Here is a 144179-nt window from a genome sequence, read left to right as displayed (position 1 = left end):
AGACCTAGGCAAATGCAAATCCATTAATTATAAAACTCTTGATGTCTTCCCACCTCTCAAACACACTCCTCTACTTACGTTTGCCATCTCAGATGGTAGTAATTTGAATCTTCCAATTGTTCAGGTCAAAAGTCTTGCAGTTATTCTTTACTTCTTTTTTCTTTCTTTTTTAAAATTTATTTATTTATTTATTTATTTATTTATTTATATGTAGTGCTGAGGATCAAACCCAGGGCCTCACACATGCCAGACAAGTGCTCTACCACAACCCCAGCCCTCCAACTTTTTTCTTTTATTTTTAATTTAAATTGACAAATTATAGTTGTATATATATTATGGGTGATGTTATGATTTATGGAAACAATGTAGAATAGTTAAGTCAAGCTAATTCACATATATATCACCCCAAATACTTATTTTTATAGTGAGAACATTTGAAATTTACTTAGTGGTTTTGAAATGGAAAATACATTATTTAAAAAAATATATTTTTAGTTGTAGATGGATATAACACCTTTATTTCATTTATTTTTATGTGGTGCTGTGAATTGAACCCAGAGCCTCAAATATGCTAGGCAAGTGCTCTAGCACTGAGCTACAACCCCAGCCCTATAAAATACATTATTATTTACTACATTCACCACATGTGAGTCTTATAGAAAAACACCACCCATTCCTCTTGTCTAATTGAGAATTTCTACCCTTCAAGAGTTGCCTAGCAGCCATGATATAGAAGCAACCTAAGTGTTCATCAGTGAATGAATGGATAAAGAAAATTGGTGTAATATGGAACACTATACAACCATGAAAGTATGAAAACCTGTCATTTGTAACCACATGGACAGAACTGGAGATTGTTATGCTAAGTGAAATAGATCAGGCACAGAAAGACAAACATTGCATGATCTCACTTACATGTGGAATCTTAAAAAGTAAATCTCTGAAACAGGAATAGAAAAATGGTTACCAGAGGTTGGGGGGATAGGGGAGAGGCAGGGAAAGGAAAGATGCTGATTAAAGGGGACAAAGTCTGTAATTTGTCTGAAGGAATAAGTTTAGTGATCTGTTGACTTCTAACTTTCTTTCTTTACATCATACAGGATCAATATATTAGCAAATATAGTCAGCTCTACTATCCATATATATCAGAATTTGACCACTTCTCTTTTCCTCATTGTTAACTTTCTGGTCAAAATCACCATACACTTTTGCCTTGATTACTATAATTCCATCTTAATCATCTTCCCACTTCCTTGTATTCTATCCTCTAAGTAGCAGCCAGAATGATCCTTTTAAAACGTCAGTAACATTATGCAATTTCTTTGTTGAAAACTTTGGCCTCCCATCTCATCCATAATAAAATTCAAATCCTTAGCTTATAAGGTGATCCACCATCTGGTCCTCTTCAACCTCAACTTTTACAACTCCCATTCCTTACATCATTTTGGCCATACTAACCTCCTTGATATTCTTCCATCATGAAAGGCCTTACCAGATGACCTCCCTTTTGCCTGAGATAATTTCCTCAAGGTTCTTCACCTAACTCAAGTCTCTGCTCAAATATCACCTTCTCCATGACGACTTCCCTGATCTGTATACAATCATAACCCCCCACCATAAAGTCTAGGACTTTCTATTCCTTATAGCTTTGCTTTATCTATTTTTCTAACATCCATCATTCTTTGATACAGTATTTATTTACTAAATTACCTGATTTATGGTCTGCCCCACCCCCATTAATATATAAGCTCAAAGAGGGTGAAACTATTTGTCTGCTTTTTCATGGAACTGGCCTAGGACAGTGTCTGGCACATAGTAAGCATTCAAAAATATTGTTTATCAGGGACCCGATTCTAATGGGAGCCCTATGGGCATTGAAAACCTCTGAGAACGATTGATAATGCAATTACTATATTTTTTCCCAAAAAAATGTGCTTGCCCTACACATCTCTAAAAGTGAACATGTAAGAAAAAGCCAGAATTTTAGGTTTCTGGGCCAAAGGCATGGTGGTCCTCTGGCATTAACTACTTTAGCTCAAAGTTAATGCTTGGTTTTGCTTAGCTTCTAGAGTGGTCAATTGGTTCCTTGGAGCCTATCTTCCTCCCTCTGCATACTGCTTCTCTCCAAGCTGGAAAGTTATGACTCAGTTTACTTCCTTGGTACACTCTGCCTCATTCAGAGTAGGTGGGGAAGTTGTTTTCTTTTTAAAAATTTCTTGATTCCATGTGAGCTTTCCCCATCTAGTGAGTTATCTGAAATCATTTGAGAAGCTGTGGTGGCAATGGCAGTGACAGCAGAACACCAATGCAGTTCATTAGCTTCTTTATTTTTTTTTATTTTTTAATTTTTTTTTTTTTTTGCGCAGTGCTGGCGATCAAACCCAAGTCCTTATGACCACTAGGAAAGCTCTCTACCATTGAATTGCACTCCCAATCCATAGTAGGTACAATGAAAAATTTCCCCTGGAGCCTCATCTGTCAACCTTAGTCTTTCTCCCTCCCAAGGGGCACTCTCTCTTCTATTCACCCCAAGACAGTTTCTGGGGATAAAATAATCTGGGACAACTTGAAGTTGAAGCCAGCATTGAGGGATGAAATAGGTTTAAAATAAATATGTGAGGCTATAAACTCTTAATGATCCAATCTTTCAGCAGCCCTGAGATGCTGGAACAAATCCAGTTCGAAACCTCTACTCTTCAGTTGCCAATTCCATGGAGACAGTGGTCTTTTCCCCCCCTCCTATCAACCTGAATAAGTATGCTGTGGTAGTTGGGTCCTTTCATTATTTCCTTCCTTTAGAATCTCCCAGGATCAAGAGTAAGTCAGATGAACATAAAGGGTTCACTTGGCCTTTTCCACCTCAGAGCATGTCTTGCCCTTTAGGAATGATTGTTTTCAAATACAGTGGCTCTGATCAGGAAATGCTTAAGAGGCAATGGATCTCTTGCTTCCTGAGGTTTTCTAGCATCAAGTTCATCATCACCATTTGCTGAGGAGATTGGATTGGTAGATTAATTACTTAGAACCCTGGGAACCAGAAAGAACATCAAGATGCCATGCTGACCATTCTCTTGCTTGCAGAGTACATGCAAATGAAAAAAAACTGCTATTCAGTACTATTAAAAATATTATTATTATTATTATTATTATTATTATTATTATTATTATTATTTTGTGGTACCAGGAATTGAATTCAGGGGCACCAAACCACTGAGCCACATCCCTAGCCCTACTTTGTACTTTATTTAGAGACAAGGTTTCAGTAAGTTGCTTAGTGCCTTGCTTTTACTGAGGCTGACTTTGAACTCACAATCCTCCTGCCTCAGTCTCCCAAACCACTGGGATTTAAAGGTGTGTGCCACTATGCCCAGCTAAAAAATCTTGCAGGCAGTAGTAATTGTATGACCTTCTCTATTCCTGTGTTGAGAATTAAAAGTGTCATTTTCCTCCAGTATCAAGTATTTCGAACCCATTAGAAATAAGTCTGGCAGGTCTACTTTCCACTCTTTCCAAAGTCCATATAAGGTAACCTCCTAGCATGTGAACATCTCAACCAAAGTCATGAACTCTGAACTTTGCTGTATGACAATTATATCACAAAGTCAAGGTGCTATTGGTATCACCTTGTTGATACTTTTGTAGAAATTTAGAAAGCTTGTTTTCATGTCCCCTGGAGGATAGTTTTTAATCTGTTTGTCCATTCATTTACTCACTCAATATTTATTAAATATCTACTGTGTGTCAGGTATATTTTTAGATGTTAAGAAAATTCAATGGTGAGGATAAATTGACACAATTCCTATTTTTACTGAGAAAGACAAATGTTAATTAATTATATGAAAAGTATAAATTTTATGCTGTGATAAGTGAAACAAAGTTTCAAAGAAAATACTTCTTAACATAAGTCCTAAAAGATGAATAGGCATTAAATAAGTAAAGAGAATAGGAACAGGATCTCAGGCAGAGAAATCAACTTGAATAAAGGTACTGTGATGGGAGGGAGCATGGTAAGTATGAGAACCTGGAAGAGATACATGTGTCTGGGGTGCATAGAGCCATGGGGTTAATCGCCCATCATGAGGTTGCAGAGATACAAGACAAGGTAAGCATCTATGGTACCTTCTGAGATGGCCCTCAAAGACCTCTACCTCTTGGGTTTTGAACCCTTATGTAATCCTTTCCTTTGACTATAGACCACTGTTACTGATTCAATTCTAACAAATAGAATATGGCAGATGTGATTGTATGTTGCTTCTGACAATAGTTTTTTTTTTATGGCTTACAAGGGTGCTCTAATATTCTCTTTAAAAAATAGTCATTGATGAACCTTGGTATTTTTATTTCTATGTATTTCTGAGAGTTGAACCCACTGCCTCACACATGCTAGGCAAGTGCACCACCACTGAGCCCCAACCTCAACCCTCATATTCTCTTTTGGATTACTCACCCTGGGGTAAGCTGCTGTCGTTCATGAGGCAGCTCTATGGGGAGGCAAAAATGGGAGAGTTTAGCAGCAGATATTCTAAGCCTGTTAATAGCCATGTGAATGTGCTTAGTAGCAGGTCCTCCCTCAGCTGAACCTTCACATGAATGAAATCACTATTGACACCTTAATTGCAGCCTTATGAGAGTTGCTGAACCAGAATCATGTGGTTAAGTTTTTCCTGGACTCCTGATCCCCAGAAATTTTGTAATAGTCATTGTTGTATCAAAGAACATTATCAAGAGAGTTAAAACCAAATCATTGAATGAGAGAGAACATTTGTCAAATCATACATTTAATGAGGGGCTCATATTTAGAACATATAAAGAGCTTTTATAGTTAAACAATCAAAAAAAGCAAGCCATCCAGTTTAAAATGGGTAAAGGATTTAAATAGGAATTTCTCCAGAGAAGCTGTACAAATGACCAATAAACACATGAAATGATGCTCAACATCACTAATCACTAGGGAAATGAAAATTAAAACCACAATGAGATATCTTTTCAACCCATTAGGATGATGATGATGATGATGATGATGATGATGATGATATTATCAAAAACAAGAAAGTGGCTAGGTGTGGTGACACATGCCTGTAATACCAGCAGCTTGGGAGGCTGAGACAGAAGGACTGAGAGTTCAAAGCCAGCCTCAGCAATGGCAAGATGCTAAGCAACTCAGTGAGACCCTGTCTCTAAATAAAATACAAAATAGGGATGAGGATGTGGCTCAGTGGTTGCATGCCCCTATGTTCACTCAAAAACCAAGAAACTGAAATAAACCTACAAAACCTCAGTAAATAACAAGTGTTGGTAAGGATATTGAGGAAGTAGGACCCTTGTACACTATTTGTGGGAATATGAAATGGTACAGCTATGCAAAATATTATAGTGTTTCCTCAAAAACCTTAAACAAAAGTGTTAAATGGTTAAGCAATTCTATTTATATGTATATATCTGAAGAACTGAAACCTGAGAACTGCATAGATATTTTTACACTATTGTTCATAACAGCATTATTCATAGTAGTCAAAAGACAAAAAACAACCCAAACATCCACCAATAAACTGTGGTCTAGACATCCAATGGAATGTTATTCAGCCTTAAGGAATGAGATGCTGACACATGGTACAATGTGGATGAACTTTGGAAACATTATGCTAAATGAAATAAGAAAGACAAAAAAGAACAAATAGCATATGATTCACTTATGTGAGGTACCCCAAATAGTCAAATTCATAGAGACAGAAAGTACAATAGTGGTGGTCTGGGTTTGGGGAGGGAGAAGTGGATAGTTATTTGATGGGTACAGGGATTCAGTTTGGGGTGAGGAAAATGTTCTGGAGATGAATGGTAGTGATGTTTTCACAACAATGTAAATGTATGCATAACATATATTTTATGTTATGTGTATATTACCACACTAAAATATTTCAAAAAGTTTTTCCATCTGCAAAAGTGTTTCCATCTTGGCACATTTGTATTGGTCTTATCCCAATATCCCACTGCCTAGGATTAAGCAGCCTCCTTCCAGTTCCCTCAGCTCCAACCCAAGTCAGCTAAATTGCCATGACACCAAGCCACTGGAAAGAATTTCTTTGTAAGGCTAAGTTTCCCAGAGATTGGAATGTCTGTAGTGACGCCACCAAGAATCAGAGCTCTATAGTCTCTCTGCAGACCGAAGAATTCCTGAATGTCCCCTGGCAAATCTCCCTATCTCCTCACATCCATTTCATTGTTCATTAAAATATTCATTTTTACCATTTGCTATTTGTATGGTATTTTAGATCGCACACAACACCTTCTCACAGAAATTTTTACATTTGGTAAAATCATCAATATTGACAAAATGAATATTTTGTTACTCCATTTATAGGTGAGGAAACTAAGGCATCCGTTCTCAAACAGACCTGCTCAAGTTTTCATGCTAAGTAGTAGAACTAGTATTTCTTTAATCCACACTTCTAGCCTGAGAACCCTTCCTCCTTAGCTGTCTTGTGAGCACATGGCAATCAACATATTGAAAACTTACCTTGTCAACTCCTCCCTCAACTTCACCTCTCCTCCTGTGCTACCCATCTTTGTGAATGGCACCAATATTCTGTCCAAAGCAGAAACACTGGGGTTTTCTCCCTCATTCCCAACAGCCAATCTGTAACCATGTCTCTGGAGTCTATTTCCTAAACTGATTTTTAACACTTATTCACTTATCTCTACCACCTCACTGCCACCTCCCTAGTGTAATCCACCATCTTCTTTCATCTAGGGCCCTATGTAGCATTCTAAGTGAGATCCCAGAAACTAGTCTTGCCTATTACAATCAATTTCCATGTAATATTCAAAACGATCTTTCTATAATCAAGTCTCATCATGCTTCATCTAGAGTTTCTGTTTGTATTGTTGGCAGTAAAGATTTTAAAATATAAAGCAGTATTTAAATAAACCCCTCTATCCCTCACCCCTTCTGTGTGTGTGTGTGTGTGTGTGTGTCAGAAAAAAGCAGAAGTGTTCTCACTGAAGTGACAGTCAGAGACCTGGATCCTTGAATATTTTGTCTCCCACCTCCCCAGAGTACCTAGGGTTCTTCAGAGCAAAGGTTAAAAACCACTAACCCTACAGGATAAAGCTTCTTAGCACAGCCTAAGAAGTTAATCCTGGTTAAACCCTTGCTTACCTAACTTCATTCCTTACTCCTGCTATTTACTCTTCCCTTCTGCATTAGTTAGGTTAGTTAGTTGCTATACTGCAGCAACAAGTGAACAATTCCTAACTTTAGTGGTATAAAACAATGAAGGTTTATTTCTCACTCATGCCAGTTACCTATTGCCAGACAGCAAGGACATCTGCTCCACCTCATCATTCTGAAACAGACTGATGGAGCCTCCACCATCTGGAGCCTTGCCTGTCACCATGGCAGACCGAATATAGCCTTATGACTCTCATTCTGGCAGTTAAATTCTTAGACTGGAAATGACAGGGATCATTTCACCGGCCAACCCTGGACACAGGGGAACCAGGAAGTACAATTTTACCAGTGGTCAGAATAATAGGGGAGGAGAGAAATGAATATTTGCTAAAAAGCATGAAAGACTGCCACACTTTCCTATCCTTATTTTAAGCCACAGTGAGCTATCTAACTTTTTGCAGGATGGGGAATGTATGCATTGATATTCTTTCTTTCCCTCCTCTCACTCCTTCTGGCAGGCTTCTACTTGATCTTATAGTTTCAGTTTTTACATCTTCCAGTTTTAGGTCAGTCAATATGCCTGTGAGGAGCTTTCCTCTTTTCTCATCTACTCTTTTTTCTCCTTTCCAAGGAAATGCCATTTGCTCTTCCGCTGGGCTCCCTGTCACTCTGTGCCTCCTTTCAGCATGAACCTTAGCACGATCTCTGATTATAATTGTTTATACAATGAGCCTTTTTACCCATAAGACTGTGCATTGTCTGATATCAGAGACTGTATCCACACTGTGTAGAATGTTTTCTGGCACATTTAAGGCGGTATGAATGTTTGGAGCTTCCTCTTGATCCTAGGCCTTTGTCTGTTTGGCATACCAAACTGACTGGACCAGAGAAGGAGACAAAGCTAAAACCTGTTCCCCACTGTGGGCTAAGAGGATCTGGAATAGACCTATAAAGAAAGGATATGACATTTGAAAGTTAAGTTTAATTCATGAACTAATTCTGAGACATAAACTTCTGTTGGGTATGTAATCTAGGGCTAATGAAGAAAAATGGCTCTTCAGACAGTTTTATGTTAAATAAATGAAAAAATCGCATGGGATTTAGACTTCTTCACCAAGCTCAGTTAAGGAGCTCTTCATAGCCAAGAGATACACAATTCTGGAAGTAAGATTGAAGCTGATGTTCAGAATTCTTTTTCAAAATATTTTTAGTTGTAGGTGGACACAATAACTTTATTTTATTTATTTATTTTTATGTGGTGCTGAGTATTAAACCCAGTGCCTCACACATGCTAGGCAAGCCCTCTACCACTGAGCTACAACCCCAGCCCTGTTCTGAATTCTTGTTATCTTGGATTTCATAATTTTCTTTGCAAATTGGACATTATACAAACTTGTTCATGATTGCTTTTAGCTAGTCATGTGAATGTGCATCTTGGAGTATTTGGACATCTTTACTAGTACTCCATTTGCCTTTTTAGTCATAAAGAGCTCACCTCCAAGGACAGGACTTGAAAAAATGAAATATATGAAAATGTGCTTAAACTCATTAATAATTTGATAAATATGAGTTTAAGAAAATCCAAGACTGGCAAAAATTAGAAAGCTGATAATGCCAAGTGTTGATGAGGATACAGGGGCAATAGAACTCTTATGTTCTGCACAATGTAGGCTGGTTCAAGCATACTCTGAAGAAAAATATGGCACTATTCTATTTCTTCAATGAATATTTTTTGAGCAGTCTTCATGTGCCAAGCACTGTTTTGTGTGCTTGGGATATAAACACTTGAAAGAACAGACAAAAGTCCTTGCTGATGCTGTTTACATTGTACTGGGGGAGACAAACAATACAAATGATAATGTAATAAAGATAATATATTAAATGTACAATTTATTAGTTATAAGAGCTAAATAAAAAAATTAAATCAGGAAGGAGATTTGAACTGTTACCTGGGAGTTTAAATTGAAGTGTGGTCAAAGAAGACCTTATTGGCTTGAGGGTAACAACTTAGTCAGATTAACTACAACCCAACAGTTTTATTCTTGAGTATATATATATAGGGAAATGCTCACACAAGACCACAAGGGGACATGTATGGATATGTTTATTGAAGTGTTTTTTGTAATGGTGCAAATTAGCAGAATTCTATTGGGAAACCTTGACTGAAATAGTAGATAGATAAAATGTGGTAGATGTATGTCAAAGAGTATTATGAAATAGTTGGAAGTAACAGATGAAATATATGCAAAGTAACATGGATTACAATAAAAATATAATGAATTAATAAAGAAACAGAATTTGTTGTATAACATGTACTACTTACGTAAATTGATATATGCACATGAAACCATACACTATTTGAAAGGACACATCCAAACTAAAATTCTACATGTTATGTAGATTAGAAAAGCTGAAGGGAGGGGAAGAAAGAGAGGAATAGGAGTGGGTATTGGGTTAACAAATTAGGTAAGATGAAAAAAACAAAATATATGAATTTGGTGTTTAAAGAATCTAGAATTCTACAACCTTAGTGTCAAATGTCTCTAACACTATGCAACAGTGCAGACATCCAAGTCATTTGACTCACCTGGGCTTTAGTTTCCTCACCTATAAAATGGAAATATATTCAGACTTGGCTATTCATCAGGGTTATTGCAAGACTCTTGTGTGCTAATGGATATGAAAGAGCTTAGATAAATTTAAAATTAACATACTTAATATAAGCAACAATTATTATTGCACAAAGTATACATTTGTTGTTTGCCTTTCCACCAGGAATTTCCACTTTCTCCCTTCTCAAGAATTCTGATTCAATTTGTGGAATACTTGTACTTTTGAGGTAGGGGACTCATGAACTTGTGGGACACATATAAGAAAATAAGGCCAGGCAACTCATTTTATCCCTTGGATCTGTGATTGCTTTGGGGTTCATATATGACCCAAGCTGTTCAATCAGACTGAATCTCAAGCCTTTTCCTTGGAACCCTGCAGGGGACATGGTTTTCCTTGTTTCACATGAATGGTGTGTTTCATAGCCTAGTGTAGTCTGTCTTTGAACCAGAAAGAGAGAATTGTACCTGAGAATGGAACCCTCACCAAGGAAGTGAAGTTAGGAAAAAGAGAAAAAGAGCAAGAAACTGAGTAAACAAAATAAACCTCACCCAAATCTAGGTTCCTCCTGAATGATGAAGTTATAATTTGTAACAGGTTTTCAGAGTGTTGCAAAAAAAAATCCTAACCTGTCACTACATTGTTTATTTTTACCTAGTTTCCTACATATGAGCAAGAAACCTTTTAAATGTAGGAAAGAGGTATTCATAATGAGTGGGTCCTGAGGTTAGACTGGTATACATCTCTATACAGGATGGAAATATTCTCCTGAAAGTACCCTGAAATGGATTATTCAGGGTTTTCAGCAGTTGCATACTGCAAATGATGTCAGCTGCTCCTATTTTGAAAGAGGAAAAAAGATATCCGTTTTCATACATTTGTTTGCTGATCTGTAGTTGACAAGAGAAAGAAACCTGGAAGTAAAATTGTTGCAGGTGGCTGATGATTCCAATCCTTTAGCCACATGTGATGAAATGGAGATCTTGGTTTGTAAAGAATGCCCCTCTAGAGGATCATGGGTTTTAGAATTGAACACTGTGAGGAAGCATGAGGAGCCTCAGTCCACAGTGTCCTCTCAGCATAGCTCCTTCAATTCCCAAGGCTAGGTCTGTGGAGCAAATGCCTTTGAAATTATACAATAGCCAAAATGCTAACAAAGAGAGTTACATTCATCATCCAAACTGCTGCTTCCCTTCTAGAATGCCTTGTCTTCTATATAGAATATTTTAACACCCCCAAGCATTTTTTTCCATTAGAGCATTGTAGTTACACATAGTAGTTAGGTTCGTCCTGACAGACTCATACACACAAGCATTCTTTAGACAGTTGATCTGTGAAGATTTTCCCTTATTTAGGGTAGTCAGGTAGGAGGAGAGTAAGTCTCCAGAGTGGTAAATATTGCTACCAACATCATCAGACTTGTCCAGAACACTTATTATGGGTCATTGCCTCAATCAGTGGGCATGATGAGCAATACAGACATTTGAGACTTGGGCCATGCCCTCAAGGAACACAGTGCTTAATTAGTAAGACAGGAAATATAGTGTCACTCATCGTGCGCCTTCTCAAAATGTTTTTTGCCTAATACACTCCTGCTTATCCTCAGCTCAAATAGCATGTCCTTGGAGGTGCCTTCCCTGGTCAAATCCCTATAATACAAACTTTCACAGCCCCATATAAACTCCTTTGTAGCACAGACCACAGTTGGATCTTACATTTGTTTATGTGCTTTTTTGATTAAAGTCAATTTCTCCCACTAGACTCTAGGTTCCTTGGAGGCAGAGATGGTCCAAGTACTTATTGTTTAACAAACAGTTATATAAGTTTTACTATGTGTCAGGTTATTTCTCAGTAGTTTACAAATGTTACCTCATTTATTTATCATAGTGATTCTATGAAATATTGTTATTGTCATGCATATGGAAGAAATGAGACACAGGCAAGTAACTTGTTCAAGTCCACATAATGAATAAGTGACAAAGCCAAGATTCAAACGCAGAGGGTCTGGTTCCAGAGTTCCATCGTTCTTGACAATTATGTTATGCTACTTTGCTTATCATTATATATCTCCAGTACCCAGCACAATCCTGGCAAATATTATGTACTCAATAAACATTTATTGAATGAAATAATGGATATTGTCCTTTGGAATTCTTTTTTAAAAATATTTTGTTGTAGATGGACACAATATCTTAATTTTATTTATTTATCTTTATGTGGTGCTGAGGATCAAACCCAGGGTCTCGTACATCTAGGCAAGTGTTTACCACTGAGCCACAACCCCAGGCTCCTTTGTAATTTTTAACAACCTAAAATAACTTCATAATATCACACTGACCTATAATTCATATTAATCAAATTTACACCTCATATATGATAAGTAAGTCATAGCCTCCTATATTTATTATTCAACATTTTACATATTTCTCTCTTCTCTTCTATTTTAAATTTTATTAATTTAAATTTCAATTAATGTGCAACTATTTTAAAATGAATTAAGTAAAATAAAATATTTTGCATAGTACTTTCAAATACTTGTATGGCCAAGTAAGCTCCCATCAGATTTAACCCACTTGAAAATAACAGACTAGAGTTTGCCAAACTATGGCCCATAGGCCAAATTTAGCCTGTCACTTGCCTTTGTAAGTAAGGTTTCATTAGAAAACTACTACACCCACTCATTTATATATTATCCATGTTTGCTTTCATGTTATGATGGCAGAATTGAATAGTGGTGACAGACTTTATGACCCACAGATCTTAAAATATTTATCTAGCCTTTTACAGAAAATTTGTCATGAACTGCTCTAGATAAAATACAGCACAAGGTTTGGATTGTAAGAGACATCTGATCTGGAGTACCAGAGGACAGAGTTCTGGGCAACCACAGGGAGACTGACACAGAGATGAGGACCATTAAGTTCTAGCCAAGTCTATAACTTACCTGTGAACCTGTATGTGTGAGGCAGATGCAAAGCAGAACAGCCAAATAATCAGCCTTGGCAGCTTGAGTCCAATCAAGTTAATTTACTGCTAAAACAAAACTATGAATACCTCTCAGAAGAATAGATGAGAATCTATTTACAATGTTCAGGTTGCAGTACATAATTTCTTAATACATGAAGAACCTTGAAAATACGATCCAGTTTTAAAAATCTAATTACATCTATGTTAAACTTCTAGGTATGGTCTCATAGGACCCTAAGACTCAGGGGAGGCTTATTCAACATTATTTCTCTCTTTCCTTCAAATCAAGTCATTTTTTTGTCACTCCCTGTTCAAATTTACTGATTCTTTTATCTGTCATGTCCTCTATGATATTAAGACTATGCATTGTATTTATATTTTGTATGAAGCATTTTTAATTCTAAATTAGATTTCTAGAAAGAGAGAAAAGTATGGGTGGGAAAATATTTGAGGACATAATGACCAAAAGCATTCTAAATTTAGTGAAAGTGCCAATAAGCTCAGTGAACCCTACTGTAGGGTAAATACAAAAAAAATCATTCATGGACACATCTTAGATATAATTCTAAAAAACAAACTCTCATGAGATGGATAGAAAATTATACTAGAGGGAAATTGGGATATTCAAGAATGACAGAAGAGTGACAGAAATAATTTCTGGGTAAATACAATACACTATTCTTAAAGTTTGAAAAATCAGTTATAATGGTTGAAAATAAAAATTATGATGCAGATGGGGTTTCAGTATATATAAATGTTTTATATATATATATATATATATATATATAATACAACATATCACAGAGTTTAAGGGGATCATAAAGTGGCAAAATTTCTACATTCCACTTGAGGTGATGAAATATTAATTCCAAAATTAAAAGTTCTAAGTCAACTAGTTCTAAGTCCCTATAGCAATCACTAATGATATGAGATTTATTTAAAATTAAATGAAGTACAATAGTGAAAAATACCCAAAAGATAGAAATAAAGCTGGAGGGTAGAAGCAAAGCACCAAACATAAAAATAAATGAAAATTGTAAACTAAATCCAAACATTGCTAATCAAATTAAATGCAACCAATACAAAAGACATTAAACAAAAGATAGAAAATCAAGGTGACAAACACTCTTGTGATAAAAGAAACTGAAAAAGAAAGAAACAGATAAAAGTAAAAGTATCTAGTGTTAATGATTGGAAGAATTAATATTGTTAAAATGCTCACAACACTCAAAGTGATCTACAGATTCAATACAATATCTTTCAAAATTCCAGTGCTATTTTTCACAGAAAAAGCAATCCTAAAATTTGTATGAGACCACAAAAGCTTCCAAGTAGCTAAAGAAATCTGGAATTTTTTTTAAAAAAGCTGATCTGAAAATCTACTATAAGATTCTAGTAATCAAAACAGCACAGTACTGGCACAAAAACAGACACATAGGTCAATGGAACAGAGCAGAGAGCTCCAAAATAAATCAGTTTGTTTATATCCAACTGATTTTTGACAAAGATGCCAAGAACATACCATGGCAAAAGAATAGTCTTCAACAAATAGTGATGGGAAAACTGGATATCCTCATAGAGAAAAATGAAATTGGACCCTTATCTCATGTAATACAGAAAAAACAACTCAAATAGATTAAAAATTTAAATGTAAGACTTGAAACTATAAAAGTATTAGAAGAAAATATAACATTTAAAAATATGCGTGCATTTAACAATAGAGCTTTAAATACCAGAACAAAAATGGTTTGAAATAAGGAGAAATATACAAATCCACAATTATTGGTGAAACTTCAGTACTCCTCTGATAGTACCTGATAGAATGAGAATACAGAAAATACTATGAAAAACTTGGAACTAATTGCCATTTATACAACACCTCACTGAACATCAGGAGAATACACATTCTTTTCAAATGTGTGTGGAACATATACCAAGAGGGGGCATATTCTGAGCCATAAAACAAATTATGAGAAAATTTAGAATAGAAATCATGCAATGATCTTAAGAAAATTAAACTAAAAGTCAATAACAATGATATTCAGAAAAGAAAGAACTCATTTCTACATAACTCATGGGTCAAAGAGTAAGTCTCCAGGGAAACTTATTTTTAAAATATTTCAAGCTGAAAGTAAAAGTGTAGCATGTCATAGCTCTGAGACACAATTACAACAGCACTTAAAAGGAAGTTAATAATATTTAATGCTTAGAAATGAGTAAGGTTTCATTTTGTTAGATGAAATAAGCCAAACTCAGAAAGTCAAGGGTCATATGTTTCTCCTCATGTACGGAAGCTGGAGAGGAAAAAGAAAAGAAAGTTGGGGGTGGTAGGGATCTCATGGAAATCAAAGGGAGATCAGTAAAGGACCAAAAGGTGGGAATCAGGGAGGGAGAGTGGAAGTGCTGGGGATTGATATTGGCTAAATTATATTGTTATATTGTACATATGTATGAATGTTAAAACAAAACCCTTCAATATGTACAACTATAATTCACCAATAATAATGTAGGAAAAAACATTCACAAACCATTGAGGATTTTTTTAAATGGTAGAGCCATTATATTTGAGATTGCTGATTCCATAAGTAGTGTTTAATCATGAATAAATACTATCCATGTAAACTAAGAAAGAAAAGGGAAAATTAAAAAGGAAAAAGAAATAAGCAAGGTGTCAAATCAGTATTCTAATATCCATTTTGAGAAACTAGCAAAAGAATAGCAAGCTAAACCCAAACAAGAAGAAATGATAAAAATAAAAGCAGAAATCAATTGAAACTAAAACTTGAAAAGCAGATGAATATCAACAAAACTAATAGCTGCTCCAAGGAATATGAAAATCTGCCTGTGGACAAGGTGTTGTTCTCATTTTGAAAATAATATATCTCACACATACATTTACTACTATTTTTCAAGATAATATGAGTGCTATTCCAATTAATAGAGCATTAGATCTTTTAAACATATGGCTGAATTCCTAGTAATTTTTCATTGTATATATTCTCAATCAGTAAACACTAGAAGTACATCTATTGTCATGAAATAATCACTGAAAGTTTTGATTGACAAAAGAAGTCATGTGTGTGCAAAAAGTTGAGAAAAAACATTGAATTAAATATAGTACACAATTTCCTCACTTGGTAAGGCATCAATTTGTTAGCAATAATTAACACATTAATTTGAATTAGTTGGTTTGCTTCAGGGTAAGGCGTTAAACAATTCCATTCTAAAAGCAAAATGGTAATCAGAAATAGTCCTTAACGGTTCTGGTGAGTTCGAAAAGTCAGTCTTTGGGGTACCATGTATACTTGGGAAAATCAATTACTTTTGTATTTATGAGATTCACACTTCAATGGATGGATTATTGTTTGGTTGGTAGCATTCTAAAGAGCCAAACTCCAAATGTTCTACCAGTGTTAGAAAACACTCAAGGAGAAATCAGAGGATTCAACCAGGGATGGGGACTAAAAGGGTGAAGTAGGCAACAAAATATGCAACCAAGACTAAAGTTTGTTGGGAAGGCAAGGACAAATGTGTCCCCAAATTTTAACAAACTTCAGTCCAGAGAAGATGGTTAGGTTTCCTTTCCTTTTGAGGGTCTCCCTTCCCTTTGTTCTTTCCCAGAAGCTTCTCCTCCCATACTTGCTATCAAGCCTTGCCCATCTCATCAACCCAGAGTCACATTTTTCTATCCAAAGTCATACAGTTAGCTGGAATGGTCTTTGTTTTTCTGGAGGGGTTCACTTTCCAAAGTAGTCAGAATGTCTCAGTATTCTTGGAGCATTGTCCTCAGTTTCTGAAACTTCAGGGATCCCCCCCATAGGTCACAGTTGTGACTTCAAATGCACACTGACCTTTTCCTTTCAACCAAATACACTTCTCCTTCCCCTTTGTGCATCAGAGCCTTCTCTCAAGGCTGTTGTCTTGCTCCAGGCATCCCCCTGACCACGGCTTGGGGTTAATATCTGGTCCTTTCCAATCCCACCCCATGTGATTATGCCTTTGTTTCAGATCCAGGAAAGTAATCATACTCAGACTGGGTCTTCACTAGCCAAATCAAAAGGGACATTTGAGGAAACAATCAGCCAGTCCTTGCAGAAAGGGGTTTTTTCGGTTGCCTGACAACCAGCTGATTGCCTCAATTCTTCTCCCTGCCTGACATGACCTCAGGACCATAAGTGGCTACTCCGCCCCCCTACCCCCCCACACACTAACACGGCAAGTGCACAGTGATGACTTCAGCTGTTTGAGAAGAGGCCATATCCCAAGAGGTCCTCCAGAGAGCTGATTTTCTTAGAATTTTAGAGAACAAGTCTCCTGAGAATTGGGCTGAAAATTCACCTTTCTCCAACTTCTGTCTGACTGCCACCTAGTGGCATATCGGGGTGGGGTGGAAGTGCTCCAACAAGGTGCACTCAACTAATGGATGCATTGTCTATAAATTCCAAAACATATTTAAAACAATGAAAAAATGGTCAGAGTTTTATTATTACCATGCAGCTACAATTCTATATAATATCATTGGTAAAACACTTCTCATTTGGTATATCGCTGTCCCCATCTCATACCTGAGTGGTTTGCTCATCCCCTTTGGAAAACAATACACTACATTAGACTGAGTTGTCAGGAAATAGTTTGGATTTATATCCTTTCACCCCGTAAAATTTTCCTAGTCTTGTGTCCCTTCTCCTTAGGGTCCTACTCTTTATTTTTTCTTGGTGTAATTACTTGGGAAGTTCTTTATAGGGAAAGGTTTGTAGTGGGTGCCCATCTTTCCCTACTAAGGATACCTACATTGTAACAGGAGTCACCTGAAGAAACAATGTTTTAGTCCAACACTTGTACAAACCCTTTTAAATCAGTGAGACCCTATTTTAAAGTAAAATATGCTGAGGAACCCCAACTTCTAACTCTTAAGTCTCACCTTCATACCATTTACTCTGGAAAATCTTCTTTGCTTCTACAAGATGAAGACAAGCCCCCAAGACCTTCACTGTCATAGCACCTTGAACTTGTCCTTTTCCTACCATGTACCACATCTTAATTATTTGTTCAGTGTCTATATTCTCTAGTAGACTCTCACCTCTTTGCAGGCAGCTACTACTTCTATTTGTTCACCACTGGAATCCCAGAGCCAAGCATAATGTTTGGTCCATTGGAGGTGTTTCATAAATAGCTGATGAATGAACAGAAGCCAGCCCTCCTATTACTACAATCCCAAAGTAAGTGAACACTGGAAATAGCCATGATACATATTATACTGTGGGCTTTTGTTGAAATTATGGTTAATAATGATCCTCAGATAATGTTTTAGATAAAAAGGGCAGTTAACCAGGTTTCCCCTACATTGTAGTCAAAAAATGACATTTTAAAAATAAATGTAGCAGCTTCAACTTCTGGTTTCTGGTGGGTAGCTTTTTCCTCTTCTTCTTGGTACTAAAGTCAGATTCTTGTTCTAAGTCCTAGCTGAAAATCGCCTGTCCTTTTTTATACCAGGACCCCCAAAGGCTTCTCTGCTGGCTATCTCAGGTTGGCACTTCCTTCAAAGCCATGCTCAGGTTCTGCCTGAAATTAACCCAAGCAGAAACTGATTTCTCCCTTCTTTGAACTACTAGAGTTCCAGGACTAATTTTTAAAGACTGGACACTTGCTATCATGAGGACTTTACATGATCTCATTGAACCCTTACAAGAACCTATAAGACAGGGATTGTTCTTGTCCCCATTTTACAGAAAAGGAAACTGAGATGAAATAGAACAGGGAAAAAAGGAAATGAATCATTACCATGTATTAACTCTCTGTCTCCTGGTTTCCTCATCAGAGTGGACTCCTCACTGGCTTTGCTCCCAAAATTCTTATTTTATTATTGATTTTGGTGATTCTTTGAATAAAAATGAAGACCTTAGGCTAAAGCCTTTATGAAGCCTTTTCTTTTTCCCCTGCCTTACTTTCTGATGAAGAGGGTTCCCTACCGGAATATGTTCCCAAGCTTCAGAATTCCTTTTGCACCCGTTTCCTCCTAAGGCTAGAACAGAACCAGGTCCAAGTGAGTACTAATAGACAAATGTATAGATTGGTCTCAATAACCCAGCAGCCCCTTCCTCTTCATCAGAACCTCTGCTACTTCCCACAGTAAATAAACCCCAATGTGGGCATTTTAGAGAAGTGGCAGGTTCAGAAATAAAAGAAGGAGAAAGCCAGAAAAGTAGAAGTAACATTAATTTTTCTTACAAATGGTGGAGGTTAGGGCTACAAAACCAGGAACGATACATATAGCCTTCTTAGTGCTGCCTACTTTTCTTACTCCCCCAAACACACACAGATACACACACACACACCCTCTCTCTCTCTCTCCTCTGCTGCTTTTACTGTCTGAAGGATCTCACTCACTTTAACTGTCTGACTGTAATTATATAATTGGGAAATTCAGCTTGAGGGTAATAAAGAATAAAAAGTGAAAATTTAAAATTTAAAAGTGAAATGGTATCTGAAAGTTAAGTAACTATCATTCATTTCACTAAACTTGCTTCCTTCCTAATGCCAGACAGCTGCCCTGAAGAGATTCAAGGTTTGATTGGTGATCCAGGTGGCTAATGGTGGTGCCTGTGGTTGTTTGTGGAGCAATGCAAGTGGGGTAGTTGGATCCATAGTTGAATTCAAAGGGTATAATGAAACCACTGGGTACCTGGAGAAGGCATGATGAAATGGAGGAAGAAGAGGAGACTGTCAAGTACAAACTTTGTCTTTTTTGAGATTTTGCCTAGAGCCTACCCTTCATGACCCCTGCCAGCTATCTACTCAGTAAAAGGAAAGGAAAATCCCTGTTCACTTCTCTTTTCACCACCTGCCACTGCCCCTAGCCCCAGGACCAAGCATAGGCAGGTACTAATTAGTAGTACATCTAACTTGGCTACATTTAGGATTCAAGAGGTTTGTGTGGACTAGCTTGAGAATCTGAGCATCAAATAGAATGGTGTTTCTATAAGAAAATGCATGCTTAATTGTAAACTTTTGGCTAATACTTCATTCCTAGATTAGGGTCTGCTTAGACTTGGAGACAATTCAAAACTCCTCTTGTCTACATTAACTTGAAGCCAGGCCTTGAGTCTCTTGTATGTGTAGTTTTGTGACACCTTCATACAAGTCAGCTTGGAGCCTAATTATTCACACACACACACACACACACACACACACACACACACACACAAAGATACAGAGATATATAAGCATTCAAATATGTATTATAGGTATTCTAAATATTATAATATGGTATAAATAGCATATATACTATATACAATATAAACACAGATGTTACTTCTCAATCATAATACTGAAGTCATACCAAGAACCCTCCACAGCTGAGAATTGCTGTAAGACCTATACCAGAAATGCAGAAACATTTTATTTAGAATTTTAAAGATGGAATTTAAATTTAAAAAGTAAATCCAATATTTATCAGTTGTTCTAGATGACATTTTGTTGTAAATCATTAAGTAAAGCAAGCAAGTAATTTTTCATTTGTATTTGTTAACACAGATTTTATTGGTTTTCCTTAGAATAGGGTTAGAAAAAATATCCTGAAGGACTGCCTAGCCCCAGCATATTTAAGCATTCCCTGAGATGCTTTCTTTTCCAACTGGAGAAAGAATCTCATCTGATGGACTCTTCACTTGGCAAATATTTACCAAATGTCTGGAAGTGCTGAGCACTGGGTCCCTGCCTTCTCAGAGCTTGCCAATCTAATTAGGAAGACTGTGGCTGGTCAAATATTTCACATTTTTACATATACAGTCATGTGTAATTTAATTACCAGGATATATTATGAGAAATGTGTTATTAGGCAATTCAACTATTTGTGAACATCATAGAGTATACTTATACAAATCTGGATGGTATAGCCTACTACACACCTAGGCTACATGGTATATAGTCTATTGCTTCTTGGCTACAAACCCATATGGCATTTTACTGTACTGAATACTGTAGACAATTATATCAAAATGATATTTGTGCATCTAAACATATATAAATATAGAAAAAGTACGAAAAGAATATGATGGAAGATAAAAAATGATAGAAGTATATAGGGCACTTATCATGAATAGAGCTTGGACTGGGAACTGTCCAGGTAACAGTGATTGGGAGTGAATGTGAAAGCCTATGACATTTCTGTACATGACTATAGGGTTTATAAATACTGTATACTTATGATGACATGTAAATATTCATAATAATTGAACCTTAGATTACTGTAACTCTTTTACTTTATAAAATTTTAGACTTTTTTCCAAACTCTTTGACTCTTTGGTAATAGCATTTGAAATATAAGCACATTGTACAGCTGTCCAAAATTATTTTCTTTCTTTATATGTTCATTCTGAAAGTTTTTTCATTGTTATTATTATTATTTACTTTTAAAATTTTTGTGTTAAAAATTAAGGCACAAACACACACATTAACCTAGGACGACATGGGGTCAGGATCATCAGTATCACTGCTTTCCACCTCTACATGTTGTCCCACTAGATCATCAAGGGTGGTAGCACCCAGGGAGCCATTGTCTCTTATGATATAATGGTTTCTCCTAGAATACCTCCTGGAGAATTACCTAAAAGTGTTTTAAAGTTAACATTTTGGGATGAGGGTATTGAGAATCAAATCCAGGCATGTTCTATGCCACTGATTTATATTCCAAGCTCCCATATTTTTTTATATAAGTAGAAGGAGTACATTCTAAAATAATAATAAATAATATACTATAGGAGCTGGGGTTGTGGCTTAGTGGTAGAGCTCTTGCCTAGCATGTGTGAGGCACTGGGTTTAATCCTCAGCACCACATAAATAAATAAATAAATAAATAAATAAATAAATAAATAAATGTATTGTGTCCAACTACAACTAAAATATTTTTTTAAAAAAATACACTACAGTAAATGCAATAACCTATAGCAGTCATTTAATATCATTATCAAGTATTATGTACTCTATGTAATTGTGTGTGCTATACATTTTATGAGTAGCAGGTGTGGCAGCATGCCATGTTTTCTTTTACACCAGCATCACCACAAATATATGAGTAACACATTGGTGTACCACATTACAACAGCTAAGACATAACCAGATAATAAGATTTTTTCAGCTCCATTATAATCTTATGGGACTACCATTATATATGCAGTCTTCCATTGACTGAAAAATTGTTGTACAGTGCATAACACAGCATGTGAAAGGTAAAAATCTTTAATATCCCCGTCTCTAAAATAGGTTCACAATGGTCCCTGCCACATATAGCTGTGGGGAGGATTAAATGAGAAATAATGAATACTACAGTGGCTGGTGCAGGGTAAGAGGAGGGAACAACTAACTGTGCACTGAGGAAGTGGACAAGATCTCACATGAGCAGGGTGAAGTCTTAAAAGATGAGTAGGTGTTCATTAAGTAGAGACATTAGAGGATGAATATTCCAGGCAAAAGGTGCTCTGTGTGAAGGCATAGAAGCATTAATGATAAATTCCAGGAATAGGTATTAACCTGCCATGGTTGGATGATATAGCACATAGAAAGGGAAACGATGGAAAACTATGAGGGGGAAAGGCAAGGGTCCACAGAAATGGTAATGTTTGGAATGGGTTTGAAGGTTAAGAGTGGGGTTTACCAGTCAAAGAACACAGAAGAACTTTCTGGTGGTGAAAAGAGCATATAGAAAGACAAAAAGTTATAAATGTATGAAATATTTTGAGGACTGGGTGCTGTTACTGAAGCCCTGAATTCAAGGAACCACCTATACCATTTGGAGATTTTAAGTATGTCTAGGCATGTTGGTTAAATTGGTGAAATAGAACTTGAAGTTAGTTTGAATGAGGGTTTTGGTGAGAAACGGAAGCAGTACATGAGCCCCAATGGGGAGAGTCTTGTAGAACAGTCTTATCTGTGTCTTGGAAGGATGTACTCAACACAGACCCTGCACACTGGCAATTAATCCCTGAGAAAAGGGTGAAAGTAGTATGTGAACGACTTGTTTCTATGAGAACTCTGTATAGAATACAAACTCCAGAATGATTTGATCACTGCTTTAATTAAACTAATATGGGGTGAGGCATTCTCTCCACTTATTCACAGAATAAAGTGCTGCTGAGAAACAGAGGATTACAAAAATTCCAAGCACCACCACCATGGTGACAACTGTAGGCCCTCAGAAGAAATCCCCACCACCAACAGCACAGGAGGTGTGTAGAGATGAGGACAGTAAATGGGCTTTTTTTTTCCTAGCAGTGCCTATCACAGAGGTAAGTGTTGGGGAGGAAAATCATCTTTTACTTTCTTAGGTGTAGTGATAATTTTTTTAACTTTCCTTTTTTTATTTATTTATTGTTGGTCGTTCAAAACATTACATAGTTCTTGATATATCATATTTCACAGTTTGAATCAAGTGGGTTAAGAACTCCCATTGTTTTTATTGTTGGTCATTCAAAACGTTACATAGTTCTTAATACATCATATTTCCCAGTTTGATTCAAGTGGGTTATGAACTCCCAATTTTACCCCATTTATAGATTGCTGTATCACATCAGTTACCCTTCCATTTATTGACATAATGCCTTTCTAGTGTCTGATGTATTCTGCTGTCTGTCCTATTCTCTACTATCCCCCCTCCCCTCCCCTCCCCTCCCCTCCCCTCCCCTTTTCTCTCTCTACCCCTTCTACTGTAAATCATTTCTTCCATTTGTATTGTCTTGTCTTACCCCTCCTTTCCTCTTATATGTCATTTTGTATAACCCTGAGGATCGCCTTCCATTTCCATGCAATTTCCCTTCTCACTTCCTTTCCCTCCCACCTCTCAACCCTGTTAATGTAAATCTTCTTCTCAAGCTCTTCGTCCCTACCCTGTCTTTGTTTCCTCCCCTTATATCAAAGGAGTCATTTGGTATTTGTTTTTTAAAGATTGACTAGCTTCACTTAGCATAATCTGCTCTAATGCCATCCATTTCCCTCCAAATTCTATGATTTTGTCATTTTTTAGTGCAGAATAATACTCCATTGTGTATAAATGCCACATTTTTTTATCCATTCATCTATTGAAGGGCATCTAGGCTGATTCCACAATCTTGCTATCGTGAATTGTGCTGCTATGAACATCAATGTAGCAGTGTCCCTGTAGCATGCTCTTATTAGGTCTTTAGGGAATAGACCAAGAAGGGGAATAGCTGGGTCAAATGGTGGTTCCATTCCCAGCTTTCCAAGAAATCTCCATTCTGCTTTCCAAATTGGCTGCACCAGTTTGCAGTCCCACGGGCAATGAACAAGAGTGCCCTTTTCCCCGCATCCTCTCCAGCACTTATTGTTGTTTGACTTCCTAATGGCTGCCAATCTTACTGGAGTGAGATAGTATCTTAGGGTAGTTTTGATTTGCATTTCTCTGACTGCTAGCAATGGTGAGCATTTTTTCATGTACTTATTGATTGATTGTATGTCCTCCTCTGAGAAGTGTCTGTTCAGGTCCTTGGCCCATTTATTGATTGGGTTATTTGTTATCTTATTGTCTAATTTTTTGAGTTCTTTATATATTCTGGTTATTAGGGCTCTATCTGAAGTGTGTGGAGTAAAGATTTGTTCCCAGGATGTAGGCTCCCTGTTTATCTCTCTTATTGTTTCTTTTGCTGAGAAAAAACTTTTTAGTTTGAGTAAGTCCCATTTGTTGATTCTAGTTGTTAACTCTTGCGCTATGGGTGTCCTATTGAGGAATTTGGAGCCTGATCCCACAGTATGTAGATCATAACCAACTTTTTCTTCTATCAGATGCCATGTCTCTGATTTAATATCAAGCTCCTTGATCCATTTTGAGTTAACTTTTGTGCATGGCGAGAGAAGAACTCCCATTTTTGACCCATGAATTAAATTAGCAAAGGATGGATTAACAGAAGAAAAGGCACATCATTTTTATGAATATTTACATGTACAGAAGTTCACAAAAAGGAAGTAAAACTCAAAACTGTGGTCAGACTTAGGGGCTTAAATACCTTTTAACATAAGAAAGAGGATTTGCACTTCAAGGGATGATAAATTATGGAGAAGTTACTAGGAAATAAAATTCACATGGGGGAACTGATGGGAGATAAAAGCTGTTTCAGTAAGATTTGTTTTTACAAACTGATTCAGTGTTGACTTCCCCCCTTTAGTGATGAATCACTCTTCTCTCCTTGGTACAGGGGAAGGGGGACTGTCCTCAAAGGGAAATTTGTGTCCTGAGTCAAATAAGGAAAGGGCATAGAACTCTTCCTGCAGCTATTGATTCTCATTTGCCTTTAGTTCAGAATAATCCTTATGCCAAGTGGCAATATTTTTTGAGTGGCAAATTCTTCAAGTCATATTCTTTGACTCTTCTCCAATAGTTAAAGCAAAAAATGAATAAAAGGGAAGGTAATATGAGAGTAGGCAAGACTTCCTGTTGAACCCATTTGAGATGATCTTTGGTGCTTCCTTGGAATCATAGTGGGGCTAGGTGGGTGAAGATGATGAGGTTGGGGAAAAGATCCTGCAAGAGGAGTTGATAGAGAAAGCCTATAAACTTTATCTCCATTTAGAAGACCTAATTCACAAGGCTGGATGAAATCTGGATGCAGCTAATCAGGAAAAGGGAAGAGAGCAAATGAAACCAAGATGTCAAGGGAGGTGGACCAATATTGGGATCTATAGCTCATCATTCCAGAAGAAAGTAATCTGGATTTATAAACTAACAGATCAGTAGGACTAAGTGTACCTCAGTGGGGGTTGGTAAACAAAGGCTAAAATTTCATCTAAGTTGTGAGTCAGGAATTTTGAGTTCTGGGTGCACCATGGGGGAATGGCTCCTCACTCATCTCAGATACCAGGTTAACCGCCATTGCTCACTATCTTCAATTTTTCCTTTCGATTGTATTTCCCCCATATTTAAGAAAAAAATTGCTTTTCTTTGACCTTATTTCCTTCTCTAGCTACTTCCTTCACCATACCTCTTTACACTCTGCAAACTCTTCTCCAAAAAGAGTTGTTTTGAGCTGCTATCTCCAATTCCTCATCTTCCTATTCACTTCTACAATCCACTCCAACTAGGCCACTGTTCCAGTCACTCCAACAATACTTACACTTTTTTACTAACCCCAACACAAAATTTTGTCCGTATATGTACTTATATTATTCGACATCTCAGTAGGAGTTGATACATTTGAGTCCTCTCTTGAAGCACTCTCATAGTTTGATTTCTGTCATTGGTCACATTTACCTGATATTGGAGGTTTGAGGGAATTTAGTCTGCATCAACATGAATGACAAAACTCTTCCCCTCCTCTTTATACACATTTTTTGTATAAAAATGACTAGCAGAGGACCAATATTGAGTTCCTTTTTGAATACACATCAACAGCATAAAGGGAGATGGTCAAATATAATTTCATGCTATCCTTGAATATCTATGATTATTAACGAATGCTCATTATGTACCAGACATCATTCTAATCACTTTATATGTGTTGACTAAAGTAGAACTCACTATAACTTTGCAAGCAAAGGGTAATGGTACTACTATTATCCCATTTTCCAGTTGGGGAGACTGGCAAACATAGTCAGCAAGTGAAGAACAGGCTGAAAAATCCAGGTAGCCTGACTGCAAAGTTCACACTGTTAACCTCTATGCTATGGTATGAGAGGGGTATCAAGAGGACTATAAAAGGGCTGGGGATGTGGTTCAAGCGGTAGCGCGCTCGCCTGGCATGCGTGCGGCCCGGGTTCAATCCTCAGCACCACATACCAACAAAGATGTTGTGTCCGCCGAGAACTAAAAAATAAATATTAAAATTCTCTCTCTCTCTCCTCTCTCTCTCTTAAAAAAAAAAAAAGAGGACTATAAAACCACCAGGCTTACCCATCACATGTTACCCAGTTCCAGGTCAGAAAGTCAATTACTCACCCAAAAGACTTGCTGGCAGATGACTTTTCAAAATTAAAATTTTATTAATTTAAAAATCCAGAAATACAGTGACTACATAAATAAGTACCATATTCAGGTACATGTCCTGTGAGAAGAGTGTAAGGGTAATACTGTTATGTTACTCTTTACTTGTTTACATGAGTTAACTAGAAAATGGCTACAACTGCAAGATGGTGCTTATGGTCTTTGTTGTTCCAAGGGTTTATGATACAAATAAATACACAAGAACCACATCCATTCTTCTCTACTAACTACAGCTGGCCTCTTTTCTCTATGTCCTACTCCCTACACAACACCAAATACTGGGGTTTCTACGTCGACTTAACACACCTCCCAGCTCAGGCTTCCCACAGCACTTTGGAAAGGTGTGTCCCAGCACTGGGAGCCTATCTAGGGAAGCTCTCTGGGTGTTCCCTTAAGGCTGAGCTTTCAGAGAATATCTGGGTGGGAAGGCTGTAGGGGGAATCATCTAGAAGGGGAATCACTACTTTTCTTTACGATCTGGTTACTGGCCTCCATGCTATCAAAACACTGCCACCTCTGAGACAGACAATGGCTGCCTAACCACCCCTTCCCCCACCAGACACACACAATATTGTGTGGAGCATTTCAGCCCAGGATGCCCTACTTCCCATTCTAAGGGGAATGTGTGTGATGGGCTTGGTAAGGGCTTGTTCTATGAAGTCCTGGTCACAGGGCCCTTGCATCTCTTATGAGGACTGACTGTTATACCAGGATGCCATCAAGACTGGACCTTTTATGTTTTACCCTACCAGTGTCAAAACACTAAGGAAAACATATTATCTCTCCTACGGCCATGGAATAGGAAATGATGGGATTTCTTGGTCTTTAATATTTCATTCATGTTCCTTAGAGGAGACAAATCCAGAGGGACAGCTTGAGATCCTTGCTGTGAAAAATTTACGTTTCCCAAAGAGATGATTTCTAAAGCTGGATCTCCGAATGGATAATTTATGTTCTGGTATTGGACTGCAAATAGACATTTTAGGAGTAGCCTTCCCTAGAATCCTCAATTCAAATTCACTCTCCTTAGTAAATAAGGCAAGGATGGTAGGAGGGTTTAATCTAAAGATCTTTATCAGAATTCTCAGCTCCCCAAATGCACAATAACTCAACTCTCTTAACTGAAGAGCCAACATTCAGAAACTCATGAGGGTTAAGCCTCTTTGCAAAGTAAAAAATAAACTCCTGTAACTTCCCTTTTAAGGAGCTTCTACAACTTAATAACTCCACCTCAATTTTCTGGCTAGACAACTATGGCCTTAAGAAAATTAGTATCACTCTATTAGTGGGTGAGTTTTATTGATGTGAAAACAAAAATGACCTATTTTATTATTATCAATTCCTTTCTTCAACAATTGCTTTGTCTTATATTGATTTAGTTTCTGGCAATTTTACCTAATTCTAGCTTCTTTATGGAGACTCCATATGCTCAGGGAGAAAAGACAAAGTATATCATTAGGGAAAATTTATTTATCACTTCAAAGTGATTAAGGCCATGACACAGTGCTCTTATTCTTCACCCTGCCACTATTGTTGGTGACTTCAACAGCCACCTCAAAGGCCTAGAGGCAGAACCTTTTTCTTCCAATTCTTTTTTGTTCTCCATGGGTACCAACACTCTCCAAGGTACTTCAGAGCCAGACTAAGGAAATAAGGGCAGAGTCTAGGCTGGCTTTGCCTCAGAGTGGACACTGTAATTTCACATGCGTGTGGTTGTAATATGTATGTGTTCGTGCCTGTGAGTATGGGATGTAATGTTTTTATAAAGAACAAAAGACATTCTGAGATTCAAAGATTATAATTTCATACAAATAATTGCTCTAAACTCCAGAACTTCTACTAAGCAATTCCCTTCTCTTTCTTTCATTTGAATAACTTTCTAGATAGAAACCCTGGGGTTTTGTTAGCTCTTTAACCTGTAAAGAAATGTGATTCTCCAAGAAACTAGAGCTGCAGTGTGATCTTCGATCTCCGCTCCTCCCATTAATCATTCAAGACTCTTAGAGTCTCTTTAGAGAAGATGTTTAAGGGCTGACACAACACTTCACATAAAGGAGCAAGTTATGCTGTGCATGGCATGAATAATTGACTGCATCTGAGTTTGGGGTTTGAGGGCACTGTTGACTTAAGCAAAATAAGCCGGCAGTCCAGCTGCAGCTTTGGTTGTCTTGCTTGACCCTATCCAATACTGTCTGTCTCGCCTAACAGTGGCCCTTTTCAGACCTCTCCAAGTACAGAACCTTGACCAAATCTTCAAGTTCTGTTCTGCACACACGACTTGAACACATCTGGCTGATCTGAGCTTCTCCTTCGGTGAATATCTTCCACTGGCCTAAAAGGCAAACATACAATATCCAAGAGACTGTAAGAGCAGAGCACAGCAAATTTAGAATAGAACCAATACACACCCCCATCCTACTCATGGACCCACCAGGAGATCTGAAACACAAACATACAAACAGCATAGTATCAGCAAAAATGGTCCCCAAAACACCTTTCTGGGAGCAGACATGGAAAACAAGGCATGAAATTTTTACTTCAACACATGGCATTTGTAAGAATCCCAAGAATAATAGATAAATGCCTCCTTAAGAGTAAAGCCTAAGAATTTTAGAGGGAATATTTATAGTGTATTTAGCATTTGCAAATGCTCTACTATCTGTTAGCTATTTAGGAGGTTCATTTGGCACCAGGTCAGAAAAGGCACCGTGGAAAATAATACCTACTACATTACTAGTGCCTTGCTTAATCTTAGGGACCTTACATTCTGTTATAGATTACTGGATTATTTGCCAACCTTTTCTTTATTCCTGAAATGCTTTTGTCAAAAGCCATTCACTTCTATTTCCTTCATATTCATGTGTTGTTCTTTATAATTCCTCAACCTCTTTAAATTCTGTCTCTTGGCTCCTTACAGTGTTTCATTCTCATGTCCCCATACCCCTTTCTACTTTAGGTAAACTCAGCTATATCCCTTCATTCCATGTTGTCTCTGCCCACTCTGGAAATTCTCTTCATTCTTCTTATTCCTGATTATGGTGATGATCCTAGAGAATCCCTAATCCAAGGTCAGAAAGCTCCTCTTAACCCCAAACCTATTGTGAAACTCTTGCTTTCCTTAGCTACAATTGAACATGACTTCCTCCACTTGAGACCTGATGTCTTCTTTTATCCTTTCTCTCTTGGGTTCCTCACTTTTCCCTATTCTCTCTGATTCAATGGGAAGTTAGAAGAGAAAAAGAAGGTCTAGGCAAGCAGCCAGGCTCTGCTAAGTGCCCACTGTAAAGGAGTTTGGTTGATTTTTCTTTGTCCCCAGGTGACCCCATAGAATCATCTCAATATCTGTTTCCTTTAGATGCATACAGTTTGAAGCAAATACCATCTACCTCCATTGTACATTCTAAATCCTAATTGCTAAATCATCTTTTAAGTCCCCTGGAGCCGAGTACAGTACCTTGCTAGGTACTTAAATACATTCTTTGAAATTAAATGGTAATTTCCAAAGTCACATCATTGATCCTCGGATGCTAGACTGTGCCTCCTTTACTCCTTAAACACATGTAAGGACTCCCACCACTTTCATTCAAATTTTTATACTATTCATTTAAATTTCTATCAGTCCAGCAGAAGACTTTGGACTTAATTAACTCTATTTCCAGCTACCTATTAAATAACTGTTTTCAGATGATCCTCAAGCATCTTAATTTAAACATGTTCCAATTGATGGGAATTTAAATTAGTACAGTCACTATGGAAATTAGTATGGAGATTAAAAAAAAAAACCTATGAATGGAAACACTCCATATGACCTAGCTGTACTATTCCTTGGCATTTGTCCAAAAGAACTAAATTCAGCATACTATACTGATATAAACTCATCAATGTTTATAGCAGTGCAATTCACAAAAACCCAGTTATGCAACCAGCCAGATACCCGTCAATACATGAATGGATAAAGAAAATGTGGTGTGTATGCCCAATGGAGTTTTACTCAGCCATAAAGAAGAATGAACTTATGTCATTTGCAGGAAATGGATGGAAGTAGAGAGCATCAGGTTAAGTGAAATAACTCAGACTCAGAAAGACAAGGGTCATATGTTTTCTATCATATGTCAAAGCTGGGGAGGAAAATGGAATCTCATGAAGATAGAAGACCAGTAAAGTAGAGGAAGGGGATCAAGCGGCGGGAGGAGTGGAAGGAAAGTGGAGGAACTGGGAAATGAAACTGATTGTTATGTGCATATAGTTTGTATGCCACAATGAATCCCACTCTTCTATATAATTATTATGCAGTAATAAAATCTTTAAAATATAGATACAAGAGTTTAGCTATAATATAGCTTGTATATGGACTCTAATAATAATTATAATGATAATGAAATTCGTATCTTCCAAGTGAAACACACACACTCTCTATCTTTTCTACTTAATACCTGCTATTCTTAAGAGTTTCCTATGGGTACATGGAATTACTATTCTCTAAGTCTACGGAGTTGATAATATTGGAGTCACTTCTCTCTTTGACACTTATCTTGTTGAGTTAACCTCAGAAATGCCCCTCATAGGAAGCTCTCCTCCCCTGTCTCACCAAATTAAGAAAGAATCATAGCTTCCTAATTCAGACTGTTGCCAGCTCATTCACTAATAGTTCACTTCTCACTCCAACATCAAGGACCTCTGCTTAAAAAACAGATTTGAACACATTCACTTGCTTAAGTGCTTCCATGGGGGTTCTTTGGCCTGCAGATCAAGTCTAACTTCTTAGCACAGCAAATTGAACACTTCTAAATCTGGCTTCATCAAAATAGGTGCTTAATGAATCTATCTAAAAGCCCAGAGACATCGTTCCAAAGCACCATTTTGATACCACTCGGCTGTGTGTACTTTGTGGCAACTCTCTCAGTTACCTGTCTTACCTGTGAACTTTTCACTGGCTTCTTCTAGGCCTACTACTTCCTACCAACTCTTCTCATCTTTCAGTGCACCCTATGTGGCTTTGTGATTGTTCCTCACCCCCACCCACATTTCTTGTTTGCTCCTGTCTGAGGCTTCTCTTAGGCTGCACCCTCTTCCTGGACTGATTTCTTGACCTGGTGCCCAGTCACACCCTTCTCTTTCAAAACACACCTCCTCCCCGAAGTCTTCCCCTACTAAGCCCACCTGGCTCTCATCTCATTGTTCTTTGCAGATTCCCCTGAGCACTTAGGTATTTAACTCCTCAGTACTATACTAATTCATGAAGGCATTTTCATGTTCTGTCTCGCCCATTAGAATTCCCTGTGGATAGAAATTTTGTGCCTTTTATTCCATTAGATGTGCTCCCCACCCCACCTCCCCAATGCCTAGCAGTATCTAGTCCCTAGGCTCCATCTAGTGTAGAAAGTGGGAGAGTTGCAAGCATGTTTGAATGTCTGAATGCTTTTAAAGAAACATGACCACCCAGGGACATTTCTGAAGAAGTCAAAGAGCTTTGATACAACACAGGAATTGATATACATTCCTTTTTTCCTCTCATCTCCACCACTAGGGAACATAACCTTCCAGATGTGAACTGTTCAGAATTATACCAGACCTGGAATATTGGGAGGCTTTCTCCAACCCTCTCGAGACTTTGGGTTTAGCAGTTTCATAAAAGACATTCAGGGATGCTTGACCTGAGGTAGCTTATATTCACACTACATCTGGGTTTGTATTCATCATGTCCAAGCTTTTCAGTTTACATTCAGAAATCTTATTTGCTTTTAAGTCCCCCAGGGAAGAAATTGAGCATCCTATAATTTTAATACTGCATGTTGTTAATGTTCACTGGAAACACAGAGGGACTACAGTTGTAGCTATACTATAGTGAAAAGCTGGATGCATTTTTCAGGGAAGAATAAAGAGAGGTACCACTTACTCATGGTTGTCCTGGTCACCAGCTTGAAATGATGGAGATCCTCAAACATCCTTTTGGAGATCTTCTCAATGTGGAAGTGCTGTAGAATGCCTGGGGCCGAGCACAAAGTAGGGCAGGTGGTCAGGCACTCTCTATGAGCATATCATCTCATTACTGGGGCTTAGGAGTATCGAGCTAGGCTGTGTAATGTGCTTAACCAGAAACTTGGATGGCTCAAAGGTTATAATTGACTCCATTTGTTTCCTTGGCTCACTGGCCTCTACTTGGCTTCTCTAGGGAATGGAGATAAGGGAGATAGTGCTGCTGACCACAGGACCTCCTCCTAGGGAAAGCCACATGGAATCAAGCATGGGTGCTGGTTGGAGCTTCTGCAGCCAAAGGCAGTATTAGAAATTCTGCCTTTGCCCCCAATCTGGGTAGACTACTATATTCATGCCAAACCACTGGGCTGCCCTCCTAGCTAAACAATGAGAGCCAACAGTAGGATAGCAGGCAGGTTATTTGTATAGATGGAGAAGCCACTCCTGTTCCTGAACTCACTGAAGAGCACATTTATCTTTGGGAAATATTCACAGCTCCTTTAGCCTTTCTTTATTAAAAGGAATAGGGAGAGTTAAAATAGAGTAATCTGCAGTCTCAACCTGGCCTGGGTAGCTTTAATCAGAATAATAGGTAAATAAGTGAAAACTGCTTATTAGTTAAGCAGCAACATGTCCCTAGCCCACTTAAATAAATCCTCAAGAGATCTACAGAGGGCAAATGAGATTAAGTCTGAGTTTTTCTCTGATCACCAACACAGACCTTGATGACCCAGCACTGTGAACAGGAGGCTATTTAGATGCTACACTAGAGAGTTGCAAACCATCCACATACCTTAGTGGGAAGAGAAATATGAGGTGACAAATACTGGGCCTACTGCTGGGGAAGCCAATAGACCAGTGCCTAGATAACCAGTTATAGACCCACTATGGAGTTAAAGATGGAAAAATTGACATGCCTACGTATAAAGCCAAAATAAAAATGGCCAAAAAAATGCACGTGCATTCTAGCATATTTATTTTCTAAGGGGTGAGGAAGAACATACCCTTCAGAGAAGCAAAGGCTGTTATGAAAAGGGAGAGAAAAATCCCCTTTTTAAAAAAAGTATACAAGCAGTATTCCTGAAAGTGTGGTTCAAGTGTCACCTGCATTATAATCATCAGGCTATATTTTAAACATGTAAATATTTAGGTCCTACCTAAGGACTGCTGAATATGCACCTCCGGGATAGGGCCAGATAGCTGCATTTAAAACAGCTCTCTGCATGATGCTGAAGCACACCAAAGGTTGAGCACTTTCAAACTTTAAATGGGAACCAGTAGCAGGAGGATGTGTAAAATTTTCCAACACTTGTGTATAATTTTCTACATTTGGATTCCTGGAAAAGTTGACCAGACTAGATCAATACCAGCCTTATACCTATAGAATGGTGTGAAGAGCTGTAGGATCTCAGTGAATAGAATGTGGCTTGTTATGGTTGTCACTGTGAGTAATCAGAAAAAGAACTGGACATCATGACTGGGATTGTTTCTCCAGAGAGTCTATAATCTTGTCAAGTCAGTGATGATGTTTTTAATTTCATACCCCAGAACATACAACATAGTTCTAGGGACTTAGCTTCACACTGAATAAATGGGTTTCCTGTTTGTTAAGCTTTGTATTGGAGAAGCAGAGCACAGTTTGGTAGTTTGCAATCCTGGCTGCAGATTAGAATCACGTGTGGAGCTGGAAGAACAAACACTGATGCCCAGGCCCTACCAAGACCAACTAATCAGACTTTTGGGGTAGAGCCCGGGTATTTGATAGTAAAACAAAGCAAAATAGAAAAACTTGCCCAGATGATTCTGATATTCAGCCATGATTAAGACTCACTCCTTCAGCTTTTGGTGGCATGAGAAAGACCATAGGAACAGCAAGGGTTAATATTAATACTAATCTTTAGCACAGACCATGGTTAAATATGAAAAGCCATAATGACAACTGTGTTAGACATGTCAGTTTCTAAGTAATCAGAAAAACTTCTGATTCAAACAGAGAAACATGTTGAAGCAAAATTAAGATGAGTCTTTCCTTCCTTCTCTGCCCCCACCTTACAAAGACAAAAAGTTAATGTTATCTTGCTCACCCTTTCGAATGGTCCAAACATGGACCTCTACCTGAGGTGGTCTCTCTGTTTCCAGTGCTATTTTTCTGGTAGTCTCCCCATCCTCCATGAACACAGACTCATACACAGGCATTGTTTCTTCTCCACAAAAGTAGCCTTTGCTGTCAAAGTTTTGGCCTGGAAGTTCTTCTGGAATTAGGGAGCAAGTAGAAAAAGTAGAGTTTTATCATGGGTTTCTAAAACTCAAAGTGAACTTGTGCGCTTACTTATTTCACTGTTAGCTATAACACCTTAGATAATCAACAAGAACATTTTTACAGAGACAGATTCCACTCATATTTTATTAGCTCAGGCTACCCTTTAGCAATCACCAAATCAGAAAGCAGCACGCAGCTATTGATTGAAATCCACATGATGACAGAATCCATAGTTGTATAGAACACTGGCCCACCAGCTAAACTAGATCTCCTTACCATCATCCTTGAGAAACGGACTTTTATGAGGAAAAAGAATATAGCCAGGTATAAATATCTTTGGCACTAAAGGGAACATAGGATTTTCCATACTGGATCAGAATAATTCTCTGTCCAGCCCAGTGTTGCCAAGAGAGGCCCAGGGAATGGGCAGACAGAGGGCCTTGGTTAACTTCCCTGACATCATTTACATATACTTAGAAAACATTCATGACACTCATTTATGTGCATATACTTGCCCAACGGATCTATCCAAATTGGCTTGACATTTCTGAATGCTCTTTGATTTGTTTGTAAGGGGAATGATAATACCGGATCAACACTAGTGCCAAAACCTAGATGTCAGATTAGTCATATGTATGCTATGCCAAATGAATGGTTAGGAGACACAAAAAATTGGTCAAATCCCTCAACTATGGATCATTTCACATATAAACTAAACTGCTGGATTTTAGCTCCCAGGCATAAAGGTGCCAGCCCCCTAATATGTCCCCATTCTACTTCACCCTCCCCTACCTCAGCCCTCTTCCCCAAAAAGTTCCTCCTGGTTGGTTATCAGTGAGTTAAGTTTCTTTGCTAGCTTCGTAATCAGCACCCTCTTCAGCTGCGTATTTAAAGTGTACACTCAAATCAGGAACAACAAAGAGAAGCCTTAGACACCCTGAAAACTTTGAGTATGTGCAGAAGCCATCTGTAAGAATGTCTGAATTGTCAAGGATGAACCTGCTGAGTGTTGAGTGCTTTGGAGCTGTAACTCTAATTGGGGAGACTCACTGTCAGCCAATCAGACACATTTGGACGAGAAGTTGTAATCAAATTGCTATTGTATGTCTCTTGCTGACCTGATTAGCTTTCCCACCCCCACCACCATTTGGCACCGTAAGGACAAAACTATCTCTTTTCTTGACAATTCCAGGTTGGATTACTCAATTTGTGGATTATCTCAGAATCCAGCTTCCTTTCTCCTTTTGTCTTTCTTTTCAGCTATTTAATTACTTGGCAGCCCAGTCTTTTTGGTGATATGTTAAGCAATTAAAGGATGTTTGCTAGCACTTTCCAAATGGGTGGAGGGAGGAGGTCACTGAGTTTACAGGGACTTGTATGTGTACAACTATCACCTTTAGAACAAAAGATAAGTTCATTTGTTAAACTTTGCTCATATCATTGGCTTAATATTGGCTATGGCTATCACTGATGTATGAAATTCATGATGTCACTGGAAATACCTGTAATATGCTCAAAGTCCTTGCAGTATACTGAAGAGTCCTTCTACATCACCACCCTCTCCCCTCCAAGAGCTTAATTTATTAGACTAAAGGGATCTACAAACAACAAAAGCCATTAGTGACTCAGCCCTGGCTGACACTTGAAAATACCAAAGGAAGCAAAATTTGTCTTTAGAAGGACCTATTCAGCAACATCTTCCACTTTCCATACTCTTACTTGAAGGTGCTTTCTGACCACTGCATGCTCACCTTACTTTTATTTCCTTCTGGCAAGCATGCCACATTTGACATCACTTCTGACTATTCCCATTTCCTGTATGAATGCTCTTATCAGGAACCCTCTAGAACTAAGAAAATAATAAACCATTCCTTATGGAAGTGGTGATGACTGATGAAGGAAATATGTTAGCTCAGCTCAGGTAAGTTTTAAGTCACAATGTGGCATTTTATGCCAAAATGCAAAAGGAGTATATAGGGAATTTCAGGTATCAGGGTGGCATAATGAATGTGAGAGGTGAGTTGAGGAACCTTCAGGAAGTTGAAGTCTTACCCAACCCCGTAGGTGACCACTGATGTGCAAGGCAAGGCCAGCTTCTCCCAGAGTAAAGGGAAGAGAGACAGGTAAGATACATCCTTTTATTTTGGTCCTTGTTCATTACTGGTGGAGTCTGCAATCAGTTGTTGCAATTAAACTTTGGGCTGGATTATTAGTGAATTTTATTTCTCTATTTACTTTATCAATATAACTGAATACACAATTCTTTGTCCTTAGATCTTCTTCCCTCTTCACTCCCTTGTTCTTTTTCCTCAATTGTCATGTGTCGTTTTTTAAAGAGGCTCACAATGTCATGATCTTCCCATTTCTCATCTCTTCACATCATAGAGGACTCTACTCAAATATTATCTTTTTAGAAAAATCAGTCTTTGGAAAATGCTTCCTACCACAGTCACTATCAGTCCTGATCCCATTTGGATTTTTTTCACAGTGCTTCATCATAACCAAAAATTATTTTATTGATTTGGGTTCACTGTCTTCTCCACTAGAAATCGAGAATCGTCTCTTCCCTCAGTGTTTATAAGTTTTTTGCACACAGTAGGTACTTAGCACATATGTCTAGATCAAATGTATACAGAGAGGCACGTCCCTTGGTGTTCTGTAGTTGATGAGTACCTGGAACAGATGCCCTATGCCATGTTACTGGGACAATGTGACTAGCAGGGATGATTCAACCTGGAGACAATCATGTCTGGCCCAGTGAGAAATACATCACCCAGAATGGGACAGAAATTCTCTCCTTCCATGTTGCCCAGTCAATCTATCTCCACACATCTGATCAGGATAGGAAATAGGAAAAGCAGGCCTTTTAGAGAAACTGGTTTAGTCAATCAGATTTTTCAATATATTGCCCACTAGCATTTTGCAGGCCAGGTTTTCAATGTCTATTGATCATTTAAAAAAAATTATTGGTACTTTTTAGTAATACATAATAATAGGATTTGTTTTGACATATAAAAAATATAAGTGCATGGAATACAATTTGCTCTCATTCAGTCCACAGTAGTTCCAGTTTCCCTCTCCTCCTCCCTCCCCTATTCCCTTGGCTCTACTCTGCTGATCTTTCTGATATTTATTTATTTATTTATTTATTTTTAAAGTAGTGCCTTGTGAATATACATGAAGGTGAGATTCACTGTGGTATATTCATCTATGTACACAGAAAAGTGCAGGGCAGTTTTTAAAGTGATGACTTCTATTATCTTTTCAAATTTAGAAATACTACACATTTACTACTGAAAATTTAGAAAATACAAACAAAAAAAGAAATAAGAATTACCCATTTACCCACAAATGACCATTCTGCCACATTACCTTCCAGTTTAAAAAGTCTAAGCATATATGAGCATATTTATTTATATATAAATATAATCTAAGCATATATATGCATATACTTTCTTTTTAACACAAAAATGTGTGACCATACTAAACACTTTTGTAGCTTGCTTTTTGTACTTAACATACGGCAAATAACTTTCCATGCCATCAATTCTTGGTGTACAATTATTTTTAATGGCTATTTAATACTACATAGTACAACTACACCATAATTTCAACATTCCCATGATGGTGGATTTACAGATTATTTCCAATTTTTCACTACTATAATAATAGTACTGCGGCACAAATCCTTCTTTGTATATTTTTGTGTATCTCTGATTATTTTCAGAGGACATCTGGGAGTGGAAATGCTTATCCAAATATTTTAGTAAAATTACAAACCTGAGAGGAAAACTATTTGAAAAGTAATGCCTACCTTGTGTACTGTTCTCACAACTTTTAAGTTCTTTCCCTTTTTGTTTGAATCACCAACATCAATAAAATCCTAAGCACACAGTGAAATGTGATTTGGTCTGGAGGTCTGAGATTCAATTGAAATATTATATAGCATGAGGGTTTATCTTGGGTATTTAGGTAACTATTATATTTTGTCTGAAGTTATCTTCTATTACTATTTAAACTATAGATGTTAGACCCCTGACAGAAAATTATGTTGGTGGAACTACAAAAGATGACGCTAAAGATTTGGAGATCCAGTGAGACCACAGATGTGGAAGTCATAACAGGTCACCATAGTTGGATGACCTCAATATCCATATCATCCTTAGAATGTGCTTTCTCTCTCTCCCTCTAATAAGTACATTTCATGAATTCTTATCCCTTCTTTCTACTCTATGTCAGTTAGTTCTTATCCTTCCTATCCATTCCATCCCCCATTTACTCTGGAAGATTGGGGTCATTATATTGAGGAAGATTTTGTTTGTGCCTTAAATCAGCATCTCAAAGTTTAACATACAGTAAATTAAAATCAACTGGGGATCTTGTTAAAATGCCAATTCTGATGTAGTAGGTCTGGGGTGGGAGCTCAAGAGTCAGCACTTGTAACTGGCTCTCAGGTGCTGCTGATCCACCAGCCACACTTGGAGTTGTAACACCATAGTAGTTCTCAAATTGTCTGCGCATTAATATTACCTGGGGATCTTTAAAAATTTCCAAAGCCCAAGACACACATCAAATTGATTAAATCATAATCTCTGGGGATGGGACACAGGTATTTTTAGAAGCTCTTGGGGGATTCCAATGTGAAGACAAGTTTGGGCACCGCTGGCCCACATGAAAATGCTTCATTAATACACATCAACTAAGTGCATGTTTGCCTGTTAGTAAAGAGGGATTGCCTAAAGTGAAGGAATGAATGATTTAGCTCTCTGCCTACATTAAAAAAAAATGTTTGGTTTCTCATCTGTGTTGATACAACTTATTTGTAGAAGGCATGAGAAATGAGAAATTCATGTGCCTGGGAGTAGCTACTTCATTGACTGTAGAATATTGGAACTGAACAGACTCTAGGATATCAGCTGCTCTAACCCTCTCATTTTGCAGAAAGGGAAACTGAGGCTCAGAGAAGTTGTTACTTGGTCTCAATCACACAGGAGACCAGTGGCAAGCCACGGTTAGAATACTTGATTACTCATCTCATATTTTGTCATTGCCAGGACTACTGATTATGTTTTTATTTAGCTAATGTCTTTAAAACAAACCACAATTTAAATAATTACTTTGCCTTTTAAAAAATTAGTAAACATTTTCTGCTGGAGAAGACAATAGGGTTGAAGTTGACCTGAGTTACAGGCCTTGGTTTTTTTGTTTATTTGCTTGTTTTTTAGCTTGGCCAGATTTAGTTTTCAGTTATTTATTTTTATTGGTTCTTTTTAGTTACACATGACAGTAGAATCCATTTTGTCTTAATTACACAAGCATGGAATATATCTTGTTCTAATTCAGATCCCAGTATCTCTCCTTCCCCTCCCCTCCCCCCTACTCCCTCCCCTCCCCCTACTCCCTCCCCTCCCCCCTACTCCCTCCCCTCCCCCCTACTCCTCTCCCCTCCCCTCTACTCCCCTCCCCCCTACTCCCTTCCCTCTACTGATCTTTCTACCATTTACACATAGTGTTCTGTTTTATTAATTTATTGTGGGCCTTGGTTTTTGTTTTGTTTTGTTGGTACCAGGGATTAAACCCAGGGGTGCTTAACCACTGAGCCACATCACCAACCCTTTTAATATTTTTATTTAGAGACAGCATCTCACAGAGTTGCTTAGGGCCTTGCTAAGTTGCTGAGGCTGGCTTTGAACTCGATCCTCCTGCCTCAGCCTCCTCAGTGGCTGGGTTTACAGGCATGAACCACTGCACCCAGCAGGGCCTTGGTTTTTATTATCAATTAGTTGCATGACTTTGGTTAAGTCACTTTGTACATCTCAGTTCCCTTGTCTTTAAAAGGCAAATAATATAATTATAGGATTTTAGTGTTGGGAGACAGGGCAAGAGGGGAGATAGAGAGCAGTTAGATAATAGGTGCCAAAATACAGGTAGGAGGAATTGGTTCTGGTGTTCTACAGCATAGTAGTATACATAGTTAACAGAAATTTATGATGTATTTCAAAATAACTAGAAGAGTCCAAAGGTTTCCAATACATAGAAATGATAAATGTTGGAGGGGGTAAAAATGACAATGACCCTGATTTGTCCATTAGACATTTGATACATCTATCAAATTGTTATAGTATGCCCCATAAATAAATACAAATATTATGTCTCAAAAAAAGAAAATGCAAACACAAAAAAGAAAAGAAAGGATCCTAGAGATCAATTGTTCTAACCTTTTCACATGAGGCTGATGAGGCCAGGAGTGGATATGGCACATTTTTAAAGTCACACAATAACTTACATTTGAAGCTGAACCTGGTCTCCTACTATAATTCATCTATATTTCCTCCTATCTGAAAAGTGTAATGGATGTGACTGTGCTTTGATGAGCTAAACAGTAATAAAATTAAGAGGTGCTACTATTTTTCCTAACAATTATAATAACATAAAGTCTCTGCTATTTATAAAAACAAGAGTAAATATAGCACTTAGGGCTGTCTGGGAGGTGTCGTAGACAAGAGGAAATCCCCAGTATATCTCAGAGTAGTAAATTTCTTCTAAGTAATCATCTTATCAGTCCCTCAATTGAAGTTAATTCTTACTATAATTATTATCATTAGAATTATATGAGAGGTTAATTATGTTTCTGATGCCCAATGAAAGTTGAGAAGAACTATGTGTGGATCTCAGTCAACCAAAGGCAGGGCCTCCAACCAACGCACCTTTTGCCTTTTTACCTGGACACACCTTGCAGCACTTTCCATCTATTTTTTGAGGATACTTGCAAGGATATCGATTGGGGCAGTGGATTTTCTTACACTCTTGCTTGGTGACATTACAAGTGCACAACACACACTCCACAATGCCAAATGCCCGGAGGTTTGGATGCCAGGACTCGCCATGAGAATAGGTCTTTCCATTGGAAACACACACTGGAAGAGAACATAGGACTCAAAATTAAAGGCAAGGGAGCTAAGATGGGTTCCTATGCATGCAACCCAAGGCCTAAACTCCTTAACACATCGAGCATCCTTTGTTCTTGTCATGGGCATGGAGACACATTTACAGAGCAGTCTGTGTGACCAAAGCTCAGCTTGGGCCACATTCTATCATCATCAGTTATCCAGGTTCATCATCTGCAGTGGCCTTTGAATGCTCACAAATGGCCTAATACATATAGGCAGATAGTGAACATTTTTTAAATATTACTTTTTAGTTGTAGTTGGACACAATACTTTCCTTTTATATATTTATTTTTATGTGGTGCTGAGGATCAAACCCAGGGCCTCACACGTGTTAGGTGAGCATCCACCGCTGAGCCACAACCCCAGCCTTAGTAAATATTTTTAATGCAGACATAAATGAACACATGAATGTGGAGTTCTATCTATCCTGAGCACCTGCTAAAGAGTCTACAGTAGAATGTGGTATTAACATCTACAGTGCCATAGAAGATTTGTGTGGCACAAGTTGATACGTTTTCAGGCATGAAATTTCCCAAGCAAATGTGCTGATGAGGGAGGATAGATGCAAAAACTACTGCTGTTCCCAAAGGGCCAGTCTCTTCCAGACCCTGAAGCCAATCCATTCAAAATTTCAAATAGTATGAGAGTCTGATCCACCAATATGGGTGGGTATGGAGCTTAATGCTGCTGATCCACTCTGTGGTGTAGGAAGGCAGTTGTTAAGACTGAAAGGGAAAGGGCCTATAACTTGTGAAGGGGTGGCTTTTTATGTCTCTAAGCTTCAGGAAATTTCCTCAGTCTCCCTCCTTGTAGTGGCTGTAGAGATTTGGCTACAGTGAATTACTGCCCGCTCCACAGATATCCTTCATCACTCTGGCATTTGTTGAGTGGGAAGTATAGTTTGTTTCTGAAGGGCCTTGAAAGACCAAACACCTGGGCTGCAATCTGAGGTGCCCGTGAATGTAAAGGGTCACAGGAGTATCCTTCCATGCAAATCAACTTAAAACTTATTAGGCTCCTACGGTAAGTCATGGACCTAAGCCTCAGGGAACAAAAAAAAAAAACTGTACAGGTCTGTGAATGGGGGAATTCTGAGAATGAGTTCTCTCCCCTTTATAAAGTGCTGAGATTGTGGAGATTTCAAACTATGAGTGGGTCTGAGTATGTTTTTCATTATTCCCATCACCTCATCACACCCAGAGAGACCTGTCGGCATCCCAATCAACAACATCTCTAGGGTGGGTTGTATCACTTTGGGTGGGGTTGGGGGGTGAGAAATAGGCCCACTTGGGGCGTTTCTAGGAATTGACTGATTTGGCTGCAAGACAACAGCTCAGGATGAATCACTGGGCTATTTCTTTCTCATCAAGTCCACTGGGTCACATTGAGAAATATGAATGATATTGGCTGCCTCTTACTGTCCTTTGCAAGAGCTGCTAGAATGCTGGGCACTCTATGGGGTCAATCCATGTAAAGATTTCCAAGAACCTCAACATGAGTCAGAATACAGACTTGGTACCTAAAGTGGGGCTTAAGGCTGTAGACAGAACAACAAAAAACAGACCAGATGTGTTATTCTCTTGTGTGCCCTCACCTCTTGTTTCTCCTCAGAGAGTGACACTCCCTTCTAGGTAATGTGGGCAAGTGCATAGGTAGTCTGCTTCAAGAAAATTTAGGCTGGATTCAAGTTCAAAATGGTGGAGTACTATTGCTTCTCCTCTTTGGTTCAAAGAGGGAACCAATAGATATATCTGAAAGGACCACATTATTAGCAATAGGGCTAAGGAGAAGGGTGAGCCATGCTGAGGAGCAAGGCAAGAAGGCCTCTCAGTATCATATAGCTAGGTTCCCTCTCCTCTAAACACGTAGAGTAAGGGAATAGTCCAGACTGGGTAAGAGCCCACACTCAACAGTGGGATATGATGAGGTCAATTCTCTAGAGGAAAACCCAGCCTTCTCCCCACCAACAAATTCTCAAGATGATTTTGAATCATCCAGCTGGGGAGTTGGGAGCTGGGGGTGGACACAAGTGATTCTCCAGTGAACTATAATAGAAAGGTCAGAAGAGAACTGCTGCATCCAAGTCAATGGGCGCAGATGAATAAATGTAAACCAGCTGGAGCTTTTATAGAACACAGAGACAATCAAGGGATGAGCCTTACCCTGAAAAAGAAGAAGCCTTATGGAAATTATGGGATTTAGGAATTTTAAAGTCCATTTCCCCACACTTGCTTTAAGGCTTTGAAATACTTTCAAAGCAAATGAAATCAACTAGGGGAAATTTGGATTGAAAAATAAAACTGCAACTTAACTCCTCCTCATTTCATAAACTGGTATCAAAATGTTTTAGAACATAAACATAGTAAGTTTTGAATCAAACATAGATCAATAGCAAATATTTCCAATTATTTTAATACATAACCATTTTATTAAGAATCTTATTTAGACTATTCTTTTAAGCTTGTAGGTTTCAAAAGCAATTTAATTTTTATCTATAATCTGAAATTTACATCTAACTAGTAACAGATGTGATCATCTAGCTTTGGCTTGACGAGCATTGTTGAGATTTATAGTAGGAGTTCTTTGTAATGGATTGTTTTTCACCCCTTTTATTCAATCATTTCGTTTAATAATTTATTACTTTAACCCATTCAGAGAACTGCCTTTGATTTGTTTTTCCTTTAAAGGAAATAAAACATGTTTGTGGTTTGGTAAAAAGGAACCAGCTGAGCTGTTAGTTTGAAGAGCTGGTTGACAGGATGCCTAAAAAAGTAAGAAGCAGTCAATTGTTTGATTGAATTTCTCCTCCTCCTACCTCTGCTACTGGGGTTGGATCAGTGGAGGCCAGAGAATTCAGTAAAGGAGAAAACAGGCCCTGTGCATGTGTGTGGGTGCTTGCTGCAATCAGTTGGTCAGTTGAGTGGGCTGTAGGTCAGTGTTAACCTGATCAATTGTCCTGGTGCTCGGCCAGGTAGTTTCTGGATTTTCCCTAAATTACTCATTTCTCAAGACAATCTCATATGCTCCACATTGAACCAGAATTTCTGAGAAAGGGGCCTGGAATATTTAGCAAGAGCCCCAAGAGAATCTGGTTTGCACTGAGGTGTGTGAATGACTATTTCTAAGGTGTGTATAAGAGCTTCAGAATGTTTGGCACTTTCAATGTTGGGTGCCCTACTGAATGAAGACCCCAGGAATTTTCTCAAATGATCCATGGAGGCAACTGAAAAATCATGGGGGGGGTGCTGTTTCAAAAGCACAAAGGGAATTTGTCCTTTAGCTGCATTTAGGGAAGTCCAAAGATTACCCTGGAGTCACTTGTTCACAACCACTTTTGTAGACTTGTGAGTGACCCACATGCAAATATGTGCTGTTGGTGGGAGAAAGGGTCCTTCCCAGCTTCAGCCCTTAAAAAAATATGTGGCTGTAGTATAAAAGGAGGATGGTCCCTTACCTTGTCCGTGCTTGTGTTTGTTATTGATGACAATCTGCACGATGGTCCCTGATCCTTGCTGGGAATCCATAAGAGCTCCTCGGTGACTCCTAGCCCCTGGAAAGCGAGACAGACTTCCAGCCTGTCGGTTTGGTGGAGGATCATGATGAGGGCGGTGGTAAGAATGTCTCTACAAAATGATAAGAACACATTTTGTACAAAAAAATCCTCCAATGAAGTGGCACAGATTGAGTTAGATACATTAGATGGCATTTTATGATTCTGATTTTCAGTGATGAACTCAGATCTTAACTGCATGTTTCCCTATACCAACAGAAGTGAGAATGTGATCATCTGAAAGCAGCACTGGCAATGTCTGAGGTTTTTCTCTTTCCTTGCAGAAGATCAGACTAGATTCAGAAACAAATTCCTGAGAGAAAAAAACAACCAAAAAGGCTAAAAGTGTCTTTCCTGTTCCTCAGACTCTCAAATTTTCCAGTTTCAGGGTTAAGATAGTAGTCCACAACACACAGCAGAGGTGATGAAGTGCACAGGATAAGTCTAAAATGCTGTGCAAATTAGGAGAAGAAAGAGAGTTGCTACTCAGGAGGGTTTGTGACCTGGGCCATGACGGGTGGGTAGACTTTTTACAGGCAGTTTCTGGGGAAAATTCCAGGCAGAGGTTTCCAAGTTGAGAAGGTGTAGCACAGAACATAGAGTCCATAAAAGGGAACAGTTGAAGGATAACATTCCAAATGGGGGTTGGTGCCGGATCATGGAGGACTTTAAATGACAAGCTAAGGGGTGAAGACTTTATTTGGTAAATGATAGAGGTGGGAGTGTGGAACCATTTGAAGGAATTTTTTTTAAATGAGAGAAATAACTTGATTACAACTGTGTTTCACAGCATTGAACTCTGATTATTTGTAGGGTAAACTAGAGAGGAGAAGGCGGGAATCAACTACAGTCTTAATAAGATGTACTGAGACTGTAAACACAGGCAAAATGGCATAAAATCATACAGCAGGCCATTTTATAGACAGCACAAGACAGGATTACAATGTAAACTCCAGAGAGTCAAGGATTTTGTTTTGTTCACTGCTGCAATTCCAGTGCCTAGAATGGTGTTTACCATCTAGAAGGTGGTCATCCAATACCTGTTGAAAGAGAGAAACTATGATCCTTAGGAAAGCTCAGAGTCTTGTAGTATAAGTAATCTAAACATTCTTTGTTTGTGTATATGTGTGTGTGTGAGGACTGAAACCAGGGGCACTTTACTACTGAGCCACATCCCCAGCCCTTTTTATATTTTATATAGAGACAGGGTCTTGCTAAGTTGCTTAGGGCCTTGCTCAGTTGTTGAGGCTGCCTTTGAACTTGTGATCCTCATGCCTCTTCCTCCCAAGTTGCTGAGATTACAGGCATGAGCCACCATGCCCAGCTCCAAGCATTGTTCTTTCATCAGGGGTTCAAGACACATGGTGAGCTCAGTATCCTGCTACCTACTCTTCTCCCAGGAGTTGAAGCAGGCTGTGAGTACAGCCTTTAAGATAAATAACATTAACTGTGTCATGAGTGAAAGAGGGGAAAACCTATTTAAAAATCTTTCATAGGCAATTAAAAGGGAAAATCCTTATATTTAGTGATAGAAATAGCAGGGAATGTTGGGAAGATAGTTATGGGGTCCTTTGACCCCACCATCCATTAACAAATGATTACAGTTATGTGCCACAGACTCACATGTTGCAAATTTAGCTTTGGGAACTAATATTGCTCTCTTGGCAGGAGGAAGGAAGAGTGAACAGGAGATAGAGTAAGTGGACCTAGCCTTTTGAAAGAGAACATTATTATCTATATCTAAAAAGAACTCATTCTGGTGCATTGTTATAAAAATTCACACACATCAAATGTTACAACAATTTGTTATCATGCACATGAATAGGATTTTCAGTGCAAATATTTCTCATTCCCACAATGGCTCATATTTTTTTTTCTGCCATAATCACTCACATTCCACAAAGGCCATTACAGATCGTTCTGTCCTTTCTGCAGTTTGGCAAAGTTTTGCCAAAGTAACACAGAGAAGAAAGTTTGCCTGGTGGGTGTCCGACTGATGCTAAAAGAAAGGAGTTCAACAGGGAGAGAATTAGAGGGAAGGTCACTAACCCAGGAGAAGTTGCAAGTACAAGAAGTTCTCTGATTCATAATGGTGAGCACAAATTGAAAAGCTGTTCTTCAGCATCAGGAACTGGTAGGGTGAGAAAATGATTTGAGACAAAAAAAAAAAATCTCAAGGATTTTTACAGAGGCACTGATGTAGACTAGTAGTCTCTCACAATTTCACCTTGTTGTAGTTTGTTTTGCAAGTAGAGAAATTGAGGCCAGAGAGGCAATTTATTCAGGATGACAGTGAAGGTTGAGTTTTTAGAAATGGTAGGATAGTAAGAATGGGGGGAAGCAGAGAGGATGGTGAACAGGAGGAAGAGGAAGTGGAGAAAGAATGGTCCACAAACTTTTGGCTAAAAGCTGCTCCAAAAAGAACTTCTTTCAATATAGAGCTCTTTCAGCTATAGTGTTCACAACCACTGGTTCTCCAACTTGGCTGCATAGTAGAATCACCTGAGGAGCTGTAAAAATACTGGTGTCTATGTATGAACATGGCATAATAAATACAACTATTAGGTTTAATTATAATGTACTAATAAAACTTTTTTTAAAAAAAAAATGCTAGTACCTGGATCCTAATTCCAGAGACTCTGAAGTAACTGGTCTGACGTGAGGCCTGGACATTAGGATTTTTCTATAAACCTCAGGAGTCTAATTTAAAGCCAAGATGGAGAATCACTGACATATGGATTTTCTGTTTGGGGTCAGGGGTGAGTAGTGATGGTGTGTGGTTTTGATTTAATGGTTCTTTTTGAGTTGTTCTTCTATACAAATGAAAAAGTCTTATCAAGGGCCATTCTGACTTTGTAACTTTGAGTGAAGGAGGAAAGACGTTAACACCTTGGAGTTGTAAGTTAAACTGTGGCTTATCATAGAAGTCAGTTGCAATTAGGCAACGTGCAGAGGCTGCTTGAGAGAACAGGTCAAAATCAGTTTGTTAGAAATTACCATCAAGCTATGCTTTGTTGTATTTTGCTCAATATTTTGGTATGTCTGGTTTACTGACTGAAGGACTGAAAAAAATTTTAGGTTTTTGAAATGGCTCTAAAACAGTTATTTTCTGGTGTTGGAAAATACCCTCCATAGTAAAGGCTCCCCAGGATTTTTTTCTTCACTTTTCTCAGGTTTAAGACATAAGAGTTGGGAAAGTATGGGTCAGGGATGGATGGAGAAAGATCAATTAATAAGTGCTAAGTTTGATCAGTAAGTACTAAGTTACAGTTGGATAAGAGAAAGGCATTTTGGCTGGGCACAGTAGTATGCTGGGAGGCTAAGGCAGGAGGATCACAAGGTTGAGACCAGCCTCATCAATTTTGCAAGACCCTGTCTCAAAATAAAAAAAATAAAATAAAAAGGGCTGTAGGATATAATTCAGTAAAAAACTAACCCTGAGATAACAATAATGCACCGTTTTTTTTCAAAACCTAGAAGAAAGGATATTGAATGTTTTCACAATTACTAAATGATATATATTTGAGAAGTTAGATATGTTTAACATGATTTAAACATTACACAATGTATATATGTATCAAAACATCACATGATATATGTATAATTTTTATTTTTGCATAATTTTTATATATCAGGTAATTTCTAAAAAGATGTAAAGGTTTTCTTGTCAGAGACAGGAGAACATCTGAGTCCAGAAAGGGCCTTTGCAGTGGTAACTTTGTACTATAGATTTGTAAGATGTTACCTTGGGGTAAAAAGTGGGCAAAGGGCATACAGATCTCTCTGTATTATCTCTTACAATTGCCAGTGAATCTATAGTTATCTTAAAAGAAAAATCTTTAATTTAAAAAGTGTTTTCAGAAAGTATTCTAATCCACATAGCCATAAAAGTATTATATTCTAGTCACTACTAACCTACAATAATCCCTGGCTGGAAGACACTTAGGCCAGTTTTCTTCTTAAACCACTTTTCTGACAATGTGGATGAGACCTGGATTTTTACCTCTTTTATGTTGTTTCTATTCCAAACTCCTTTTCTTTTTGAATAGCAAATTTCAATGCAATTAACTGGGGGACAAAAATCAATCTGGCTGTTGTCCAAAAGAAAATCATGCCTGCTTTCATGTTTTAGCTTTCCACTCCTTGCCTCCTTTTCCTTCCTCACATCGCATGAGCATGCGCACGCTCATACACACACACACACACACACACACACACACACACACACACCACTTTGTCCAGTGGCATAATGACCAATTTATGTAAAATTATGACCTGGAAGTAAAACAAAAATGGTTTCAGGTTTTTACAAAGGAGACATATTTGAACCACTGCTTCCTCTTCCTATTCACTTCATAAAACTTGGTAACCTGATGGTTTTCAGCCTACTTAGCAAAATAAACCAATCAGCTGTGTTTCTGTGGAACTGAGGTTTTGATAATTCCCCATAAAATAGGAACAGTCTACTGGATAGAAAAAACGTTTTGGGAGCTGCCTTTTTGTTTTACCCCAGTGCAAGAAGTTGAGCCTGCAAAGGATATTCAGAAAGGATTCTCTTATCTTTTACATTAGGCTGGGCAAAAGAAAATACCAAATTTAAAGAATTTCTCTCTGACTTGAGACAAACTTATGTGCATTAAAATCAATGAAAAACCCCATTTCTACTCCAGCCCTCTCTCACGTACATTTCATTGCACCTTCCACAGCCATTCATTCAACATGAATTTATTGGGTGCGTGCTATGCACCAGGTATATATTTTTCATTACTACAGATGATATTTATTATTCAAACCATATCCCATAATATCTATGCACTTTAGAACAAAGAAAAATATTTACTTATAATAAAGTGGAACCATCTGGCCATTTTATTCTACCATTCCCAAATGTTTGTAACTCCTTTGAAAATCAATAACTATCTCAAGGTCCTGCATTCTATACATAACCTCTCTTGCTAGAAGAAGTCCTAGATGAAGTCTTTCCCTATCATAAACAGTTTAGAAAAATATTAAATCTGCAAGACCAGAGATGAGGTTTGTGTACAGCATAAAATGAAGTCAAGAAGAAAGGCTAATTAATAGCATTACCAGAACAACCAGTAAGGTGATCACAGTGCTTACTATGAACCCTGATAATTTAAGGTGACTGGGCCATAAATTTGGTTTGGAATGACATCTGATTCACAGCCACTACTTTAGCTACTCGGCTTCCTACCACAATAACAAAAATTCGGGGCTGAGATAAAGAGGGCATTCACACAGAAAACTGAGACTGATCCCATTTCCTGCCATGATCTGGAAGACTATCTTACTGTTATGGTTTAGATATAAGGTATCCTACAAAACCTCACATGTGATACAATGCAAAAGAGCTTAAAGTGAAATGATTGGGTTATGAGAGTCTTAACCTAATCACACTTAGTCTTAATGTAATCAGTGCATTGATCCCCTGAAAGGGATTAAGTGAGTGGTAACTATAGACAGGTAGGGTATGGCTGGAAGAGGTGGGTCATTGAAGGCATATCTTCGGGGTTTATATTTTGTTGAGATGAGAGCTCTCTCCCCCTGCCCCTGCTTCATGAACCATGTCCTAAGCTGCTTTCCTCCTCCACATTTTCTTTTTCACGATGATATACTGTCTTGCCTTGGGCCTAGAGTGGTACAGCTGGCCATCTAATGACTAAGACCTCTGAAATTATGATCCCACCCCCCGATTTTCCTCCTCTAAAATTGTTCTTGTTAGGTCTTTTGGTCATGATGGTGAAAAAGCTGACTAAAATGCTCACTATAAAACAAATACAACTGGATGGAGAAAAGCTTTCCTCAAGATCTATATTAAATGGCAAATGGGGAAGCCCACCCTGTCCTGTGGGATGCTGCTTTTTTGAGATATCCAGAAGACCGTTCTCCACTCCTGCCATAGTCCTTCTATATTCACTCAGAAACATCAATGCCTAGGAAACAATATCACTGGAGAAAAATGCAAATAGAAAGTATTTAATCTCACTGCTCAGGCTTTGGGTTGGGTGTTGGCAAGCAGGGGGCATGTAAATTAGATGTAATCCATGTGATGACCAGGAAGCACAGACTCAGCAACACTGTGATGTTTGTATTGGTCATTTGATTACAAAAAATCTGGACCCTTTCCTCACACCCTCAGTATCCTCAGGTGTGCTCTATAATTCCCTAGGCTCCAATACCTTACCTCCAATGCTTGCTGAGAACTGGTTCCTAAGGCTTTAGAAAATTAAATTTTATGCATTACAAAACTAATTCATGCTTATGGAAAAAGCATCAAATAATATAGAAGACAAAGTAAAAAGATAAATTTTACCAAGCCTCTCATTCTTCCTGTTCATTTCTACACTTCTATGATTACCATTCTTAACATGTTGGTATGTGGTCTTCCAAATCTTTTTTCTTTTCTTTTTTTAATTTGTTCCTTTTAGATATACATAACAGTACAGTGTATTTTGATATATTATAAATACATGGAGTATAACATAGATTCTGATTAGAATCCCTTTCTTGTGGTTATATGTGATGTGGTGTTTCACTGGTGTCCAAATCTTTTTTACATTCATTTATATACATGCACACACAATTTTATGTAAGGAAAGCACCTTGTTTTGTTAGATAATATGTCTCGGAGTTATCTCCCCTTGACTATATTTATATATACTGCATATACCCATAGATTCAGTGTATTTAACCACACTATTATTAATAGATGTTTAAGTTACTCCATTCTTTTTTTTATGAAAACAATGCTGAAATGAATGTCCCTGTACACTTTATGAATAGGGTGCAGTGAACACATTTATGTAAGTCTCTTCTGAATCAGAACATCTCCTTTTCAGACACTAAGAACTTAGAAGTGTTAACTCTTCTTACACATACATTTTTGTAAAGGGGTTCTATTTTGTTAATTATTTCAAAATACTACAAAGGAACAAAAGATAATATTACTATATGTAGAAAGATGTTTACTTGTGTGGTTTATTCTAAGATTAGCAGTGATAGCAGAAATGAGATGCTACAGGGTGAAGGGAGGAGAAACTGGCCCTCATCTTTCCTTTATTTTAAACATCTGATTTAGAGCCTTAAGGCTTATGGAAAGATTTATATGACCAAGTCCAAATTGATCCAAAAAATTCCATCAAAAGGATGGAATGGGCTACTTTACAATCACACAGAAGATGCTCGTTGTTGAGGATGGGGTAATGACTTGCCTTCTTTACAGGGGACATAAAGATTTGGAGAATCATCCTGAAAGGGTATAAACTTCTGATATAGATGAAGGGCTGTGGTTTCTTTGTGTTTGTATCCTGGCCTCAGTTAACAATTATACAGTGTACCTAAATGGTTATAGGTTGGTGATGATGTTATGCTAATTTCTGAGAAAAAAGAAGAAAACTGGTGTTAAAAAAGGACCCTTTTTTTTTTTTTTTGGATTTGCTGGGATAGTAGCCACAAGGAAAGGAAAGCTTGGCTGTGGGGTACTGAATTATTTGAGCTATTCACACTTACTGCTTCTCTGTTGGCAGGTTGCCGGAAGATATCACCATCAGAATGTTCCCACGACAATTCTCCATCCCCTGTTTATTAAAAAGGAATAAAGAAAAAAATAATACATACATAGAAGGGAAAACTATCACCCTTGTGACCCCAAACATTTTTGGTAGTATGATTCCAAAGTTCTCAAGACGTTTTAGCTCTTGTGGCTACCCTTCAAGAAACAGTACTGAAGGATTTCTCTGGGTGTGCCTCATGGTTCAAAACAACTCTGAAGAAAGCTGCCACTTTCTAAATAGATCATCTAGCAACATTATCATGAGTTTGGAAAATAAAAGGGAAAATAATCACTTTCCATGTAATATGACCATCATTGTCACTTTTGCTTATTATTCCAGTGACAGTTTAGTATTTTACAGGTCATATTTAATTTGTGTTTAAACTAGCCTTACACAATGAGTTTTCAGAATTTGGTCTGTCTTGATTTATTCAGTTCACTATTATGTCTCTGAGAAGGTATAAGCTTATTTGAAAGTTAAGATAAAACTTGCTGTGATTACAATATTTACATAACAAATATCCAGAATGCTCTCATCTATTTCTGCCTGACACAATTTTCTCTAGGTCTAATATGGCCCAGTTTTTGAACAGCAAATGCCTATCATTGCTGTCTTCCAGAGTAAGTGCTTTTAACAGGAGGATTCTACTTTAAGCATTGAGAGCAACAAACATGCAACAGATATGAATATTCCTTAGCTGACTGAAGGTCAAAACAATAGGTTAATTTCCAAGAACCTTGTTTTATCTATGACCAAACAAACAGATGGGAAATGGTCTTAGAGATGGTCTTACAGATCTTTTCACCACTCTAAATAAGTACTATATAAATTATACATATGGCTGAAGTTAAACACAATATTCAATCAGATATTTTGTGAGATAACAAGAAATATGCAAAAGTATGATTTAAATTTTTCTTTTCTAATTAATCTCTCAAGCCTTTAAAAACCTAAAACTAAATATTATTTAGTTAATGGTTCAATCATTGTTCAATAAACTGTTAGGGAAATTTATGCTTTAAAGGACTTGAAAAATACCTGAAAATTAGTTTGATGGCAATATTATTATCAAGTAGTCTCTTGTTACAAAGTATAGATTTAACCCTTCATAATTCAAAAATAATCTTATGGAAAACAATGATGAATTTTGAAGACTTAATTGTGATTGCTAATCTTCCTAAAATACAGCTTTGATTGTATAATCATATCATTCTCTGATCAAAACCCTAAGTGAGTCCCCATCCAAGACTCTCTACAATCAGCCCCTACTTCATCTTTATTGAATACCTACCTTCTATCCAATTATCTCAGCTACTCTGCAATGGGAACCATTTGACCTCATTGTTTCTCATTAAATATGTGACTCCCTCTCTTGCTTCTATGCTTTAGCTCATGTTCTTTTCCCACTCCTCCTCCTTTTATTTCTTTTTAAAAATATTGTTAGTTATATATGGACACAATATTTTTATTTTGTTTATTTTTATGAGGTGTGAGGATTGAACCCAGTGCCTCACATGTGTGAGGCAAGCGTTCTACCACTACCTAGAGCCACAACCCTAGACCTTTTCCATTCTTTTTTGAGACAAAGTCTCACCATGTTGCCCAGACAAACTCCTGGACTCAAGTATTCCTCCCATTTTACTCTCCTGAGAAGCTGGGACTACAGGTGTACACCACCTTACCCAGCTCCTCTATGCCTATGAAAAGCAGTTAGGATTTTCTTCCTCTACAAAGTTGTCCTCAGACACACATGTATTTCTGACTGCTTAAAAAACTTAGTGTTATGTAGCCTTAGAAATGTAGAAGATTTCAAGCATGACTTTGTTCAACTGATCCATTTAACAGATGGAAAAACCAAGGCTCAGAGAGGAGAAGTAGCCATTTACAATCAAATCTTTAACAGTACCTGACACATAGTAAACAGTCAATACTTGGCAAATGATTAAAGTGGGAGGCTTTTCTGATCAACCTAATAAAATTCAAACCCCCATCTGATTTTTTAAAATTCCTTCTTATTGGGGCTGGGGATGTGGCTCAAGCAGTAGCGAGCTCATCTGGCATGCGTGCGGCCCGGGTTCGATCCTCAGCACCACATACAAACAAAGATGTTGTATCCGCCAAATACTAAAAAATAAATATTAAAAATTCTCTCTCTCTCTCCCTCTCTCTCACTGTCTCTCACTCTCTCTTTAAAAAAAAAATCCTTCTTATTGCTCTTTCTCCTTAGAACTTGTCACTATCTTACATTTTACATATGTTATTGTTTACTGTCCTTTTTTGACACTAGAATCTTCATGAGAACAAGGACTTTGGTCTGTACTTTTTATTGATATAATACAAGTACACTGAACAGTGATGGGCACATAGTTGATACTTATTCAATATTTGTTGAATGAATGAATACTAAAACATTATAAATATTTTGTGCTACTAAATGTTTACCAGGTCTGCCTTATCTCCCTGAGTAGAGTATAAATTCCTTGAAATGAGAGACCATGTTTTAGAACATCTCTATTTCCCCTCAATCACTACTTCTTGAAGGGTGGTCCCTACATGACCACATCAATGTTTATAGAAGCTCAATTCACAATAGCTAAGCTATGGAACAAACCTAGGCATCTTTCAACAGATGAATGGATAAAGAAAATGTGGTATACATACCCAATGGAATATTACTCAGCTATAAAGAAGAATAAAATTTTGGCATTTGCTGGTAAATGGATAAAACTAGAGACTATCATGCTAAGTGAAATAAGCCAGTCTCCCACCCCCCAGAAGATCAAATGTTGTCTCTGATATGTGGATGCTAATACACAATAAGGCTGGAGAAGTATAGAAGGTTCTTGCATTAGACAAAAGGGAAATGAAGGAAAGGGATGGGGGATGGAAATAGGAAAGACAGTAGAATGTACCGGACATAATTTCCTATGTTCATATATCAATACACAAGCAGTGTAACTCCACATCATGTACAACCAAAATAATTGGAAGTTTTACTGCATGTATATATAATATGTCAAAATACACTATACTGCCATGTATAAATAAAAAGAGAAAATTTTAAAAAGTGTGGTCCCTAGACCAGAGCATAAACATCAGTTGGAAATTTGTTAAAAATATAAAGTTTGGACCCCACAATACTGTGTCAGAAACTCTGGGGTGGTGCTAGTGATTTGGGTTTTGATAAGCTCTCCAGGGGATTCTGATGCATGCAGGAGTTTGAGCATAACTGTACTGGAGAATTGGCATATTGCTGGGTACATATCAGGTTCTCAATGTATGTACTGAATTAAACTGCAGTCAAAAAAAAATAAAAACAGAATTAAGTTTCTGGGCAGTCCACTCTCCTCTTCCTGGTTATTTCATATCTGAGGCAGACAATGACTGCATGAAGACATAGGAGAAAACTTGACTATCCATTGTAAGAGTGAAGATTACAACCTTTGGTTGTAACTAGGAAATGATGCCCATGAGTCCGTTAACATGCATTAAATGCCATGTATTTGGAATGTCTGATATTGGCAGGAGGAGGACAGAAATCAGGCTGGGCTCTTGCACTCAAGATATGTACACCATGATTGGAGGTGACAGGAAACCAATATAGGAAACAGCCTCAAAACACAGGCAGATCATCAACTGGAAATAAAATTGGAATATGCATGCTTAGGAAATATTGAATAGGAAGATAAGCAGTCCAATATAATTGCAGAAATCTTCCTAACAGATCTAAGCCCCATTGTTAGAAGTAGATGTTGCAGGGCATAAATGGACAGCAATGTTGGGCAGAAAGTATGTCTTCTGAATAGAATGACATTTGCAAAGAATCAGAGCTTTGGAAATAGAAGTCATATACTGGAGGTAGAAGGCAAGTTGTGGCTTGAGCAGAAACTAGATGTGAAAACAAGAGAAATGGGCTGTTAACTGCATGGGACAGAGAATGCAGGGAGAAGGAAGGAGAGAATGGGGTGGGCTGTTGAGATAAACAGGGGTAGTAAAAATCACCACATGGATTTCAAAAATAAGCTCAAGAATTCACATTTGCTCCTGTTATCAATTTTTAGGTAGGGATTCTTAAGGTAAAAACGGAGTTTGGCAATGAAATGTAGACTAGTCAGGGAGCAAGTGGAATCTGGAAAGCCAACCAGGAGGCTGCCACAGTAACAGGTAATAGGCCATGAGCATCTCCACAATAATAGTGAGGAAGGGTTGATTCAAACTACTGCAGATAAGAAAAGTATAAGAACCTGATGGAGGATCTGATCACAGAGGAGAAAGGCAGAGAAGAAAACAGTATAAAATAACCTAGGGGTTGCAAATCTGGAAAGTTGGAAACTACCCTTGACAGTGATTGAGTAGGGATAAACTTAGATTTACTTGTCCCATTTTAGCTGGCAGTGGTGGGTCTGAGCCAAATGAAAATAGACTAGAGAAAAGATTAGAAACCAGGAAAGATTTAGCAGCAAATGGCAAAATGAAATGTAAAAGCTATAGGATGTGGCTTCAAGCCTAATCTAAGTAGCTAAAAGAAAGAAAACAAATTACCAAAGAAAAATCATACAATAGCTCTCTTCATCAAATGCCCTTTTTAAGTGTAGATTTCATGATTGGTATTGACACAAAATGTTTACATAGCATGGCCTTCTCAGAAGTTCAATTTAGTACATTTAGACAATGGAGTTTTTAAAAGGACTTTTAAGTTAAATAGTGTCTTTAAGTACTTATAATCCAGTCAGAATGTTGAAGCATTGTAGACACATATAGTATCTGTTACTAGTTAGCAGGAAGGTAAGATGGCAAAGCAATTAGGCAAGTCAGTATCAAGTATGGGAGCAGAAGATTAATACCCTGAAATGAAGGGAAGGGATGGGGAAGGGAATAGGAAAGACGTAGAATTAATTGAACATAACTTTTCTAGCCTTGTATTTGAATACATGACCAGGGTAACTCTGTATCATATTCAACCACAAGAGTGGGATCCTAAATAGAATAAGTTATACTCTATGTATGTATAATTTGCCAAAATACATTATCCTGTCATTTATAACTAAAAAGAACAAATACAAAAATGAAAAATAAGATTAATACCCTGTGACACAATTCAGATGAATTTGTCACAATCTGTATTTGAAAACCTGAGCACTTTTATATAAATTGAAACAATTTTACTCATTAAAACCACTAGAGCTATTACTTCTGAACACACACACACACACACACACACACACACACACACATGCGCGCGATGTCTTAGGAACTGATAAAATTTCTGTTACCTTTGAGCTTTTGAAGTCATTAAAGGACATTATCTAAGAATGGATGTTTTGTTAAGTAACACCTGAAGGTTCCAATATTTTAGTTATCCTATTTAAATTTAAACTATGGTCATACTGAAATGATCTTCTTAGATATTTACACTTTTTATGCCTATGAATGGCTCTCTAGACCTGGGTAGTATCTGTCTGGATAGCTGAAAATAGGTACTGTATGTCAATTTATTATCTCCAACATTATATCTTGAAAAAAAAAGCACAAACACCCTAAAAAACCTGTTTCTTTGCTTTTTTTCTGATTCACTGGACAATTTTTCTTGAGTGAGATGGAACCTCTTTCTTTCAGCCAAGGCTTTTTGTAAAAAAAACAGTGATTCTAATGGAGACAGATGGATTCTAGTTAATTCCGAGAAGCAACAAGATGTAATTTTAACCAATTTTTTAAACCAAAATGAAAAACAACTCTAGTGTACTGTATGTCAAACAATATTCATTTAACCTTAAAAGCCACATGTGTTGTTTATTCAAACCTCAATTATACTCTGAGTGGTACCCTATGGGGCTGGAATGGCTTGGCTTTTTGGTAATGGGAGAAATGGAGAACAAGTATTTGAAAAGTGGTCAAAATCTAAGCTGAAATTCAGACTGTTTATAACTCCCATGGCTTACATTAATCTCTGGTTGGCTCAAGCAGGTCAGGAAAGTAATTCCTGTGCTCTCAAAATGACCAAGTGTACAGTGAGATTCTAAGATGCCCACGAAGATAAGCCTTAGACAGCAAAACTACGCCAGCATGTGGCCACTTCTGAACCACACAAGACAACATAAATAGGATAGCTATGGGGCCTGATTTATTTGGGATAACCTAGTTTTATCGCCTATTTTTTTCTGACAGGCATAATTATTAAGATTTCCCTCTTGCCTTCAAAAGCATCTTGGTTTGGATGGTAAACTACTTAGTCACTCCAACCAGAAAGCAAATAGAAATGAAATGAATCCTCAAGACAGTAGAGTGATTTTTTCATTTTCAGAGGAATCAGTTGAAATCAGCAGAATTAGAGCAAATAGTGAAAGGCTTTTGAGGAAAAGTGAAAGAGAACAGAGAGGAAGAAAGAAACCCATCATGAAATCTCCACCTACCATGTTCCAGGTTCTACATGAGGGCACTTTATTTGCCAATACTCAGTAATTGAGCTGGAGATGAAGGAGCAGGTGGAAGCAAATGCCCTCGGGGTGCCCCTGCCAATCATCTAACTTTACAAATTCTGCTAGGAGGAAGCAAGCACACTGAAACTTGTGGGAAGCTTTAATGAATGCTGGAATAAGTTTCTTTCTTTATAGAAATAATTGTATGCATATAGTAGTATAAGAAGTCTTCCAGTATCTTGTAAGTGGACAGTCATTTTTTTAGAATATACTTTATGGTCAAATAAAGCATTTTATTATTTGGTTTGTCAATACAAACTCTAGCATTTTAAACAAAATATTTGCAGAAAAATACTAAGAAACAGAAAAGAGATAACTTCCTGCCAGAACTAGCAAGCCAAATCTGAAGTATTCAAAAGTATTTTTCCAAAAAATGAGAAATACTTAATTTTTTAAAAAAATGCACAGGGGAGAGAGTGTGTATGTGTGTGTGTGTGTGTGTGTGTGTGTGTGTGCGCGCACGCGCGTGTGCGCGCACATGTGTGTGTAGGAGGGAATCAGAAGAGAGTAGAAAAACTACTAGCTGGCTGGTATCCATAACCTACCCTCTGCTTTTTCAATGGAGATATGACTAAACAGATCCAAGTTCATGGTTAGAAATGGAGTCTTTCCTTTCCAGAGTAGTCCCAATGTATCTGTTAAATTGTTACCATATTTTGCTCCTGGGAACACAGTCATCACAAAGACTGTCTCTTCCAGTGGCCCTGATGAAAACAGTTCCCCAAATTGCTTCATTATCCCCAAGTTGAGAGATGGTATGTGTAATGACTTCAAGAATGGACTGGAATGAGACAGCCTGGGTCCAATCCTGGTTCTGCTACCTCCTCCTGCATGACTTTGAGCAAATGAATTAGCCTCTTTGTGCCTCAGTTTCCTTATTACTAAAATGAGAGACAATAATTGTTCCCTTACCTGGTTAAGATGATCAAATGAAGTTGTGTATACAAAGCACTTCGAACAGTGCCTGGTACACAGAAATTATCATGCAAGCATTGTCTGTAAGTATTATTCCCCATTACCTTTTCTCCCCTCCTTTCCTTCCAGTTCTTTATTCTCTTTTATCAAAAATAAGTTACACATGGGGAAAACCCAGCTTAAGGGACTTCCACAAATGTGATAGGTATTTAACAGAGGAAAGAGTTTAGATTAAATAAATAAAGCCTGCTGCAAAGAGCAAAGTTATGCTTTCACATAGAAAGGAAATTATTTTGTTTCTAAACCATCAGAAGTCAGGGTCCTAGAGACACAGATACAACAATAATAGCTACAGAGATTCCTTCAGCTCAGACCTTTCTGGCTTACAGTCTCTCATAATTATGCTACTCATCTCTTCATTTTCATCTTTTCAGAAAATGAGTTAGCATTTTAATTAAACCCTTTTCTCACTTGGCTAAAATGAGGCTTAAAAGGATAGGTATCTTCTTCATTGAGATGCGGTTCAATTTACATAGTTATAAAGTAGAGAGTTAAAAATTCCAAGTACCCCAATAAAATTGAGTCCTGTGCCACCACATCATAAGCTGAAAATAAAAAGCAGGACAGAGAAGGGAAAGTCAATGATCTACCCGTGCTTACGGCCTGGTCAACCTAGAAAAGAAAGATAGTAGGGGTTAGGAAAGGTAGCAGATTAAAACAGTCACTAATATGCCATTAGGTAAAAATGTGAGTATGTAACAGATGTGATTCTGCTATCTGTATTTGGGGTAGAAATGGGAGTTCAAAACCCAATGGAGTCAAATGTATGAAAGATGATTTATCAAGAGCTCTGTAATGTTTGGAACAATTAATAAAAAAAAAGAAAAGAAAAGAAAGAGTCAGTCATAAGGTCCTTCTTTGCATGAATGTGGTGTTGACTTTCTGTCCTACCTGAAGAGGATTAGATTAATAGGTGGAAGTAGAGGACATGAATCTGGTTTTAATAGCCAAAGCAAAGCAGAAAGTGGATGTAGTCATACTGGTTCCTTGCTTGTAAAACAACAACAACAACAATAAAAAACAAACAAACAGATAATCAACTTCCCTTTTCCTGGACTGTGGAGATCCAGAATTTATAAGTTCTAGTGTGGGTAGTAGTCAAATATGATTCCTGTGCCTGACAGTACTCTTCTTTCTCATGATTCTTTCATCTGTTTTCACTGTTAGTCAACAAATCAGATTGATTCCTATAGAGGTTAGAATCTAAACTCATGGTTCTGTTCTAAAGAGAGAAATGAGTACATACAATAGTGTGTTTCTGGGCAGTGATGCCATTCCTTGAAGTGATCAGAAAGACTAAGTCTGAAGAAAGAGTGGCTGTTAATACCTGCAAAGAAATAATTGCTGTGAAATGCTTCAAAGGAAATTCCTTATTTTTATTATAGAACCAGACTCATACACACACACACACACACACACACACACACACACACCCCTCTAACGTTATGAACAGGGTAGGGCATTATTGACCCTGATAGGAGATTCCAAATGGCCAATTGGGAATCATGGTTATCAATTTGTTAAGTTCAATATGAAAGTCAACACTATCCCATCCAGTCTGAAGGATTCTCTGTCTAGGAAGAAATATTCTAGACATAAAAGACATTCAAAGAAGGAACATGATGACCTCAGAGGGGTGGAGGTCCTGGGATAGTCAGTAAGCATGTGGAGATGAATTCTGAGCACAAGGGATGGAGAGAGAATAAAAACAACACAGAAAGTTTCCATGGAAGGAGAACAATTCTAGTTAGAATTTAGAAGAGGAGAGTTAGGCAAGGATGGAAAATCTCTAAGATAGTCCCTTTTTCTGAACATAAATGATTACTAATGGTGGTCAGACTATTTTGTAGCTTTTAAAAGATCCAAATATTTCAATATATTTTGAAGCACAGGTGAGAACATATTTACTCAAATTTTGAGCTAATTTAAAAATATTTATTTTACTGTGGCAAGAACATTAAGGCATGATATTATACAGTAGATCTCTGTAACTTATTCATCTTGGAGGAATAAATGGGAATTGCGTCAAAAGGCACAAAATTTCAGCTATGCAAGATGAATTTTGATTTTAAGTAGTAATTCTTCTCAATAACAAGTTTCTTTCCTATCATTATGACCAGGAGATGGTGATGTTTCTGCAGAAAATGTGGGTCAATACACAAAGGATTCAAAATTGATTTATTAAGCTCTACATTTGGAGATGCTGTTAGCTCTTCAGTTTTCTTTGATTTAAAAAATCTGAAAAATTTAGCAGATTTTTTGATGTTTAGAAAACAACAAAGTATTTCACACACCAATTCCCTAAGATTCAAGCCGAGGTTGCATCTGAGGTGCAATTTTTTTGTGTGTGTGTTTTTTCTGTTTTGGGAAACAGAAATCAAGAATTGCAAGTACAATAGAAGTTGTTTGATACTGAAAAATTACTTTTAAAAGGAGCTTCCACTTTCAATTACCTTGAAGGAGTTAGCAGAAATATCTCAATTTCATGAAAAGAGACCACAGCTCTGTCTTTGGGCTCACTTGAGTTGGGTTGGATTGAAAAAAAAAACTGTGTTTAGTCTTCTGCTTCCACTGAGAACCCTATCAAGAGCTTTCTGTGACTGTGACTCTCTTTGATTTTAGTGTATCCGTCAGCAAAATATATGTTTTTTTTCTACAATAGGAGATACATAGGGAGACAAGATGGTCCTTTACTTACAGAGGTTCCCAAATGAGAAACCAAGGTACACAAAAAAGATGGACAATACAAGAAAATATATTTAAATGCTAAATTCTATTACTGTCGTTTGGATGTGATTTTTCTTTAAGAGGTATTATTAATGCTTTTCTTGGTAGACTGGATTAGTTCTTGCAAGAGCAGGTTGTTATAAGCAGGTTAGTTCTTTTGTTCCCTTCCTCTCTCCCACAAATACTTGTTTCCCTTTCCACATTTTTGCTGCATGGAGTAGCAAGCATATGGTCCTCACCAGAAGCCTAGCAGATAGGGCAGCCCAATCTTAAGACTTCCAGGTTCCAAAACTCTGAGCCAAATAAAGCTGTTTATTTTATAAATTTCCCAATCTCAATTATTTTGTGATAGTAATAGAAAATGGACTGACTTGTATGAACTAGAGTAAGCTCTGAAGGTGGTCAAAGAAGGGGATCAATGAGGATTAGAATGATCAGGCAGGGCAATTAGAAGAGGTAGAACTTCAGTTGGACTCTTCAAAGATGAATGAGATCTTAATTATGTAGGAGAGAGAAGAGGAACTTTTCCAAGCTTGTGGAGAATAGAGCTGATGAGAAAGAAAATGGGGAGAAACATGACAAGTTATAGGATGAAGAGATGAGCCAGCCAAGAGCAGGTGTGTGTAGTGATGTTAAAGAAATGACGATGGGGGGGGGGGGAAATTAGGATGGGTAGTGGATTAAGGAATGACCTAACTGTTTTACAGATGATGCTTAAAAACAACCTGAAGGGGCTGAGGAAGTGGCTCTTTGGTAGAGTGCTTTCCTAGCATGCAGGAGACCTTGGGTTCATACCCCAGCACCAAAAACTAAAAAAAAGAAAAAAATGCATGCACATAATTGCAAATGCATTCATCAAATTACCAGAATCACTTAGTAAAGATACGCATCAAAGAAAGAAAGAAAGAAAGAAAGAAAGAAAGAAAGAAAGAAAGAAAGAAAGAAAGAAAGAAAGAAAGAGAAAGAAAACAAGCTGAAGAATTTGGTAAGAAATGGTAGTAGCTATAGTAAATCAACATGACCCAGTAGTTCCTTATGAAGAAAATTCCTACAGTATTGTGAAGAACATACAACGTAGAAAAAATAGCATAGAGACCAGTGTAGCATGGAGGGGCTGCTGGTTTCCTAGTTGGATGATAAGTTGGGGATCCCAGGAATATAACACTACTACCAGTTATATCTCTCCCCTTCCACTCCATTCCATTCTCTTCCCTCTCTGCCGCCTTGTATGTGTACTGGTGATTGAACACAGGGGCACTTAATCGCTGTGACACATTCCCAGTTCTTTTTATTTTGAGACAGGGTCTCAGTTGTTTAGGGCCTCTCTAAATTGCTGAGTCTGGCCTCAAACTTGCCATCTTCCTGACTCAGCCTCCAGAGTCACTGGGACTAGAGGCATGACCATTGCACTCAGCTTATCTCCTTAACTTTTGAGCCAGTCTTTCCTCACCTTGGAGAGGATGAAGAAGAATGTGTGAGGCTGGAATTGAGACTGGAGAGATAGTCCTAGGAGTCTTCTTTTACCTCTCTGTCTAGGATGGCCCCCCTCAATTACTGACTTTTATAAAACCTGCCCTTTGTGTTATATAGTACCATTGCAATTTTTAGTTTACTTATATCATTACATGCTAAATGTCTGCATTCTCCACTAAAACTTCATTAGAGTCAGTTCCATGTCTGTTTTTATCTACCATTGTCTCTCCAGCACTGGCACAGTACCAGCTACTTAGAGGTTACTTAACAAATGTCTGATGAATGAAAGAAAGTAGATATTTACCCTTGAGACTCTTTAAGCCTGAAGACAGAGAGAGAGACAGATGGGATGAAAGTGGTCCCCTGTGGTTGTGAGTGGGAGGTTGAGGCCTTGATGTGGAAAGATGGGCAGTGCAGTTACTCTCTGAGGAGTATCTGCCAATCCCGATGTGCTATGTATGTCTCTCCTCCCCCTTTACTCTCTTGCACTAGGATAGGCCTTTATGACCCTGCTAATGGACTCAAACAAAGTTGTGTGGGGGTTAAGAATTTGGGACTCTGGAGTCAGAGTAACTGGGTTCAAATTTTAGTTCTGACACTATCATGTACCTTTGGACAAATCACATAGCGTCTCTGCCTATACTTTGTTGTCTGTAGAATGGAGATTAAAATAGATCGTACAATTGTGAAGATCAAATGAGTTATTGCATACATAAGTGCTTAGAATACCCCCTGGCACATAGTAAGTGCATATCATTTAGTATATATAGTGTACACACACACACACACACACACACACACACACACGACTTTCAATATAGTCAATGACCTACCAAAATAATATTCCCTTGTCTATAATCAAGTATATAGTCTCCCTCTTTGCTTTGGCAAGATAGACGGAAGACAGGCAAGCAGAAATGATAAATGGTCGAGAGAAGCTGGGTGTGGGTTTGGGTTTGAGGCCTGCCTGCCCAGAATGTGGCAGCAGTACAATCTTTGAAGAGATCTGGTCTTCTGATAAAGTTTCCCTTAAGGTTCTAGTGGCCGTTTATGCTCTGCTTCCAGTTCAGATGAGGTTTGCTGAAGTGCCAGCAATGACATGTACCCTGCCAACACTCTCTTGAGTGTCCTAGCCTCACAGACATGTCTAAACAACCGAGGCTGGGTCTGAGATTCAATCCACATCTAGGATTGCTGTCTGATCCAGGGAGAAAGGCACAAATTAGTGTTTGGTGACAGTGCAGAGGGGCTTTTTCAATGGGGTCCTTTATATGAAGGTTTGCAAGTTCAGCACTCAAAAGGTTATTTCTTCTTCAGTATTTGGCCTGCAGTTAGGGTGGCCAGCACAGGGGAGAAGTGTCTGGGTTCCCTGCTGTGTGAATAATATGCTTATACAAGATACACCTTTGTAAAAACATCATTTCAACAGAAAAAAATAACTAGGTACTTCAAAAATGAGAACTTCAAAGGAGTTTCAACCACATTATATACAACTGAAAGATGTAAAGAAATGGGAGGCACAGAAAAAACAACAAATTTTATAAAAGTGTAGGATTTAGTCTTTATAAGGAAAGATGAAAGGAAACGGTGTATTTAGGCTGGAGAAGAGATGGCAAAGGAAGAATTTAATGAATTGTGAAGTATATGAAGGGACAATACATGGTCAGGAAGAACTAGCTTTCATGTTCTGCTTCTGAGAACAAAATAAAGGGAAAGAAATGTAAATTGTGATAAGAGAACTGAAGATACTTAGTCCCAGGATCTGTTACCACAATGAATAGAAAGAAAGTTCTATGAGGCTTAAATACACAAAAAGACAAAGCTACTGGAAATTGAAGAGAGGATTCAGTTCTGTTAATTCCAGGTTAATAATTACCACTTCTTAAGCATTTTTACAGTTGAGAAATGCAAGTTTCTAATTGGAGTAGCTTGTTTAATGTAACTGCACTGTCAAATCTATGCGTTTCTGACTTCAGAACCTATGTCCTCTGCAATTCATTGTCTCTTCAATACAATAACATGTGTTTTCATTGTTTCCTTTTCTTTCTATTATTAATTATTCTTCAGTTTATATTTCACATATTCTTTACTCAAAACAAAATAATCTTAGCCTAAGAACTGTATTATAGTGACCATCTGGTTATATTAACAGTCAGATGTGTGTTTCTGATCAGTATGGACTATTTTCCATTTGGGGAATACTCAATTAAGTTGCAGAAAAAGATAAGAAAGCAGGTGAGGAATAAAACATCTATTTTTTTTTTTCCTGAGTGAAATGTAATAACAACACTGTGGTACAGATATATATGAACACATTTTAAGAAATAGGTATGAAAAGACCTGGGGCCTTACCGAATGAAGCATAAATCAAATTAGGCCGTAACTGAGTCTATGTTAACTTTTAAGTGCTGGGACAAATCGCATATTAAGAGCTTTGTAATGTTTTAAACAACCAATAAAAAATAAATAAATAAAAATAAAAGGAATGAGCATACACTGATAGCCAAAACTGGGTGAGTTATTTCAGAAAGAAATATTAACTGTTGGGTCCTAAAGTGGGATGGAGGAGGAAAAAAATCTAGGGAGCAAGACTAACAACAAATCATTTCCTATTGACTATGAATTGATACATAGTCAGTAACATCTTCCACCAATGCTATATGGTGGTTTGTTCCTCAAAGTTTCCTGAACTTGGAATGGAGTTCCCCGTGTTGCAGCATTATGAGGTGGTGTGGTACATGTAAAAGGTGGAATGACTATTGGAGGGATTGCCTTTGGAAGGCATTAAAATAGTTTTCATGAGATCCTGGTAGCTCTCCAGATATGGTTGCTACAGATAAGCAAGCCTGACCTCTTCCCTACTCTCTCGCCTCTTGTCTAGAAGAGATGTGATCTTTACCTCTTATATGTGGTCCACTATCATACCATTTGCTATGAGGTGATGCTGTCAGAGGGGCCTTCACCAGAGCTGGTGCTTGGACTTGCAGCCTCCCAAATGGTGGGCTAAGTAAATCTCTTTTCTTTACAAACTTCCCAGCCTCAGGTATTTTGTTATAGCAATGACAGACTGATACAACAGTCAGTAAAAACAATAATTATATGTCATTTTAGTACTTTAGTATCTAATTCAAGTCCTGGGCAACCTTCTAGTAATCTTTCCAACCTAGTATGCAGTCATTTAAATAGCACCTACTCCATGCCTAGTGCAGTGGGGGAAATAAACATGAACCAGAAAGAATTGATGCCTTAAGAAATTTATACATTATTAGGGATGAGAGACACAGATATAGATAATAAACGACTAAGATGACAGGTGATAAATGCTACTGGAGAGACACAGGTTAAGTGCTAAGGGACTGTAAATGTAGAGGCAGATTTACTCTTAGCTTGCAGGATTAAAAAATGCTTTTAAGTAGTACAAAAATTAGGGATAGAGGTGGGAAGGCAGAGAAGAGAGAAAGGCCTTCCATATAGTGTTTATCAAAATATGTCCTGATGATGATTAACTGCATTAGTACCTAATTAGTGCTTTGGAGATAGGTCTTGAAGGTCTGGCAGGATCTTCATAGGCTGGAATGAAGGGAAATAATTTCCCACTAAGAGGCACCATTCCCTGCTCCCACTCTTAACCATGGTTCCAGGCTATCTCCAGTTGGTTATGTGACTTTTGGAATGTTTTCTCAAACTGATAGTCCATACACTACCATTCTGCATCAGAATGATGATACAATCTATCAGATTCCTGGGCCCCAGTCCAAGGCCACTAGATCAGAGTACCTGCAAGTATGTTCCAGAGATATGAATTTCAACACATTGTCTAGGAAATTTTGAAGCAAAATAAAATTTGAGAAACATTAAAAGAGGGAAGAAAGAGCAAAAGTACAAAGGTAAGAAAGCACAAGAACAATATGAGTGAAACCTGAAGGGTATGAATGGAAGAATATTGGGCTGTAGAGGTAAATGGAAGCCAGACCAATGGGGGATTCCAGCATCAGAGTCAAGGGCTTAACATGTATTCTAGTGGCAATAGGCAGCATATCTTTCAATGGCAGAGTATCATGGTTAAGAGCTCGAATCTTGAGCCAGGCTTCCAGAAGTCAGCTCTTAGCTCCTAGACTCACCAGTTACTTGACTTCGTGTAAAGTTCTTAAGCTTTCTCTGCATTGGTTTCTTCATGTATAAAATGGTATAATAATAATAGGACTCACCTCATAGAATTGTCATGAGATTAAATGAGTTCATATATGTCAAATGCATAAAATTGGGAGTGGCACATAGTAAATATGATGTGTCAGCATAAAGACTTTCGAAAAGGCATGTAACAAGGTTAAGGCTATCTTTGTGGAAGGTTAAGATGGCAATATAAGTCACCAGCTTTTCCTTGTTGAGCAAACCCTATATTTCCTCTAACTCATGTTTCTTAGCCTTGGCTGAACATTGGAATCACTTCCTCCTCCTCCTCTTGGTTGGGGCAGAAATCCACCAAGACAGTTCTGATTTGCACCCATAGTTGAGAATCAGTGTTCTAAGTATATTTCAAATCTGTCCCCTTTCCATTATTGACTCCTCACTATATGCATCACAATAACCTAGGTTCTTTTGTTGTGTTATATCACTTAAATTTCAGAACCATTTTTGAGATGGATACTAATGTTATCCTCACTTTAAAAGATTGTTTGGAAGGTTGAACAAGGTCATCTATCTAGAAAGGAATAGGCAATTTGATTCCAGAGGCAGTTTGATTCCAGAGGCACCACTCAAAACCACCACTTGGTACTGTGTCCCCAGTCCAAACAGTCACCCTTTCACACTAGAGAGGTCACCTCCCTGGTCTCTCTACTTGCATTATTGCATCCCTCCATTTTAAAATGGAAATTACAGCCAGTGAAATCTTTTGATACATCAACTGGATAATGTCACAATCTTGCTCAAAAATTTCCATTGATTTCCCATGTGCTTAAAAGCTGAAATTAAAACTTCTTCCCATGGCCTTCCAAGTCATGTATGGTCTCACTCATCTGTCCACCTCTCCAGCCTCATATCGTTGTCCTGCCAGTTTCAACCACAATCACCATATTCCAGCCACAGTTGTCCTCAGGCTCATTGTATGCTCCAAGCTTCCCTACCTGGAGCCTTTAAACTTTTTTTCCCTCTGTCTGGCATACTCTTCCCCAGGCTCTTTACATGGATGGCTCCTTTCCATCTTTCAGATCTAAGCTTAAATGTCATCTAGTCAAAGGTCTTCCAGACCTGTTATTTCCTCAGTCCATTATTTCTTTAATAGTACTTATGTTGTTTACATTTGGATATTTATTCATGTATTTTTTCTTATTTGCCTGAATGGTAGAATGAGAGTTCCAGAAGAGCAAAGAACATATTTGTGCTGCCATGTATGCTACATATAGTTGTGTAGGTTATATAATGCATGAGGGTGCTGTAGCTAAAAAGATGCATTCCCAAAGACTTTCTAGCAAATGGCAATAACATATCTTAATAAGGGGCCACTTTTTTGTGATACATATAATTCTGCCATATAGTCTAGGAGTACCCTGTATGTCTACTCCATTTACTAATGTATACCTACTTTTAGCACCTTGTTTTTCATATAGTAAATACTCCAAAAACATGTTGACTGGATATAAGGAAAGAAGACAATATTATGATATTGCCAGTGGGAAAACAGAGGAACACACAAGATGGCTGATAAATTTGGTTATTTATGAAGAGGGAACAAAGGCAAAATTAAAAGTGACTAGTTCTGACCCTAGAAGCCTAGAGGGGAAAAGTGGTACCATTCTTAAAAAAAAAAAAAAAAAAAGGAATGGAACCCAAAGAAGACTGGTTTGAGAAGATGACAATGATTTAATTTTTTTTTCATTTGAGAAGATGATGCCTCCCATTTTGTTGTTAGTGAGCTTGTCATTATTTTATTGCGAAATTTTAAAAATAGAACTAACTTTGGTCTGCACAGTCTTTGAAATGGTTACATTAATACTTTGCAAGGTCTGTTCTTCCTTTAAAGGATGTGCATGGAAATGGTTGTGTTTTACGATACAATAATTTAGGGACCAAGCTAGAAAGGATTAAGGAAGGAGAGATAAATATAATCACTTTCACATTAGATGACTCCCACCCAGTATTCCCTGCTGAACTCCAACACAGTTTCTTTTAGGCTGTGGCCCTTAAAAATCAATGCTTTTATTCTTCTTTTGTGAAGCACTTCTGAAAACTATGATTACCTTAGCCAATCTCCTTTCCCTAAGAGAATAGACAAATATTTTCCTCTTTTCTAAGTTCTGCTACTCAGGATGGCAGCAGCCCAGGTCTTGGTATGTGAAACACCTACCTCTGCATACCCGGCAGCAGGAATCTGGAACCGAGACTGGGAATGCACAAGTTAATTTGGGACAAGTCTTGAGACCACAATACACATTCCCCTCCTGCCAAGGAGAAATAGAATTAAAATAAGAATGATCTGGGATAGTATTTGTAAAGGTTTATCTCAGTACCAAGGATATAGTAAGGACTCAAAACATGGTGCTGCTCTTCCATAGTCAGTTCTAGGTACTTCCTTCATTTCACTATGCATTTTTTTTTTGCTTGCTTACTATTTCTCCATGCAAGAAATTAAGTCTGAGAAGAGTTAGCAAGCCAATCCAAGCATCCTGGTTGGTCCCAAGTGGTAGAAAGTATTCTGTGAGGGCTGATACGAGCCTTTAAACCATCAAATATAGTCTTGCTTCTTCCTTCTTTGTAAACTACATCCCTTGGTTCCCATTACACCTGAGATGGATGTTGGGAGCATAAGGGCATGAAGATTTAGGTCAAAACTACTGTTTGTAACATTCATTAGAGTATCTTTTTCAAACCAGAAAAACAGGCTCTCCTTGAGGTAATACAAAATTATACAAAATGGTCTGAATTATGCAGCTCAATCCAGTGCAAGACAAGAGAGAGGATTCAATTTGCTTGCTGGTTACATCTGTCCTTGCAATAATTTCCATTTCCTAAAATTCTATCTTTTGAATGGTGTTCCTTAAACCTTTCTCTTAGTTCTTAGAAGCATATCCTTCTGGGACTAGAAGGTTTGCTGAAAGCTCATTAAGAAATCAAGGTCACAATAAAGCTCTTCCATATTACTGAGATACTACATGTTTACCATAAATCCCAAAGGGAAGATTCTAGAAATTTCCTTAGCTATCCAGTGCTCAATGCCCCTTACAAGTATTGAAGTTGTTTCTATACCTAACTTTATTCCTTAATGCTTCATTTTAAATATCCCTTTTGTACTCCATTTCCTAGTTTTATCTATGCTATTCTCTGGAGTGCACAATTAGGTAAAGACAGAATGAGTGTATTTTATTTGTGAACTATATGCAGCTCTTTCAATAAGTGATGTCACAAGAATTATTGTAATTAAGCATATATATAATTTTCTCATTGTAGCACAGCAGGAATTATCTGGTTAGTAAAATACTTCAGAGATGGTAACCAATAGATACCACATTTTTTGTGAATTGGATTGAGTGGCCCTATCCAACGACAATGGCCCTAGAATGCCACGGAATTTTCTACCAATAATATTTTCAGTGCTTCAAATAGTTATGACTCCCTTAGACTAAGGCTTAGGTGGTATAACAATTATCAAAAGGAATGAAGATCAAGTCAAACAGATCATCATCACCCGTTTAAGCAGTCTTACAGCTTTAAGCCTGGGACAGAACTGGGCCTGAGCTCTTCAAAGGAGTTGGTAAAAATTGAGGAGTTTGGATTGGCAGGGAGGTTTATGATTGAATATAATTTATCTTTCATTCAAACATCTTACAATGTAAGCTCAGAGGAAAAAACACAAATAAAGAGGAAGCTTTCTTATTTGGGGAGGAGTTGGCAGGGACACAGAGAGGCAAGGTCTTACCGAACAGCTGCACTGGGTGCACTGATTGGGTTGCCGGTTCTGAAAGAGCCCTTCAGCCACGAACAGCTCCCCATGTTGATAAGTAGTCCCATTGTACTCACATGACTTGCTGGTCACCTTACTGTTCACTGGGGGTAAGGAGTCTTCTGGAACAGGGTGGAGAAAAAAAAACATATAAAGTATTGAAAACATTGCAAAGAATTTCATAAATCCCAACAGCAGATGGGGCTGTACTACATAGAGGGAGTTAAAGGACAATCCTTGCTTCAGTGGCTAATGATTTCACATAGCACTAAAACAGCCGACAAAAATAGAAGTTGACATCATCATCCATTCATTCTTTTATTTATTGGGCATTTATTGAGCACCTACTATGTGTCAGGCATTGTAATAAGCATTAGAGAGAGAACAGAGAACAAAGACAAGGTCCCTACATTGATGGAGCTATAAGTCTTAGATAAATAAGATATTAACTTGCCTGAAAGGAAATAGTCCATGTTATCTCTTTTAAATCTTTTCCACCTATTCATTCAGAAGAGGAACAGTCTATTATAGCTACCATAGAAACTTTACCTTCTATTGTGTTGTTTTTTTGAGGTGGGTAACCAGGGATTGAACTCAGGGGCACTGGACCACTGAGCCACATCCCCAGTCCTATTTTGTATTTTATTTAGAGACAAGGTCTCACTGAATTGCTTAGCACCTCACTGTTGCTGAGGTTGGCTTTGAACTTGTGAATCACCTGTCTCAGCCCCACCAGCCGCTGGGATTACAGGCATGCACCACCTCATCTGGCTTCTATTGTGTTTTATATCAGTTCTTGGATGCTTGTTCCAGCCTCTGCAGGTTTTGCTTATTGTTAATCCCTCTACCAAGATTGCTCCTTCTCTCCACTCTCTTCCAGTTACTGAAATCCTAACTGATACAGGATCTGCTCATGTTTCCTTACCTCCACAAAGTATTCCCTAATAATCCCAGTCCACCGTCAGGAACTCTCAGGGAATAAGATGTGTAAATCACACAATTCAATATTTGAATATTATTAGAACTCATTTGATATCTGAATAGTTAGAACTCATATTTGTGAATCATGGTAACCTAGAAAACCATTTACAAAGAAGCTTCACATATATTGTTATAATGGAGCCTTAACAATGCTGTGGATCAAGTAGGGTAGAGTCTTATCTTGTCTTTCATTTCAGGGAAACAAGTAACTGAGATTGAGTGACTTATCTGAAGTCACAAAGCTAGTGAATGGTGAAAAGAGGAATCAAGATCTGGTCTCCTGAATCTAAAGTTTACCTTCTATCAACCAATATATGCATGTGTATGTATTACTTTTTAAATTTTATTTATTTTTTATTGGTTGTTCAAAACATTACAAAGCTCTTGACATATAATATTTCATACATTAGATTCAAGTGGGTTATGAACTCCCAGTTACTAATAGGGCATTATGTAAAAATGTGGATGTGTAACCGATGTGATTCTGCAATCTGTATATGTATTACTTTTTAAGAACCAGGATTCTCAAATGTCTCTTTCCTCCATGGAGTCTACTGTAGGGTTACCATGTAGCAAAGGGTCAATATACTTGGTGAGTTAATTCTAAGTGAATGATCTCTAGAAATCTTTTCACTGTGTTTCCTTCAGTACATGATACATGTATATGCACACACATCCACACACAAACATACACACACCAAATAATAATGAACATGTTCTAAGATTAAACTGATCATTGATTTATGAATAATCAAAAGGCACAAGCAGAACTTGGAAAATGCCTGCCACAGGACAGTGAGAGAAAAAAACGAGTTGGGTGTTTCATTAGAAGCTAAGAGAGTTGGACCATCCTTGCTATCAATCAAAACTATGATGAATATCAGTTTAATTTATGTGGACAAATTATACCTCCATATAACTTCTTTTAAAAAACAAAATGAAGCCCAATGTGGTGGCACATGCGTGTAATCCCAGTGACTTGGGATTCTGAAGCAGGAGAATTATGAGTTCAAAGCCAGCCTTAGCAATTTAGCCAGGCCCTAAGCAACTTTACAAGATGCTGTCTCAAAATAAAATATAAAAAGTACTGGAGAAATGGCTCAGGGGTTAAGTGCCTCTGGGTTCAATCACTGGTAGCAAAAATTTAAACAAAAAAATGAAAATAATTCCCAGAATGTAATGGAAATGATTGATAAATAGCAATAATTTCTATTTTATTGTGTGATAAATGCTAACAATACCTACAATACCCATAATAATAATATAACAATACATGAGCCCTAACTCAATGCCATGCACAATGGAGAGTTCTTATGCACTCATTATTTCATTGCACTTACTAATCATGTTCTAATGTAGACATAATTGTGCCCTTTTTGCAGATGAGAAAAATTAAGGCTTAGAAATTGATTTGTCCAAATTGATTTGTCAAATAACTTGTAAGTTGGCAATACCTGGATATTAATATCTGACTGATTCTAGAATCTTCCATCCTAGCCACTATCAAGAAGGGTACTGACCACTTCAAGTCTATAACAAGGAAGAGATCATTTAATTTGAAACCCAAACCAACAAAATGTGAAGGCTGTGTTGTCTCTCCACCACCATGTGGCCCCAAATATCCAGAAAACATGTGCATTTTCCTTCAGTTTCAACAATTAGAGTAATAATTAAATTTCTATACTTTGCAGCATTTAAAAATTTTTCCTTAATTTTGCTTTAAAAAGAAGAAGTCTCCACTCCAAGGAAAAGTTTAACTTATACTAACTGTCCCTTTCACTGGGCTAAGAATTCTAGCTTCTGCCTATATGTGCATATATCCAGACAGCAGGAATGAGTAAAACTCATCAGAGAAAAGACAGGAGCGGGACCATTTGCTCACGGGATCTAATTATTCCAAATCTCAGACTTTTGTGATAAAGGAAAAGTATGATGATCTACAAAATAGTATTTGCCATGGCTTTGACAGGAGCCAGTAGATCTTTGGAATGCCCTCCTCCAGGATAAGTTTGGAATTATTTAGCCTTAAAAAATGGTGTTGGAGAAGATAATGCTAAGTGAAGTTAGCCACCCCCCCAAAACAAAATGCTGAATGTTATCTCTGATATAAGGAGGCTGACTCATAGTGGGGTAGGGAGAGGGAGCATGGGAGGAATAGACAAACTCTAGATAGGGAAGAGGGATGGGAGGGGAAGGGATGGAGCAGGGGATTAACAAGGACGGTGGAAAGTTATGGACATTATTATCCAAAGTACAGGTATGAAGACATGAATTGGTGTGAACATACTTTATATACAACCAGAGATATGAAAAATTGTGCTGTATATGTGTAATAAGAATTGTAATGCATTCCACTGTCATTTATTTTTTTAAAAAGATCAATAATTTTTTTAAAATGTGGAGCTGGTGTTGTGGCTCAGTAGTATAGCCTAGCACATGTGAGGCACTGGGTTTGATCCTCAGCAACACATGAAAATTAATAAATAAAATAAAGATACTATGTCCATCTACAACTAAAAATATATTTTTTAAAAATGTGCATCGATTTTTATAATTGGTTTTCCACTAAGGTATAAATGGCAGGGCAACTGTGGAGTGAGTTTTTCTACTGGAAGCAGAAAGTCTTCCTTAGAATAGTCTTGGGAGTAACCTAGCATTGGAATCTATTAATCTACTCAACAGGGGACACGGAGAAAGCAAGGCAGGAAGACAAATGAGAATCAAAGAAAAATAAAGCAATTATGGTCAAGCTTACAAATAGTGTATGCAATAAAATTATCTTAACATCTTCTCACTTATCATTTTACTCTTTGAACATCCTTAACAGTGTAGGCAGGAAATTATGAAAGTGAGGCCCAAAAGATTTAACCTACATCATACAACTGCTTCCTAGGCACTCCTCTGCCTTCAAGCTTGTATTCTGTTTGCAGAATGAATGTGAAACCTTTGGGATAGGATCACTAGGTCATAACATTAGCTTGGGCACCAATTTCCATAACCGTGCACTTTACCTCTTTGGGGCTCAATTTTTCTAAGAATGGGGTATGAGACTCAATCTCCCCTTGCCTCTTTAGAGGGCCAACACAGTATGCTTCCCAACCACAGAAGCAAGAAAAGCCACCTCAGTCTCTACCCTCTCCTTTCCCAGATTTTCCAAGGTGGCTGGGCTTCTAACCAACTATCCTTGGAACACATTCAGTGTTCCTGGCCAAAAACTGGCAGAAAGTCAGTCTAAAGCCATGCTGGCTCCAAGACCCCTCAGGAGAATGCTACAACAAAAATGACCAGGCTACATGATGTCTAGCCTTCCCATCTCCCCTGTTTCCGGTCAAATTCCCACAATGCACTATAAAAAGGAGAAGGGGAAGAACATCACACAGTAAGCAGAGCAGCAATAAGGCATATTAGTACAAATGTGATGAGAAAAAAGCACTTCCCCCAGGGGAGGAAATCTTATATGTAAGCAGAATGATTTCTGAGGTGCTCAAAAAGCACCATTTATTCTAACTATCTCTAATACCTTTTCTCTCACTGATGCCTAAAATGGCTGCTTTTTTACCATCAATTTTTGCAATCCCAAGACTTTCCATGAGAGGCTATGCATTGTCAGTAATATCTTAGTGGGAATAACCATGTTCTAGATTTTTTCTGCTCTTCAAAGTGCCTGGAAATTTTTACCAAAAAGTCTGTGGTCCTACCCCACTTCCTTTGGTACATTATTCTTTCTTTTCCTGGTATTACCCTTATCCCCACTCACTGGACCCCAAGTCTTTAATCTGTTTGCTCCTTTCCCCTTTCTCCCTCCACTTTTTTTCCCCATTTTCTCAATGGGATGGTTCTCAGCTAGTATATATCCAGTTCCAGATCAAGCTCCCATTATGACAACATAAATGAAAAACTCTCCAGAGCTTCGAGGGATCAGTTGCTAATTTCCTCAGTGCCAAGCTGTCCCTTCTTTAGACATTGCAATCATTGCTCTGGCTTCTACTTCACTTTTGATAGCTGAGCCTCATTCTAATGTTTATATGGTACTCTGACGTTTTTACTAGCACATCTGCAATCAACTGCTGGGTGCAGTGATGGAGGAAGGGAATGGAGATAAAGGCTTGAAAGAAGAGGTTTATACTCCCTTTAGTTTCCTGTGAGGTACAGAGAAAGATGCACACGTAGATCCATCAAAATAGAATTGTATAATCCAATTGAGGAGAAAATTGTAGAAAGGCTGAGAAATGACCTCGTGGAGTAGGTCACTGCTTGCAAATTGTGTTTTTCAGCTCTGTATCTCATCATGATGCAAGAGAAAACAACTTAGCCTGGTCTCTGGGGTCTGCAAACATTGGATCTCTAGGATCACAGATGCTATGATCTGAATGTTTTTGTTCCCTGAAATTCATACATTGAAATTCTAACCCTCAAGATGATGGTATTAGGAGTTGAGGCTTTAGGATATAAATGCTCTGCCTTCATAAAATCAATGTCCTTATAAAAGGCCTAAAGTGGCTTGTTTACCCCTTCTATCATGTGAGGTTTCAGAGAGAAAGTGTCCTCTAAGAACTACAAAGTGGACCTTCAGCAGACACTAAATCTGCTGGCAACTTGATCTTGGATTTCCAAGCTTCTATAAATGTGAGAAATTAATTTCCCTTGTTTATATTCTACTCAGTTTATAGTATTTTGTTATAACAGTCCAAAGGGACTAAAACATGCACTTTGGTATGTTTCTGATTTGTGATCCTGGGAAGACTACTTAATCTCTTTGCACCCAAGTTTCCTCACCTTAAATATACTTTGATAAAACCTTGATAAGTCTGCCACAATGCCAGGTTAAAGCTACAAAGATAAAGAAGATTCTTCTCTCATTTCAATAGGATAATGTTCTCATTAGAGGAGGTTTTAAAAGGTGATAAATAGTAATGTATTTAAATAACATGTAAAGGTTCATAATAGAAGAAGTCAAATATTACAAACTGCCACATAATATCAAGTGGGAAAGAGTATCTTGGGATTAAAAATTCTATTTGTCCCTAATATATAAAGAGTTCCTAGAAATCAATTAGAAAAAGACAAATGATCCAATAGTAACAATGTGCAAAGAATATAGACAAATGACAGAAATGGCTTTTGAAATAAGGAAATATGTTCAATTTCTTTTTAATTCCTTCCTCCCTCCCTTTCTCCCTCCCTCCCTCCTTTCCTTCCTTCCATGCTGAGGATTGAACCCAGTGCCTCACATGTGCTAGGCAATCTCTCTACCACTGAGCCAAAACCCCAGCCCCCAATTTCTTCTTTTGTGTTTTTTAGATATACATGACACTAGAGTATATTTTGTCATATTTACATAAACATTGAGTATATCTTAATTCTAACTGGGATCCAGTCTTGTGGTTGCCCCTAATGTAGATGTTCATTGCGGTGTATTCATATGTGTACATAGGAAAGTTGTATCAGATCAGTTCCACTGTCTCTCCTATTCCTATCCTTCTCCCTTCCCTTCATTCCCCTTTGTTTAATCCACTGAATGGAAAATATGTTCAATTTCATTTGTAAGATAAATATAAATACAAATTAAATCTGCATCAAGATACCATGTTTTTCTTTATATAAAAAAAATATCCAGAAGTTTGAGTAATATACTGTCTTGGAAAGGCTGTGAAGAACCGATAAAAACAATGTGGATGGCAATTTAGCAAAATCTACCAATTTGAAATACACATACACTTGACACAGCAATTTTTCTTTTAAGAATTCATTCTGCAGATATATTTACTCACATGTGAAATATATAGCAATTATTCATTACAGCATTGTTTTTACTGGCAATACATGGAAACAACTTCTATATCCATCACTAGACACCTGGTTAAATTTGTGGTGACTCATTAATATAATGATATATTATGTAGTTATATAAAAGAATGAACATGCTCTCTATGCAGTGTGATAGAAAAATATATTATTAAATGAATAAGGTGTAAATGATGTGCACAGTGTACTAAATTTTATATAAAAATAATATAATTTAAAAAGACTATGTATTCATTTTACTTGTATTCTCAAAAGAAGACCTGAAAGATACATTAAAATGTACTATAAGTTACAGGGGAGTTATTCTTGTGGGAGTAAGACAAGAATAGGTAGGATGTGAGGCAGTGGTGAATCAGACATCTGAATATATATACATACACACACACACACATATATATATATATATATACACACACACACATATATATATATACACACATATATATGTGTGTGTGTATACACCTATGAATATACATATCTATATATAAACACCTACATATGCATTCACATTCTTGAATTATAGAAATGTATTTCTCACTCAAAAATTAAATTTAAAAACTATGTTTGAAATAATTTTACTTGGAAGGTCATGGGCTAGACTACATGACCATTTTAGATCTCTTCTAACCATAAAAAAAAAAATCAATCTTCCAAATCTGGTCATCAGAAGCCCAGATCTGTTCCTACTACTCAGATAGACCATAGTTAAGATTCTGTGTTCTCAGTCTTATTTTGATGAAGGGGTTTTCTCCTAGCAACACTATTTAGCACCTCTGGGAGAAGATGGGGCTATTGCATTGCTTTCTTAAATAGTTTAAAGTCATTATACAAATTTGGGCTGGCTTTTAGGCCTTTAAATGCAAGGAAAGTAGAAGTAGAGGTACTGGTTCAAATCGGTCCATCAGCTGAACTGGTGATACCTACAACCTAAGTCCTTCTTTTCGGAGCTCCAACCAGCATCACTTCTTTTTGCCCCTTGATGTGATGACATAACTGGATCTACTTTTCTTGGGCAGAGTATTATGATTTCCAGATCTTTCCCAAACTTTCTTTGACCCACTACATTGAAGTCCTGCTAGTGGGCCTCAGCATTAGTCCCATTAACTAATTCATACTAGGAGTTAATGGAAGACAGAGTCATATTCTAGATAATTATATTGTGATATGGGCCTTTGAAAGTGCTTTATCCATATTAAGGTTGTAGAACACAGAGCAAAGGGTGTGAAACTCCAGAACTTAGAATTTATGTGAGAGAGCTTGCTGAAATTGTAGCTACCAAGATCTGTGCTAGTGAGGGGAAAGGCCTTACTTTATAATGTTCCATTTGTATTCAACTAACCTACTTAGTTATTGTTTATTATCTGAATTTTGTATTAAACTAACCTATTTAGTTATTACTTCCCATCTTTGAGCTTCAGTTCCCCTGTCTGTAAAATTGGGATAATAGTACCTGCCTCACAGGTGAAAGAAGCAAACAAGATAAGATATAGAATGGGCTCAGCATAATACCAAATACATATTAGTGTTATAGTCTATCATTTATATCTTATAGCTAGCTATAAATATGGGATTCCTGGATGGAAGAAAGCAGACTGATAAGGGAAGAGCTACGGGGTGACCTAGTCCTGTCAGTGACCACCTTCTTCCCACACTAGAGATCATGCTCCTGCATAAGGCTGATGCTGAACTCCAAACGAGCAGTAACACATTTTAGTCAATATTCTGTATTTTAACTTAGAAATTCTCAACCCCTGCACCATAGTGACAGCACTGTTTTCACCCTCATGCAGTCAATTATTGTTTCTCTGCCATACAGAAATTCTCAGAAATTGCCAGACCTTGAGTGGTGACTAAAGAGTCACTTCTGAGCCATCAGATTCATAATATGTGTTTTGGTATCACATTATGCTCCAGTTCTAAGTTGACACCATCTGTCCCATGCCCTCAGGTCAGCAGGAGGCCAATCAGATGTGATTTTTTGGCCCAGCATTTTCATTATGGCCAGAGGCATTTACCAAACTCATACACTAGATTCTGCTTTGGATTTCCTGAGGGCTCAGACAGGTTGACTTAAGGGTAAAAAAGGCCACAAACATATTTGTGATTATGAGTGGTCCTAAAGCCAAGGAGAAGAAAGAAAAATTGAGCTCCTCAGACAACTGTCCCACTGTAAGTTAGCCATCATTTCCAATCTCCCCTACTGTTGCATGTTCTCCAAAATTGCTAAACAAAAGTGATTCTTGATTGGTTTAAGTTTCATCTGTTTTGATCAGTATCTAAGCTGCTTTTCAAAGAGGATTTCACTTTTTCCCATTTAGGATGCCTCTCCACTTCCCCATTTATCCATCTTGCTACTTCCCACTCTTCATGGTCCAGTTCTAGTTTCACCTCTGCAAGGAAGCCTCACCTATTTCTGCACATGATGGTTTCAGTGGAAGAAAGAAAAATGAGCAGTCAGTAGAGCAGATTACTGCCAATATGGTAGAGCTTCCAAAGGCAGCAAGTTCGCCATGACCTACACTCTCTTCCTTTTGGTTCTACCAGAATGCCTGATATACTCCCAGGTTCAAGCATTAGTTAGAGCAGATTTTTAATAAATTTGTAGTAATGGGTACAGAAGACTGGAACAATTCCCTAATATAGAGCAATACCAGGTCAGGGGACCAAAATAACAAAACAAGATCCCAGTTTGTACCCAAATGCACTGGCTATAATGAAAAAAACAATAATAAGAAGCATTGGCAAAAATGTGAAGAAATTAAAACCCTCAAAAACTGATGGTGTGAACGTAAAAACGTGAAATGGTACAATAGCTTTGGAAAACAGTTCAGGTGTTTTTCAAAAAAATAACCCATACAGGTATCAGAAGAATCAGCAATATCACTGCTAGGTATTTTCAATTCTCTAAAGAATTGAAAGTTCAGAAACAAACAGAAGATACTTGTATATGAATGTTAGCAGCAGCATTATTCACAATAGTCAGAAACAATCCAAATATCCATCAATGGATGAAAGGATAAGCAAAATATGGTATATTCACATAATGTATATATTTGGTTATAATGGATGAGGCTTGAAAACATTATTTCATTATGCTAGGTGAAAAAGCCAGTCATAAAATATCACATATTGTATGATTCCATTTATATAAAATTTCCAGAATAGTCAAAGATGTACAGACAGAAAGCCAATTTGTGGATACCAGAACTGGTGTAGAATAGGCAATGACTGCTAGTAGGTACAGGACTTCTTTTGGAAGAATAATGAAGATATTCTGCAATAAGATAGTAATGTTAGCTTCAATATCTTGTGAATATACTATAATCAAATATACTGTACACAAAAGAGCGAATTTTATAGCATGGAGATTGTATCCCCATCAAGCTGATACCCAAAATGTTAAACCACTAAACATTCTATAATACAGACAAAAAGCTATGTATCAAAATGGGAGGGGCATAGACACAATAAAGGTGCTTTGTAGCATGGTGACAGGGAGCCTGGTAAAGAAGGGAAGTTACAGGGCTGTGGTTGTGGCTCAGCAGCAGAGAGCTCACCTAGCATGTGCAAGGCCCTGGGTTCGATCCTCAGCACCACATAAAAATAAAATAAAGATATTTTAAAAAGGGAATTTACTAGCAAATCAAAACAACACAGAGATTCATCTCACTCCAGTTAGAATGGCAATATCAAGATACAAATAATAATAAATGCTGCTAAGGATGTAGGGGGAAAGGTATATTTGTACATTGCTGGTAGGACTGCAGACTAGTACAACCACTCTAGAAAGCAGTATGAAGAGTCCTAAAAAAACTAGGCATATAACTCCCATATGAGCCAGCTATCACACTCCTTAATATTTATCCAAAAAACCCCAAAATCAGCATACTACAGTGACATACACCAATTCTTATAGCAGCACTAGCTGAATTATGGAATCATAATGTACCTAGGTGTCCATCAATGGACAATTGGATAAAAAATGTGGTATATATACACAATGGAATTCTACTCAGCCATAAAGAAGAATGAAGTTATATCATTTGCAGGAAAATGAATAAAATTGGAAAGCATCATGCTAAGTGAGATAAGCCAGACTCAGAAAGTCAAGGGTCTTATGTTTACTCTCATATGGAAACTAGAGAGAAAAAAAATGAAAGAAAAGGGATTTATGAAAGTAGAAGAGAGACTAGTAAAATAGAGGGAGAGATTCTTGGGGAAGAAGGAGGAAAAGGAAAGGGGAAGCAAGAGAGAATAAAACAAAACAAAATATGCTATATGCTCATATAAATATATCACAATGAATTCCACTATTATGTATATAATTATAATGAACCTATAAAATTAATTTAAAAAGAAAGAGAGAATCACAAAATGGTAGGGCGTTCAATCCTAAATCATAAGTTTGCTCCATGTCCCCTGTCATGGGGATCCACTTTGGAGGTGGAGTGGGTCTGTCAGACAGCTGAACTAAAGAAGACTGATAGAGGAAAGACTTTGCTGCTTGGAATATTCAAGAAGACTCTGTGTGGGCCCACACCTTCAGCAAGGCTAGTGGCTTCCCTACTCCTATCCCCAGCCCAACCCCCAGTGGGATCCCAGGCCAGGAAATTCTTGTAGCAGATTCAGCAGATCACTCTACAGCTAAACAGACAGACACAACATTCTGTCCCAACCAAGAAGGTGGCGAGTGAGAGGAAACAGTCATCTGATGCTCCAGCTGGAGAGAAGAGAGTAGGAGAGGGCGCTGAAAGCTCACACCCTGGTCTGATCCCAGTTGTCCCCCTCCTCATCCGGACCCCATCTGCATGCTGTTTTTCATCCCATTTCCGTTAATGTTTCAGCTGCTGTCAGTCAGTAGCTGACCCTGCCTGAATATGCAGGCTTGTTAGGCAGATGCCTGGGAAGGATGGCTTGAGACATTGTGTGAGAAGAGCCCATGTCTCTGTGAAACCAGGGGTGTTTGCCAACTGGACCTAGATTTTTTGGCAGGGGGTTATTTGTATTTTTGGTTGTGCCACTGCCTAGCTCTGTGATGGGACTCCTGTTATTTTGCCTCTCTCTCTCTCTCTCTCTCTCTCTCTCTCTCTCTCTCTCTCTCTCTCTCCACAATACCATATATATATAATGTGGTGCTGAGGATCAAATCCAGTGCCTCACATGTGCTAGGCAAGTGCTGTACCACTGAGCCACAGCCACAGCCACAGCCCCTATTTTGTATCTCTTGTCCTCAGTTTCTAAAGAACTTTCTGTATTTCTGAGTGTGTGTGTGTGTGTGTGTGTGTGTGTGTGTGAGAGAGAGAGAGAGAGAGAGAGAGTGTGTGTGTGTGTTATGTTGGGATTAACTATTTTACCTGCTTCTACTTCACAGAGATGTAATTACTTTTTAAAAGGTTCAGGGAGTAACAGAGCCATATGCAACACAACCCATTGATTACGGATGCATCCAGATAGCTAAGTGAATTCCCTATGAATGCAAAAATATTTATGGTTGTGTCCACTCTGATCATCCAGGATTGAGACATTACTATGTTCCATGTGGACTGTGGCAACTTAGAAAAGGCCCTTGGCTTGGGATTTGTTGCCTTCCAGGTAGCAATTCTAGCCTTGCAGTGTCAGTCATCTGTCTGGGAGCAAGCACAAAAAGGCTGAAGCCTCACAGATGGAGAAGCATCACAGCAAGGTTCAGCCAGGGTCATGAAGTACATCTCAAAGATGTCTCCATCAAAGATGTACCTCTTGGCAATCAATGCTCTACCAGCTGGTCTGGGCCCCTGTGAGCTCCTTGCTAACTCTGCTCTGACTCATGCGAGACTCAACCACCCCCACAGACTACCCTTGGCTTACTCATATCCTACTCAGACCCAAGGGTCTGTCAAATACATTTTGATATCTTACAGCAATTGTAATGGTCTATCTTTCCCCTACTATCTAGTGCCTGACAACAGGTGTATCTCTTTCTAAATTATTAAAACCCACAAAAGAGATACAGCTTATATTTTGTACTTCTCCAACTTCTGCTGACTCTGACACTAGAACAGAGCATAGCATGGAGGAACAAACATGGTATATGCTTCCATGTTGAGAGTCTATTTTTAGATTCAGTAAGATATAAACATAACTATACAGGAACAATGTGGCTTATTATTTAAGACCCAGATAGATGGAAAGAAGTAGTGTGACTCTCAAGAGTGATTGTGAAATGAGTTACAGTATTTGAGTGAAGGAGAATGTATACATAGACCTTCTCTGGGAAAAGGGTCGGTGGATTCTACAAGACTCTCAATGTGTTCTAGGATGCAAAAGAGGTGCCTTCCCTATTGAAATGCAAAGGTAGTACCAGTACCAGAGCTCTGAAAGCAACACTGATCCATATTCTAGGGCTCTAGAGTTCCACATTCTAGGGCTCTAAAGTTATACAAACTCATTTTCAGCTTTCTGTGTGATGAGAGCACTCACAATCCACTCTTTCAGAGGGAACCTCTATGTTCTTCCCTATCCAAATTTCTTCCACTCTACTGAACAGCTTTATCATCAGCTCCATTATTCAGCTCATGGACCATTCCAATCTCATTACATAAGCCTCCTAGGATTTCTCACATATATCCCCAAGAGAAAACTGGAAATGGCCTTCTCTTTTGACAAAACAGAAATGAGGCACCAAGATACAAGAGGGACACTATTCTTTAGTGCCAGAGCAAGGAATCAAATTTAGGATTTTCAATTTTACTTATAGCCACAAAACATGAGAGTTAGAGAAGCCCAGGAAAATCCAGTCCAATAACTAAGGAAGATACAATACAAATCCCACTGTATTCAGAGGCTAAACTGCTCAAGCTTAAATCTTCATCTGACCTTGGATTGTGTAGCCCAACAAAAAGAAACCCTTTTACAGGGGATCTGGTAGGTTTATATTATTCCTTTGCTACTAGACTATGGATTTTTTAAATTTCTAATAACCAAAAGGTATAACAAATGGACTTGTGATTGCAATGAAAATGCTAAGTCTACTGTTCTGCATGATGCCTAATTGTTAATGACAGGTTTTGTGGTAACATGTGTCACTCATTGCCTTCCTCCTCTCCCTAAATAAATTAAGAATGAGTTCTACTATTACTTGGTTAGTTCTAATCCTTTGGGAACCAGGCTTTTTTTTTTGAAGGTCAATGACCCTTTGAAATGGACAAATTAGTCACTACCCTCAAGCAGCATTTACAGAAACAATGTGAGGCATCTGGATGAGACAGTGGGGAGTTCAGTGGAGCATTCCTTTGTATTGCCTACACCAGCATTTCCCAAGTCTGCTGTGCAGAGCACTAGTAGCCCACAAGATGTTCTGTGAAAACAAAATTCTGTGATTCAAATAGAGTTGGAAAAAAGATCCATAGTCAATGTTCACAGTGCCCCTCTCAGCATGTTAAAGGATCTCAAAAGTCCCAGAGTAAAGAAACCTGTTGAACTACAACTTAGCATTTTCTTTGACTGACTTTACCAAACCACTGGGAACTTTTTTTTTTCACCTGGGTAACAACTAAAAGGATCCCAGGACCACCCCCTTGGAAAGTGCTGCCCTGCACCACATCAAATAAGCAGATATTTTGAGGATATGGATATTTGCCATCTCATGGACATTATTAACCACTGAATTGAGGATCCTGTTCCCACCCTGAATTACTCCACTTTCAGCTAAAACCAAACATTATTTCTAGATGCAGAATCTCTTGTAACTCTTCTCTTCTTTCATTCATTACCAAATTCATTAAATCAAAGGGGAAAGCCCCCTCTACTCCACGGAACACTAAATGGTGCTAATAAATGAAACCTCACATTTTGCCACCTGCAAGGATAGCCCAATGCTATCTACCACCTGGGGATACAAAGAAGTCAAGCCAAGGAGTTTCCATTTTTCCTGCATATGATGAGAAGTTAGTGTAGTGATTTAAACAGTGAAGTGATTTAATGAGATTTTTACATTTTTGAAAGAGTATTATGGGATGATTGGAAGTGACAATGAAGTTGGAAGCAAGACCTCCCAGAAAGTGATTGAAAAAAACCTATTGCTATCATATCACATACAAAAGGGAAGAAAAGAGGCATTCAGTACTTGAAGATTGACAAAAGTTATCCTCAAACATGTATTTTGTTGTGTTTAGAAAACTGTTAGCATCAGGCCTCAGAAAGCGGTCCCTGGGGGCCACTGGCAGAGTCTGCAGAGAAAGTGGTGGCAGAAAGGGCTCCAGACTGCTGGAATAGGGGGAATACTCTTAGGAAAATGCAATCTCCCTCTTCCTGGAGACAAAAAGAGGGGACACATCTGCCATGTCGTGGAATTACTATAGAAAAAGAGAAAGTATCATGTTTATTCTCCTAGGAAATCATTTAAGCACCAAAACCCAAAGGTCTAATGTTCTCTCTGATATGTGGATGCTAACACACACGCAATAAGGGGTGAGGAGGGGAGAATAGAAGTTATTAGATTAGACAAAGGGTAATAAAGGGAGGAGAGGGGGAAAATAGGACTAGGAAAGACAATAGAATGAATCTGACATAAGTTTGCTATATACATGTGTGAATACATCACAGTGAATCTCACCGACATGTACAATTAGGACTGGGATCCTAATTAGAATAAGATACACTCCATGTTTATATATCTAAAAATAACAAAAAAATAAAACAAGCTAACATATTTAACACATACATATATACATACACACCACACACACACACACACACACACACACACACACAAAACCAAAACCAAAGCCCCTGTAGGAGGGAGAATAATTTAGGTACCAACATACAATACAGAGAAAGGAAAGGAAAGGGTGTTACAGAATTTAAATTCAAAAGAACTCCATTGCTGATTGCCATGGGATGGTGACTACTATTCCTCAGGAAACAGTAGTGTCAAAGGTGAAAAAAAGTCAAAGATTAACAAAAATCTGAAACTCAGATTCTTCTTTTGGCAGCCAGATACTCCTACAATGACCCAAATTCTCATATTAGTGCAAAGTTATTGAAGGGAAAAGTGATTGTAGTGGTTGGGGATTAAGCAAGTAAATAAAATGTGTTAACATCTTGGATTTACCAAGGCTGGAGAAGCAATGAGGTTCAATCATTGTTTTCAGACTGGGATTTCTCAAAAGGAGAGCAAGTAGACCAGAGACTAGTGGGAGTGGTTTCAAACTTCACATATCACTTCATCTTTCACTGAGAATCACATAACAGAATGAGAGATGTCACTGAGGAAAGAGCAGAACATGCAAATAATGTGAAGGCATAAAAGAGCTTGAAGGTCACAGTTCCAATAATTGCAGCAAACACACAAATATATTAACAATGAACATTTATAGACTCATGCTTTCACTGAGGAACTTCAAGTTCCTGTTCATTAGCTCTTTTCTCCCTACAGCAACCCTCTGATGTAGGTATTGCTGTTATTTCTCATTACAGATGAGAAAACTAAAGTTAGGAAGTGGTCAAACCAGAATTGGAACTAAGGTCTGTGATCCCCAAAGTGGAGTTGAACTATATTGTTCTATGGATGTAGGCTGCATTATCTGAAAATACACGTAGGATAAAATAGCCACCTACACAGAATCTTTTCTGTCTCTAATGGCTTTTCCCAAGTTCTTTCACCTTAAATGGTTGAAGAGAGGGAGGAAGAGAAGGAGGAGGCTATATTGTCTTAGGCTGTACCCATGTCAGAATGGAATGACAAAAAGAAGGAATATTTTTAAAATGGCACATGACTGAAGTTACTGGGCTAATGGAATAACCTGAAACAGAACAATTCTCTTTTACAGAACCTGAAAATGGCATCTCAGACACCAGCAACTCTCTCCTCAAAGTGTGGTACAGGGACTAGCAGCATTAGTGAGAGATAGTTAGAAATGCAAAACTTCACACATCCACACCAGACCTACAGAATCATTGTCTGCACTTCTATAAGACACCCAGTAACTCATGTGCACATGCAAGTTTGACAAGTGCTATTCCAGGCCTTCTGGTTTTAGAGCTCATCTTATTCAGAACCTTCAGAGATACCTTATAAAAGAGTCAGATTCTCAAAGGTTGAGTGAGTATTGAGAAGCCTGTCCTCCTATTTCTGGATACACACATGCAGCGTTGGTTTAAAAAATGTCTCATTCTAGAGGTAACCTTAAAACTAAACTACCTGCTATAACTTTTGTCTCTAAAAGTTTACCCATCTCTATAAGAAATGGCAGCATGTATTTATCCACAGACTATTATCCTGGTAAAGTGAAGGTATCTAATCAAAATAATAAAATGACTGTAAAATTAGAGTGATAGTTCTCAATGGGGGACAATTTTTCCCATAGGAAACATTTGGTAATGCCTGGAAACATTTTTGGTTATCACAGGTGGGGGAGGGTGTTACTGGCATCTAGTGGGTAAAGAAACCCTGGATAGAGGAAATAATAGGCACGAATGATCTAAATATTCAAAACTCAGCTCAGAAGAAAGGGAGCCTGAAAGATCTTTCTCAATTTTAACAGATTTAGAGTAGACACTGAAGCTCTAGCTGCCCTTGAAGGAGTGATGTGCTCCTTTGAGCTTTTCTTTGACTTAAAATAATTCTTCAAAACTACACCATGTAAAATGAACTGCTCAGGAAATCATAATACACACAGAAAAAATATATTATAAATACTAGTCTTCTATCCTAGCATCAAATAAAACAGGAATAAATAATACCTACATTTTCCCCTTTCTGCAACACACAGTATATAGCATGAAGTATTTAAAAATTTTTAAAAAACCTGAACCAAGAAGTAACTAAAATAAAGACCAACCAATAAGGTTAATGTAATTATCATATTTAAGTGGTAAAAAAAAAAACCCCTACATGCCTATGAGCCAGGGCAAAAGCAAAAAGGGAAAGATTAGTTATATAGTGTATACACACACACACACACACACACACACGCATTCACCTTATTATGTACTTATATAACTTTATTTTAATGGCTTTTCTTTACTTCCTAAGAGTATTAATGGTTTATGAATGGTTCTAGACTCAGAATGAATTGACCAGGTTCATTTCAATCAATGTCATCTCCTTCATGTTCCTGCCCCAAGGACTCACATTCTAAGCCTCTGTGTTAATAAGAATATAACTGGGCTGGAGATGTGGCTCAAGTGGTAGCACGCTTGCCTAGCATGCGTGAGGCACTGGGTTCCATTCTCAGCACCACATAAAAACAAAATAAAGACATTGTGTCCACCTAGAACTAAAAAATAAATATTAAAAAACAATATAACTTTCCTTACATACAGATCCAGAGAAGTATAAAACAAGATATGAGATTTGGGAAATCAGATTTCTCTTTATTTATAATATAGGGCCTCTGAAGGTATAACTAGTCTCCTACTTCACCAAGGCCTATAACGCCTATAATGAGTGGCAAACATTTTAACATTGAGGTTATTTTGTAAAGATTTCAGTCTAAGATTCAGCCAGTCTCAATTCTTCTTATGAAGAATCACCCTGGCTTCAGATATTATAGTGGGCATACACAATATTGTTTGCTTATCAAACCCAGTTTGGGACCCAGCTATATGACAATTCATTTCACAGTTTCACCTGTTGTTAGGAGAGTCATGTGAATGAGTTCTAGTTAATGAAATTATGGTGAGAAATGGTGTACACACCTTAGAAACCTGACCCGTAAAATCTTCTACACAATATTGCTTCTCTTCCCTCCAAAACTGAGAGTCACATGCAGAGGATACAGTAGAGGACTATGAAGCCCTAGGGGAAGGTGAAGCCACTCAAGTGAAAGGCACCTGAGTCCCTGAATGACTACATGGAGCAGAGTCCTCCCTTTCCATGGCCACCCAACTTTACCCTCGTCATGTTTAGCCACTGGGGATTTTAGGATTGTTGGGCAATTGGCTTATCCTAATTATTTTATATTTGCAAATGTATTCCCTTCTCCAAAATCATGGGCCCTAAGTTTCACTTCAGTCCATAACATTGCATTGATATCACCTATGATATCAAGTTCCATGTTCCTCTTCCATCCTGATAATTGTTATCCATAGCGGTAAAGGAAAGAACTGCCTAAGTCAATGTGCTTACAATTCCCTTTCTGATTCAAATTCCCATTAAAAGCAAATCAAAGTGAAATAAAAACCAGAGACATGGGAGGTCCAATTGTTGTCAGGCTTGTTGCCCAATGGCAATCAATTCTTGGATCCAATGGCATGTAGGACCTGGCTCAGAGGCCTGAATTGTTGCTCATGGCTGGTCTATACAGCATTTCAAGGAATAATTAGTATCTCAATGCTTTAGCCTCTATGCTGTGTTTCCATATATTGAGGGCTAGAAAGGCAGAGGAAAGGCAGACAGAGTTATGCAAAAGAGAAAATTAGACCAGATAACCTATTGGTGAGGTAAGGAATGACACAAAGAAGAAACCTAAGAGGGAGTTCTTGGAGCGTTCTATCACAAGGGTTGTTTGTCAATACTCCAGTTCTCCCCTGTCCAAGCACGTGATAGCACTGCATTTCCCTATCCCCTAGAAGTCAAGTCATGGCCATATGACTTGTTCTCACCAATGACATAGGAGAAGAAGTAATCTGTGTCACTTCTAGACAAAGTTTTTAAAAGCCAGGGCACTGTTTACTATGTTCTCTCCCCATACCACTGGAACTAAATTCTTGATGGTGAGGATCTGTAAGCCAGGGTCCCTGGATGAGAATGACATGTGAATCTGAGATGGACATGTGGTCTAAGTAAGAAATAAACCTTTATAGTTTTAAGCCCTGAGCTTGGTGCATTTTTAATGCATTGTGATTTAGTCAATTCCAATTATTACAGAGTATCCAATACTTGATGAGGAATAGACTTTGGTATTCAAAATGGAAAAGGTGAAAAAATTCCTACAACTTCTATATCTCCTCCCAAAAGAACTATAAGGTAAGAGCAGTCTCTTCTTCAAAATTATCCAGATACTCTAACAGTTGAAATTGGATTATGATCTGCTAATTTGTTATATCTACAATAGGAGTTGTGGGCTAACTCCTCTGACCCATGACTTGTTTATCTAAATAAAGTTTTATTGGAACACAGCCACACCCATTAATTTACATAGTCTATGGCTGCTTTCACACTGTAATGGAAGAGTTGTTGCAAGAGTTGCCTGCAAATGCTAAAATATTTACTATCTGGCCCTTCGCAGAAAAAAACTGCCAGACCCTGGTCTAGAAGAAGCCAAATGAAAACAGATCCATGGAGGATCTGGAAAAGAAATCCAACATGCACAGCCACTCAGAGTAAAGAGTACATACTCTTGTTAGCCATGTAGCCAAAAGCAGACACAGATCAAGAGTTGGTACTGGCAGGATTTTTCATAATGAGCTTCAAACCTTTTGGAGGCAGAGAGGCAGAGGAAGCCCTAATTCATATGACTTCCAATAAGCACATCATTAAAGTTCTGTTGTTTATACCCCATTCCCCCAGAATCAAGATAGGGACAGTTTCTGAACAAAAGATATACACAGTATATGTCAGGATTAGTGAACCTGACAGTCCTCAGGATGACTCAGTGGAAAGTTGCTTAAGTGCTTGCTCAAAATGATTCACTGCCCAGAGAGTCCATGGCAAGTGAGATTCTTAGGTTAAACTGGGTGGTACGGTTTGTCCACCTCCCTGAACTCAGCACAGGGCAAGCAGACAGGCCCTAAGTGAGGAAGCAGACTCTTGGAGGGTCTAATGAGGGTCTCAGCCTGCTGGATGTGGCCTTTGCTGTGGCCACTGGCTGCCCTCCGGGGGTGGGGGTGTATATGGTGTGGCTGGAATGCTAGGAATTCTGGGCTGGCTTAGCAGGAACTCCAATTGGCTTGGTATTCTACATGCTCCAAAGACTTTCTCCAGTGTCCTTGGCATCCAATGACTATACTTGGGATTCAGATTTTTAGGGCTGGGTGGGTCCCTGGAAGCCTTCTATCTCAGTACCAGATCACTCCTTCATTAGGTGGTACCAGCAAATGAGCCGGCCATTCCACTGCAGATGAGACACAGGCTATTTGCCTCCTTGCCTTAGCCTGGCTCTTGGCAGGGCTGACTGGAAGAGCCAGCTGCCTGGCTGAAACTCAACCTTTGGTGGCTGTTAACAGGTTTTGCTTCAATTTAGCTATTGCTGTGTTACCATTGGTTGGTTCTGGGTTGGGGCAAAGGCCTGGAGTAGCGAACATAGAGGATAAGAAAGATGAAAGGAGAATGAACTTGAACCTATTAATTGAATTGTCTTCCCTTTTAGCAGCTGCTTCTGGGGTTAGTTAGGACTAGGTGTTTTCTCTTGCTTTCTAAGGTGACCAGAAGGATATAGCTCCAAAATCTTTTACCTGTGGCATTTTTTATCCTAGGTTATTGTGGAAATGTGGAGAAGGGAAAGAGTTATATGATATCCCTGGTGACCATCACGTGTAGAGAATTCAGAATATAAAGACACTCAGAACCCAAAATATTACAGCCTCTTCATCAGTCTGCCATGAAGATTCTCAGCATTCTCTAGTTTATACCTGAACACATACAGGCCAAGACTCTCTGGACTGAGACAAAGATGGCATGAGCTCTGGCTGACTCAAAGGCACTGAGACAGAAACAGAGTTTCTTGAAAAATATAACACAAAAGATAACAGACAACAGGGTTAGAGAATTAATTCACTCCACAAGCATTTGCCCTGAGCCTACTTTATGCCTTGGCACATGAGGAGATAAATACAGACTTGGGATCCAAATTATTTCCAAATGTCAGGGGATGAATCTCAATTATAAGCAGTGAAGAAAGTAGTATTTACTCTTCAAAAATTTGTCTGCAAGGGAAACAAGGTACAAGAACAATCCAGGAGACAGAGAGACCTGGTTCTAGATTCACTTAAAGTTACTAAGGAGTACTGTGGCCTGCAGTAAGTTACAATCTTTCTCAGTTTCCTTTGTCAGACATGGGGAGAAGGGGCTACACCAAATATCTATGACTTTAGAATATGTGATTACTATCCTAAAGAAGTTTATGATCTAATTGCAAGACACTTAAACAACCAGAATGTACAAAATTAAACACAACATTAAATTCAATGCAGCACAAATCATCCAATGAATGGGAGAGAATTGGATCATAGACTACAGTAGCCTCTAGTCACATGTGCCTAGTTACATTTAAACTAGTGAACACTAAATGCAATTTAAAAAGCAGTTTCTCTGTCTCACAGTAGTCACATTCAAGTGTCCAACAGTTACACATGCTAGTGGCTATCATAATGGAGAGTGCAGAAAAAGAATATTTTCATCATTTCACACAGTTCTATTGGACAGTGCCGGTAAAGACACATACCAAAGATGTCAAGAGAAAACAGAACTTCCCCTCTATGCCTTCTAGGTCTGGACTCACCATGGCTGTTCAGTTGTGACCAACTGCTGATCCTCTGAGATGGTGGTGTACTCTGTGTCTTATGACGGTTATTGTCTTGTTCAGAGAGCTGAGTAGCTCCACACTTTCCCCATTGTCTCTGTTCCTTTGATCTCTCCCTAGGGCCTTGAAGAATGCCATAGCCATCCAGTCCTCTCATGAAAAAATTCCCTTTTAAGCAGATGTATGAATAATCTAGATAATCCGGGAATTCAGGCATCTTTTAGAATTCCCTGGGCTACTTTCTCAAGAGGTATTGTATGCAAAGTCCTACAAAGACCAGCTCAACTGATCAATAAAAGTCAGCATTACACTTCTGAGTCTGGAGAACCATGCATGGCCAGAACTGAGGAGAAAGTCCTTACATGCTCCCTCCACTGCACTATTAATAACATTGAAAAAAATATCCAATGTCATCCCAAAGACAGATTTCAAATCAAAACAAAGCAAATAAAGGAAAGCAAAACAAAAGAACAGCAAGACAAGCACAAGGGCTCCCCAGGGTATCTGAAGCTTGTGGGATGGGTGTGGGTGTGAGAGTGTGAGAGTGTATGTGAGAGTTCATGTGTTCGCGAGTGTACACACAAAAGTCACATGTGTGTGAGTGGGACTGGTGTAGGGGAGAGACTCAGAGGCTTTTATTAGGGCTAGGCAAATGTGCCTTTGACTCAGAGGAGAAGCCTCTGTTTCTCCTGGTAGGGAGAGGAGAATGTAACTTTTGTCAAACAACCTCATGCCTGTCCTTGAAAGGGGGGGCAGGGAGGACAGTGTCATAACACAGAGAGTGTTAATGGCTGCTATTTTAACAATCTAAACTTACTGCCCCAGGGCGCCAGTAGAAGCTAAACAGTCTTACTGCTAAGGATGCAATTTGTAAAAATCAAATAAATAGCTGAAGGCACACTCACACTGAACTTGTGCCCAGCTCAGTGTCAATCAACAAGTTTCCATTGAATGCTGGACAAACCAGCCCCTCTTTCAAAGAGAACACAGAAAACATTGTAAGTTCACTTTGGGGGCAGCTGGATGATCTTAAGTATCCTGTCCTTCCTAGTATTTTTCCCTCCCCTTTTTTTCCTTCCTTCCTTCTCCAGCTAAGACTTTTATTTCTTAATGCAGCCCCTCCCAAGTTAATTTCTTTATAAGTTATCTCCCTGGCTCTGGAGTGAGTGGAGGGTTTCCCCTATTGGGTGGTCCTATAATGAGGACAGACCTGCTGACCTGGGCCTCAAAGCAGATCCTCACTTTGTAAAACAATAGCTTTTCGCCCACCACACATTCTGGAATGGAGACAGAGTACACAAATGTACATAAAATGATATCCAAATATACACTACATAATTTTCTGTCTCCACCTGGGAACATCTACATTCTGATAAGCCAACATGTTGAAATATTATATTGTCCCAGTGTTAAGATGTGGGCCTAGGCACGTATTTGAAACTAGCCAGACACAGCTGCTAAGTCTTAACATAAAATCTTGATCTCCATTCTGGCCAGCATGTTCCCACTTCTCCACACTGAGCTCTCTGTCCCTGTATCCTGAAATAATAACAACAATAGCTTAAATTGATTAAGGGTTGACTATGGGCCAGGCACTGTGCTAAACCCCTTACATACCTTAACTTAGTCAATCCTCAAAATACTGTTTTAAGATAGGTGATAGTATGGCCCCACTTATCTCTCTCTCTCTCTCTCTCTCTCTCTCTCTCTCTCTCTCTCTCTCTCACACACACACACACACACACACACACACACACACACATAAACACACACACACAATCTCTCCTGCTTGCATACTCACACATATGCTCATTTCCACTCATACTCACATTGAATTCATGTAAACTGAACCAAATCCTCTACCCCATCTCCTTGGTGCTCAGTACATCAAAGTCTCCTTCCCAAAGTCTCTCCCACTGACATCTAATTCTGTCATTTGAGTATTCTTGTATTTAGCATTGATCCTTTGCTGATAAACAGAAAAACCTTCTGGAAGGAGTAACCCTGCCTCATCCCCATCAGATATGAATGACTGCTTGAGAGTTGAGTGGCTGGGAAGAGGCAATAATGGGAGAGATTACACAAGAGGAAAAAAAGGCACAAAGAAGATGTCTGGGAGCACTGAAGACAAACTTGACCTACTTCCTACTCCTCAAAATAATGTCTAACTATAGAACATGTAAGGTCCTCTGGAACTAGGGCTCCACCAACCTGACCTTTCCAGCCTCCTCCCTCCTGCCCAAATCACATTCAACTGCAGTCAGAATTCACACACACACCTTTGCATATGCCCTCCTGATCTCTCTCTTTCCCAACTGGCAAAATCTCATTTATCTGTCAGAACCCAGCTTGAATGCTGACTCCTCTATGAGACTTTGCCTGGCTCCTGGCTCTTATAGATGGTCTTTAATCTCTTTCTGTCTCTACAGGCATTGTCAACACCCCTACAAGAGTACTCATCACATTCTGTTTCAATCATCTTGTTATGCCTGTTACCCCCACTACACTATGAGCTCCTTGAGGCAGAGACTATATATATATATATATATATATATATATATATATATATATAGAGAGAGAGAGAGAGAGAGAGAGAGAGAGAGATACATAGATACATAGATATAGATATATAGGTATATATAGATATAGATACATAGATATAGATATAGATATAGATATAGATATAGATATAGATATAGATATAGATATGGATATGAATAATCTGATCCAAAGTTTGTATTCTGTAAATGTATACGACGTGGATGAGTAAATGAATGGATAAACTGCCATCACCAAATCAAGGTTAGGTGTGGACTGCCTTCACTGAATGTCTCTGGGTAAGGCTGCTGTCCAGTGTTTCTCAATAGGGTTACCACTGGAATTTTGTGTGGGACAATTCTATACTGCATTGTGTTCCTACTCATTGTGGAACACTTAACATCCTTAGTTGCTACCCACTAAATGCCAATGACATTCCCCACTATATCACTGTGACAACAAAAACAATTCCAAAACTCTGGGAGAAGTATGTGTGTATAGAGATGATCCTCTTTGGTTTGGAAGTGGCACCACATCAGTGGCTCTTTTCCCTGATCTCATTGGTCTAAAAGGCCCCTTATAGTAGGATCATGCTGTGCTCCTTCAAGAGGTGCTAGAAGATGGCCTCTGACCAGAGCAAAAATTAGTAAGTAGGGACCAAAATACTCCTGGTCAGCAAACAGGAATCATGGCAGCCTAATCAGCATGTAACAACACAGAGCAAACAATCCTGCTCCCTATTTTTATGATTTGGAAGAGGGATGGGTCGTGCCTAGTCAAAAAAAATTTTAAATTTTTTAAAAACTTCAAGTTTTCCAAGCAGTTCAAGGACTTTTTGCCTTGTCTCTGAGTGCATTCTCAGCACTACCTCATGTTTCTGCTAAGGGCTTTCTCAGCTTTGAAAAGAAGGTTAGCATTATTGTGTAGTATGTTCACTTAGGCACCTCTGAGAACTTACAGGAAAATAGAAAGGCAAGGCAGAAGTGATGCCATTTATTTATGTCCTCTGTGTAACAGTCATTAAACTTGTCACACTTTCCTTTGGACTTTCCACATCTTTTTCCTTAAACTGGAGACCCATGTTCAGTGCTTGGTTATGGGGTTGCTATTGGTGGCATCCCTGGGAATGTGTATCAAAATGCCAAGGTTCCAGCTTTGCCCATAGTATAGATATGCCCAAATGCAATCTGGGTATGGGATTTAAATTCCCTTATTTTCAGTAATGAACATCATCTTGTTTTCATTTACCTACTTTTCAAAGCAATTTCCCACATCAACATTTTTGCTCACTGTCAATGCAAACCTTAGGAGAAGGTAGAAATTATCACTCAATTTATAAGTTGGTACAAAAAAATCTAATCTGTGAACAAACCACAGTAAACTGAAGAATCTCTTTTCTGGCCTCATATCTTTCTCAACCCGTGATAGCACAGTCCACCCTTACCTGGAAGAGGGCATACATACCTGAAAGGATCAGAGTTCCCCTCTCTTTTCTAAAGGTGGCCTGATCTGCCTGACTTCTTGGAAATACATGGGCACTCTGGTCAGTAATCTAAGCTTAGAGCTAGATGGTTTCATCTATTTGCCAACTTACTATGCACTCACTCGGCAGCTTCGTGATCAAATGCCTCAAATGACTCACATGCCTTCTTACTAATTTCAAGGGCCCATCTAGAGGACAGAGGGCACACCATTCTGTAGACTTTGGTACTGCTCTGCTTTGTACAAAAAAATAAAATAAAAAGACAAAACCAAACACCAGGAAGACCAAAACTATATAAACAACTACCTCACATGCAGTCAAATACATGTACAGAAACTTATGCTTGGTCACAATTTTTCAAGGTCATCTTTTTCATATTTTTAATTTTTCTTTACATATTTTAATTATACATAATAGTGGGATTTGATAAAGTCTCTGGATCACCTTTGCTTCTAATCATAACTATCTCAAAAAAGTGAAACTGTAACACCATTGAAAGGATTCTATGCTGGAAAATGTTTTCAACATGAATGTGCAGTTGAACTGATGATTATAATGCAAACACCATGTGACCACATTGTAGATGCAGAGAGCACATTGGCAGCCCCCCAGAAACCTTCCTATCCCACTGGAGGTCACCACCATCTTGATTAGTGTACTAAACATTTCCTTGCTTGTCATTGTAGTCTTATTATATTTACATACATCCTCAAACAATACAGTTTAGTTTTACCTGTTTTGAATTTTTTATTAGTTGAGTCGAAATGCATGCATTTGTAGATTTTGTGTGTCTTGCTTTTACTCAGCATTAGGCTAGAGCTGTAATATGGTAACTTTCAGATGACTCTTGCTCCCCTTATTCATGCCTAGAAGTACCTCCTTGGGAATAACTTTCTTATACTGAAGCTAATTTCTCTTCTATTAAAATAAACAAATGAATTACAATAATAAATGCATACACCACATCAACCCCTTTTGGAGATGGAAAGAGAAGCCATTTATTTTTCTGAAGCTCACTGAAGTCCTCCCTTTCTTTCACCAGGGTCAGTAATTACAGATTTCCTTCAACATTGCCTCATGAAGCAATCTCCGGAGTGAAAGGGCCATATAAGGGAAACTGGGATGCATTTATACCATTATGGATTCCTCCAAAAATAAATGGCAAAAGTTGATGGTAATCAGCTCCTAAGAAATAATACTCTCTGACATACATTAATAAGAAATATGTCTGCCTTTCAAAACTTAATATCTTATACAGTCATTGATACTATTTCCTGTTTGCCATATCTGCCATTTTCAGAGACAGTGTGGTCTCTGAAATCTTCTTTTTTTTTAAGAGAGAGTGAGAGAGGAGAGAGAGAGAGAGAGAGAGAGAGAGAATTTTTAATATTTATTTTTTAGTTCTCGGCGGACACAACATGCTTGTTGGTATGTGGTGCTGAGGATCGAACCCGGGCCGCACGCATGCCAGGCGAGCGCGCTACCGCTGAGCCACATCTCCAGCCCTGAAATCTTCTTCATTCTATGAAAGGAGCACCAAAAACCATTAGTTTCGAGATTCCACTAAGACCCTTTTGCTTGCCTCCTGACTTCACTTCCTCATCTGTATTACCAACCTCCTCCCAGGTGTCTTCTAATATTTCTTCCCCATTTAAAAAAGAAAAAAACATGGCATGGATGAACCTTGATGACTGTGCTACATGACATAAGTCAGTCACAAAAGGTTAAGTACTATATGATTCCACTTCTATGACATACTTAGACTAGTCAAATTCACAGAGATGGAAAATTGACTGGTGGTTGTCAGAAGGTGTGGAAGGGGAAAAGTTGGCAGTTTGTGTTTAATGGGTAGAGGGTTTCAATTTGAGAAGATGAAAAAAGTTCTAAAGATGGTTGTTGGTAGTTTTACAAGAATATGAATGTACTTGATGCCACTGAACTATACAGTGGCTTACATAGCTAATTTTATGTTGTGTATCTTTTATCTGATAAAATATTTTTTGAAAAGTGAATAAAATGTAGGAAGGAAGGAAATTAAGAAGGGAAACAAAATAAAGTAAGGGGGAAATAAAGCATGTTTCTCTGTTCTCTCCTTAAATATCATTTCTCTTCTAATAAAATAAGAAGTGAATACACCCATAAACCACACAATGGTGAGTATGGGCTCTGATTTGGCCTTAGATCCCTGAGAGCATGATCCTGTGAATTTGGATAAATCAAAGCTTATTGAACTTATTAAAGTAAATAAAACAAAACTTGCAGAGATAATTATTGTATCTTCATGTATTTTGAAAATCTCTGCTCCTTTTCTTCTCAATTAAACTAAAATCCAACCAAACCTCTTCCTACCCCTCCTGAATGAAATTTTGATGTATCTTAAAGGATACAGTACATATGTTTTATTTATAGCCTCTCTATAATTGTAGGAGTACAACTCTAGAAAACTCCTTATAAGCAGCCACATGTACATTGCTAAACTACTTCCCATTCTCTGGTTCTTAGCAAGTTTGGGGCAAACACAAGAGACAACAAACACATCAAGACATTTATACAATTGAATACTTGGATGGCCAAAAATGGAGTCCTGTGAGGAGGTAGATTTTGGAACACATTTCAATAACTGACACCCTAAGTGTGCCAGTTTCTAAAGTCACTTTTAGGGAATAGCTGACGGTATAAAAGTCTAAATACAAAATTCAGACAAAATCATTCTAATAAAGACTGTTATTTATCTTAGTGGCTACAAATAATCTGGCAAACCTTTTGGGTTATAGTTATTTTGCATCCAAAACCCAGAAGTGAAACCCTTTGGCTCTAGGCAACAGATAGCAAAGATATTTGGTTACTTCAAGAATATATTGGTTTTAAATTAATAACCCCAAAGTAAAAAACTTGAAAGCTGGCAACTCATCCTAGAAACAACTATGTCCTCTGCCACGAATAAAAAAACTTATCCTTAAAATTGGGGAGAAGCTTGGTGCCCTGCAGGACTGTGGAGAAGGGAAAGCCTGATGCTCTAGTTTCTTCCTTTGACTCCCTGCTCCTTCATAACTCTTCCAAGTACCCAAATCCATCTAGCAGCTTCAGGACTTTTTTCTCCAATACCCACCTCCTCTCTCTGCAATCAAATTCTGCTTTCTAAATCCAGTGTTTAGATTAAGTTAAAATGATTACAGAGAGTTAAGTTGCCACTTCCAAGGTAGACACATGAATGTATCAAGAAGCAAAGCTTACATGAAAAGGATGAAACTGTAATAATGACAATTGCAGGTGTCAGGCAACTTGGAAGAGAACTGGAGATGAGGCTGATCTGATGGCTCAATGGGTCTTGGAATCACAGGTACAGGAAATCAAGGTAATAATCATCTCCTCTGCTTACTCACGTAGAAATCAGGCCCTGGTTCAAGAGTAAGCCCTGCAACTAGGATGAAAACCCACTATAGGACATTTTCATAATCCTTTCCTTAAAATACCCTAGATGTGACTCTTATTTCAAACTAAGTTGGAAACAGACTAAGCTGAAAACACTGATTTTATTTCAAACTATGTTGATTGCTTTTCCCTTTGAGAGTTTCATTTGTTTATCAGCAGAAATTCCTGGGCTAATTCCGAGAAATGCCATTCATTTCTTGCCAACAAGTCATGAACAATGGGTGGGGTAGAAGGGGGAGCTCCCCATGGAGGGTCCTGCTTCTGGACATGACAGCCAGAGGCTGTGAATGTGCAAAATGGCAGAAGAGAAAGGCTTTGGATGGGATCCCTGGGAAAGAAGAGGAGGCAGACCAGATGGCACACTATGTACATGCTACTCTGGGGTTGGTCCTGGGGAAATGCCACACAAGCAAAATGTGTTTCTAGGGTGCCTATGCTCCCAATTATAACAGAAACAGCATTGCCATGTTTTCCATAGCCCTTTGCAGAATTCACAGGGCCCTCTATTCCAAGATATTGCCCAGGACTGCTCTCTCACATGTCCTGACCTCCATTCTCAAAGCCTCTCTTGGGCCCTATTATTGTAGTACATTCTCCAGTGTAAGTGATTAGAATGAATGTGGTGTTTTAAATGCATGGTACTCACTACAGATCAACAGAAGCAGAATTTCTAGCACAGAGCCTGGGAGTTAGCATTTTACCAAATTTACCTAAGGTTACCTTTGATAATGTTAGAATTTAAGTAACACTAGCTTCAAGTCTTGTGCAAAAGTGATATGCTTCCCAAATGAACATCTGCAAATGAAGTATATACCAATAGCTTATTGCTATAACAAAAAAAAACTTCTGGGAATTGAATGGCATAATCTAACACTTCTTAAAACACACTAAGGAACACTTATCCTACAAAGTGCTCTATTAAAAATGACTCCTAGGGCTGGGATTGTGGCTCAGCAGTAGAGCACTCTCCTAGCATGTGCAAGGCCCTGAGTAGGATCCTCAGCACCACATAAAAATAAATGAATAAGGGTATTGTGTCCAACTACAACTAAAAAATAAATATTCTTTAAAAATGAGCCCTATGGCTGAATAAATTTGAATAACACTGCATCATACATACTTCTCTAGTAGATTCATACTGTGTAATAATAAATTAAAGGCTCTGAGAAGTCCTGCATTAAAAGAAACCTTTTTAAGTTTCTCTAATTCAGAAACTCAAATTTATTTGACCATATAAATATTTTCCCTAGTAAACCCTAATACTATTCCATAAAATTATGTTCCTAAAAGCAAACTTTGGGAAACACTGTCTAAACTCTGAAAAGTAAGTAAAAATAGATGTTTCTCTTGTATAGAAAGCAAGTGGAAGATTTATTCAGGACAAATGTAAGCCTCTTGATATCCCTCGGGCAGTGCCACCTCTGCACCTTCTTGAGGGACCAATGTTGGTTAATATCCACTGAAAGAAATAGAGAAAGCAAACAGTTTTACTCTATCATAATGGAAAATTACATTTTTTCCCAAAATACTTTGTTTTTATGTGACACAGGACTTTAGCATATTAACAGGAAATCATTCTTCTTCATTCATTTATATTGGTGTATTATAGTTATACATAATAGTGGAATTCATTATGCCATAGTTATACATGCACATGACATAATTTGATCAATCTCATTCCCTAGTAAATCACATTCTTTCAATGAAATCAAGTTATATGGTTTACTACAGGCAAAGATGATCTCACCTTGCAGGAGGCAAGTTAATTGCCACTTCTTTGGAAAAGGTTTTAACCCTTCATACTCTGAAAAATGTCCAAGGACTAAGTGTAGGAGAAAAAAATAGAAATAAGGTATAAAGACAGTTAAAGCAGTTTAAGAAAGCAGTCAGTATAGATATGGAGGGTATAGTGATCAACAGTGAACATCTTCTTTGGCAACCCTCAACAATCAGTTTAAGAACAATGATAATAACAGCATAATGACTGTAATAGAGTAAAGCCTCTGCTATCTAAACACCAATATTCCAGGATCCTTAAGCTTTTGGTTAGCTTGGGATTCCAGAAAATACTTTTTTTTTTTTTTTTTTTTAGAAAAGTGTAATCTTTTGCAAGCAAAGAAATGGCATCTGACCGTTTTGCATACTAAAGCTAGGGTAGTCACCTTACTAAAAATAATAGTCTATTTGACTGTTGTTGTTTAAAAGTAATTGACCTTTTAATATAATCCTAGAAGCAATAGAATACAGAATTCAATAGAGAACAAAAGAAGAGAGGAAAAACTGAAGGGCCATCAGACATGGATAATGACAACATTAGCAAATCAGTAGCAGCCATGACAATTGCAATCAGCCATCAAAGAGATGAACCAAAAGAAGATGGGATGGTCTTAAAACTGGGGAGAAATTGTTTAATCAGTAAAACATAGAATTACTAAATGGCACAGAAACCTCATTCTTAGTTATATACCCAGAATTGAAAACACATGCCACACAAAAATACATACCCAAATGTTCATAACAGCATAATTCACAGTAGCCAAAAAGTGGAAACAATGCAAATAACCACCAACTGATGAATGGATAAACAAGTGATCTAACCATGCAGTAGAATATTATTCAGCCATAAAAAGGAAAGAAGTACTGGCATGGGCTACAGCATGGATGAGAGCCTTGAAACCATTATGCTAAGTGAAAGGAGCCAGAAGCCAAAGACTGCCTACTGTATGATTCCATTTGTATGAAATATAAAAGAGAAAAATCTACAAGGAGAGAAAATAGATTAGTGGATGCCAGGAGCTGGAGTGAGGGGGATGAGAAGGGACTGTGTAATGTGTACTGGGTTTCCTTTTGGAGTGGTGAAAAATATCAGGAACTAAATTAGTGGTGATGGTTGCACAATATCATAAATGTTCTTAATGCCACTGAATTGTACACTTTTAAATGATAAATTTTATGTTATGTGCACTTTACCAAAATAAAAAAAAATAAACCCCCTCTTGAACTTTTGCCCTTTGAAAAAAGAAACTTGAAGAAGCAAAAAAAAAGTCTCTCTCTTCGATTACTATAATACAGGAACTCACAGACACACCATAAACCTAGATTCACCTTCTTATGTAAATAAATGTATGAGATGAGAAGAAAGGGGAACAAAATCTTTAAGGTCAGAGCAGAAAGCCCAAAAAATAGATACAGAATGGTCACGTGAATTAAAACATCTATCTACCTCAACTTATGTAGTCCATTTCTGCTATATAATGAATTTGTACAATGTAAAAATGTTTATATTTGTTTTAAATAAGGGGACAAGGTTAAGAGAGAAATTGCCTATGTTCATACATAATATTTCTCAGCAAACGATTATTCTGCATTACCAAGTAACAGTAGCTAAATGCCAAGTACACTAACTCAATTGAAATCAGTAAGCATAAAGAGATACAGTAAATACTCTATCATATTCCCATTCACTCTACTACATTCTTTTTCTTGGTTCAGTTTGACAGCATGCTATCTTTTAAGTATATATTACATGATTCTCCTGTATATTGGTGAATTTTTCTCTTGTCTCTATAAATCATCAGCCTTAATCCTTTCTTACATCCCCTAGCTTCCATCCAATGTCACTATTTTAAAAGGTGAAGTCTATATTTCCTATATTTTTTATTTATTATACAAGTAAGCTCTTTTCAAACCATCCTACTATTTTATTAGTATAGTTGTTTTTTAGTACTCTGGTTGCAAACTTTCCTAAGTTTTGAGTGGTTTTCTCCAATCTTGTTTTTTCCTTAAGTCCTGTTATTTTTCAGTGTATAATTCTGCAGAATGTGAGGGTTTTCTGAAATGCATATTGCACTGTGGCAGTAATGCCTGTGTTTGATAGCTCACTCAACTCAAATACTACTGAAAGAGAAATGACCTAGGGCTCCCAGCCTTTCCTTTATGGGAACATGGCACATTGTTGGAATTTAGAAGCCTGGGCTCACCCCAGGTGCCTCTCTTGGCAAAACCACACTGTCACTATCCCTATTAAAACTATATTACAGAGCCAAACTTTTTCACACCTAACCAAAAGGAAACATTGTGGATTAGGTCTCTGGTAACCAGACCAAATCAGTTATTTTGGCAATTTTATAACAGCTCTTTAATAACCCAGGAATGCTGGAATCCCTCCAAGGGAAGCCAAATTTATTAATTCTGAATCACAAATTCTCAGTGGAATGACCATAAAAAACCCTTAGATAATATTATTATTTAAGCTCCTGGTCAGTATAAAAGTCTCTTTGGTGATAAAATTATGTAAAAAACAAAAGGAATGAAGTTGTGCTGTTTCTCTGTAGTTCCTCTCTTTATACCACTTCATTCCACTAAAAGATAGGGAATTTCATTCCTATGTATTTCTAATTATCAGGGACCAAACAGAGTCCTACTAAGAGATCAGGATGAATTTAATGATCTTCGTAACTTGTGCAGTTTTTTTAAAAAATGTGTATTGATTGGTTCATAATAATTATATATCATACTGGGATTCATTGTGGCATATTCATACAAGCTCATTGTGACTTTTCCATTTAAAACGTTCCAGTCTCCATGTAGCACCAGCTTCTTTGGGCCCGGTAGAGCCCTGTGGTATGTGACCAAGACTTGACCTCTGCCACAGAGACTTGGACAAGTGATGCTGAAAAAAAAATTCATTTGCTGTTCATGGAAATTAGTATATATTTCTCTCTGGAAGCCCTGGAAATGTAGTCTGTATACTCTGATTGCCATGGTTTAACCAGAGCTGTAGGAGTAAAACCTCAAACACAGGTGAAATGCTTAGACAATTCAAGGGTAAGGAGTTTAGAAAGTCAGAACTTCAAGAAACAGAGAAAAAATGGAAATAGACAGCTCCTCCATCTTTTCCAATGGAAAAATTCCTGCCTAAACATGGCATGTAGGACTCCCCCCATCAAGTTTGTCACTATCTAGATAATGTTCCTCCATATCATACTGCTGATATAGGACTGTATGTAAAAGGAGTGCCTTATATATGTCACTACTAGTTTTCTCTTTTGGACACAAAATTCGTTCATCATCTTGGCTTTAAATACTCCTTTTTTAAGTGAGGACATTTTTCACAGTGTCTTCTATTAGATTAAGACAGAAAATGAGAGCCCCTTCCTTTGACCAAACATTTCTGTGGCCCTGAAGGCATGAGTTTCTTCATGCCTAATATTCACTGGGGTGGAAGGAATACAGAGAGTCATCACATCCATTGCCCTAGCTCAAATCAGGGCTGTGCCAAGTCTATCTCAGATGGGTGGGTACATTTTATTTCTAGAAATAGTAAAGAGAGCAAAATACTCTAGTCATTTATTGCAGAATTTAACAACTGCAGCCCAAAGGCCTTCCTTTATCAAACTCCATTCTTCTGTGCTATGATTTAAACCCACTTGATTTTGTTTTATCTTTAATAGAAAGATTAGTTGCATTCTGGTTCAACATGGCAAAGATAGTACATGAGAAATCTTTTCCAAACATAGAAGAGCAATGATGTGAGAAGCTGAAAAAATGAATGAAACTTTAAAACTGAAAAATTACAGAAACAAAATTAAACTCTTTGTAGAATAAAATATAGGTAGAAAGAAAGATCATTAGTTAAAGGGGGTCAAAAGGCAGTTGAGGCTACATACAGATAGTTGGTTCTAAACAGCTCCATTGAACTACAGCCTGCAAGAGGCTTCCTACGTGAAAGTGGTATGATGGCTTAGATCTTGAATGTTCCCCAAAGGCCCATGTATCCAAGGCTTGCTCATCATTATATGGCATTATTGGGAGGTGGTGAAACCTTCAGGAGGTGAGGCCTAGTGGAAAGAAGTTAGGTCACTGGGGGAGTGCTCTTGAAAGGAAATATTGGGATCCCAGCCCCTTTCTCTCACACTTTCTCTTTTTCTCTCTCTCTTTCTGCTTCCTAGCTGCTACGAGGTGAAATGTTTCCTCCAGCATGTGTTCCCCACCATGATACACAGACTAACCACTTACTCAAAGGCAAAAGGGTCAGCCAGTCATGAACTGAAATGAGACTATAAACTAAAATAAACATTTTCTCAGTATTTTATCACCATGATAGAAAGCTGACTTATGTAGCTAGGTAACAGGGTCACACTTCTCATATGTAATAAGGGGTTGACATAGTTCTGCCCACCCAAAGTTGTATCCTAAAGCACACTGATTGTCCAAAGTAGGCAGTTGTACCTGAGGTACCAGTCCAAGATCTTTGTTATTAGCGAGTAGCACTGCACAAGAAAACATGTGGAAACAGATCACCTAGGTATGAGGAACACAAGCTGGGACACTAATACATAACCTGGTTTAGAGCTAAGTGAGCCACAAAGTCAGAAACAGCAATTCTAGAAAGAAGGAAGGCTTATGCAAGACACAACTCCCAGAGATAATGAGCTTTTAAACAAAAACTAGAAAATCAAGAAAAAATTCAGAAAAAGGGTTTCCACTATGAAGAAATAAAAAAATAAGATCCCCAAAATAATGTGGAATTACAAAAGAGCAACTAGTAGATATTTTTAAAATAATTTTTAAATGTGGAGAAAAATATATTCATTGAATATAAAACACACAGAAAAACCCAACAGATGAACTAAATAGTATACATGAAAAAATACATGAATTGGAGTATAGAGTTGAAGTAATAACATTAAGTATACCAAGAAAGAAAAATAAAGGAAATATTAAGAGACATAGAAGACAAATGAGATACAAAGCATAAAATAAAACTTTGAGAACAAGAAAAAAAGATAGAAAGTGAAAAGGGAATGTTTACCAAAATAATGACGACAAATTGAAGAGGAAATTATTTACTTTGACTGAAAAACATCATATGCAGAGCTGGCTAAACAAACATAAATCACATATCTACAATCTCACCATGTGCAACAAAGAAAGAAAAAAGAGAAAATATGAAAAGCTAGACGAAGAAAACAAAAAGACCTACCAAAAAGTACAATCAAATAGTAGACTTTTATTAACAAACAAAAGAAGTCAACAAATTGTTTATTAATATCTTCAAAGTGCTGAGGGAAAATGAACATGCCCAATTATCATTCAAAACTCAACACATTTTTTGCATATAAGGATTATAGAACTTTAGCACTATTATCCTTAGAAAGATCTTGCATAATTAATAAGAAGTACAATGAACTGACAAGGAAGTGCGCTGCAAGAGCAAGAAGGAAAACAAAAAGGAAAGCTTGTTTCTATACTCTGTAAAATGAGATTTTTAAGTCTTAAAATAAAATGGTGTTCAATTCTTTCCATTTCCTGTCCTTTGGGATTTAGGACCTCAATTTTTATGGTTTGTATTGAGGAATACAACTATACACAATAATGGGATTCATCATGATGTGTTTTTGTTTGTTTATGCCTTTATTTTATTTATTTATTTATTTTTATGTGGTGCTAAGGATAGAACCCAGTGCCTCACACATGCTAGGCAAGCACTCTACCACTGAGCTATAGCTGCAGCCCACATCATGAAGTTTTTATACATGCACATAGCATAATTTGACCAATTTAATCCCATAATTCCTACCCTTCTCTCCTCCTGATTCTCTTCCCTTACTGTATTGTTCTCCCTTCAATTTTCATAGTATCCTCCTTTTTATTTCCCATTTCTTCCTAGCTTCTATATATGAAAGAAAACATTCAACCTTAGACTTTCTGAGTCTGGTTTATTTCACTTAACATGATGTTCTCCATTTTCACTCATTTTCCTGTAAATCTCATAATTTCATTCTTCCTTATGGCTGAGTAAAACTTCATTATGTATATATACCACATATTCTTTATCCATTCATCTATTTACTGGCACATAGGCTAGTTCCATAACTTGGCTATTGTGAATTGCACTGCTATAAACATTTATACGCTCAGTTCTTTGAATTTTTTTTTTTTTTGCTGGCCTATACTTTCCTTTTTTTTTTCAATACTTGCTTCCTACCATCTGCTTCCCAGGCAATTGGGGTAGGTGACAGCCATACTCTAGTTTATGCTTTACTAGGTTCTGTGTCTGGGCCATGCCATAGTGGTTTAGATAGTTTCCTATAGTATTAGACTACTTCTGGAGAATTCTAGGAAAGAAAGCTTTTATAAAGCAAGTTGACAGGTTGCATGGCAGGTTAAAAAATAACAACCCCAGGTAGCCATTTTATCAGAAATATTACTCCCATTTACCAGAGCCTCTCATATATCACACCCTTGTAATCCAGCTTAAGCAGCAACACATAATCATATACAAAAATAGTAAGCCTCATGTAGGCATTTATTCCAAAAAACAGTTTTCTGATTCATCATATGCCAAATCAATCTCTCATATCTTGAAGCATGTACTATTATCACCAATACTCAGAAGGATAAACCTGTGACATGGTTAAGATCTTTCCCATCAGGGGAAGAATTGCCTTTGTTCATCAGAGTGTATTCACTGATGCAGAAAAGTATAATTTATAAAGAAATAGCAATAACAATGCCAAACTAGGGATACCAGTAAAGCTATGGATCGATCATCTCTAAAAGAATTTTCATCTGTACATTGTTACACCAAAACTGCCAACAATTTTAAAGCATTCTCTGACTCCTTAAAGTCCACCCAGGAACCCAGAATTAAGAGCTTTTGTCCTAGAGGGAAACAGAATTGACTTACAGGATGACAAGGCTTCTACTTCACAGATCCGAAGACTGTCACATAGCTTTCCTAGGACTGCTGTTGAGAGCACAGACATTCTCTGAATCTTTCCATGCTTCCACGCCTTTGGTGTGGGAACCAGGCTCCAGTCAGACATGAACAGTGTCATTGACGGAGTCCCTGCCTCAGAAAAACACCCTAACCACAAATCGTGAAAGTAGTGGTCCTAATGGTCTTGTGAAAAAAGTCTCTGCCTGGTTCCCCCCAGAGTTGCTCTTAACAGCGTGTACTTAATAACCATGCAATGTGGAGGAGGTGACTATTCAACAGGCAGGCAGCTTTATACTGTCATAAACCTCACTGGCTCAGCTCCTTTGATTTATGAACAGCCCCTCATCATTTCGAAGCTATGCTTGGATGCAATTCCAGCACTAATTGCTGCAATGCTGCAACTCCCCTGGTGCCTGCTGCCCATGGCAGGAAGAGGCTGTTTATGACAGAAAATCTCTGAGCCACGATTCCCTTCCCCCAGTTGATATCCCCCTTCAAATGATTAAAAGCCCAATAAAAATTTGTTACTGGGTACCCAATAACTTATTAGAGCTTAGAATGTGTCCCGCTTGGGCTATAAACAGTATTTAGGGGCCAGTTTGTACTGCCTAAAAGTGTCCTACTGTTATTTCTGTCTGGCAGTTTCCCTTCTGGGGAACTTAGGGGAGATGGGTTGAACTGAGTGAAGAGGGAGGAAGGAGAACCACAGATGGGAATAGAGAAGCAAATTGGTTTACCTGGACAGCGAGGGCAGCACAGATGAGGGATATGCACAGGAGAGAGGCAATGAAGATTTGGACATCTGACTCGGCTGCAAAGCACATTCCCATTCTGAAAGAAGGAGGCACCAAGAAAGAATAAATATCTTTCAAAGGTCACTGGGATCATGCCAGTTTGGAAAACATTCATGCAGGGACTCACCCAGACAATGAATAACATTCCCAAGAAGCTGAATGCAATCAGCATTTTCTTTCCTTTCTCATCACTAGCACCTCTTCTGGGTTGGTTGATAGCTTACTGGAATGTTTTTCTAAGGCTGGATCACTATTGCTCCAGTTTTCAAAGACTACCATTAATTGTGGGAAGCTTCTTCTGGTCTGGCTCTGGGCATTTCTATCCTTCCCTAATTCTCTAGCTGCATGTTTTTTCTAAGATCCCACTCTGATTTCATAATCACCTATCCAATGCCATTTAAGGGAAAGGATGATGAGCAATGGGTCCCTCGAGTTGTTACCCTCCCCTGGGCAAGAAAGTATCCCTAACACATGGATTTGGGATTCTATGTAAGCCTGCCTTGGTCCAGTAGGCAGAGTGACAATTCTCATTTCCCTTTGCAGCCAGAATGTTTTCTGAGAACAAGCTAGAGTTAGGAATTGAGCTGATTATCTATTATGCCTGGGTGGGGCAATTGGGTCTCTGCCTGACTTACAATTACATGATCCCAAACTCTGACAGCTCTCAGGCCATTGCTAGAACAAAGAAAGACTTTCAAAATACATTTCACATTTACATTTCCCATCTATAATTCATTTGAAGCAAGGGCTACTTGTATCTGTAAGGATGTTGTGGAGAAAAGGGTAGTGAAGAGCATGGAGAGAGAGAAGATGCCTAGTGCATCAGCTTCTGGCATTGGGATCCTATTAACATTTTCACTGCCTTGCAGACATCAAAGCCTTGGCCCCCAAGGGTTAGCTGTCTATTTCCAATGTGTTGGATCAAGAATCTGATAAAATTATGACAAACCAGGAAGTTAATCAGTCCCCAGGTACTCTATTTAATACATGCCCTATCCATTTAAAAGGGCAGGCTTCTTTTATACAAATTGTAATCACTTTACCACAACCTATTTTCCTTTATTGTGTGCTTTCTACAATACATTCTTGGAACATTACATTTGGAAACACCACAGAAGTTTCTTATGCACCACACTTCTCAGAGACTGGTCATATCATCTGGAGATGAGATCACCAAAGCACACCAAAGGCACACTTCCCAGGTGAGATCTAAACTGATCCTTAATGCTGTGTACTGAATTGTGTTCTAGGGTTAACAGTTTAATAATAATAATAATAACTACAATGATAATTATGATGACAGTGATGGCAACAGCAGTTATTGTTTCTTAGATGTTTATCATGACCAAACGTTGCTTTAATTGATTTAAATGAATTAGTGATTTTAATCCTTGCCACAGCCTCATGAACTAGGTAATATCATTATCTTATTTTAAAGAAGAGGAAGCTGAGGGAATCTCAGAGAAGTTAGGTAACTTGTTCAAAACAACATGGCTCACTAGTGGCAGAGCCAGGGTCAGAAACTTTATTTGTCTTAAATCTAGAACCCATTGCTTCTTATATCTCCTAATATTACTTGAAGGTCAGGTTTCTGCATGCTTAAAATTGTTTAGTGTACAACCAGAGATATGAAAATTGTGCTCTATATGTGCAATATGAAGTGGAATGCATTCTGTTGTCATATAAAACATTAAAATTTTTAAAAATTAAAAATTAAAAAAAATTGTTTAAATGGGTGAAAGGACTAGGCTTGGAAAGCCCGAATTTTTGTTAAATGGAAGAAAAAAAAATGCCAAGCTTGCCAGTGTTCCTGCTCTAGCTTGGCAAGTGGGAGGAATTTCATTCCTTAAACAAATCCTCAAGTAAGACAAGTAAGAGAATGGTCTTGAATTTTTTTTTCCATGTGATCAAAATTCTCAATCCTTAAGATCTAGTGCAAAGCTTCCTTTCCTAATTTGCTTCATGCACAGGTCCTCCCCCAAGGGTAATTTTGCTCCCCAGGAAATTTGACTATGTCTGAGACTTTTTTGATTATCACAACTGGGGTTTGCGCTACTGACATTAAGTGGATTCACAGGAGAGGTGCTGCTAAGTATCCTACAATGCATATGACAGCCCCCGCCACAAAATATCTATCCATAAATGTCAAAAGTGCAGACACTGAAAATCCCTGGCCTACTACAATGATAGAAGCTTATTCAGGAAGATAGACTATGGCTGTGATCTTGAGTAAAGACCATGGAGAGAAGGTGAAACTACCTGCTTAATTTATTACAAAGATGGCATTTAAATTTCCAAATGCCTGTTTAAGTGATGTGACAGAAGCCAAGGCCAGGGCAAGAGAATTCTAATCCTCACAAGATACAGGCCAAGGTACATCAGCCTCATTCTTAATTAGAGTTATTAGCTGAGACTACATAAAATATACTCTCCCAATTAACCAGTATATAATCTGTCCTAATCTCCTCTCTTAAGGCAAGGCTTGGAAATAGTTTCCAAAAAATATTATGTCTTATAATCCAGAGATTATATTGAGCTTTTTCCTAATATAAGCTCTTCTACTTTCTACCACCATGCTCTATATCATTAGTCTAAAAGACCATAGATACCTGTCTATAGCAATTATTCAGAGATCCCATACAAATCAAGCCAAAAAGCAGTACAGGAAAAAAAACACAGATATTTATTTTTCCTTGCAATCTGCTTCATTTCTTTTTCCTTTTTCTTTTCTTTCTTTCTTTTTTTTTTGGTGGGGGGAACTAGGGATTGAATTCAGGGGTACTTTACCACTGAGCTACATTCCCAGCCCCGTTTTTGAAAAATCTGACAGTAAGTTACTTAGTGCCTCACTAATATGCTGAGGCTGACCTTGAACTTGCCATCATCCTGCTTCAGCCTTCCAAGCAAGCAACACTGCTCCTGGCTCTTTCTTCATTTGGTTTAAGCCTTTATCACCTATACTGTCTGGCCATCTGAGCATTGCTAAAGAACAAACTGGGAAATTTTGTGTCATATGGGATTGTACCTCTGAGCAGATGCAGTTCACACAGTAAACCAAACCATAAGGTTCCAGGTAAGGATGCCATTTCTCACCCACTCTGTACTTCTTGTCTTGAAACACACAATATGTCTCTGAATCTGTGAGAAAGGAGATAGAAAAAATACTTGTTAGTAAACACGAACCAAGTCACAAAATATAAAATCAGTCATATATTCCATCCATTTTAATAAACATACATCAGGAGAAAAAGCATACCAAATATCAATAGAACCGTACTACTGGCTTGGTGTTTTACTGAATTCTCGCAATGACCCATAAAGTAAATACTACCAATAGTCTTTCTTTTATAGATGAGGACAATCAAGAAGCATATTATCAGTAACTGAAAGGGGACTCAAACCAAGATTTGTCTGAGTCTTAAATCTTAACTACTGTTCTGTTATAATGGTAAGAACAGGTAGCATGCTATGTGTCCTTTCTTTTTCTAAAGTTAATGTTCCCCTTGCTTTGGGAATGCAAGTTAATGTCTGCAATGTGGATGTATCAGAGCATTCTAAAAGCTGCTTAGTGGTAGTGTAGAAGCAGTGGATCACACAATTTGTGTTAGGTCTCTGTAAATGGCCTTGGCCAATCATTAAACAAATATTTGAGCATTTACTGTTTGTCAAGCACTGTGCTAAGTGCTAGGGACAAAACAAAGAGCAAGGGGCCGTGGCTCAAGCGGTAGCGCACTCGCCTGGCATGTGTGTGGCCCGGGTTCGATCCTCAGCACCACATACAAACAAAGATGTTGTGCACCACATACAAACAAAGATGTTGTGTCCGCCGAAAACTAAAAAAATAAACATTAAAAAAAATTCTCTCTCTCTTTAAAAAATAAAAAATAAAAAATAAAAAAATAAAGTAGATTCTCACCCCACCAACCCCCGCCAAAGTTCAGGATGTGACTGTCTAGCACCTGCTTGAACCCAGGACTCTGGTCAACTGAACTGCAAAGCTAATTGTATTAAAAAAAAAAAAAAAACAAAGAGCAAAAATTTTTATTGATAGTCCCTGTTCCCATTCAACTTATAGACCTCCTTTTGTATGAACAACTCCCAATTAACTCAAACCACACACTTCCCTTTGTTGGAAGAGAAATTTGGGCAGCCACAGCTTTGTAGCATAGCACACTTGAGCTCATACCATGTTACTTGTTTTATGTTTCATGGTTTATTTCTTCATCACAGTCCTCAAAAGTAGGCAACATTCATTCTTTACTCTCTATCCACCACACGGCCTAGCACACTGTGGCCAGTAAATGTAAATAATTGACAACTGATTGGTAAACTGAATTTCCAAATCAAGCAGTTTATCCTCTAACCCCATGCTTTTCTATCTCTTAATTTTCATGAAACAAGGTCAAAATAAACCAATACTCTTCTTGTAGCAAACACATTGCTTTCCCTCACTCTAGAACACATTTCTCTGATTATGGAAATAAAAATAGTTAAGAAAAGACACATAGGCAAGAAACTGGGAGAAGATATTTTCAATAAATAATAAACAAGGTATTATTAGAACATTTTTAATCATTCAAATCAATAAAAGAACAATAAATTCAATAGAAAAACCATTTAAGAACATGAACTGGCAATTTGTGGAATAAGAAATGAGAACAAAAGATAAATATGAACAAATATTCAACCTCACTAATAATCAAATGAAAACAATACTGAGATAAATAAATGTTCCATATCACTTATTGGTTTAAAGACGTTCTATAAATCTTTCCAACTTGTCAAAGGTTGAAATTTACTTTTCAAAGTTTTATTTCCATTTTCTTTAGAACCTAAGGATTTCAAAGACAATAAAGGAGAAAAAGAGGAGGGCAAAACACATTTTAGCCTGTTTTATATCATTACTACTACAAATAGTATACAGAGCCTAACTTCTAGTGACCCTAATAAAAATCTCATGCTAAAGGCCTATTTCCTCAGTTTCTTTTACCCAATACATCATGTCCAACTTTCAATCAAAAATTACAAACTTACTAAAAGCCAAAAAACAGAGTCTGAGGACTTGATTTGCAAACAAATCAAGCACCAGAACCAAATTCAGATATAGCAGATATTTTGGAATGATCAAGCCAGGAATTTAAAATAATTATGTTTACATTCAATCCCCACTACTGCAAAAAAAATCTTTAAAAATAATTAGAATTAACATGACAAGGATTTTAGTAGAAAAGTGTACAATATGCAATAATATGAGAGTAATGAAAACAGTTGAAAATTCTAAGAAAGAATCAAAAGGAAATTGGAGAAATTAAAGATATTGTAATAAAAAATAAACAATGCCTTCGACAGGATCATTACAGACTGGAAAATGGGAAGAAATGATTGGAACATTAAAGAAATGCCAACAGAAAGCTCAAAAACTAAAATAAAATGGAAAAAAGGAATAGACCATCCCCAAACTGAAAGAAAATAACAAAACTTTTACAGATATATAACAGGGATACCAGAAGAGAAAGAAACAAAGGGATGGAACAAAATAATATTTGAAGCAAAAACGTCTGGTAGTTTTCCAAAATTAGTGACAGACACCAAAACACAGATCTAGGAAGCTTTACAAACACCAACTAGAATACATATGGAAAAAAAACTACACCTATGTATATCATGTTCAAAGTGCAAAAAAATATATGTTTTGCAAGAAATGTCAGCAGAAATTATTCATAAAGAATAAAATGACATATTTCAGAAACTTGGATCTACATAAAAAAGGAAGATCAGCATATGCCTCTAGTCCCAGAAGTTGGGGAGGTTACTGCAGAAGGATCACAATTTAGAGGCCTGGACAACTTAGCAAGACCCTGCCTCAAAATAAAACAAAAAGGACTGAGGATATAGCTCAGTGGTGGAGCAATCATGGGTTCAATGCCAATAAATATGTTTCTATTGATGAATCTACATTGACACATAACTATCACCAAGAGTCTATAGTTTATATTGCAGTTTACTCTGGCTATTGCACATTCTATTGGTTTTGAATAAATATATAATGACATGTATTCATCATTACAATATCATGCAAAGTAATTCCACCACCCTAAATTTCACCATCCTTTTTTCTTTGTCTATGCACTCATTCTTTCCCCAAACCCTGGCAACCACTGAATACTTTACCATTGCCATAGTTGAACATCTTCTAGACTGTCATATAGGGAGAATCATACAGTATTTAGCACTTTTAGATTGGCTTCTTTTACTCAGTTATATACATTTACATTTCCCGTATGTTTTTTATGGCTTAAATAGTTCATTTCTTTTTGCACTGAATAATATTCCACTGCCTGGATTTGCCAGTTTATTTATCCATTCACTCACTGAAGGACATCTTGGTTACATCTAAGTTTTGGCAATTATGAATAACTGCTATAAACATACGTGTACAGGTTTTGTATAGATACAAGTTTTCAATTCCTTTGAGTAAATACCAGGAACTCTTATTACTAGGTAGTGTGTTAAGTGTATGTTTAGTTTTGTAAGAAACCGCCAAAATGTCAACCAAAGTGACTGGACCATTTGGCATTCCCATCAACAATAAGTGTGAGTTCCTGTTACTCCACATCTTTAACAGCATTTGGTTGTGTTACTATTTTGGATTTTGGTCATTCTTAATAGGTAGGTAGTGGTATGTCATTTTAATCTGTATTTCCCTGATAACATGTACATGGTGTAGAACATTCTTTCCATATATTTATTTGTCAACTATATATCTTCTTTGGTATAGAGTATTTTAAGGACTTTGGCCTTTTTTAAATAAATGGGTTATTTGGTTTTATTATTGAGTTTTAAGAGGTTATTTAATATATTTTTTGAGTAAGAGTTTTTTTATCAGAAGTCATTTGCAAACATTTTCTTCCAGTCTGTGACTTGTCTTTTAATTCTCTTGATAATGTCTTTTACAGAGCAGAAAATTTTAATTATAATGAATTTCAGTTTATCTATTCTTTCTTTTATGAATTATGTATGTGATGTTATATCTAAAAATCCATTGCCAAACCCAATTACATTTTCTCCTATATTATCTTCCTAGGAGATTTGCTGCTTTGTATTTTACATTTAGATATTTGATCCATTTTGAAATTTTTGTGAAGGGTATAAGGGTTTTTTTAATCTTTCTTTTATATATTTATTTTTATGTGGTACTGGGGATCAAAACTAGTGCCTCACACATGCTAGGCATGCACTCCACCACTGAGCCAAAACACATGCCCAGGGTGCAAGTTTTATGTCTAATTCTATTTATTTATTTATTTATATTGAACCAACTTTATTTTTTAATTTTTATTTTTTAATTATTGTTCAAAACATTACAAAGCTATTGACATATCATATTTCGTACATTTGATTCAAGTGGATTATGAACGCCCATTTTTCCCCGTATACAGATTGCAGAATCACATCGGTTACACATCCACTTTTTTACATACTGCCATACTAGTGTATGTTGTATTCTGCTGCCTTTCCTATCCTCTACTATCCCCCCTCCCCTCCCCTCCCATCTTCTCTCTCTACCCCCTCTACTGTAATTCATTTCTCTCCCTTGTTTTTTTCCCTTTCCCCTCACTTCCTCTTATATGTAATTTTGTATAACCCTGAGGGTCTCCTTCCATTTCCATGCAATTTCCCTTTTCTCTCCCTTTCCCTCCCACCTCTCATCCCTGTTTAATGTTAATCTTCTTCTCATGCTCTTCCTCCCTGCTCTGTTCTTAGTTACTCTCCTTATATCAAAGATGACATTTGGCATTTGTTTTTTAGGGATTGGCTAGCTTCACTTAGCATAATCTGCTCTAATGCCATCCATTTCCCTGCAAATGCCATGATTTTGTCATTTTTTAATGCTGAGTAATACTCCATTGTGTATAAATGCCACATTTTTTATCCATTCATCTATTGAAGGGCATCTAGGTTGGTTCCACAGTCTAGCTATTGTGAATTGTGCTGCTATGAACATCATTGTAGCAGTATCCCTATAGTACACTCTTTTAAGATCTTTAGGGAATAGTCCAAGAAGAGGAATAGCTGGGTCAAATGGTGTTTCCATTCCCAGCTTTCCAAGAAATCTCCATACTGCTTTCCAAATTGGCCGCACCAATTTGCAGTCCCACCAGCAATGTACAAGTGTACCCTTTTCTTCACATCCTCACCAGCACTTGTTATTGTTTGATTTCATAATGGCTGCCAATGTTACTGGAGTGAGATGGTATCTTAGGGTGGTTTTGATTTGCATTTCTCTGACTGCTAGAGATAGTGAGCATTTTTTCGTGTACTTGTTGATTGATTGTATGTCCTCCAAATCTGTTCAGGTCCTTGGCCCATTTGTTGATTGGGTTGTTTGTTTTCTTATTGTTTAATTTTTTGAGTTCTTTGTATACTCTGGATATTAGGGCTCTATCTGAAGTGTGAGGAGTAAAAATTTGTTCCCAGGATGTAGGCTCCCTATTTACCTCTCTTATTGTTTCTCTTGCTGAGAAAAAACTTTTTAGTTTGTGTAAGTCCCATTTGTTGATTCTTGTTCTTAACTCTTGTGCTATGGGTGTCCTATTAAGGAATTTGGAGCCCGACCCCACAATATGTAGATTAGAGCCAACTTTTTCTTCTATTAGATGCAGAGTCTCTGTTTTGATATCAAGCTCCTTGATCCATTTTGAGTTAACTTTTGTGCATTGTGAGAGAAAGGGATTCAGATTCATTTTGTTGCATATTGATTTCCAGTTTTCCCAGCACCATTTGTTGAAGATGCTATCTTTTCTCCTTTGCATGCTTTTAGCACCTTTGTCAAATATAAGATAGTTGTAATTTTGTGGATTGGTCTCTGTGTCCTCTATTCTGTACCATTGGTCCACTCGCCTGTTTTAGTACCAGTACCATGCTGTTTTTGTTACTATTGCTCTGTAGTATAGTTTGAAGTCTGGTATCCCTATACCGCCTGTTTCACTCTTCCTGCTTAGAAATGCTTTTGCTATTCTGGGTCTTTTATTTTTCCAGATGAATTTCATGATTGCTTTATCTTTCTATAAGAAATGCCTTTGGGATTTTGATTGGCATTGCATTAAACCTATAGAGAACTTTTGGTAATATCTCCATTTTGATGATGTTAGTTCTGCCTATCCATGAACAGGATATATTTTTCCATCTTCTAAGATCTTTTTCTATTTCTCTCTTTAGGGTTCTGTAGTTTTCATTGTATAAATCTTTCACCTTTTTTGTTAGGTTGATTCCCAAGTATTTTATTTTTTTTAGGATATTGTAAATGGGGTGGTTGTCCTCATTTCCATTTCAGAAGATTTGTAGCTGATATACAGGAATGCCTTTGATTTATGCGTGTTGATTTTATATCCTGCCACTTTGCTGAATTCATCTATTAGCTCTAGTAGTTTTTTGTAGAACCTTTTGGGTCTGCTAGGTATAGGATTATGTCATCCACAAATAGTGATAATTTAAGTTCTTCTTTTCCTATCTTTATGCCATGTATTTATTTTTTGATGCAGACATATAATTGGTCCAGAAACATCTATTGAAAAAACTATCCTTGCTCCACTGCATATTTTCACTCTTTGTTGAAGATTAGTTGATGATGTGTATGTATATTTATGAGCTCCCCAATTCTGTTCTATTGATCTATGTCTATTCTTTTGCCATTACCACATAGTTGTGATTATTGCACCTTCATAGTGTATACATCCTTGTATATCAACCTTTGAGTACAATGCTATTCTTAATAAAAAATTCTTAGAAGCATATTTTTTAAAGAGAGAGAGAGAGAGAGAGAGAGAGAGAGAGAGAGAGAGAGAATTTTATTTATTTTTTAGTTTTTCGGCGGACACAACATCTTTGTATGTGGTACTGAGGATCAAACCCAGGCCGCACGCATGCCAGGGGAGTGCACTACTGCTTGAGCCACATCCCCAGCCCAGAAGCAGATTCCTTTAGTTAAAGATTTTGGATGCTTTCAAATTCACAATCAACATTGCAAAACTGTCTTCCAGAAAAGCTATGCTAATTTCCCTTCCTATTAACAGTGGACAAATGTAGATATTTTTCAGTGCTTAAAACTTTTGACATCCAGGCATGGTGGCACACGCCTGTAATCCCAGTGGCCTGGGAGGCTGAGAGGATTGTGAGTTCAAAGCCAGCCTCAGAAATAGCAAGGTACTAAGCAACTCTGTGAAACCCTGTCTCTAAATAAACACAAAATAGGGCTGGGGATGTGCCTCAGTGATTGAGTGCCCCTGAGTTCAATCCCTGGTACCAAAAACCACAAAAAACAAAAAACAAAAAAAAACTTTTGACAATTTCATGTGGGAAATGGATGGAACAAATATTTTTTATTAGCAAGGATGAATATATATTCATTTTAGTAAAATATTTTATTCTACCTTTTATATTACCATTTTATGTTATTAACATAACATATTACTATTTTGTTATATTAACATTTTATGTTAACCTATATTTCCTAAGAGTATGTGCTCAAGCTCATTAATTAATTAAAAGAACATAGAAAACTAAAGAACTCTTTTTAGGCAGAAATTCTGTGTTTTTCAGCCAAATCTGAGAAATATAACTTTCTTGTATAGACACAAACTAGACTTCTGCTCCACAATATTCTAGTAAGAGTAAGAAATAGTTTAAATATTTTAACAATCTCAGCATCTTGAACTGATGAGTGATAGTCAGGATATTCCCAAGACTAATGTCTAAATGTGGCATCTTTCCCTACCTTTGACATATCAGAGAGAGGAGAGTAACAGTCTATCAATAAATTTAATGTCTCATTAAAAAATACCGAAGTTATTTGCATTTTACATATACAACTTATTTTGACATTTCAGAAAACAATCTAAGTATACTTGGAAACAAATCCATGAAGGTGGTTCCTTCAAATGGTATTATTAGGCTAGCATAAATAGTAATAATTTCATGAGTCTGGAATCACTAATACTTTTTTAAAATTCTTTCTCAATAATGTATTTTATTTTTTATTTTTTTAGCATTTTTAAATTTTTAATTTTTTTCTAGTTATACATGACAGCAGAATGCATTTCATTTCATTGTACACAAATAGAGCACAAATTTCCATTTCTCTGGTTGTACATGATGCAGAGTCACACCATTTGTGCAATCATATATGTACCACACTCAGGTTGACATCAGATCTACCTATTTAAAATATGAAATTTGATGAGCTTTGCTATCAGCTATATGATTTGCATGACTGGGTGATGTACCCCTTTCTTGAAGAAATTTGATAATAGAAGATACATACTTCTGGAAGACTAAGCAATCATTAAAATAAAATAAGCTATAAAATGTGGATTCCATGTGCATTTGTACATTTTTTAAACTCTCATTCAACTTGTTAAAGATTCTAACATGTAGGAAAGGCTGATTCCCAAAAGACAGTATATACTGATGCCAAAAGAAGGGTATTCTTCATTACTTGTAAGCAGGTTGCTCTTCTCTGAAATATTTTTAAAACAGATTATTTCACTGAATATTAAATAAATCACTTTAATATGTCTGAGTACACCATTATTCATGAAAAACAGGGATAACCCAAACAGCTAATTTCAACTAATATGCGCAATTTCCCTCAAATTCAGTCTATGAGGAATATTGTTAGTCAAAGTGTGAAAACTGAATGATATAAATTTTCCTCCTCCAAGTTTGGCTCAAAAACCAGGAGATAAATGATTAGTTCCTAGAAAATAGAGCTCAATGAAAATAATGATCATGGGGCTGGGATTGTGGCTCAGCAGTAGAGTACTTGCCTAGCACGGGCGGGACTTGGGTTTGATTCTCAGCACCACATTAAAAAAAAAAAAAAGGCATTGTGTTGTGTCCATCTACCAAAAAATAAAAAAGATTCTCTCTCTCTCTCTCTCTCTCTCTCTCTCTCTCTCTCTCTTTAAAAAATAGAAGAAAATGATGATCATAATAATAACAGCAAAAAACACCTAATATTCGTGAAGTACTTTCTAGGAGCCAGGCTCTTTTCTAAGGGCTTTACATATATTAATTCACTAAATTCTCACAATAATCCTACAATGGTGGTCCCATTATCTCAATTTTACAAATGAGGAATCAGAGGCATAGAGAGATGTGGAAACTTGCCCAAGTTGATATGATGAGTCAACTATGGAAATGGCATTCAAGCCTAAGTAGTCTGGCTTTAGAACCAATGATTATGGCCATTATATAATTGTGTGTCTTCTACTATGTAGTTGGTAAGGTACAGGTCACACATTTTTAGAACTTGAGAAGGGCTTCCACACATTCTTGTCTCATCTTTTCTCAAACATCCTTACACTTCACTTTTGACATATAACTTTGATCACCTTTCAAAGAACTGGTGTTGTTTGTAGTGAAGGCAAGTCTTACTCAGACTACATCAAATGGTATAGAGAGTAAAGACATTATTTTGCATTTTTTGTATCTATGTCAGTGACAAAACATAAAGTGTATGCTCATGCTCTCAAGGGGTTTGAAATCTTGTTGAGAAAACAAAATCATCCCCAGCTAAAAGTTCATTTTCATTCTTTTTAAAACAAATAGCATTTTCCTCATGTGTTTCATGGAATTTATTCTACATATTATACCAGTACCTTCTAAACTATGTTTTTTTCTTAAAAATATTTTTTAGTTATAGATGAACACAATATCTTTATTTATCTTTATGTGGTGCTGAGGCTCAAACCCAGGGCCTCACACATGCCAGGCAAGCACTCTACCACTGAGTCACAACCCTAACCCCTGAACTATGCTTCTTAAGGATTTAAATATCTTTCTCAAACACTAAATGCTGATAGTAACCTGATCCTAATATAAACATAGTGGTTTTTCATCAAGTACATTGGTCTTTTTTTTTTACAAAATCTTTTTTAATTTTAGTTTGACAAAACATCTTTATTTTATTTACTTATTCTTATGTGGTGCTGAGGATCGAACCCAGTGCCTCACATGTACTAAGCGAGTGCTCTACCACTGAGCCACAGCCTTAGCCCAAGTACATTGGTCTTATTATCTCCATGGTATAGGATCTGTCCACTTTTATTCCAGAGAGAAATCCACAACTCCTTGAAGGAGCAAAATTCAGGAACTGGATGAAAGCAAAGAGCTGAATAGTAACATCATTGGTGCTATTAAACAATGCTTCTGCAATTACTAACAATAATATCTTTTCAAGCAGATGACACATGTAAACACCATAATCTTCAAAACCTGGTTTTGCATGGCTGTTCAAAATGGAGTGGTTAGTATAAATTTACTGATTTTTCTATGAACACACTAGATATTATCAATTTTCAAAAATTATGATAAAGTCAATTTCAGCACATGCTTTTAAGTTTGACCTTTTAAAATTTGTTTGGCTCCACTTAGCAGAGAATTTAGTGAGTTATATAGTATAATCAACCACACCTAAAGTTCCAGTATGTCACCTTGGATCAGTCACACAAATGAGATGATTTTATTGAAGCAAAGATATCTCATCAACTTTTAGGAGACACAAGGGAAAAAAAGTGATGTGATTACTTGCCAATACCTGAGAGATACCAGCTGGAGAATGCATGACTTTCTATTAAATAATGGTTCTCTGAGAGTAGAATTTGATCCCAAAGGAATTCCAACTAATATGTGAAATGGACCTTCAACCTGCCTCATCATAATTATTTTTCAAACGGTTCAGCTGGCATTTAATTAGAAATGGAAATCCCTGCTATTTTAGTGGCCCCTGTTAAGAAGAACAAAAATTCCAAAAAGTAAATAGCAAAAGGGATGAGTCATTGTACCATCAATGTTTCGCCCAATCATTATTTCCCATCTCCTAAGATTAGGTCAAAAGGTCAATAACCCCATCACCAATCCAAAAGCAAGAAAACATTCCATGAACTGTTTTTGATAAGAGCTATTACTGTAGACACACCATCATGTCAGTATTACAATAATATTTATTCTATTATAACACATATGGTCAGTGGAGAAGGAGAGATGGATCTTTGCTGTTCATTATATGAATAGATACAAGTAAACAAATTTTCTTCTTTTTTCCAAGGGTTGAACCCAGGGGCGCTTAACCACTGAGCCACATCCCCAGCCCTTTTTATTTTTATTTTGAGACAAGGTCTCGGTCAGTTGCTTAGGGCCTCACTAAATTGCTGAGGCTGGCTTTGAACTTGCCATCCTCCCACCTCAACCAGGGAATACATTTCTTCTTTAATTATTTATTTTTTAAAAAGTTCCTAGATGGCTGGGGTTGAGGCTCAGTGGTAGAGTGCTCGCCTAGCATGTGCAAAGCCCTGGGTTCAATCCTCAGCACCACTTAAAAATAAAAACAAATAAAATAAAGGTATTTTGTCCAACTACAACTAAAAAAAGTGAATATTAAAAAAAAGTTTCTAGAGCAGTTAAGAAAACTAAAGGCATAAATACTTTTCTTCTGTTGTTTATCAGAATTGTATGAAGGGCAATATATAGTAATTGCATAATTTTTCTCTAATTTCTCTGGCATAGAGTTTCTAAAGTTGAAGACTATCAAATTCCCTCAGGACTTTAAGACTTCATTTCTAGGCTGAGGAAACCAGTGAAAAGGGGAAGCTAGAAAGAAGCCAAATTCTTCATTCTGTAAATACAGCTGATTCCCTTATCCTGGAATTAACTATCTTATTCCTATTCACTGGATCATTTGCCCCAAATTATATATATATATATATATATATATATATATATATATATATATATATATATATATATATATATATATATATATATATTCCACTGGACATATAGGTTGAGTGTCCTATTCACAGTATGGGCCTCCTATTATTCGTCTTGTGGCTATTTCAGTTTTTTACTAACAGGTGGGCAAACAATGAAAAGAAAAGGGTTTATAATTCAAGAGGTTTGACAGTCAAGCAAGGTAACACCATTGGCTAAAATAAAAACTAGAGATTTTCCATGAAATTCCAATTCATTGTGAACTTCTATCTCTGATTAGTATGGCTAACTGATAGTTGATAGTATTCTCATTAATCTTTCTTATAAGGACACGGGGAGATCCTTTCATAGAAATGTTACTTGGCTGATGTAACCTGACCTGAGTATATTTTTCTAGCAGAGATAATCTCTTCCATGTCTTATGGCCTAGGATTTTGGGCAAAAATACAAGCTCCTATTCAAAGATAAAACCAATTATTCTTTCTGTCTGCACCTCAGCTTCACAAGCCTCAGTTAAAGGACACTTTCCATTTTGTCATGAATAGTTTCTTTTTCTTTGGTCAAGAAAACAAGTTGGACTCTTAAACTTTTTACAACAGAATCAAATTTACATCCCATGCAAATGTAAACCACCCAATTTCCACTATTTCTTCTTTAAGACTCCAATTGTGAATAGACATAATAAACCCTGATCTAAACTGGTTACAAGATTGTGCTTCATTTTTGTAAAATGATATGTATATATAGCTGAACTTAGAAAAAAGAACACACACAAATAACTGTGGTTGAGATTACTGCTTATTTTTGTTTTCCTTATAGTTTTATGTATTTTCTGCATGTTTAACAATGAGCATCTATTTTAAAATCATAAAAGATATTATGTTGATGTAAAGGTTGCTTAGGGCATCTGGTAGGGTAGTTGACAATTCAGTCTAGTAAGCATATTGAACATCCATGTGTTTAAGAATACTATGTTGTATCTTTCAATTAACTAAGGTCACTCAAAGGTAAAGGACCTGTACTGCATTCCCTTACTGCTTGTGGAAAGCTGTTTATTAAGTTATAATTTAATGTTTGTATTCTTACTTTCACAGAGGGTTAATAAATAAACACAAAATAGATAATTCTTCTCTAAGAAGCCAGGATTAAGGATGATTTTCTTGTACCACCCAGAATGTGCTTTATTCAAACATCTCATAATCAATCCAAGTGGTAGATGAGAGATGGGAATAGTCTGTAGCTGAATCTGCAAGTTTTCCAACAAGCCTGAAATTTCTATTTTTATCTTTTCAGGAGGAATAAGCCAAATTTACAGTGCAAATGCTATAATCTACTAAACCACATGCTAAATACATCTATTCTTTCTGCTTTCTTCAGATGACCTCTATTTTATTTCATCTCTAAAATCATTATTTTCCACCTAGACTTTCATCTCTAAACTATATCTAACCTTTTTTGAAACAACCAGGCTATAAATCTTGTTTTTAACTTTTTAAGTTGTAGGTGGATACAGTACCTTTATTTTATTTTTATGTGGTTCCAAGATCGAACCCAGAACCTCACACATGCTAGGCAAGCACTCTACCACTGAGCCACAGCCTCAGCCCCAGGCTATAAATCTTAAAGGAATAGAATTATTTTGCAATGACTCTGTGACAATATATAAAGTCCAGGTAGTTTGCTTCAAGAACCCAAAACCAGGGCTTTGGTTTCCCTTGCCCCGCCTCCTATCCCCTATTTTGTTGTCCCTTAGTTCTCTGTCCAGGAAGCAAGAATTCTCAGTTTATAAGTAAAGAATTTTTACTTCAAAGGACACAAATGACTCAACCAATACCACACAGCAAGCATCACAGGACTGACCAAAAAATCAGGTCTCTTGACTTCAAGTGAAGTCCTCTTTCCACTAAACTACAGGGACATTCCAATCCTACTGAGAAGGCAAGGAAATCTAAGAAGTATGGATATAAAGGCACATATTTTTAACCTTCCTCACAACTTTCCTTTGGCTTAGATTCCTTAGGTTCCTGAATATTTTCAGTCCTAGTCCCAGTCTTTTAACTCCCAAATATTATACTGCCTCTCTTAGGAATTCCTGTTACAAAGTTCTTTATTCATTCACTTGGATCATCTCTAATGTATTAAGTAGCTACCATGTGTAAGAGACTGGGCTTCTATTCAACAGAATGAGTTGGTTTCCTCAAAGAATTGCTAGAGGCAAATTGGTGTAGTAAACAGAACACTGAATTTAGAGACATGGATTTTGGTTCCTGACTCTGGCTAGGACTTGCTCTTCTTACCTGTATGGTCATTTGACCTCATTTGGTTTCAAATATCCATCTTAAAATTAAGGATATAATATCATTTGGCTTGTTGGAGAATTGCTCTAATAGCTACCATTCATTAAAAGCTAACTATGAAGGATGGGTTGTGGCTCAGTGGTAGAGCACTTGCCTCACATGTGTAAGGCAGTGAGTGTGATTCTCAGCACTGCATATAAATCTGAATAAATAAAAGTCCACCAGCAACTAAAAAGATAGTTTTAAAAAAGCTAACTATGAGGCTGAGGTTGTAGCTCAGTGGTAGAGAGCATGCCTAGTATGTGTGAGGCCCTGGGTTCAATCCTCAGCACCACATAAAAATAAATAAATAAAATAAAGGTTCACTAACATCTAAAAAAAAAACCATTTTTTTTAAAAAAAGCTTACTACGAGCAGGCACTGTGCAAAAGCACTTGGTATACACAATTTCATTTATTCTTCAAATTACCATGATGATAATCATTATGCTATTGTTTCCCCTGTGCTCTGATAAGAAAACTATTGCTGGAGTGGATAAGTAACATTCCCAAGGTACATAAGACAGTCATGGAGCTGGGAGCTGAATCTAGGCTAACTTCAGAACATCCATGCCAAGCCACATTGTAGTCTCCCAAAATAAAATAATAATTAAGAATTTACTTTAAAAAACATGAAACTATCTAATTTTAAAATATAATTCCTTTCTTCTACTTCCAACTACTTAAACTTCTAAGATGTGACTAGGTCTACTTTTTTGCTTGCTTCTTATTATTATCCAATAATCACCTTAAATGTCCAAGAAAAACCTGGAAAACCCATGCCTTTCTGGCCGGCTTTCACAACAGAGACAGAGAGGTCTGGTGGCCTCTGAAGATGGTACTTCACATATCTCAAGCTTTCTAAGTATCTTCTTCCTTCTCTTCAATCTTTTCATGGCCTTCCTTTCCTGAGAAGTCCAGAGGCCCACTTTAAGCCAAATACGAATGTTAGAAACTTTTTTCTCTTAAGGAAAAAAAAAGGAATGAGAACCAGGTCCCTTGAAGATCCAATCAACTCACCTTATAAAGCAGGGATAGACTCCATGAAATAGATATGTGAACAATTTCTCTCTAAGTCTTTGCCAGACTTGGCACAGGCTGGCCCATTAGAAATACATAATAGAATATTTTTAATAATTCAATTTTCAACCTCACTTTGATCAATAGTTCATTACCTAAGTTAGATCTGCCAAATGGGATGAACTCTTCAGCCCATTTGTCCCATATTTGCATGAATATTATGCTGTGAATGTTACGCTCCTTTGAACTTCAAAAGAACTTCCTGGCCTCATTGACTACAACTTTAACAACAGAACATAATGGAGTTACAGAAAGATCTTTCCCTGGCTAAAGACCTCAAACCTTGCTGGGGGGTGGACAGTAACAAACTTTTACATAAGCAACAAATGGCTCATTCATCCATTGAAGTGCATTATCAGTATTTCCTGGTCTGGGAAGCCTGTCTTCTCTCTTATGAAAACAACTGTAACTGTGGCTAATTAGCTAACAGCAAGTGGCAGCACAAACCTTCACCATTTCTTGTCAAAGACCTTTCCTCAAATAAAGCATTTTTTTCCAGCCCTTGTCATATTTCTCACTTCAATTGAGAGAGCATCTTTCACCATAAGAGTATTCCACCTACATTCCACCATGATGCCCCAAATAGGAGAGCAAACAGATGACAGAATACTTTCCTTGACTTACAAGCTTATATTCAAACCAGCTCCAGAAAATATTTTGGGTTCCTTGGGTAAAATGGAATGAGACCACAAAGAGAGATATGAAGGTTTATTTCTCGTTTTCCCAGTTACTTTTTAAATTTAAAAAATAAACCTGCTTGACCTTCATCAACTCCCATACCAAGTACCCTTCTCCAGAACTGGACAGTAAAAACATGAGAAATGTGATATTCTTTTACTTTAAAAGACTTTTCCCTGATGAAAAAGCCATACTTGCCAACTGTGGAAACTTTGGAATAGATAGAAGCAGCACAAAGAAGAACAAAAATAACATTCATAATCTTAACATTCCGAGATTAAAAAAAATAGTTCCCTATTGCATACCATGCATGAATATAAATTTCAAATGGAATAGAAAAATATGGATAAACCTCTAAATTTTGGCAGCAGCAGAAGAAAATATAAGACTATAAGTGGGAAAAACCTTAGGAATAAGAAATCCAGCAGCCATACAGGAAATGAATGATATATCTGAATACATAAAATTTTAAAACTTCAATATGAAAAATACAACTTATACAAAGTTTAAAGCAAATGACAGAATGAGAAAAATAATATATGTTATATAAAAGGCTAGTGACAAAATTTGAAATAACAAAAGGTTAATAAATAAGCTTTTATACATAAATAAGATATGCAGCCCAAATGAAAAAAAACAGGTAATTCACTGAAGAAATTTAATTGAACTAAAATATTGTTGAAAAGATGCTACAGTAATAGAAAAATCAAGGCAAAACTAAAATATGATTTCTCATATTAAACAGTCCTCTAAGTACAAAGATTAATACTCTCCAAAGTTATTATAAATGGACTCCCATAGACAGATGGTGAGATTGTAAATTAATACAACTTATTTGAGGAGAAGTTTGGCAGTATTTACCAAGATTAAAACTGAACATTTTGAGGTTGGGGCTGTAGTTCAGTGGTAAAGTGCTTGCCTCACATTTGTGAGGCACTGGGTTCAATCCTCAGTACCACATAAAAATAAATAAAGATACTGTGTGTTCATCTACAAATAAATATTTTTTAAAAACTGAGCATGCACTTTGTCTACAAATTTCTCACAAATACTTTCATTAGTGTCTAAGATGTTCACTAATGCCTTGCTTATAATGGGAAAAACCTTAATATCTACAAATAGAGACTGGCTAAAAAAATCATTGTACACATACACAATTGGAAGCTATAAAAACATTAGAAAGGATATGGCACTGTTATATTGCAATGTTATGATATCAAAGGATATCCTACTCATATTGTTCAGTAAAAGCATGTTACAGGAAAATGTGTATAAGCTCCAATTTCTGTGAAAGAAAAAACCATATAGACATGTGTGTATGGTTTCTGAACACAAAGAAAAGTTTTGAAGTGCATATAGCAAATCACTAGTTATGTTTACTTTTGGAGAATGAAATGGGAGTTAAGGGGTACATGTTCTTTATGCAGTTAGATATTTTCATTTTGTTTTGAATAATAAGCATATGTTAATTATAATTTAAGAAATCTAAAAATAAGTTAATATATACATTTTCTAGAACCACCAAATTTTCATTAAGCAGTCCTTTCAAATGGTAGTATGATATTATATTACTTTGATCATTTACGTAACCAATCCCCTATGGATTGACATTTCTGTTTCTAACTTCTCATCATTAGAAGTGCATTGTCTCTGCATACATATTGTGTGTGTGTGTGTGTGTGTGTGTGTGTGTGTGTGTTTTAAGTCAACTTAATGGAACACACACTTTGAGGTTTCCTCTTTAGTAGAGATAACTTTGTATATCTTTGAGATAGTCAGCTTAGGTGCAGCCACACAGAATGAGGCTCACTGAGGGAATGAACTTGGACTCATCTTATGACTATAATCCTGAAATATCAGACCAGAACTGGGTGCTTTAGGCCATATGTTACACAATTGCTTTTATGCCACCTGGATATTAAAATGGCTGGGGACAAATTCATAGGCACTATGAAACATTAGAAAATACTAATTTGGGTGCATAAGTATTTTTAAAATTACATCTCTCTTTGGTTTTTCAACAAAGCTTTAAGTTTCATGGACTATGTTCTTCAATACTTCTTAAATATCAAAGGCCTCACAGAAGAGATGGTCTAATTAGAGGTCCATGCTTTCTCCAGGAAGCCATCAGTAACAGGCCATAATGGAAGTTTCTTTCTAAGAGAGGAGGGATGTTTAATTCCTGATGATTATAAGTTGAGCTACGAATAAATCTACAATATTTCTATCACATCCACTTAAATCAAGAAGAACTTTTGGAAGAGGAAGGCTCTGAAGATGGACTATATTCAAGCAGAAGCCGGAGGAGGTAGTTTAAGGAATACAAGGAGAGAGGGGCATGGATCCAAGTTTCCTTACTGAGACCATGCCCTGATAAACTTCTTTTGGTGTCCCAAGCTTACTAGATAGCACTACAGAGCACTCATGCTTAAAAGCCTAACCAAAATCACTATTTCTCCTGGGAAGAAGATTAAGTTTACTATGAAAATCACAGTGGGACAGAAATGCATTTAACAATGGAATAAGCTTGGCACCATCCTCCCTGTCAGCAAGCCTTCTGCCTGATATATTTAACTTATGCTGATAAAGGAGATAAATGTTTAAATGATGGGCTTCAGATGCTGCTGTGCTGCAGCTCCTACCAAGAATATTTTCATAGCTTCTTCTCATGAATAAGTTCAGTGGAGCAGAGAATGCCCCTCTTGGACCAATTCCACTTTGTGCTTCTTTCTGATGCAGCCATAAAGGGGAACTAGAGCTATGGTTTTTCCTTCAAATATAGAGCAAGCAGCCACCTCAGAAGTTGCTGCACTTGGCCTGATGAAGGTAAAGCCCATACAAAGGCAGAACGAAGCACCTAACAAGAACAGAAATGTCAATGGTTCCTCATAAATCTCCCAAATGTGGTGGTAAGGAGGGTTAATTATCACCCTCTCCTGCCACTCTCTGCTTTCTCCAATGTGTTAGCCCATCACACGGATCGCTGACTTTCTAGAAATATTCCCTGGCTTTGTAGGGACGTTCCTTTCAATAAATGGCATCCAATTTACTAACGGTCCCTGGAATCTCAATTTCCTCAAAGGATTTTTCATCTGAATCCAGTTCATGTGAAGGTTTCTTCCTTCCCCGTTTTTCAGCACAAGGAAGCAGGGAGAGCCTGCTTTACTTTTTCTTTTCTTTCTTTTTTCTTTTCTGTGTTTTTCTTTTTCATAAACTGAAAACCTTTGCTTCAGTATCTAAAATTTGGGAAAAAATCCAGCTCATCTGTCAGATATTTCTAGAGTTACATAAAATGGAATGGGATTTGTACAGTTTAGAAAAGGAAAGGGGAAATAGGCAAATGTGTCATGTGTTCTATGAGATGAAAACTATATAATAATCAGAAAAACAGCACCAAACTTAGTTAGCCTTATTCAAAATCCTCATTATTTTATCAACTCATGAATAAACCAGTAACATTCACTTTATTCTTATGGAATAGCAGAATGGCCACATTTGGGTTAAATCACAGTCCCTACAGAATATAGCCACATTTGCAAAGAAATTATAGGAAAGTATATTATTTTTAAACTCAAGACACTTACGTTTTACTTGTTCTGCTTTGCTTCCTTCTAGGAAAAGAGAGAACAACAGGAAGGAAAAGATGTATTTCATGCCTCCCATTTTCCACTTTTTTCTCATTTGAGTCACTGCAAAATGTAACTCAGAATCTTCAAGGAGCAGTGTACTCAAGCTGTTGGAAAGAAGCAGAAAAAAAAAGACTTAAAACAGATCCCTTGTAACGGATAGGGATCACTGATGCTTAGGGGTCTAGCTTGCTAGAAAAGAAGTGCTGGAGAATTTACATGAGTGCAAGCATTGTTTGCCTGCATAAGAAAAAGGACTTCCTCTCTGGTCTTGCAAAGATGTAAGAGAAAATTCAAATGAATGAGCATGCATCACTATCCAACACTGAACCTAATTTTTTACAAGCAAGTCATAGGAAAATAAAAAATAAATTTTGAAATCCTTCTTTCCAAGGGAATTAAAGTTGATTTCTCAAGAGATTTTTTTTTTTTTTGAGAGAGAAAAAAGAAACTGGAGTTTGCAAAAGGGCTATTTTGGCAAGCAAGGTAAAAATAATAGGCATGAGATTCAGGCAATTTCTGAAATAGAAGTTAATTAATCTAAGCTTCAAGACTACTGTTATCATTAATACTTTAGGGATCAATTACAAATTGATCAATATTTCTCCAGTGTCCTCTATGAGATCCATAAGGATCTTCCGTTTGGCTACTTACATTGGAAGAGAGATGTAACAAGCAAATGGATGCAATTCAACACCTGAAAAGTTTTATTGCTTAGAATGGTTCAGACATATTCCTACCCATAAAGTCCACTGTAAAATGGAAATTTAAAATGGCCCATTTTAAGAGAAGTTAGGTCAACCTAAAACAGGTCATTTATTCACCTTGTACTACCATGCTAAAGACCATTAAAAGAACTGCAATTCTTTAAAATATGAGATTGGCATTTCCAGTCTAAGGGGTAGAAATCTTAAGCCTTTTGAGCCTTGGAGCACAGAAAGTTTGCTGTAGCTCATACTCAGTCACGAGTCATTTCCATGGACTTCAGAGTTTGCAAAATTCTTCCAATAGGAGATTGGAAAATATTTAAATAGTCAAGAAACACAACACTCAATCGGGGGTTAACCCTGACTAGGAACTAAACTCAATGATCTTTTCAGAAAGTCCAATTTAAATATCGGGCATGAAGAATTTGAAGGAATGCAAGATGCTCATTTTGGAGCACTGAATCTCTTTGGGTTCTGAAGTGGATGCCACAGCTCCAACTTTAAATGCTAGGAAGCTGCCAGCATCATTTAACATCCATTGTTTCAAATTATGCATATGTAACTGAAATAAACTGATCATAGAGAATAATTTATGCTATCGTGCAGGATTTGCAGTGGCCCATCTGCCTTCTTTCTCTACCTTTCCCCAGCTCCTTATAAAAGAATCAAATTCTCTTAAGACACTGTTCCTAGTTTCCAACACCCTGGATTCTGAAGTCTTAGTCCTCTCCGAGAGTTTATGGTCCAATTTCAATCCCTCAGAATATCTCTGTACCCTGAGAGCTACCAGGTTCCCCTGAAGCAAGACAATTGCATGAACAGTTAAATGCAGTTTCCCACCTTAGTGAGAGGTTCTTCCTGAGTCTACTTTTATAAGCTTATAACCCAGGTTTCCAAAAGAGAGAGCTTTTAAACGGCTGAAGTCCAATTTATCACAATCATATATAGATCTCAGGGGGTATTTTTAAAACCATGGCTTTTGGGTCTCCCCATGCAAGAACCAACAGGGTTGTTTTTCTTGTACAATGGTTGGGCGATTCGGTGAACAGTAGCATTGCTTCATAACTCAAGCTGGCAAGAAAACGGCCCTTAGAATTTTTTGCTTTTCTTGGGTCCCAGCTAATGTTATGAGCAAATAGAAAAGTTGGTGACTAGAGAGCAATTAATCTCTTTTGGCATTCCTGTCATCTGTGTGGCCTCCCAGGCGGTGATGGAGAACATCAGAAAATGAATCGCTTTATAAATATTCACTTTTGATTTACAAGATCCTGAAGTCCTGCCTTTGTATTCTGTGCAGAAATATGAACCGAGAAGAGTTCCCTTCCCAGGTCTCCCTACCATTCAATTTCTCTTTATCTTTTTAATTTTTTTTTATTTTGGGGGAAAGGGTGGTTCAAGGCATTTGTTGGGACTGCAGGAGTAAACACAAGCAAGCAATGCTCAGCAAACATCCGACTCTTATTCTTGCAAAGAGCCAAACTGTCCTTAATTTTTCAAATTATACTTTGACCCAGTTAACTGGAGTTATTTCTGCATTAACTCTCTGTCGGCTTCACACAGGCTGTTGGGCCATCAAACTTGCACTGACTCTTTTACAGGTTACTTAGAAATGTAACCATTGACAAGTTTCAGGGGGATCCAGGACCCAACAAGAAAGCAACAAAGAAAACAAAATCCTACAATGAATATGGGGGTGAGGGCTGGTCCGGGAGGGTTGTGGAATTTATAAGAGAACAGGAAAGTGCCTGATACTAAAGGAAAGGTATTGATTAAGGTGCCTGCCTGAAACAAGCATTCACATTGTTCCTTTACATCAAGTGAGGGGACCAATGCTCCTTGCCCAACTGTAACTGCAGAGTAATCTGGGCCATCAAGTGACAGGAGCCCACACTCAGAACAGGTCTCCCGGGTAGAACAGAACCAAAGAGACATTCCCAAAGGAAGGCTAAGGGATGAGCACATGTTAGTCAGTTCTTCATACCCCACAGTGTTTCTTTAATCCTCTGGAGAGGCTTGACTGACCTTGTAATCTCACATTCACTATCATCTGTGGGATAGCCCCTAGGGTAGCAATTTTCTTTCTGACAAACAATAAGAAAGACACTAGAGTCTCAGGCCCTTGTCCATCAGCTGAAATCCTCTCCTCACACTACCACCCAACAAGAAAAGCTCAGTTAACTCCTGGTGGTTTGCCACCAAAAAATGTCAGGGCTTAGCCCAGGATACCTCTTGTCAGAGGCAATACCTTCCTTGCTGCTTAGGAGTAGCAAAACAATGCCTTGTATTTGGCTTAAAAAACACCTTTCTATCTGTCATTTCACTTCATTCCACACAACGCCACCTTCAACATGGGCATGGAGAGGGCGACAGAGTGGGGACAGAGAATTCAAATAAATTGAGGTAGTGGCAGGGATGGGAGGGACTGGAAGGCAGGTTTTCTAGGCTTGTGTTCTAGCAATACCACTGTTTCCTGAGCCTAGAGTCTAAGTTCTGACCCCAGCGGCCTGGCCAGAAAATGAGGCAGATGTCCAGAGGAGAGGGAAGCCTCTTGCCCCTCCACCCAGTTTCATTAACTTTAACACGTATTAATCAGCCACCGGTCCAGGACACCAATCAATGAGAAAACAGGCTCTTGGACACATGCAGAATTATGGGGCCTGCAGAGTCCAGTTAGGCAGTTAGGCAGTTCCGCAGGGAGTACCCTAGTGGCCTCTGAAAGCACCAGAACACGTAGAAACGTAGGCCGAGTGAGGAGTGGCGAGTTGTGAGTTCAAATCCAGAGCCCCCAACCTGCCTGGGTCCAGTGCCTTGGGCCCCACCTCCATCTCAGCGGCTGGCAGCTGGATCATAGGACGACTAGGGATGGCAGGTCTCAAAGTTCAAGGCTCCCTGGGGGAACTACCAGGGATGCCTCCAGCCAGCAGAAGGCACCCCACCTGTGCAAAGGCTGGAAAGGGACGTGGGGGAAGCGGGCGCCGAGCATCGCTCACTGACCTGGGCACTGGCCTCCGTCTGCCACGCGTGCACGCGCTCTGAGCTCCCCGGGACGCTCCTCCGAGGTCTGGGGCTCGCAGGTTGTGGCGAGAGCTACAGTGCGCGCGAGGGGGGAGGGGGGACTCAAAAGTGGGTGGGAGGAAAAACATCACCGCCCTCACACCACGAGGGAGCAGCGGCTCGCTCCGCTCCCGGGGGCAGAGCCAAGGCGCGGGCGCGCCGGCCCGGGGCCACCTGCCCGCCCGGCTGCCCGCTCCCCACTTGGCCCGAGAGGCGGGCCGCTCGCGGCTGGCGGGAAGTCCGCAAGCACGCAGCCCCTGCAAGCACGCACAACGGCTTTATTCCTGCTTCCCCAACCCGAAAGTTTAAAAACCGGGAGAAAGTGTGAGGCTCAGCCGGCGACTTTCCCATCACGCAGCGCCCCCACTACACCCCCCCTCCTTTGGCTAGGCGAGCGTTGGGGTCTTAAAGGGACCGCACATCTCCTCCGGCCCCTCCTCCCCCGTGCACTGGATGCACCTAGGAGCTTCCCACCGCTCGCGCGCACCCTGAAGACCCTAGCTACCTTCTGCCTTCCCTGCCTGGAACCCCCTCACCCTTTCTCGCGAGGCAAAACGACTTTTGCAGGCGCACCTGGTACAATCCTGGTGCACTGTATACAAGTTGGGCTGGCCCGGCAAATTACGCTCTAGCACGTCGCTTTAACATTTCGGGACATTTCGCAGATCTTTATTGTGGCAAGTGACAAAGGTTTGGCCTCGGTAAAGACGGGATGGAGATTGGGGGCGGGGGGGGGCCACTGGAGAGAACTTCGAAGTCTACTTTCTGCTACAAAGAGAACTCCCAAGTCCCATCAGAAAGGGCCTCTGTACTAATTGTTAAGGGTCTTGAGGAAGAAAACTGCTTTAGCAGTCCCAGAGAGTCCAAGTTGGGCCAAGACCCCAACCTTAAAATCACCCAGCACTGCTGATGTCTTGATGAACCTGAGACAAACTACTCCATATTTGTGTTCATTCAATGAAGCATAGTTGCAAAAAATTATCAAAATCCTTTAAGGCCCCTGAAAGTGCTGCCTTAACAGTACCCATTTATATCTGTAGTGCCTAAATTTAGAGGACAGCTGCTGGGCATTTTTACATGAACTGCATAATATCAATATTCCTAACGTGTAGATCCTTACTGGGTACTTAAAAAAAAAATAGGGCAGGGGACTGTGGCAAAACTGAGGCAGCTCAGCGACCTCCTCTTTACCCCCATTCTTGAGATCTGGACAGGAAGATTTCAGATACATCACTTAGAGTAAGGGTCATGAATTCATTAGAAGGGAAGGAAAGGGTAAAAGGGGACTCTCTTAAGGGAGAGAGTGGGTTATCTCAGAGAGGAGAGGGGAAAATGTGTCCTTCTGTTTTATTGGGGATCCTAGGAAAGTTTCCAGATAGTCTCGACCAGGTCCGCCTTTTGACTTTCGACCAACAGCAGAATGACATCAGACTTTCAAGTCCCCACCACCATGACAACTCTACGTCACTTTGGCCCATCCTGACCAATTCTAATTGGAACCTGGTCTAACAGATTTTGTGATTAGGGGAAATTATCCTTATCTCCCTGAGTTCTGGGATCTGCTCTATGTAAGGGGCACAAGAGTCCCCCTTTTCAGGGTAACTTGTGTTCTTATTGGCATTTCAGGCCTGTATTCCTCCTGCAGATAACAGGTAGTTTGCTGAGGAATGTAACATATCCTGTCGACTTAAGCCAGTCAGGGATGCAGGTAAATTCCTTTTTAAAAGAGAAAGCATGTGGGGGTCAGTACTGTGGGCCCGGCTTATAGAATTATTCCCTTGCAGAGCTGGTTTCTGGCTTAGTGGCAGAGCACTTGCCTAGCATACATGAAGCCCTGAGTTCAATCCCCAGCACCCACCAAAAAAAAAAAAAAAAAAAAAAAAAAAAAGAATTATTCCCTTATCCTCATGTTCCCACTGCTCAAGTCTGTCAGTTCCCTATCACTGGCATATGTATTATATCAATATTATTTTTAAACCCTCACAAGAAACTGAACTATCAGTGGCTTCAAGTGTGAGTTTCTGGAAACCATCTGAACCATTTGACTTAATCAATGTTTTCATTTCACAGAAGAGAAATCTGATGTTGGGGGGGCTGGATGATGTATCTAAGGTCACACAGCTAGTAAATGACAGACATGAGATTTCAATTCAGAATTCCCAACTTTCAATTCTGATCATTACATTCAGTCAATAGCTGAAGAAATTGACACTCTGAGAAATTGTAGTTTGTCAAAAAAAAAAAAAAACAAAACAAAACAAAACACCACATATCAGGAACAGAGAACAAAGAAAATTTAAAATCAGAAATAATTGTTCCTGGAAGTTACCTCCTTTTTTCTTTCTTCAGAAGTGTTAATATCATCCAACTAGCCCTTGCTTTGCTGGAGATGTTTATTTCACTGTTAACAAAGGAAAGGGGGCCCTTTCTGAAATGTTGCCTTCAGGGCCCAGAATGTCTAGCTCCATCCTGTTGCTTGGGTAGCCATACGTTGCCACATGCATTCAATTTGTGCTGTAGTATATTAGTTTGAACTTGGTGATTTGTTGCCTTATAACTGTTCTCATGCTATTTAATGTGCTGATGTTTTGTCTCACTATACTGTGAATTCTTCCAGGGCAAGGACTGGTTTCAAGAAATAGTCTGGGGGGGCTGGAGATGTGGCTCAGCGGTAGCGCGCTCGCCTGGCATGCGTGCGGCCCGGGTTCGATCCTCAGCACCACATACAAACAAAGATGTTGTGTCTGCCGAGAACTAAAAAATAAATATTAAAAGTTCTCTCTCTCTCTCTCTCTCTCTCTCTCTCTCTCTCTCTCCCCTCTCTCACTCTCTCTTTAAAAAAAAAATAGTCTGGGACAAACATGGATTCTAGCATTTAAAATAAATAGTTCATAACCCACTTGAATCAAACTGTGAAATATGATGTATTAAGAACTATGTAATGTTTTGATCGACCAACAATAAAATAAAATAAAATAAATAGGCTTAATGGAATTTAAAAGCTCCATCTATTTATCTACAACTATTCACTCCCATTAGTTGTTGTAGAATTCAGATTACCACATAAGAAGACATCGCAAAATTTACTGGCTTAAAATAGTTATTGTCAATTGGTTCTATTGAATTCATTCTACTGAACTCATTCAGAATCTTTTATACATTTTCAGGCAACTATATATGGGTCTGCTGAAATTCTCTAAAAATTTCTTTATTATTGTAAATTGTGATCTTTGTGTCAGTTCCAGTCTTGATTTCTGAATTAGAACTCTGATTTGGGTGAATCCTAGTCTAGACTTCCTACAAGGTCTTATAAAACTAAACTCATGGTTATCTCCATGCTTTATTTTTTTTATTTACTACATAGGGATGAGAACATAAATAATCTCACATTCACTTTTTAAAATTTATTTTTAAAAATTTTGAGATAATTGTAGATTCACATGCAGTTGCAAGAAATGATTCATATGGATCCTGAATATCATATGGATATGTCTTTCACCCAGTTTTCCCCCATGGTGACATCATGCACAACTTGAGTATAATATCACATTCAGGAAATTGACATTGATACAACCCCTTCACCTTATTCTGATTTCACCAGTTTTACATGCACTCATTTGCCTGCATGTATAATTCTACGCAATTTTACCACATAGGTAGGTTCAGGTGATCACCACCACAGTCAGGATACAGAACAGCACAAGAATCCCCTGTGCTACTTTTGTACTCACACTCTTTGTTTTTCGTTCCTCCCCTTGTCTACTCCCTGACAACCATGAAACTATTATCCACTTCAATAATTTTGTTATTTAAGAATGTTACATTTGGGCCGGAGTTGTGCCTCAGCAGTAGAGCGCTTGCTTAGTATGTGTGAGGCACTGGGTTCCATCCTCAGCACCACATATAAATAAATAAATAAAATAAAGATATTGTGTCCATCTACAACTAAAAATATTTTTTAAAAGAATGTTACATGGAATCACATAGTATGTAACCTTTAGAGAGTAGCTTCCCTGCCCCCAAACATAATCCTTGCTCCTTTTAATTACTGAGTAGTAACCCATGGTATGGATATGCCAGTTTGTTTAAATCCATTAAAGGGCCTGTTGGGGCCATTTACAAATAAAGCTGCTGTATTTGTCCACATGTTTGTACGTAAACAAATTTTCATTTCTTGGAGGAGATAAATGCCCAATAGTACAGTTCTTGGATTTTAAGGTAAATGCTTATGTAGTTTTATAAGGACTGTCAGGCTATTTTTAGATGTCTATGTCTACAATAAACTGAGATTTGAACAGGATTACCCACCAGCAATGCATGAGAGATCCAGTTTCTCTGCATTCTTGCCAGCAGTTGTTGTTGTCATTATTTTTATTGAATCATTCTGATACATATATACTGATGTGTCCTTGTGATTTTAATTTTCATTTCCTAAAACCTAATGATGTCTACCATCTTTCATGTGAATATTGGACTTCTGTATACCTTTGCAATATTTCCTCTGAGTCTGTAGATCGTCTTTTCATCCTCTTCTCGCGGGCCTTTATAGAACAAGAGTTTTTAACTTTGAAGTAATCTAATCCATCAAAATTTGCTTTTATGGATTATGTTCTGGTGTTAAGTCTAAGAACTCTTGGTCTATCTATAGGCCCCATTTTCTCCTAAACTTTTGTTCTAAAAGTGTTAATATTTTTAAGTTTTATATTCAAATCTATGGTCTATTTTGTGTTAATTTTTATATAAAGTGTGAGGTTTAGGAGGAAGTTTACTTTTTTGGCTATGGATGTCCAATTACTCCAGTATCATTTGTGGAAAAAGCTATCTTTTCTCCATTGAATTCCTTTTACACCTTAGTTGAATATTGGTTAGGCAAATTTGTGTAGGTGTATTTCTTGTTTTTCTCTTTATCCTATTGATCTATGTGTCTATCCTTTTACCAGTACCACAGAGTCTTGATTATTATAGAAATATAGTACATCTTAACATCAAGTCAAGTGATTCCCCAACTGTATTCTTCTTTTCCAACATTGCTTTAGCTAACCTAGGTCACCCAGATTTCCACACAAAGCTGTAGAATAAACTTGTCTATGTCTACAATAAATTGAAATTTGAACAGGATTACATTAAAACTGTAGATCAATTTGGGAAGAATTGATATTAATATGTTGCATGTTCCAAATCATGAACACAGTATATCTCTATATTAATTTATATTTTCTTTAATTTCATTCATCACTGTTTTGTAGTTTTCAGCATAAATCTCTCATACATATTTCTTTGGAATCATACTTACATATTTCATTGTCTTTGGGACAATTATAAATGTTATTGTGTTTTAATTTCTGTTTCCATATATTCATTGCTAGTATGTATGCATGCGTTGATTTTTGTGTGCCAATCTTCTGTACTATGTTTCAGAACTTATTTAATAAATCTACAAGTGGATGTATTACAGAATCATTAATATTGCACAATGTTCTGATGTCATAGATTTTAGCTTTATAAATGCTTCTTGTCCCACTGGAACATGAAAACATCAGGTTATCAAATTAACTTTCAAAAAGTGACCAGACTCATAAAGATTGTGGCATAGGTTTATCCCTTTTAAAAAAATAATTAAACCAACCTAGAATTTGTATTATTCAGATATTTCATTCAATATGTAGACATTAACAATTCATTCTTTGGGGATTGGTAAACTATATTTTATGAGCCCCTTTGTTACTCGTACATATTCATGCTTATTACTACATTTTTGTCTTTTGTTATATTTTTCTTCCTACTAGCCATTTCTAAAAAGCACTAGAAAAAAGAATTGGCTGTGACTAGAGTGGTTCATCTAATGTTTCCAGCTTTCTTCCTTTTGGGCTCATGGTAGGATTTTATTCCTTTTCCCCCTTTTTGGTTAAGCATGGCCATCTGATTTGCTTTGGTCAATGAAAGTGATATGTTGCTTCTGGGTAAAATCTTCAAAGGTGTATAATTCACCCCATTCCTTTCTCCCTCCCACAGGAATGTGTGCATGTACCGAGATGAAGCCTGGATTTCTGAGTGATTGAGATGAGCAAACCCCCTAGAAGACTTATTTTTAATATCTACA

At 37.7% G+C, this 144179-nt stretch overlaps 1 protein-coding gene across 2 annotated transcripts; it reads right to left on the bottom strand.

Moving 5' to 3' along the window:
• Positions 1-26748: 26748 nt before the first annotated feature.
• Chrdl1 (chordin like 1) lies at positions 26749-138190 on the bottom strand. Of its 2 annotated transcripts, none has more exons than XM_026396788.2 (12): positions 138020-138190; positions 134277-134425; positions 114856-114968; positions 111774-111867; positions 72606-72751; positions 71037-71130; positions 52996-53063; positions 45370-45538; positions 41673-41882; positions 34790-34957; positions 32626-32715; positions 26749-29061 (listed from the first exon to the last, which is right to left on the bottom strand). In XM_026396788.2, the coding sequence occupies exons 1-12, from the start codon at positions 138166-138168 to the stop codon at positions 28931-28933; spliced, it is 1581 nt and encodes a 526-aa protein (XP_026252573.2). In that variant the 5' UTR covers positions 138169-138190; the 3' UTR covers positions 26749-28930. The 2 variants fall into 2 exon arrangements, with proteins under 2 accessions (XP_026252573.2, XP_026252574.2); XM_026396789.2 differs by having other exon boundaries at positions 72606-72748.
• Positions 138191-144179: the final 5989 nt, after the last annotated feature.

Source organism: Urocitellus parryii, chromosome X (assembly GCF_045843805.1).
Source record: "Urocitellus parryii isolate mUroPar1 chromosome X, mUroPar1.hap1, whole genome shotgun sequence".
NCBI lineage: Eukaryota > Metazoa > Chordata > Mammalia > Rodentia > Sciuridae > Urocitellus > Urocitellus parryii.
Note: the sequence above shows the minus strand (reverse complement) of the source record. Positions and strands in the feature narration are given on the sequence as shown.

Excerpts from the sequence above, each read along its gene's own strand:
- Chrdl1 (XM_026396788.2), bottom strand. The coding sequence starts at position 138,168 with ATGTTTTTCCTCCCACCCACTTTTGAGTCCCCCCTCCCCCCTCGCGCG. Across the intron at positions 53,064-71,036 it reads CTGCTGCCGGGTATGCAGAG|GGGATGGAGAATTGTCGTGG; the intron begins GTAGGTGTTTCA and ends TTTAATAAACAG. Across the intron at positions 29,062-32,625 it reads GGTGACCAGGACAACCATGA|GCCAGTGGAAGATATTCACC; the intron begins GTAAGTGGTACC and ends TTTGCCTTTTAG.